The 144179-nt window shown below is 31.5% G+C and overlaps 1 protein-coding gene and 1 long non-coding RNA gene across 7 annotated transcripts; both read right to left on the minus strand.

Moving 5' to 3' along the window:
* Positions 1–5670: 5670 nt before the first annotated feature.
* Positions 5671–82019, minus strand: LOC134688215 (uncharacterized). Of its 6 annotated transcripts, XR_010101792.1 has the most exons (7): positions 81322–82019; positions 56052–56133; positions 27734–27862; positions 25670–25761; positions 20021–20082; positions 10365–10523; positions 5671–6155 (listed from the first exon to the last, which is right to left on the minus strand). It is a non-coding gene; the product is annotated as an uncharacterized LOC134688215 (long non-coding RNA). The 6 variants fall into 6 exon arrangements; XR_010101795.1 differs by lacking the exon at positions 56052–56133 and having other exon boundaries at positions 5672–6155; positions 81322–82013; XR_010101793.1 differs by lacking the exon at positions 25670–25761 and having other exon boundaries at positions 5672–6155; positions 81322–82008.
* Positions 82020–110751: 28732 nt separating this feature from the next.
* On the minus strand, positions 110752–113464 carry LOC134688216 (POU domain, class 3, transcription factor 4-like). Its single transcript, XM_063548695.1, has one exon. The coding sequence runs from the start codon at positions 113251–113253 to the stop codon at positions 111958–111960; it is 1296 nt and encodes a 431-aa protein (XP_063404765.1). The 5' UTR covers positions 113254–113464; the 3' UTR covers positions 110752–111957.
* Between the last annotated feature and the right edge of the window lie 30715 nt (positions 113465–144179).

Consider the following 144179-nt stretch of genomic DNA (forward strand, 5'->3'; position numbering starts at 1 on the left):
ACCTGCACATTTTAAGCATTCATTGCAAGTTTCTTGCAAGGTTTTTTTTATTGATATTAAATGTAAAATGTACATGTATGTTTATTTCTAAAATTTTGATATCGGCTCGAAAGTTTTAATTAAAGTCCGAAACCTTCTTTCCTTTACGGGTAGACTTTATATACATAAATTAAGTGGTACAAGAAAAGCAAAATGAGTATGGTAAATTTGATGTATGCCTTTTTGTGATTCTTCGTTACATTTGTTGTTTTTATAATGATATTAAGATGATAACACAATATTGACTGCTGTACCCCTATTTTGACATTTTTACTCTTTGAGTATGTTTGTTTTGTTCATACATCGTTGATAATGTAATGGAATTTGATGCGACTGTCATACAAGTGAGAGGTTTAGCTAGCTATAAACCAGGTTCGATCCACCATTTCTACATTAGAAAATGCCTGTACCAAGTCAGGAATATGACAGTTGTTATCCATTCGTTTGATGTGTTTGGACTTTTGATTTTGCCTTTTGATTTTTGATTTTCCTTTTTGAATTTTCCTCGGAGTTCAGTATTTTTGTGTTTTTACTTATTATGTCATCTGAAACAATAATGTTAGTTTAATGGTCTAGAATATTTTGTCTTGAGTATACTAGTACTCTGTATTTTGTTCCATTTCAAATTTTTATTTTAAAATTCTCCTTTTATGAGAAAGCAATGAAAGACAACTATAAAAGCATGATATTGTTATGCATAGATGATACCCTATTTTTTTTTATTATTCGGTATTTTTATTTTGAATCGTGATGATGTTAGTACTAATCTGATACCCCAAGAGAAGCTTTTCCTTTCGTAGAATTTTATATCAAATATTCATCGTCAAATGTTTAAAATTTCATATATATTAATTTTGTCCAAATTGTCATTTAACTTCTTTATTAGATTGTCCCACGAGCTTCGACTTTTATAGCATCACGACATCTTTCAATAAAAAACTCGTGTATAAAAAAAATTACACTAAAATTATGAATAATAGAAAAATCATCAAACCTGCGAAGTTTATAATATACAGCATAATTAATTGAGCTTATAATTGTATTTTCAGTAAACATATATTTTATGTATGACCTTCGAGAATTAGTATGCTATCTTAATAATGGCTAATGTGACGGTTGTAACTTAAGTGCCATCAAAATCTATAGTAAGCACAGTCACAAGGGGAAATTCTAAACTGTTAATTTGTCATAATGTTTCATATAATTTTTTGAATATTAGAGTATCCTTAATTTCCATATTGATCTATTAAATATTTATTCTATATAACATGACTTGCAAGTTAGCTGCTTTATCATTATTCCAAATAATATGAAGATGAGGTAGTTTTTTTTCAATGTTGTCTGAACCTCGGTATATAATATTTATTTATTTATGCTTATTAACATATATGGGTAAAGCCAGGCTCACATTCTTCACTTTCATGTGTTTTGTTGTGTTGTTGCTTGTCATTGGTCTTTTTCTCCGCGACCATGGTGTGGTTTGTTTTCCTACGTTTTTTGATTGCTACCTTCAACTTTTTTATCCCTGTTTTTACTGTAATTATGAGAGCCGTGGTGTAGTGGTTAGTGCATCGGACTACTAACACAAAGGTTCCTGGTTCGATTCCCGTTTGGGATGAAAATTTCAGGAACTCAATTTTCGGCTCTCCCTTGACACCATTTGCGATTATGGTCTTGAGGAAACGATGATAGTCCGTCGGACGGGGACGATAAATGGCTGACCCGTGTTAAGAGAGAGCCACATCTCTTGCACGTTAAAGACACCCTTGTAGATTTCGAAAAAGAGTAGGCTAATATGCCGCTACAAGGCAGCACTCGCACCCGCAAAGTGGAGAGGGATTAATATAAGTTGCAAAACTTGTTTCCCAATCCACTATAAATAAATATGTTTAAACTAAACTGTAATTTAAAAATCACATACCAATATTTTTTCCCCTTTTTTCTAAATATAATGCAGTATTTTATTAGATTTTATTACATGCGGTTACTTGTCATTGGTCCTTTTCTTTGCCGCCATGGAAGCCAAAATCCTTTTTCTTCTGCTTGCCCATTATATAGCAAATCCCAAATCTTACCATACTAGAATATCACATTATAAATTTGAAATACTCACACACGAATTATGAATGTCTAAAATCTGCGTTGAGCTTTTTCCCTTACTATGGTTAACTGAATTATCATATTAAGTTTAATTGAAAGAGTTGCTGCGCTCTGAAAAAAGTTACACAAGGCCTAGCATATATCAGAATCGTAAAAATAAACAGTGGTATAGAACAAAAATTCAGTTGTCTCACCTTGATTCATTTTCGTCAAACCACTGATCACCACTGAACAATAATACATTAGTAAATAAATGAATATTTGTTAAGTTCGTTTTACAATAATAAAAAAAAAGATCTGTTCAACTTGGCCTCAGTTTCGTTCGCGAATTGTCAACTGGAGTTGTATGACTAATTGAGGTATAACTGCTTTTCTCTCTGGTGTTTGTGATGTTAAATATTTATGTGTGTTATATTTACGTGTTTAGATTTTTTTGTGTCTTTTTGTTGTTGGGTTGTTCTCGCATATACATTTACACCGCATCTCGTTTTATTCATGATATGGCGATTATAATTTTTGTCTTACTTTTTATATACATGAATTTACTTACTTTACAGTTTATCTGATTTCCATTTTGTAAATTCAATACCAATAAAAACTGCTAATTGATTATGTTACTCACACGTGACTCTTTTTAAAAATGTATGCTGGTGATTCAGGTGAGTTTTCGCGGACTTTGTAAAAAATGTTCATGAATCACGTGAAACGATGAAAACAAGGAAATGTAAAAATTATGAATGTGTGATGAATGAATAACTCATTGGCAATCATACCGCATCTTTTTATTTTTTTTTTCATCAAAAGACGAGGAAACTTTCAATGCTATCTTTAAACGATCGTTTCCTGGGTTTCGGATATTTCTTTCATTATATTTTTGAATAGTTGTCAGATGTTCAAATCATGTTTGGTGGTCAAAGACTTCAGAGGCGGATTTAGGGGGGGCACAGGGGGCCCGGGCCCCCCTTTTTGGAAAAAAATTGGTTGCTTATATAGGGAATCACTGAAGCGTGACTGGAGCGGACCCCTCTTAGGTCAGTCAGTGGGCCCCCATTTATGAAAATTCCTGGATCCGCCACTGAAAGTTAGGAATATGACGTTGGTTTCAATTCGTTTCGTTGGTTGGCGGATTCCCCCTCTTTTGAACATACCTCGGAGCTCGGTATTTTGTTATACTTCTTTCTCTGAATGAGGCTGTACAATCTAAATTAACTATAATCGAGTTTACATACTGAAGTTTACATGTTTGATTTTGAATCTAAAAGTGTTTCAGTGATGCAAACAGTAACTAGTTTATTGAGTTTAATTTCAAATGGATGATTAGAATATAATCTACAAGTCTCTATGTCATGTTTAGTGTATAGATATTTGTCATTACGTTTTCTTTCTGGACGTACTTAACAGATTTGCTGCCGATTTAGACATTTCTTCGTTTCTGTTTCTTTATATTTACTAGTTTTTCTCTGCCTTTTTTTTAAATGATATCAAGCAAAGAGAACGCCCATTGTTTCATATGTAATTACTTTTTTAAAAATCACTGAAAACGTACAGCGTAAATAATAAAATGTCTAATTTAAACTTTATTTATTTGAGTGTTGAAATAATAACTTTATTTCAATTATAATCCAATACGACAGTTGGTTTCCAGAATAACAGATTCCCGAAGGATTTGTTTATTTATGGCTTCTTTTAATTTCTTTTAATTTTAATTAGAATTTATTGTTTTGATGCCTTCATTTTGCATAACATTGTACATACGGCATTTGACTTCTCCCATGACTGCAATAAAGGGCGATCAGTGATAGGAAATCTAATTATATCTGTCGATTCTACAGACTACAAACTATTTATGACATAGCCTATGATGGGAAAGAGCAAAACGTGATCCATTGCTTATAAATCTCGTTGTAGCATCGTGCAGTGTGTGATTAGAACGGTTAGTACTCCCATCAGGTTTAAGGCATTATAAAGCGTCAGATTTTAGATTGTTATTCATCAATAAAGCTATTGAAAAAGCATGAAACTTTATCATGTTGGGGATGTAATCCCCTCCGTTAGCGATTGTGATATGAAGAAAAAGTACACGAGAAAGATTAAATAGAATGAAGACTAAGCGAAGGATTCTTTTGTCGTACAACCAAATTAAACATTTAAGGAAATCACATTTCGAGCTCCATTTTGTAAGGAAGACTGATTTATTATTTCCAATATTGATGCTATCTTAGACTCAGTAAATCCAAAATTAAATGCCAAGTGTCCTTCCGATTTTATGAAACATACATTGTGTAAGCTCTTTTGCTAAAATAAGTTGATTTTTGTTACACTAAATAGATTAGATGTTGTACTCTTTCGGTAAATAAAATTAAACATTGAAATTAATTTAAAAAACAAGGAAGAACGAGAAATTGTTTAGTTGTTACATGACCTCAGATATCTTTTGAATTTATTTTTTATTCTGGAATCTTAAACTGCTGATTTTAACTCGATCCGATGATGCAGTTGATGCGATTTGTTTCACATAAAACTTTGGCAGTATTTGCTTTGTCAAGAAAAGTTGAATCATTGTCATTTGGAAATACAAGACATTGTTCATTCTGCAAGTGTCTGTTAGAGGTTAGTATGATGGCGAACCTTCGGTTAAAAAAGACAAACAAGTACACAAAAGATTAAGAATCAAATTACCAAAATAACCATAACCATCAATATAAGACAAAAACAATCGAATTAAATTTCAGACACATTCAAGGAAAAAGTGGTGAAAAAATGTGTAGATTTTCCAAAATAAAACTCTTAAGGTGGTACCTAACACCTAAGTTAAAATTAATTTGGCTCGTTTAATTTTCTTAAAATTTTGACAAAGTATTTACTTTGAACTTTTGACAAAGATATAAAAATTTCAAAAAAATTGAACCAACCGTTTAATCAGAAAAGTTACACTGGTTATATAGCAGTTTGACAAAAACTTATTTTGATCATTGAGAAGCTTAATATTCCCTTAACAGCACGACGTCATTAAAACGTTCTGCTGATTTTTCAGAGTTATCTCCCTGTAGTTTAGGTACCACCTTAAATGTTTGGCATGTTATTGGTTGTAGTTCAACGGCACAAAAACCCAAAATTCATAGAAATAAACACACAGTTTATCATTCATGCCTATTAAACATTTTCTATCAACTACAAGTCGAATGTTCACACTTACACACACGTTATGACATCACATAGTGTATTTTAAACGTCATTGATTATTTTTTTAAATGAACTATTACAATTATATTTTTTTCAGGTACAGATTCATAAGCTTCAGTGGTAAACAACTGAATTGTGACAAGTTCCAAATTTAGCTATAACAAATCAAGTGCAGCATCATTCCCTAAACCAGTATCACCCGAATATTATAGTGAACGAAACATACTTAGTAGTTATGATCAGTATGGTTACCAATATTAACAAATCGTTAGTGTTTTTTTTATCGCAATATGACTTACTGAACTCTTATTCCCGATTTTCCATTCATTCAACATCTTCAAGAGACATCATAAAGCAGATATATCATATGAATAAATGTTCCTTTACCATAATATTCACATCTCAGTCGTCCATAGTGTAGATATGAACATAGTAAAAGGTATACATTTTTTTAAACCAACAGTCAACAAAAACAAAATTATTATTATTTTTTTTATTTATATTTCTGACATGGAATACAAAGGTGGTAATTATCTTCATGTTTTAGCAATCGGTGTTTTTGTAGATGTCTGTGATTTTTACTGACACTTTCGTCAAAAGATCATCTGCAAAAGCTTGTCTAACAGATTATCAGACTTTATAACATTTGATACAGTATTTAGTCACTTATGTCTGAAATAAGTAATCTTTTTACGATGTCCACATTTCCCCATCTGTAATATCTATGTTTAGATTTCCATTCTTCGTGTGGGTCTAGTGAACACTAATATGGTGGTGCCAGTTGTTTTAGACTGTTGTTGAAATCTTCTGTTTAAGGTTCTCCTTCATACAGTCTATAAAAGAAGGAAAACAACAACTGTACAAGAAAACATTTCATTGATACTACACTAATATGAGTAATTTATAATGGTAAACATTGGTGTTTGTTGATTGTCGACAACATAGTCCGAAAAGCACAAAACAGGTCTTAAAGTAATCGCTATGGTGTAAAGATACAACATGTAAGGACGACCATATGAATTTCTGCGTCTGGCGAATGGGACACAGAATAATTTGTACGTACAAACAAATATTTCTTATCAATGCACAACTCTCTATGGGGCGGCATTAATATTTTTTAGTGAGAATCATTTGCAGCTTTTTTTGGATCAGCATATATCTTCCAAAAGCTGGCTTTGAAGAAAAAATGTATTAGATTGTTGTAGTTGCTTTGTAGAGTTTTCTTCAAATTACCATTTTCTTATTTAAATGATCGTCCCCTAATGGTCATTTCGATATACACTGTGATATAATTCACTATATGAGAATGCATTATTGTGTTATGGCGATAACCATTATTTCCACCAACTTGCAGTTATTTCTGTGGAAAAAATATGTTTAGAAGGTGAATTGACGTTTTTATATTCATAGTATGGTGTAGCTGCGGTATCGTAGCTCTTTAGGTCCTTTTGAAATTTTTTGACTATTTGCGGACCGCAAATAGTCAAAAAATTTCAAAAGGACCTAAAGAGCTACGATACCGCAGCTAAGTATGGTGTAGACTATGGAATACTTCTTGAACCAAAAGCACTCTGTGAAACGCATCATTTGTATATGCAAAAGATAAAATAAGATATTAACTTCCATGACAATTCACTGCCGAAGAAGTGGCAAAATATATACATATTCTTCATTCTTGTCATTATAGAAGATAAACAACGTAAAAAGACAATTAAACAGGGAATGCATTATAATATTAAATCAATACGCTTGTTGGACAATGTTGGAGGTCTTACTTTTTGTTTTTTACATTGTAGATAAAACTTTTATAATCACAAATGGTCTTGATATAAACATTGTTTTTTCACTGACTCTAAAGAGAATAACAGAAACAGACTAATCCAATATAAGACTTTATATTCAGATGGATAAAACTAAACAGACCAACAAGAACCGTCAGTACGGAAATCAATAACTAAATCTGGACGTCATCTGAGAAGGATTATAGAGAACTGACAGATAGGGACACACAGTAATTGGTTATTTCCAAATCTGTCTTTATCAATCCACAAACCAATTGCCATGTCATGCCTTATATTTATCAAAACGCTACATTGAAGCCGTCACAGAAAACGTGAGGATAGACCATCACAAACTTACAGTTTGATACTAAATTGACAATGATATTCACGTATTCAGAAATATACATTAGAATAAAAATCTCACAGAAATATTGCAAGAATAAAATAGGAGACATAAGGCAGACATATCATCCCTGACATCAATATTTTCCTAAGTTAAGTAGATGCAAATATTAAAAAACGTAGCACAACCAAACCCGTCTTTCAATACATATACGAAAACAGAACTCGACATTGGTTAAATACTTTAAGCTTGCTTTCAAGACTTGTCGTCGTTTTACGTATTGTTTATAATTGCCATACTTGTACTTTATTATGATCTTGTCATTTATTCATTCGATATTACGGCGTTAGTCGACTTTTCTGTATGAACTTTTAAGCGCCTTTTAATTTTGTATTTGTATCTGTGGGGTGTTAATTGTTTCATTGGCGTTTTCTATACATTTACTTCTACCATGTTCGGTTCCTACCCACACAACTGAACATGTTTTCATTTGACTATACATAGGATACATGTTAACAAGAATGTATAAAAGAGATGAACGTTGAAGACAGAAAATGAGACATTATTATACTTGTAGCAAGAACGATAATCCTTTTTGCATGATTAAGTACGAGTGGTCTGTATGGAATTACTGCGATATTTGTTTTCAATAACGAGCTAAAAATTCAGAACTAATTACATGTCGAGTTCTAATGCCGATCCCCGATCCCTAAATCAAACCAATTTTAATAAAAGATAATAATCTAAAGGGTTTTATTTTCTTAAGAACATATTATGAATTTTACAATCACTCTCTTGCGTCTTCTGATGCGCAAGTAATCCTATATAAGCATGACCATAAACCCTTACTCAAAGTTTCGTATTTGTTCTGTTTACTATTTACCACACACATATTGCATGTTGTAGACTTCAAGCATGTTAGAAACATATCTGATTCCACGTGTTGTTAGAGATTCAATTTGATGCGCATCTGATATTTTGTTTGCCATCTTTTGTGGTAAAAATAATCAGCCAGAAGAAATAAATATTTTGGATTTGAAGAAGGCAAATAAATATCTTCACCTAATCAGATTTCTTTCTGTAATACAAAAAAAAGGCGCAGATGTTAGAAAAAAATTGATCAAAATTTTTATAAAAATTATCCATTTCATTTTGTGAAACTGACTAGAAAGTATTTTTGTTTATTACATTGCAAGCAAGCAAGCAATACAAATCCGTGTTCATAATTATTACAAATTTCATTTTTACACACGAAATGGTACGAAACCAGTCAGATATTTAGCTTTTTTACAACATAAACTATATTATCAAATTAAATATTGTGTATGCACGTGATAAATTGAATAACTTATCTGGTTAACCGCTACAAATAGTTTAAATAAAACGGAAAAAGGTTTAACATAATAAAAAATAATCAAAGACGAAATTGGTTATAAAATATCCTGAAAATAAATGGAATAAAACATCCTACCGATTGCCACCCAAATGAGGATTTTTTTTTAACTAAAACACATCTGGAGGCAATATACGATTATTAAATATTTGAAACATATATTTACAATTTTTCAAGCTCTTAATTATCTCATGTTTGAAAGAGATGTGCAAACTAAATATTACTATAACTAGAATGTTGCTTTTTATTTTCTAAATAGCAAGTAACTAATATTACATGCATAAAACACATCAATCTAAAAAGTAAAATCACAAAAATACTGAACTCAGAGGAAAATCAATTTGGAAAGTCCATAATCACATGGCAAAATCAAAAAACAAAACGCATCAAAAACGAATGGACAAGAACTGTCATATTCCTGACTTGGTACAGGCATTTTCAAATGTAGAAAATGGTGGATTAAACCTGGTTCTATAGCGCTAACCCTCTCACTTTAATAACAGTCTCATCAAATTCCGCTACATTTACATGATGCGTTAAATAGACAGTCACAATTAATAAAATAGTCAAAATATGGGTACATCAGTCATCATAACAGGTTTAACTCTGCACAATAGGTCGAACAGAATGGAGTGGTAGAAGTTTTGGCAGATAAGTAAAGTCAATACAGTTCCCAGATGGAGGCTTTAAGGAATGTTCTTGATCTATTGTTTATTTGAAAATTTTTTTTTTTTATGTAATGCAGATAAGTTGCCGCAGTCATTCTCTATATTTTGAAAATGTATCACAAATATCATTGCAAAAAGTATACTGATTGATTTATTTTTGACAATCTTCGAAAATCTTGTATTTTGATAACATATTGAATTCTGAAGTTGTTTTCTCATTTATCAATTAGTTTGGTCTTTTCTCTCACGAAATAAATCGCGATCAATAATTGGCGTTTCTTATTTCTCAAAACTTATAAAGAAAAAATATGTCCAATTCTAAGATTTCAGAAATCCTGTTGTTTCTTGTTTTACCACTTTTTTTCTTCTACAAACTTTTAATGAAATCTAGAGCTTGCTGTTACTGATAAACGATTTTGTTTTTTGTTTATTTGTCTTACTTATTTAGCAAAACTAGGCTTTGTCAAAAACAAGAATCTTAAATGTAAACTATTGTTGCCTTTTCTAACTTATTTTGTGTTTTCAGTGACAAATTTATACTGAATTAAAAGTTCTGAAGAGTTATTATTGATCTTTCTGTCAATTATCATCCGAGAAAATAAGCTCACGGATCAACTGATTCCATGATTTTATTTAAGAATTTCTGTTTGAATTTTCCAATCAATTTTGATTCCCATCGAAATTAACCTTTTGCGTACTAATTTTCTGTCGATACAAAGTCGTGCTGTGTTTCTTCACAGTGTCTTGAAGAAATTTACTTGGACAAGTGTAATGAAATGAACTGTTTGAAGATACATATTAATTTGTGAATTACAAATCTAGTAATGAAGTTTCACGCCTCATCATGTGTAATTTACCTCTAAGTGAGTCCTTCGTGTGACGATAAACTTAATTATTACTGTAATCATCTTTGTCGACGCCCCACTTACTAATATGGCCGCCGGAAACATAGAATCAACGTCAGTAGGGCTCTTTAATACAAATTGAGTTTACAAACATTGATTAGCCACAATGATCTGAAAAAGAAGTATCAAGACAAAAATAACATCCACTTAATTTGTTTTGTTAGTGTTTTTAACAGAAATATAAAAGAAAAAATATACGATTCCGCTCTTAACTGCTTAAAAAATTGAGTTCAAAAGTCATTAATTGCTTCCAAAATTATAATTATCTTGTCAAGAGCTGGTTTTTGCTATGTAATATCATCATGCCAGAAAATGTTGAAAGAAAGTTATTTTCTCATAGTTGTTAGAAAATGAGAATAAAACTAGATCATGTTTTCCATCTAATGTAATAAAAACATAACAATGGTTACAGTAATCGTTTTGCACTGGTTTATAATGTTGGATAAAAACTCAATATAGTAGCAAATCATTGGATAAAAAAGGGTCACAAGCAATAAAAAAAACTTGAATAAATGTACAAGATACCTTAGAAATGTGTGACGTGTCACAATCATAAGTAAAACAATAACAAGACAGTGCAACTGCAAATGACGACAACAGTTGACATCAGACACTAAACGATTAATTACAACTTAAAAGCGGGGTGAATTCATGGGCTTCGGAAGGGTAAAATGTTTTACTATCATGTTAGTCCCGTAAGAGTCTTTTAATAACTCACGTCAGACATTGATACATCATTTATTAACGGAATGATCTTAACCTTAGGTATATTTAGAGAAGAAATCATGGTAAGGTAGATATTTGTTATAGATAATGAAATATGTGGTATGAGTACCAATGCGATAATTCTCCGTCAAAGTCGCAATTTGTAAAAGTAGAAAAACTCATCATATATACCAGGATTACATTTTGTATTGACGCCAAAAGCGCATTTCTTCTAAAAAAGACTCACCAGTGACGCTCAAATCCCAAAAAGTTAAAGAGGCCAAATAAAGTACTAAGTTTTGCCAAACACAGCTAAGGTAATCTATTTCTGAGGTAGCTATAAGAAAAGCCTTAGTATTTCAAAAATTCAAAAGTTTTGAAAACAGTAAACTTATAAATATGACTGTATCAATGATAAACCAGTATAGGTTATAGTACGGTCTTCAACACGGAACTTCGGTTCACAACGGTAACTTTTCAATTCGGAAATTGTGAAGCATTATGAAATTCAATCATTGAAAAAATGTCCTTATAAATATTTAGTTTAACACTTATTTAAAACAAAAATGTTTACAACTTCAAGGGGTCAAATGATGGCTTTTATAAATCATTAGAACTTATAAATAATCTTAACTCTTTGCCATCACGAAAAACTGTAAAAGATTGCAAAACACATTTTGTCAAAAGACGCAATATACTATAACAATGAAACACTGAACATACATAAAAACCTCACACAAAATAACAACAAAAACTGCAACACTGTAAACTTCAAACAAAAAAGAGATCATATACATTAGAAACATGGATACACAAAGGCAGCAGTAGTATTCCAGTGTTCAAAAGTCATAAAACAAATCCGGTTTACAATCTAAAACAGAGGAAGGCAAATCAATTTTAAAAGGAATACAAGGGGACAAAATGACCAATGAAGTACAACAAAAACAAACGTCAACATACAAAGAAACGAATTATTTGATAACAACTGCCAAATTCCTGACTTGGTACAAGACATTGAAAAAATTGTTTTTTTGAACCTGGTTTTATAGCTTGTTAAACCTTCCGCTGTATGACAATGTTAAAAAATAATGCTAAAATTAACAAGATGTTAAATTCCTGTACAAGCCATGTTATTTATTATGACTTATAAAAATTTCGCGATATGATAATTTCGATACCGTTATAGATAACAAAGATGGCTATGACAAAAGGTACGTTTCGGTAGTCATGTTTTTGATGAAATAAAATTACATAATGGTTGATCAAACTATGCATCAATCGTTTCTATATACGTATAGACATCCGTGGATTTCCAACGGTTTGGTTTTAGCGTTCCTAATAGAAGGTAAATGCATACATACACTTCGGACACCTGGGCTTAATAAAGTTTCAATAATGATAATGTCCGTGAACCTTTTAAAAGTATTCTCCATCAGCATTTATACCTCAATAAAAAAACTTCATAAAAAATGCAAGCCTGGAATATCGTATCTACTTGGAGATAATTATCGTATATGTAAATGATGATATATGGAAATTGAAAGTTGTTAAAAATGAGGAGCTGGCGTCTTTCAGTCAAGGACATCGTCTAATAAGCGGAAGACGAAAGTGTAGGAGAATTCTCGCTTGTGTTCATTCTTCTTGAACAGCTTTTATATGGAATCTGATTAACACGAATAAAGGAACAAATAGACATATTTCGGTTGAATTAATCGGGAATGGCCTTCAACAATAAGCATTTTACCTAAACCCATGTGGCAATTAATGTGTAATATATCATTTCTCTCCTAATATATAGATTTGTAGAAATGGTTCTCTTAAGATTTATGGTACAAAAGTTTCAATCAATAACTCTATCCTTGTTTTTTGAATGAATACTGGTGAAATTAACCATGTAGACTAGATGAAATTACCAAATGCCCATGGGTGAAGTTGAATGTTATAATGCATTTTTTCATTTATTTCCATAGATGTTTAAATAGAACTTTACACAGGCAAACAATCATCTTTCTAAAAACCTTGTCGAAAGGATAGTATTTTGCCACCTTGTTATAAAAATGTCACTTTTAAGATAAGTTTTGTTGAAAGAAATGAACATTTTTATAATATTTATATTTGTAGGTTTGCATGCTATTATTTTAAGCAGATCACCATCAAATTCATACAGTTACAGTTTGTTTAATCAAACTAATTATAATGCGTACATCTATGAAATTTGTAAATGTGTTCTTAAATGAATTATAACATAAACCTGTATGTTTAGTAGTTTTTGAGGTAACTGCCATTTTTCGTCTTTGGTTAAGGAACAAATGGGTGCAGTTTATCTTTCATTTAACATTTACAGCTTTGTATAATTTGTCTCGAACAAGTCCATGACCTTTAGAAAACTATGGAAATTTCCAATCACCTTCCTTTACTAACATCAATAGAAATATTGACAAAACGAAAGTATCAATTGTCACATTACTTCCTTCTACTTGTTTATTCCTGTTTATTAATTGTTTTTCAGTTGTCATAACTAATTTTTAAAACATCAAATTTAAAAAATAAAAGACAAAGTGGCGTCATTCGTATGACACTTTACCGTAGTGCATGTACACATGCATCATACTACGCACTTAGTTTTGTAACGAAAGTTTGTGTTCAGGTACTGTATCATTTACATTGTTTTGATAAATTCGAAATAAGAAGTATATTGAATTAAACATTGCCCCGGTCATCAGTGAGAACTAAAATCCACATATGTTTCTACTTAGGAATGGTTGTATTTGACAAGACCCTTCTTGAATGTTTTATCCTCATTGCAAGTTAACTTTTAACTTGCTTTGGCCTTTTAATGGTTTTGCTTTGATTATCAATGAGTCTTTTGTGGTCGTAATGCGTTTCTAGCTTACATTATTACAAAACAGTATATATTTGAAATTCTAAGATTCTTATTCTAAAAGTTGGAATTTATACTCGTGTTTGAATTATGATTTTTGTGAGTTGTAGTAGGTGAATTATTTTAAAGATACTGTATTGACGTCGATAAATACTAGTTGTCCATCCATCATAACAATTTCAGTTTTCTCTATATTTTTTCAAAATAATAATATTTTTTGTATATTATTGATCATGATATGATTAAGTTACAAGCGTTTTTCAAATATTTCATGTTTGAAGATTGTTTATTTCAAATGTTTAATATTTGTTCATTCAATGTTTACATAAAAGTCTTGCTTTCTTATATCTATTGCTAAACGAACAGATATTTTTACGAAACAAAACCTTAAATAAGATAGGGTAACAATAATAACATTTTTCTATGTAGTTGACAATACCTGTATGCAGTTTATTTGTGTAGTCAACCTTATATAAAATGAACTGTCCAAGCTCGCCTTATTAGACTTTTTATCCGTTTTAAAGTCTTAAATCCAAAAACAATTCTGTATGGAAAATCTACTGTTCAGAACAAAATGATTCTTCAAACAAAATCAACTTTATTCGATTTGCTTATAATAAGCTACATATAAATGCAACAGTAGCGAACCGCTGTTCAGAATTTATAAATCAATTGAGAGAAAACAAATTCGGATTACAAACTAGGAACATTTATACCCGTCCTGGGCATAGGAAATGACATTTTGTATTTTCTAGGTTTGTGCTGTTTATTTTTTGTGTTTGAGTTTGGCCGAAGTATTGTCTGTATAAATTCATCTACGATTTAATACATCCGCCAATTAGTCTTCGAACAAGGCTCAATACGAAATTTGTTTTTTGTTTTTTAATTACATATTCCAGTAAAATCACAAAAAATACCGAACTCAGAGGGAAATAAAGCTCTATAATAGTGTTATCTGAAAAGAAGAAAAATAAGACGACAAGAGTTTCTGATGTTCAAATTTTGTGCATCGACTATGAAGAGACAAGTTCTGGTAACAATACAAAAACCCTGAGAGAATCGCATGGCTAGGAAGAGACAAGTTCAGGTAACAATACAAAAACCCTGAGAGAATCGCATGGACTCAAAAAGGAACGAGCTACTTGCATCAAAAGATGGGAAATATCGCAAAAAAACTAACATAGTATAGAAGCTTTATATACTTTCAAAAGTATGACAATGAAACGGATAGACAAACATTTGGAAGACGTCCTTCGACTTCTGTGTGACAATAAAACTGGGAGCAAATCCGTTGGGATGACAGCTGTTGTCACTTTCTGACAATGAAGCTGGTATTAAAAAGAAGAGATGATTTGTTTTGGCAACCGTATGATAATGAAACCGACAACAAAAAGATTGGATGTTTTTTTGGCAACTGTATGACAATGAAACTGGGAGTAAAATCATGAGACGATTGGTCGTATCATAGTTCATGTGATGTTATTTAGCTGATTTTCCGTGTTGATGTGAGGAGAACAGAAATAGTATTGTCAATATATATGGACCTAAAACTTCATAACTTTGAATTTTTATATTTTATAGTTGGAAATAAAATTCTCCAAATGTTTGTCACTGAACACTTTCTTCCAACTTTTTTTTCAGATCGATTCGAACTTTTTCTTTTTTTTCTTATTTCCTACATCGCACACCAGTTCTATGAACCTGTTATAGAAACAAAACTAAACCTCCTTAATAAATCGATTTTTCATATTGCAGTAAACGGCTAGCATGATCTACTAGGATGTCAAATTAAACAGTTTATCCAGCTTCATAAAGCATAGAAGAAACGAGGGAAATTTAATTATGATTGTCAGGTTTACTACAGAATTCCTCGGAAATTGTTTGTGAGTTGATTGTCCGTCATTTTAATTGCGATATCCTAAATTATAATTCACTTAGTGAATTGATTCGGAAGATGTCCAGAAGAAAATGGACACGTACAAAGATTAATGATTATTTATACCTTTCAATATTTGTATATTGTTATAACTGAGAGTTTCAACTATAAAATATTATACATATATAGGTTAACGTACGCTCATCTTTTTTTCCAGACCAAAAAACAATACATGAAGAATTTATTCACGGGCTGAATAATTGTTTTTTCAAACCTTGATCATATAATTGAGATGGGTAGGAGGAGTCTTAAAATGTCTTTCTTCACACTTAGTTTGCAATTTTCTAAAAAACAATATTTTGTTTATACGTTCTTAGAGTATATTTGACATTCTTTCCACGATTATGGCCTTGAATAAAACAACAAAGAGGTTAAACAAAAATAAATCTACTTATAACTTGCACGCGCCCCAAGCCTTTTGCTGGATTTCAGTTCATTATGAACGATAGAAGCCGAATATTTGAACCAAAGCAGTTGAAGAGCTTTATCTTAAAAAAAGGGCTTTAAATTCAAACCCATGTATACACTAACACCTTGACATATACTAGTCAATACTAACGGCAATATATACCAAATGAGAACTCTGTCAGAAAATTATTCACATTATTTGTACAAGCTTAGAAACAGGAAGATAAGCGAGTCTCGTCGAGCTTTCCAAGTGTTTTTGTTACGAGTACAATTTCTTTTAACAGAATGACATAATTTTTTATGTTATACGGGCGAATTACGTTCAGCAATTGATGGTTGCTGTAATAGGTGTATACCCGAGGGAGTAGCGTCCACCACTGTGTCGATGGCTGACAGTAATTGTCAGTGAGATTAACGCCAACCACTAGATTGATAGAGACGATTAATGACTGAGGGAGTAATTTCCACCTCTGGATCAATGTCATTTTTAATTGAATGTTAATGTCACAGGATGTAGTAGTGTCCACCAATGGATCAAAATCATTGGTAATTGACGGTTAATGTCACAGGAAGTAATGTCCACCAATGTATCAAATTTATTAATAAAACATTGCTGGTTTCAATGACAGTAATGTCAGCCACCTAATCGATGTCATCAATGAATGGCGGCTGATGTCCGGGGGTGTAGCGTCTACCAATATATTGATGCCATTGATGTCTAACAGTTAATGGAGTTACGAAATCCACTCATCCAACGATTCCATTGATTGCGGATTGTTATATCCTAGGAAGTTATGTCATAAACGATGTCGTGATGCCTAGCAAATAATGCCCCATGAAGTTTCATCCATCACTAGATCTATGTTATTAATAACAAACGGAAAGGATTACCTTAGCTGTATTGGCGAAAATTTGAGGAATTTTGGTCCTCAATGCTCTGCAACTTCGTACTTTATTTGTCCTTTTTAACATTATTTTTTTCGAGCGTCACTGATGAGACTTTTGTAGACTAAACGCGCGTCTGTCGTCAATATGAAATTTCAATCCTGGTATCTATGATGAGTTTATTGATTGTCGATTGGGTTACGTCTTTAACTAGATTGATGCCATTGATGTCTGACCGGTACTACCCGAGGAAAAGATCCAATGGTGTGAAATGACAAATTCACGATTAGTATTGCGAAATAATGTAAGGTCACTGTGATTTTGGACATAGAGTATTATAACAAAAAAACAGCGACATGTAAAATGTAGTATGGTTAATCAGTCAAACAATGGAAGTAGGATAAACTATTGAATAATTTTGCAATGGTTACTTAACCTTTTCCCGCTCTTAAAATCTGATTAATTTGACACATTAGATTTAGATGAAATATCTGCAATTTCCAGCCAATATATGCAGGAAATTTTGCACAGGAAAGCTTAAAGCATACGATCATAATATTTGTTGAGTATTATCCTTTAGAAATAAGTCCACACAGTTGGTCTACAGAACATATGTCTACAGCATTGAAAGACCATTAGTGAATTAAAGATTTAGGTAACATATCCGATTATTGCAGGTAAAAGTACAAAAATTATGTTAAGATTTCAAAAAATACTGATATACAGTCTTTAAAAGGATATTAGTCTTTTAACTAGTTGATTTGCCATGTTTATAACTTTTAAATTGCATGTGTTGTCTATAATCTCGCTAAATATAGCGGAATAAAACAAAATAGACCAAACGATTTCCTGTTCAGAATATCATAAATAAAATAATTACATTCTCATTTATAGGTTCATGATGTTTCGCATGCAGGCCGTAAAAGTGTTATTTTCCGCCACTTCTTAAAATCATATTTTAAATAATGCATACATTACAGCCAATCCAGTTCTTGGATGTCTTGAGTCAAAACATGGATTACAACTATTATGTTAAATATTTGACTTTCAACATTGGGATTAATGATTATATACTGGTTTATTTATTCCATATTTTTAATTTTAGTTTACTACTGTACTTGTCAATTATTCTGAACTATGTACATCCACGTGAATTTTTAAAAAAACTAGCTCATGATGCCTTGGATCGGTTGTACATTACATGAAATAAAAAATGAAAAAAATGAAAAAAAAACATATTAGGGTTCTGAAATAAAAATGAAAACAAATAATGGATAAAAATGAAAATTTTAACAAATTGGCCTAAACAATTAATTATACAGGAGTGAAAAATTATTCCGACACTCATTCATATGCTTTATTTTTAGAACAACATGATCTATATGTGCTTTTCACAAGTTTAAACAGTGGTTTTATAAGCAGTAACTGTACCAAGACAGGAATACAACAGTTGTTATCCATTCGTTTGGTGTGTTTGAGCTTTTGGCATTGCCATTTGATCAGGGAATTTCCTTTTTGAATTTTCCTTTGAGTTCAGTTTATTTGTGAGTTTACTTTGTTCTGTGCAAATATGACGAACTTGATTAGTAGAGCAAACATATAAAAGATTGAAACATTACGAAATTAGGTCAAATTAGGTTAAACTTTTATCACGATGGAATGACAAGATGACACATTAAGTGCAGTCTGTGGCTTGGTCATTATTACACCTCAATATCTTTGTTTGAGGCAGAAGTGACAGCGAAGTAATATCAAAACGTATACTAGAAAACAAAACAAAGAACTCTATAGCAATTGTCATTACATGTAAAGACAACTTCCTACGACTTATGACATGACAAACACGTTTTATAATTTATGTGGCAATTAATTAAAAAATCTGTGTGAAATTTGACAATTTTATTTTTGATAAATAAAACTTTGCATTTATTACATTCTTTAAGTATGAAAACACATTTAGTCTGAGAATTTAAACAAACCAATCTGTTTCCAGTCAACTTTGTTTTTAGAAAAGGAAGGAACTATGTAAAAAATCATCAATGGTAGCAAGCTTTTCACCTACAAAAGTATCATGCAACTTACCAAAACGTACTAATATACAAAGAAAATGGTGTAAATTATGGTACATAAAGATCTTTTTTAGATAAATGGTAAAATAAAAATTATCATGCAATAATATGGGTTTGTAATTAAACTAAGCCATATATGCCAGTAAAGAAAGCCTTAGAATTGGAAAGGATTTATACCAAATATAAATTACATGGGCGTCATAAACTTGATTTAAATGGATTTTTCACTTCTTTTTATCGGTACATCATTGAGAAAATAAACTGATAGATATAGTTCTTGACAAAAGAACTATGGGTAATTATTACATATATGATATCAGATACTCTTGATTGCGTCCCTTTTTCTCCAATTACAAGTAAAGTGTTAAATGGTCTTGTAAAGCGCGGGTAATATTACATGATCTTATCGCGGCTTCATATTGTCATCATCACATCGTACAAGTTGTTTATAACCTTTGTTGGATTCGGGTTTCATATCTTTATGGAATGATTTTTTTCGACTTTAGATCTTATCACAATTTTACAATATGGAACTCTCATATGTCATGTCTAGAAAATTTGATTATTTACCTGTTAACATATGTCCTAATAAGAATTATTAATAAGGCTTTCATTACTTTTCAACAAGACAGCACACAATATCAGACAAAACATTATAAATGAATACAATAAAATTGTTGAAATGAAAATAAAAGTATAATGTAATAAAAATTATATTACATACTTAATTTTGCACTATGTTCCCTGAGTCACTCTCCGCCTTCATACTATCTAAGTCTGTCTAACCTTCAAAGAATATATAACATTTATATGAGTTGAATAAGTTTGATGCGCTCATGAAAATTCTTTTGTTTCAACAGTAAAAATCCCTGTTTTCTTTGTGAAAATTAATTTTATTCTTTAAACCGGTCTCGCTGTTAAACAACTGTTACCTATATCCTTTGTTTCGTTGTCTTTCTGTTAAGTTGTGTGTCTTACAAAGAATTTCAGGTTGTTACATCATATTTTTCTTCGAATTTATACAAACAATTTTTGAAGACTATGTGTGTCTGTAACCTATATCCTTTGTTTCGTTGTCTTTCTGTTAAGTTATGAGTCTTACAAAGAACTTCAGGCTATAACATCATATTTGTCTTGAATTTATACAAACAATATCTGAAGACTATGTGTGTTTGCTTAACAAATAATATTACCATTCTTTACAAGTTTGTTAATATATCGTTTTATATTTTTTGCATATCATTTCAGTTTATTAATAGGAGAGATTTCATTATGCCCATTCCAAGTGATTGCATTCTGAAAGGTATCTTATTTTTTTTCCTTTAAATTAAAAGCTAAAATTTTCAAATCAATTAAGTTCTTCTAAACTCAGGCATAGATACCATAGGTCAGATTTGGAACAACTATTTTGAATATTTGGCATTGTATACACTTGTTCTGAGTCGAGTGCCACTAATGAAAGAAAAACTCGACTGAATGGCATAGAATACGCAAGGTATCTTCAATGAGTTTGACCCCTGAAAATTTATTGAATCAGTTTTTTTTAAGAAATGAATTACACAGTACGTATAGAATATTGCAGTGGTGATTTCTATGTTTGATCCCAATAGCAGCTTCAATATATGAGTATCCATTCTGCAATTAACTATAGATTTATTTACAGCAAATACTTTTCTTGAAATTTAAGTGAAAAATAAATTTGATATTAATTACTGTTTATGCCAAAGTACAGATTGTTTTTCGTGTTTGATATCATTGAAGTAAGGGAGCTACCATTTGATTTTTATGGGGGGGGGGGGGGGGGGGGGGGGGGGGCTAGGATGAAATTTGAAAACAATAGGCAGGACAGGAGTTTTGAGTAAAAAAAAGGGCAGGATGAGCAACTTGGTAAAATAAAAAGGCAGGATGACATTTTGTGTAAAAAAAGTCAGGATAAACTAGTAAAAAAAAAGGCAGGACCGAATAGAGTAAAAACAAAGGCAGGACAGAGATTACAACTAAAAAAAAAGCAGGACAAAATTTTTCATCCTAGCCCCCCCCCATAAAAATCAAATGGTAGCTCCCTAAATATATAACTTTAGAGTCATTCATTAATCACATTAGTCATAAATTCATCTTTTTATATTTGGCAGTGTGATAATGGAAAATATTTGTCAGTATGAATGTGCTAAAGTTTTCTTTAATATAAAACAGTCGTATTTTTGTGCTAACGAGACAATTGTGGCTTCTGTACGGTCAATTTCTCTGGGATCACAGGGGACACGTTTTTATTAGGACCGAGTCGACAATGTATTAGACAATCCAATCAAAAGCCGAACGCCTAATTTACAAACAATGACTGGGAAATTAGATTCTATTTGCAGGTCCCAACGCAAATCTATTCAAGGGGAATTCGTGACTTGCTTGCAAAATTTGTTTTCTCTAAAGACCGTTATGGTTGTTAAAGCAATAAAGACGAATTAGTCAGCTTTTGTAGTACGGCTTACAATGACATTTGAAGGAACAAGTGATTTAAAAGAAACGTTTCTTGTCTTGATGTAGTTCGATGTTGTTAGCTACGGTACACATTTATCCGGGAATTTTGTTCAGAAACTTTTACTGATCTTCTCATAAATTGGCCTGAAAACCATGGTATAGACTACAACACATCAATTAGATTACAGGGAAATACTGACAAATCTCCTAAAACACCCTTATACTGTTTAAATGAGCTCTGTTCAATAATTTCATTGTAACATAAATTTCAATCAGACAGGCCTCCTAAAGAATCCTCAAATTCCTTGGATAGCCGTAATTCATGTTGATAGCCAATAAAGGCAATTTTATTGCATTTTGTGCACGTGTTGGAAATAATTAAGATTTCGTTGTAATTATAAGTTTTAGATGCGGTTTGGTTCTGAAACGTATAATTTATCAATTTAGAAAACGAACAGTGTGCTTCTGTGCGGTAAATCCTCTGAATTTAACTAGCATGATCACACTAATTATCCCGACTCGTTAATTTACCGTATTTGGATTCTGTCATAAGAAATGAAAAATCACTTTTATTAGTTAGTTATATTGACTCATCAGATACTGACATGATAGAATGGCTGCTTTAACTTTACGGTTTTAGCAAAAAGAATGGGGAAAAAAGATCGAATTAAATTATCTTATTTAATAGTACATATTTTATGATGGCATCGTTACACATAGTTTTATATTTCTTATGTGTACATTTTTCGTTTAATATTATGTTGCATAATGAAAGACTAAATATCAATCTGATTTCACAACGATGGTTAAACAACCAACTTTGAAAAATGGCAATATATGACTTATCCAAGAAATAAGCGGTTCTCTCCCTTTTACCGAATGATACATGTACGGGAAATGTCAAAAATATATCTGTTGATGTGAATAACACAAATATGAATGTTAAGTAAAACTGGTGTATCTATTTCATGTTATAATAAAGGCCTTAATTTTTGGATCAATGACATTTTATTATGTCAACAAATGTTTAACGTTCGGCAAATTATATATAATTTGACGATAACAATGGAAATATACGTTTAATCTACTAATTCGTAGAACTATTGCCTCTTTGTGACTAAGTATTCTATCCTTGATGACGTATTAAGATAAAACATCTGTCTGATATTCCAGGGTGATAAACCTAATTACTTCCTATTTTATCAAACTACGATATAATTAAGAGGCCATGATCGAGACGGGTTAGCTGAGGACAGGCAAAATGCTTGTTGATGTAGTAATGCAGGAATCAAAATACAGAAACAACAATACCAAACTGACGATTTAAATAATTTGAGTAAAGTTTATATATATATTTGTATATATCAATCCAATACGATTATATATTTTCGGTTTGTACTACTTAGATACGTTTAGTAATATGAAAAGTCTTGAAAGACATCATGTCTAAAATTCAGAAAATATCACAAAAATACCGAAACTCCGAGGAAAATCGAAAACAAGAAGTCCCTAATCAAATGGCGAAATCAAACGCTGTAACACACCAAACTAATGGATAACAACGTCATATCTCTGACTTGGTACAGGTATTTTCTTTCGTAAAACATGATGCATTACACATGGTTTTGTAGCTAGCTAAACCTCTCACTTGTATGACAGTCTCATAATATTCTTAAAGTGATAATCGTTACAGACGTCGTTGTAACATTACTTCTCATAGTCACTGTCTTCCCATCTACCCTACCTTAAATTCATTCAACCAACTTGATTTACACTTATGACATACTCCCATTAAGAAACAATCCTCTAATTATCGATAAATGAAGCAGATATTTTAACATATTACCTAACATATTGATGGCTGTCAAAACCATATGTTTATCATTGTATTTTTACTAACTAACATACATGACATATGCTGTTACAATATATGACAACATATTCCGTTTATTGTCATTAAAAGTGTAAACTTGTTTCATTTTTTATAATATGATTTGCCAAAGTTGTCCATTTACATTAGATAAAAGACTTAAAGAATTAAAAAAAAGATCAAATTTATTTGCCAAGATAGCACATTCAGTCCTCTATTCTCACAATCTGTGTTCAAACAGCAACAGTGTATTGGCGAACAATTCAAAAAGGTCACGTGATTCTAGTATTACTGTTAAACTGTGAAACAGAACCAACTGGACATTTTCCCACAGCTTCTCCTTACAAAAACTACAAACCACAATAAGGCCTTTATAATGTATGTTTAGTTCACGCATCATTGGCCTACAAATTGTATAAACAAAATTTTGAATTTGAGGAATATCTGAATATTTTAAATGATAAAGATAGAATAACATATTGTAGATTTCGTACGGGTAACCATAAGTTACCCATCGAAACTGGTAGATGGAATAAGATTGAGCGAAACCTTAGATATTGTAACTTATGTCATTGTAACGAGATTGGTGATGAATTTCATTACACTTTGCAGTGTAGTTCTTTGGCAAATTTTCGAGCACAATATTTGGATACTTTTTTCTTGCACAGATGTAACATACTAAAATTTGAAAAACTATTTCAGTTAAAAATTAAAAATAAGTTGAAAAAGCTGTGCAAATTTATCAGGGTTATAACTTTTCAAGTGAGTCTTCCTGGTTAATCACCACTCTTCTTTACTATACTGTTTATCATGTATTATTTGATATTTTCATCTCATCTTGTCATGTGTGTTTGTGTTATGTTATATGACTTTTGATGAACTTCTTTGTACCATTGTATCTTTATGGTGTTTAAGAAATAAAGAATCTTGTAAATATAACGGAATTTGATGAGACTGTCGTACAAAGTGAAGGGTTTAGCGCTATAAAACTAAGTTGAACCCTCCATTTTCTACATTTGAAAATGCCTGAACCAAGTCAGGAACATGCCAGTTGTTGTCCATTCGTTTTTGATGTTTTGATTTTGAGGTCAGTTTTTTTGTGATTTAACTTTTTTCAACAACAAACAAAGCTCATAACGTAAAATAAGCTATAAATGTTTGCAGCATGACATAATGTGCAACCAAGTATAGAAAAAACTAACGGCTTATTTTATACTGATAAAATGAACGAAAATCAATTACAACCAACAGCACTAATAAAACTCAAAAACGGGTTAAACTAACAAAAAGCAAAAGACAAAAAGTGCCGCTTGAAATATCATTACTTTAAGCTAGTCCAAATTTCAACTTTTACAGAACTTCGTTTTCTAAGACTCAAATACCAATCAAAACACATTTATCAAATTTAGTGTGATGACATCATTATCAGTCTGGAATAAACCCCCTGATCTTCCGCGATGTCATTATATATGTATTGGCCAGATTGAAACATTGATAGCAATACTGATTATTATTATAATATCAAAAATAAAACCAATGTAAGTATCGATAAAAACAAAATCAAAGATATTACTACATTGATATATTTATAACCGTTAAGAGCATTTTTATTAAATGGAGCAATAATTTTACATGATCGTTTCTGAATTTGCGGCCTAAAATCACAACATCACTGTAAATAAAATGTGATATCCTATTAGTGACTCAGCCAAAACTCCAAGTCAAATGTTTGTATCAATAAGAGAAATGCTATTTAACACGTTTTAAGATCGAAATATCCGACTCAATAATTTGCCAGTTACATATAACGATTGTCATTATTTAGATATATAGGTATAAAGCTTCTTATTTGACAGACACTGACACTTAGAACGAGTTAAAAGTAGTGTACACAGTAACAAGGGTGTGAAACGAAAACTGTCTCTTTTGTCGTTAATTCACTATGCAGGTTTTTTTCTTGTGATTTTAATATATCTAAACATGAAGAAAACCAACTAGAATATTTGTATTGCATTAATTCAAACTCACTTTGTACGAGTAAGTTTCTCCAATGTCATTGATAGTTTTGCATTTAATATACAACAGGAAGGAATATTCCTGCACGTTAAGGCTGTTATTCCCTGAAAAAAATAACATCTGACATCATTGAAGAAAAAAAAAAAGTCAGATCTCAAGAATTGAAATCGTGTAGATCGAAAATACATGTAGCGATATTTCATATTTCTATAATAAAAAAATGACCTCAAGATTTATCGAATTTCGTAACTAATATGTCTATGTATTTATTTGTCCGACTGTATTCCAAGTGATGTGTTTGGTTTGTTTGAGCTTTTCATTTTTCTATTTTCCTAGGAGTTCAGTATTTTTGTGATTTACTTTTCACTAGTGTTGAAAGTAATTTGTAATTTTGTCAAAAATGAGTAAAATGTGACTGGTTTGAAAATTCTAAATATTTGAACAATACAGACACGTGTTTCTTTTTTTAAATAATAAAATTATATGCACTGAATGCGACTTTTGGAAGAGAGACGTTCATAGTATGATCGTGCAACCGTCTATTATTTGATTGACCCGGACGTGAAAATCACTCGGAATATTGCAAATTTTCTGCTTTGTGTTAATGCTGCAATTACACAAACAGAATTTACGCACTAATGAACCGTTAATATAAAGTTACGGCTTCTCGTAATTCCTTCCTCTGGGAACTCTAATTTGGCGTATTCGACTTGTGGGTAGTGTAACAAAATTACGGACAATAATGACCGATGTTGGTCATCAGACGAAACTAGAACAGCTGTTATTCTTTGACAAATAACGGGTTATATCTAAATTCTTGTCAATTTTGATCGAAATCAATTAGAAGTTTATCTGCCTCTAAACCAAAAGATCAAATCCAAAGCTTTATATTGATTTATTTTAACACTAAGTTGTCATTTATATAATTGCATCGTTTACTGGAAAATTTGAGGGTTAATGGAACTGCTCTTGTGCTTAGAACGACCTATGAATGAAGATATATGTGAATAAGTTGACAAGATATGTAGTTTTCATTAGAAGTTTCCAATATAGTTTCTTTTCTTCAAAAGAAAGTTGTATATAATAAAAAAAGAAAAAAATGAAAGATAAATAAGAAATTGTGTTCAAACCTTGTAACTACATTGAAAACAATCGCGCAATTGGTCTAACTTTGATTAGGGACTTTGCGTTTTGAATTTTCATCGGAGTTCAGTATTTTTGTAATTTAACTCTTTGTTTGTACTATACAAATCAAGCAAGATTCAAAAAATATATTGCAAAGGTTATCAAACAATGTAGCTTGATACGAGATGCTTTCAATGCAACATTTTTTTAAAAACATCAACTTGTGAACTTGTGTTCATACTTTTGTTTACTATTGCATAGTTGTTGTTGATCGCATATATTATAGTTTCCTTTGTTGAATTGACCAACAACTTGTTTAGGCTAGATAATATTAGCAATCTAATTTGTCATATATAAATATACGTTAAGATTGCATTTTTCAGAAATTTGTTTGGTGGGTGCTGTCTTATCTATGTTATATTCGCGTTCATCTGAACATATGATGCACATTTTGGAAGAAGCAAGCCTCTGGGTGCGGATTTTTCTAGCTGTTTTGAAGTTCCATTTGATGGCCCTTCATTGTTTTGTGATTTGTGTTCTAATTGTTGTTGACATATTCCCCAGTTCCATTCTCCATTTTATGGAACAATATTTATGAAGCCTTACCAAGTCAAGAAACGTCAGGTTCATTGGATAAGTGTATTAAAACATTTACTGTTCAAAGACATCATGTTTTGGAAGACAGATTTGAATAATCGGCATTATTCTTTGTTTCCCAAGATATCATGACTTTTGAGGGTTTTTTTTTTGTAATTAATTTGACAAAATATCAAATTTAAAGTGATCAATAAAAATACAGATATAAAACATAAGTCAGATTTTGACATTAAAATGAAAATGTTTTGTAGTCAAGTCATGCTAGAGGAACCTGACAAAACATGAAAAAATATTGATAATTTATAAAAATGATGAATTAGGTGACACCTTTTTATAAATATATAAATTACTTACACATGTATTGATGACTATTCTGTCAACAGGTGCGCGTTGGAGTGACCGCTTCTCATCAGTATTCATACCAAATCGCCAGGAAAACACCATAATTCCACGTTTAAGTTGTCTTATAGTGAAGCATCATACCTGAAAATTTCAAATGGTTAAAAATTCAGATTTAATGACTTAAATATCGAATCTAAAAGTAATTATTCAAATGAACCGTCAAACAAATGCACAAATCATTGCATGAAGATTGTAAACCTGTCAAATATATATATTGATAATGATTTTTTTTAAAGCAACTTTAAATACACGTGTAAAAATCATTTCAATTCATTTGACTTAGTTTAAGTCTGCAACCGTAAGATAAAAATAGACAGAAAGAGTTTCTTACAATTGTAATGAGTAAAAAGTTGACGGAAATAAGACTTTTGGCAAGGGATTTTCATATAACCACATGTTAAACTGAAAAAAAGGCCAATATTACTATTGTATTATTTGGTGTAATATGTCTTAAAGGGAATATTATTATTCACCATTCGTTTTGAAAATGAAATTATTGGGGGTTTTTTCATGCCATTTTCTGTACAATTATTCAGTTTCATAGCAGTCACACTTCTGGTACAATATACAGACCTACAATGTACCACAAGAATGATGATACTACACACATTCGATAATTAAATACAAATCAAACAGCAATATCTTATAGATTAAGTTACAGTAAAAAGAAATCAGGTTGATTGGCCTTCCAAGACCGTGCATGTTTTAAAAACTTCAGAAATATGAATGGTTTCCAAAGCATTTATACTAACCATTAACTTTTTAAAAAAAACCTCTAATTTGGGGAACTGACGTTATGGACTTACATGTTTAGTAAATTCAGGGAAATATGTTTTTCATAGTTTAGTTCGATTTTTTATTGTAATTTTGCATTTTTCTTCGCCCTCAGAATCATTTCGCTTTTAGAACAAATGAAAGATAATACAATGACATTAACATTGTCTAATTAGAATATTCCAAGGACTTGTCTGCAAGTCTAGATCCGCACACACCAACTTTACAGAACTTGGAAGTATAACAATATGTAATGTAAAAACACATGCGAGGGTGGGACATAACTATCTAAGATAAATAAAAACCAAATTTTGATAAATGTAAATACATATATTTAAAATGTGTTTGATCCTTAATACCTTTTTGATTTTAATTTTCGACAAATTAAATATGTAGTGGGAAAGCTCATTTAATGTTTCCCATCGTGTGAATAATATATGGTTATAAAATGTTCAAAGCACCTTGTGACGTAATAAAAACTGTCTGATATAGATCATAGTTGGTGCAAAGAAGCTGAATTCTTTTAACCTTAGTACAGACGGTAATAAAAATGATAAATTATACAATAGACAAAATAAAATACAAAATATGTTGCTTTAAAACAAAAGTCAAAAGATGAATAAATATTCTTTTTACAAAGCAAAGTAAATATTGAACAAAAATGACACAATGAAACAATTGCAGCATATGTTAGAGTCACTATGGCAAGATTCGATCACGGTCCATTATACTCTTGTTAAATGCATACATTGTTCCTTGTCAATAAAAGTACAACTTTATCCTTGCAAGAGGGATATAATAAAGAAATGTTACACACATGTTAGTGTTAGTATGGATATTATCGGCCCAGCATGATCCTAGTCAAAACCCAATCAACTGTTGTAATCTTCTTATTTTTTAAATTATCGATACAGGTGTTAGGCCAAGAAACTTGCGGTAATGTATTCCGCCTTTAAGTTTCATTTCATTTATTTTCTAGCCTCTCGAGGAATAGAATTTACAATAAAATCTTTTTTTCATTTGAACTACAACAAGAAAATTGCGTGGTAAGGTACAATATAGCAATGAAACTTTCAATTAAAGACGGAAATTTCATCGTTTTTTTCTTCAGGTTCACAAAAAATACACACGCAACGAGTAAAAAATATAGATGGGAGAAAATTCGTTTGCCACTCTGTGAACTATAATTTGGCAAGTATTTCTTAATTAAATCGAGCTTATGCAATATAACCCTTGACAAAAAAAAATGTTAAAATATGTTATATATATAAAAATGCGATTGTTTTCTTTGAATATGCTTTTACACTATTGAGGATTTGTTGGAGTAGTTGTTAAGAATTATTTTAAACTATTCTTTTTCTATCTTTCTCTCCCGGGATCCATTGATTACAATAATGATAAACTCAAATTTATTTTGGTAATTTTTTAAAACTTTTTATTGGTTCGAGGTTTCACTGTATACACTCTTAGACTAATAAATGCTGATGAATACCCCCAATAAACATCATTAATAGTTCAATAATACAAAAATGCAGAAATTAAAAAAAAATCACTCATAAATTTTACTTTAACTTAATAATGTAAAATAATGACAAAAAAGGGGAAATTAAGTATGCCTTTTCATCCTAATATTTAACACATTGTTTATATAAATACTTGATAAAAATCAGTCATGCTTCTTCAATATTATTCAATTAATATGGTTGCTGAAGCTAGAAAAGGTTTTAACACATGCAGTCTTTTGTTTTTACTTAAGCAATGGAAATCAAGAATCACGTTTTTTTAAATTATTCATAATATGAAGATATTATACATACACAATGTATTTAATCTCATTATGTTCAGTATGCCCTTTTTTTTACCAATACACTGGGGTAAACATAGTGAATGTAATCTAATGTTCTGCTGCGAAGGCAAGGTACTCAATTAAATATATTGTGTTTTAACAACACAGGTTAATGAGCAATAAATTAATAAATTAACAACATGAATGAGTTAGAGATTTACCGTCCCTTGTGTACCAAAACACTCTATCAATTCTGTGTATGTTTTCATGGTGCTGTTGTTGGTGTTTGGTGCACAATATTTCATGACTAAGATTTTCGTTCTCGGCACACATTCGAAAGACTGTTAGGTGATTAAATTATTAACAACTGACTGCATAATAGTATAATTTATTGTTTTAAAAATAGAACTACTTATATTAATGAAAAGACTTTTTCATAATCAATATAATGCAGTATATATTGTTTATAGAATGGTATGTATACAAATGATAATTTCTTTCTGCATATGAATTACTGGGTCGATGCCACTGCTGGTGGACGTTTCGTCCCCGAGGGTATCACCAGCCCAGTAGTCAGCACTTCGGTGTTGACATGAATATCAATTATATGGTCATTTCTATAAATTTTCTGTTTACAAAACTTTTAATTTTTCGAAAAACTAAGGATTTTCTTACGCCCAGGAGTAGATTACCTTAGCCGTATTTGGCACAACTTTTATGAATTTTTGGGTCCTCAATGCTCTTCAACTTTGTATTTGTTTGGCATTTTAACTGTTTTGATCTGAGCGTCACTGATGAGTCTTATGTAGATTAAACGCGCGTCTGGCGTATTAAATTATAATCCTGGTACCTTTGATAACTATTAACACCACTGGGTCGATGCCACTGCTGGTGGATGTTTCGTCCCCGAGGGTATCACCAGCCCAGTAGTCAGCACTTCGGTGTTGACATGAATATCAATTATATGGTCATTTCTATAAATTTTCTGTTTACAAAACTTTTAATTTTTCGAAAAACTAAGGATTTTCTTACGCCCAGGAGTAGATTACCTTAGCCGTATTTGGCACAACTTTTAGGAATTTTTGGGTCCTCAATGCTCTTCAACTTTGTATTTGTTTGGCATTTTAACTGTTTTGATCTGAGCGTCACTGATGAGTCTTATGTAGACGAAACGCGCGTCTGGCGTATTAAATTATAATCCTGGTACCTTTGATAACTATTATGTTATTGTATATATAAAATACAAACACGGGACCCGGTGATAGAGTAATGCAGTCACATTGACAGTTTTTAAGACGGTCCTCAAACATTTATGTATATCTATATAATTATATAGACAAAGGTAATTTTTGGAAAAATGATTAGAAATTTAAAAGCTATCAGATTATAAACAAATGACGACAATGCAACATGCGATACTGACTGAAACAACTGTATACGCAATAGTGCAAATTACCTTTTCTATCTTGAACGGTGAACATAATAAGGCTAGCTACCCTTTTCTTAATAGTGCAAACTTCCTTTCTTTAAAATCTTTACCCTATAAAAAGGACATTCATTGTCACTAGTTTTCAATTTCTTTTTATACATTTGATGTAGACAGGGCTAGTTCAGATCAATACATATTTCATATTACCTCTTTTAGTATTGGTCTATACATTTGTATTTCACGTTTGCAGTTCAACATAATAGAAAACCATTGAAATAACTCCACGGACAAATTTCAAAGTAATTTGAAAGAATTTATTTGAAAAGTTATTAAAAAACAACCATAAACAAATATTAAGATTTTAATCCAATTTACAGTTTCCTAAATAGTGCCCCTTGAGTACATTTCTTCTTAAGAAATTTTCCACTTGCTTTCACCTTAGTCTTCTGTGTCAATAGAGCATTCTTATCAGGCGTGCAATATGGGCGACATTAAAAGATTTCTATTCAACACTGGATGAAAAGATAAAATAGCTGTAGCACACGTGCGAGCTAGGACTAGATGATAAAACCGGATTTAAAAGGTCTGCAATAATACACCAGGACATAAAACGCAGTAGATTCGTACCTAGCTGGCTTATTAATTGTTTCATTATTTGTTCACTTAACAATAAAAAAGCAATTAATATTGATCTTTCATTGTGGTTGTCCGTGTGAAAAGAAATATGTAACAATTTCATAACTATTTTGAAAATGGTGTGTAAACAAGAAAACCTGTGGTTAGTGTTTATGTACTTCTAGATATAAACCCTAAGACAATGATTGCCAAAAGAACAACAACATGTAGAAATATACCAATGACAAAAAGTTGTAAAATTAAACATCAACAAGTCGCCGTTCAAAAGGAAGACGATCACATGGTTACAAGATCCCGCCTTAACTGGGTCAGACAAATGAAGTATGAATCAAGGATATCAAGTCTGCAAGCTTTCCCTTAACACAAGACAGTGTAAACTAGCTACCATCGAAAAGATGTCGTTTTCCCTCATCCTTACTGCAGTTTTCTTAGGGTGGTTCAGTGATATCGCCATAACAACAACATACTGTAGCATTAATAGAATCAACTAAGATATGTGAACACCACAGGAAAAGGAACAGGATCTCTGCGGTAAAAGAACAGGGTAATAATACAGACAAAAAATATTAAAAAAATACCAAACGGCCAAGTTTTATTCAAAAAGGGGCAAGTCGATAAAACATAACCAAATCAAACGTTCGACTATATCAACATACTGAACAAATGGAAAACATATTGTCATATATCTGACTTTGTTCAAGAAGCTGCCGAGTTCAGCCTGGTTTAATAGCTAGCCAAACCTCCCACTTCTATGACATTCCGTTATATCGTGAAATATTTAGATAAGCAAAACTGTGTGAGCAACAAAAACAGACTTAATCGGTAAAGTAACATTAATTGGAACCCAGCAGTCACAACTGTTAAGATATATCACAGACATACACACATACAATGAACTTAAAACAAATCAAACAAACATAATGATAAATTTGACAAATTATAGACTCCAACAAAAAGTGTGTTTTAGTTGATAGTACAGTAAAAACAATTTCTATTACACTTTGATGATGGGCACACAAATAGTAAAATATAAATGCATGATCATACAAAATGTTACCACTGGCAACACTATTTATACTAATGCGACCGAATCGTTTCTCTGAAACCATCTGCAACGGAAACGCTTTAGTATGAGAAGGTTGTTCCAAAAACTCTCTGTATCATTCAAATTAGTTTTAAATTAACGGTATACCAGATGGTTCTTAGTACAAACAAGTTATTTACCTAATCTGCTCCAATGAATATTTATAAACAATGTCAGAATACTGTCATTGTAGGAAAGGGCAGTGACCACATGGTGCACTTTTATTTGTGTTCGATGTTTTATTTTTTTGTTGTTCTGGTGTAGAGTATAGTAAAATATACACAATAAAGACATGTATTACTGTAATGCAATAACGCATTGTTATTGTTATGTTTGTGACCGTGATTTTGCCGATCTCTCGTTGATTTATGAATTTTGATTCTCCCTATGGTATCTTCCCCTTTTACATATCCTAAACAAGTTTCATTCCTAAAAAAATGCTGTTGGTTATCTTCTTTTCATAGTTGAGTTTGGTTGACATCTTTTTTCATACTATCATAAAGACATGCAAATATAAATGATTGCTACTGGGTTAATTATAAGTTTGAAGCTAGGATTTATATAAATAATAGTACAGACATTCCAGGTCGATTTTTGAACTACAAAAAGTACTACTGCAATGTTTAATAATTCACTAACTAAGGATATTCTCAAAAATGAATTCATATGCAGCTATCTTGCATGGATTCAAATAAAAACAACTACTACCCATAAAAGGAGAAATTGTCAATGAAACAAAAGATCTACTACACACATCATATCTCAGTGGTTATACGGTAATCTAGAATTGACACCCATTGATTATATAGAAAGCCACATTCGTAGTTTTGGCTATGCTCTACGTGACTTGATGGCTACGAAGCGAAACATAGCCAATACCCAACATTCTATACAGTGGGTAGCACCAGAGTGTTAATGACAACACTATTACGAATTTATCTAAAAGGATGCCATCCTACACTCTAATATCAACGGCTGTACTTTGAGTATTTTCTCTACAGTAAAATAATGAACAGTGCCGAATGACATGACCATGCACTGCCAAAAGATAATCTCTCTCAAATTTCAAATACCGTATATAAAAAATCAGCAAAAAGAATAGATCACTCATAGACTACCTAGAAAATGGGTTCTGAAATAGGTAAAACCTTTTTCAAGAAATAATAAAAATAAAATCTCTTCAAAATTTTTCATTGAGATATTTGTTTCAGCTATATATAACTAGTATATTTAACTACGTATGAACTACATGTAATTATACTGCATGACGAACATGACTACGAAAACATCAGATTTAAAAGTCATCTTTTGTAGAATCATAATCTCTTGTGTACTCTTAATAAGTAATAATTATCTGTATGTTCCCAGTTTAGTAACAGTTTATTAAAATAACACTAGGAAACTAATGTCTTTCTGCGATGCTCTGTTATATCCATATTTTTACCTATATTACGATTTATTTTCTAATAACCATGAAGGATTAAATTTTACAGATATACGGGAGGTATGCGTATTTTTATTACAAAAATGGCACTTTTTAACGCTAAGCATGATAAATAACGTGTGAAAAAGCTTATGTCTTCTGCAGTTAAATACCTCATACGAAACGTTAATAGAAAATCCGCTGATATCATTTAGTGAATTTCGGTGGCACAAGAAGTTTAAGCAAGTGTATAACTGCTACAAAGATAAGAAGATCACGAAAAGTGACACCATTCTAAATCGGTTACCGTTGGTCATTTTGCAAAGGGATTTTAAATGATATCTTCCTGAAATTAATTAAAAACAGCTTAATCCTACTGAGCATGGAATTGTTTGTCAAGACTGGCAAGAAATGCTGACGGATAGAAGAAAGATTCCGAACAAAAATTTGTTCATGCATATCAAAGATCCAGCTGTCTTCGAATAAAGGACCATGTGACAGCATGTCACAGAATTACGACACAAACGACAACGTACAGTTTTAATCAACTCCAGAAAGCAATACCTCGATGGCATACCTTTTAAAACTATTATATGGAAAGGCAGTGATATTCTTACTACATTGGTTTTGAATATTGAACAAGGGATAGATTCCTACGGCGATGAATTAAATTTATGTCTAATTGTGTGGAAAGTTCTAACAATATTGTGGGAAATAATCACTGGGATACCATAAGATCAAAACATTAAACATTTTAATGATTGATCCGATAATTTCTACAATTTTTAGTATTTTATACCAGTCTCAAGACATTTGATTAGTTTTCCATTGTCAAAAGTTTGTAATCGTCATGAAAATGCATGAATTATTTGCAACTGGACGTTCAGCAACACAAAATCAATCAATCAATCGAAAGTTCATACTTTTAAGTTGAGACCCTATGTTTTTTGTATGCACCAAAATCACATTGTATTGTAGAAAACTGAGATAACTTTTGCTATATAAAAATAAGAAATGCTGTATATGTGATTGGCAATGAGACAACTCGCCACCAGAGACAATATGTAATAGACGTTAAAGCAACTATATCGTAAGTCTGCAAAGCATATCAATGACGCTCGATACTAAAACATAATAATCTGAGAAGCCATAAGGAGCATTTGAGGACCAAACAAGGTCACATTTCTTCCTTTTCACCTTTTCTGAGTCGAATTTTGACAACAATGTTTGTTTCCAACTAAACATATGGTTTAAATGCGAGGTACACAGAAGAAAACGTGTTAGCCTGTCAGCTACCGGTAATGTCTTGTTTGTTACAGTCCCGGAGATTTGTAAGGATTATTAGAAAACTCAGCTGTCATCTCTGTGAACGTTATTCGTTTTCTGTAGAGGTTTTGATAAATCGTGTGAAGGGCTTTGTTCTTTGGTGGATATTGATAACGTCGATCTTAGTTTGATGAATTGACACATTGTACCAAATGGTTATTTGATTGAAGCAATTTCAATTGCATGCCTTATTACCCGTTTAAACGGCGAAAAATATTGAAAATGAAAGAGATATTAGTGAGAGATGACCATATACAGTAAATTAATTGAAATGTCGACCATAACAAAGGACAATGCCCGTTTTCAGTTTTTAGTGTCCGTTTCGGGTCATAGTCTCTAGTCTGGTCATTAGTTATCCATATCAAAGTTCAAGTTTTATCGTTAATTTCTCTATAAAATATATCTATCTAAAGCCAAAATGAATTAGTTTGCGAGCAGCGACGCGTTAACTCTTAATTTATAGATATTGGTTGTTCATATCGTGAAATTGTGCGGAAATATTAAACTGATATAGAATTGATAACGCGGTATTAAGTCCTATCATTAGAAAAAGGCCTTGTATTATTCACTATAATTGAACTCATTACATTTTGCCCTATAGTCATCATCAAATGTGTTCTTGTACTAATATGTCCTGCTTAGTCAAGTAGTAAAATTTGTTCTAAATAGAACATAATATTAAAGAAAGTTAAGTCTTTTTATAATAACTTAGGAAAAGTATTAAAATTTTCTACGTGAGAAAGTCGATATTTTTAATTCAAACATTATTAACATACAAAAGTAGCAATAGAGAACAGCGAGCATATTAAAACATAATACATGTTGGTGATTAAATATTACAAAAGGAAAAGCAGAATAAAAGGAGAAACTCCATTATCAAACCTAGGGGAAAGATAATTAAAAAAGTCAAGTGAAATTGATAAAACACTCCTTTAAAAACAAGAATCAAAGGTATGTATCTGTTAGCTTACACGGATATTACCAAATGACAAACAATATAAATGCATATGCAACTGTTTAATATTCAACGACTTTATCTTTCCAACTTCACAAGAACGATATCAAAAGCATTTGTACCTTTTACACTAATCAGTAAAAAGGAAATGCTAAGTAAGTAAAAAGCAAATTGCAAATTGTTTTACATTATCATTTCGGGGCCTTCAATAGCTGACTATGCGGTATGGGCTTTGCTCACTGTTGAAGGTCGTACGGTGATCTATAGCTGTTTAAAACTTTTACATGTCATTTTGGATCTTGTGGAGAGTTTTCTCATTGGCAAGCATACCAAATCTTCTTTTTCACATATTCACTTGTAACAGAATCATGAAAACCTGTAAACTGTCTATTCTAATAAGGAACAATTTCCAAATGGTCGGTGACAGAAACCTCATTATTTCCTTGAAGATTTTGGACTCTTGGTCACACAAATATTGTTATATATATATAAAAAATATACATTATTTTTTTTTAAATGTATGTACTTCAGCACATCATTTATTTACCAGGTTTCAATGAAAGCGTCAATTTGCGAAAACGTAAAAAAACAAAGTTTTGAAATGGCTACAACAGGGGACACTTTTTTCTTCTGTAACCTCACCAAACAATATTTATTTCGTGACAAATCTCTGCCTTTCGTAATTTTTATCTATAATATTATATATATTGAAATGTAAGCGATAGTTATTTGTATATACAGAGTTCGGTTTATTTTCCTCGTTTGTTATTAAGATATCTTACATTTCTTGGAGAATGTACTTGCACTTTCTCTAGAAACAATATATATTAACCTTGAAAAAGTTATCTTAATTTGAGTTCTTGTAAGTACACAATATTCTATTCACAAACAAACAAAACATATACCAGAACACGAAAACACACACGTACAATTAGAATATTTAACTTAAGAGAAATACGAAATAATCAGTTTTTTTTCAAAAAGCAGGGAAGATAAGTAGCAGCACATTTTTCAATTTCGAAAGAATAGAATGTTTTATTAAATATGTTATGTAAAACAAATGAACCATGTGAAATTAATCATGCATGCAACTTCTTATATTTACAATTAGGAAAAATAATATTTACCAAAAAAATCGTATCTTATATTACCCATACCAATAGTATAAAAATAAAAAAATGTTCAAACACGTTAAATTGCACGGTACTTAATAAAAATTAAGGTATTAAGATTCCACGCTGTTTGACGCTCATTAAAATTATTCATGTTACAGAATTTTTCAAAGTATTGATACCTGTTTACATCCAATCAGAAGCCGGTAAATAAGTGAGTGCTCTAGCTTCTTCATCTTCAAAAACAGAATCTTATTTAAAAGTCTAAATATTCCACTCTAGTGTCAAATATAATACATTCCAAAATAGTTAAATACTTTAACTTCGAATACATGGAACGGCTCGTCAAATAAACCTCCTTATAATGTCAGAATATATATTCACAATGGTTATAGAATAAACGAGAAGAATGTATCCAAATATATCTTTTTCTGTTGTGGGACATTTTGCCTAAATATATCCTTACAAGTAAAAGACCTTCTCGTCTCTACAATTGATTTTCAAATACTGATATAAGGTGAGAAATATTCATGAATTTATTCTGAGACGATTCGCATATCAGATTACCAAAATAAGACGTTAAAATTCAGCAGACATCTATTAAGGAGGTTTTGAGCGCCGCGAGTCCATTCCAATTTTCGGCTTTGGACAATATGAATTACCGTCTTCATGAATAATATGAATGTAAGATGAGCCCGTAACTCCCCAGAAATAGCTTAAAGGAATATAATCGACGGATTTAAAAATGACCAGAATGCACATTACCCTATTGTCGAGGAAGAAAATTAAATCTGAATTTTCATGAAGTCCCTAACTCGTTGCATATTTGCCTTGAATACTAAATAACTTCCGTGATAATTCAGATCAATACAACTAACGTTTATCTGATAGGATTTTCGTTTTTATTGTTTACCCCTGTTGTGCATAAAAATAGTTTACCACTTACTGAATAAATCTCCATAAATTCAAGAAGGGATATTTTGCTTCATATGTCCATTCATAATTTCGTTATTTACCAAAAACCACGTGGTTATTTGGTTGTGTTAACAGTCAACAACATTCAACATATATTTTTACAGTAGGTTAAGAAAACAACTTCTGATATGAAAAAAAAAGGTTTCAAACTTGTCAAAGAAAAAATAGGTTGCATGAAAACACTTGTTTACAGTAAAATAGACACTCTTTTTTTAAAGCAGGTATAATTATATTAACAACTGTTAATGTTTGTGTCATTTTGGTCTGTTGTGGATAGTTGTCTCATTGGCAATCATACCACATCTTCTTTTTTATATAATGTTTTGTTTAAAATAGATACTAGTACTCAAGGAAAGGTATACCAACATGGTAGAATTAAACCAAAAAATATATTTCTAAAAATAAGGAGAATATTGAGGAACTCACTTCAGTGATAAAAACTTCATGTAAAAATCAACTAGAAAAGGCTTCAAACTCATCAGGTTGGAACCAAGCTCTTAAACAACGGACAAAATGACAACAACAAAAAAAGATCACAAAGTATCGATATAAAAAAGATATGATGCCTAAAGTCATGAACACCCACTAAAAAGTATTTTTTATTGAACCCCCAAAACCTTAGTATGATAATGATTGATAGATGGTTGTTTGCCAAACGCCCAGTGGCAAATGTTTCAGGAACATAGTGAAGTGTTCGCACGACAAATGATATAACAAAACACCGAAAAGCAGTATTTTACACAACAGATGAATATATGTTTGAATGTAACTAAAAATTGGAAATTTTATAGTTATTTTTTTTGTTAAGTTTGCTAGAATTTGTTTAGGTTTTTTTTTCGATTTCATGAAGTTTCAAGTGTAGAATGGAAAGTGGGTCTCAATATCCTTTCCAAGTTAAGCAATTTCAGATAATTTTTAAAGGGGTTTAATTCAAACTAAATTATATACGGTCTAGATACCTGTGTGAAGCCGAAAGTGAGCAGATAATGTTTCACGGTTTTTTGTTTCTTTTTGTTACTGTGTGCATGATTGTTTTTGTAAAGTATGAGACGGTATAGACTATTCATCTTTTTGTAAGAATCGATAGCTTTTCAAGTTCTCTGCATGTCTTTTGCCTAACAATGCGGACTGAACGTAGAAAATTCGATGTGAATTACTTTGATTTTGCAGTGAAGGTTTAACATACAATTCTATCTAATTGCAAAAACCAAAAAAATTGCATATATTAACCAAGTCTAGATTTTATATATCGAATTGTTAAGTCTTTTTGTGACGTATGGTTTTAGCATGGGCTCAAGATAGCTTATGTTTGATAATTAGACATTGTATTGTCTACATATTTGGAATATATATCTATTTTTGTTTTTGAGAAATTAACTACTTGTAATGCTGTCCAAATACATTTCTGAATTATCTCCCCCCTTTTATGGATCTACCTAATCAAACGACCAAATCCTTTACTTCCTCCATTTATAACACTAGTAATGAATGGTAAAAACATGTTCCAGCTTCTAAAAGGTCAGCCAGGTTAGCGTGTGAAGTTCGATTTGCCGTATGAGATTGATTTCCTAGAATTATCAATAAGACCATTGGGAAATAAGATATCATTGGCCGTCAAATACCATTAGTTGAACAATAATCAGGCATAGTTCTCAATCGTATAAAATGTGTCCAGTTTGTCAAAATCATTAGTCAATAAGGTTCGAATAACTTCCAGATAAAAAACTTGATTCATGTCTTCCATCTCGTATGAATTCCCCAACATAGCAGCACACTGGCAAACACTAAACGTTAGCATTTCACAAACAGAAAAACAAACAAACAAAAAAAAATTCTTGCTTGGTTGTCTTAAATCTGTTCCACTGTTTTTATGATGATAAAAAATATCAGTAGGAGGGCGAATAATGTTAGTGGTACTAGGAGTTATAAACTGTCATGCACATGTCGTTATCTTGGTGAAACTTTTTCCTCCTTTGTTGCAAGCATATCAACAATAGTTTTTAATATATATCATATTGTTCATTATCCCTGAAAATTCTTGTTATTCTCATTGTTTTTCTTGAAATGTGTGATTTCTCTATAGGAAAAAAACAAGTTGTTTTTATTAATGTCGAGAAATGAAAAAGGGGGAATTTATTGTCACAAAAGGAACACCTATCAAAGAAAAATGATGCCTGAATTCACAGAATGGAAAGATAGCAGAACGAACAGACCACAGGGGAAATTTGATGCCAGTTGTCAAAAAAGGAACAGATACAGAGGGATCATGATGCCTGTGATAGAGGAGGGACATATCACTGTGGAATCTGATACTTGTTGTCAAAGGAGGAACGTATCACTGTGAAATCTGATTTCTGTTGTCAGAGGAGGATTATCTCACTGTGAAATCTGATATCTGTTGTCAAAGGAGAAAAATCTCACTGTGAAATATGTCGTCTGTTGTCAAAGGAGGAAAATCTTACGTGTGAAATATGACGTCTGTTGTCAAAGGAGGAAAATCCCACTGTGAAATATGATGTCTGTTGTCAGAAGAGAAACATTACACTGTGAGATATAATGGCTGTTGCCAAAGGATGAACATATTACTGTACAATCTGAAGTCTGTTGCCAAAGGAGGAAAACACATCACTGTGAAATATGATGCTTGTTGTCAGAGGAGGAACATTCCACTGTGACATCTGATGTCTGTTGTCAGAGGAGGAACATTACACTGTGAAATATGATGCCTATTGTCAAAGGAGAATCATTTTCCAGTGAACTCTGATGCCTATTGTCAAATGAGGAACATATCACTGTGAAATCTGATGTTTGTTGTCAAATAGGGAACATATCACTGTGAAATCTGATGCCTGTGGTCAGAGGGGGAACATATCACTGTGAAATCTGATGTCTGTTGTCAAATAGGGAACATATCACTGTGAAATCTGATGAATGTTGTCAAAGGAGGAACATATCTGTGAAATATGATGTCTGTTGTCAAAGAAGGAATATGTAATTGTGAAATATGATACGTGTTGTCAGATGACAAACATTTCACTGTGACATCTGATGTATATTGTCAAAGGAGGAACATATCACTGTGAAATATGATGCCTGTTGTGAAAGGAGGAACATATCACTGTTGATTCTGTTGTAAGAGGAGTACATAGCACTATGAAATCTGCCGCCTATTGTCAGATGAGGAGCACATAACTTTGAAATACGATGCCTGTGGTCAGAGGAGGCACATACCACTGTGAAATATGATGCCTGTTGTCAGAGGAGGCACATACCACTGTGAAATATGATGCCTGTTGTCAGAGGAGGCACATACCACTGTGAAATATGATTCATGTTGTCAAAGGAAGAACATATCATTGTAAAATCCGATGCATGTTGTCGTTGTCAGAAAAGGAACATATCACTTTGAAATATGAAGCCTGTTGTCAGAGGAGGAACAGTACACTGTAAAATATGGTGTTTGTTGTCAAAGAAGGAACATATCACTGGGAAATATGATGTCTGTTGCCAAAGGAGGGACATGTCACTGTGAAATATGATGCCTGTCGTCAGAAAAGGAACATATCACTTTGAAATATGAAGCATGTTGTCAGAGGAGGAATATACCACTGTACAATCTGATGCCTGTTGTCAGAGGAGGAACATACCACTGTGAAATCTGATGTTTGTTGCTAAAGGAGGGACATGTCACTGTGAAATCTGAGGTATGTTGGCAAAGGAGGAACATTACACTGTGAAATATGATTTCTGTTGTCAGAGGAGGAACATTACACTGTGAAATATGATGTCTGTTGTCAAAGGAGTAACTTATTACTGTGAAATATGATGCCTGTTGTCAGGGGAGGAACATATCACTGTGGAATCTGGTGTCTATTGTTAAAGGAGGAACATTTCACTGTCAAATTTGATGCCTATTGTCAAAGGAGGAACATTACACTGTGAAATATGATGTCTTTTGTCAGAGGAAAAACATTACACTGTTAAATATGATGTCTGTTGTCCAAGGAAGAACATATCACTGTGAAAGCTAATGCCTATTGTCAAAGGAGGAACATATCACTGTGAAATATGATGTCTGTTGTCAAAAGAGAAACAAATCACTGTGATATATGGCGTCTGTTGTCAAAAGAGAAACAAATCACTGGAATATGATGCCTGTTGTCAGGAGAGGAACATATCACTGTGTAATCTGATGCCTGTTGTAACAGAAGTATCAGAGAGCGGTTAAAAATGCAACGTGTTAATACAATGTCACAGAAGGAACATATTAAAGTGAAATATAGATGTGTGTTGTCACAAAAGGAAAAAAAATAACAGTGAAATCTGATGTTTGTAAATAGATAACTTAAAATAACTTAAATATGAAAATGAATGCCTGTAACAAGAGAAGACATAGACAACGGTGAAATCTTATACATGTTGGCTCAGAACTAAATATCACGATGGACATGAGGTCTATTTGCGCAGAAGTATTAGAACACAGTGCAAATCTGAAGGCTGTTGTCAAAGAATTAAAAGATCAAGATGAAATATAATGCATGTGTTTCAACAGAAAAGATAACAATGAAAGCAGATTCTTGTTGCAACACAGAACAACTAAAAGATCGCTATAAAACATGAAGCATGTTGTAACAGAAGTATTAGATCACGGTGAAAAGTAAGTTGGCGCAAAAGGAACATTAAACGAGAAAAGTAATTAAAGTGAAATTACAAATGTATGCATTTTACACAATACTGAAATTGTAATGATTTAGATTTTAAGATCAAATTATATGAAATAAATCATTCAGATCAACCATTTATTTATGAGATATAAAATTCACCGTCGGCTTTACTAAAATTGTTTTAACTACTTTAATTGAGTCAACGACTTAATCACTAATAAGAGATTAAAATATTAATTCAACAGGGAAGTATTAAATAATATTTTCATATCTGATGCTATAAAATCCGAAAAATATTCTAAATAAATTAATTATGCAATACATGGTATTTTATAACAGATGTAAACAACAGCTCTCCAACAATATGTGCATGGGCTTGTATTGAATGAATGGATAAATTTTGAATGAATGTGATATTCAACATAAAAAATATAAACATTTGCCAAAACAATATAAATTATTTGAAATTTCTAACAGTGAAATATAAGAAAAATATATCATCAAGGAAATAATTCTATCAAAAAGTTATTAAACTAGAGAACATACACTGTGTAATCATATATCTTTAGATGCATTAGTGTATCATGATATTTTATGAGAAGACCAACAGGGCTGAACTCATGCACGTGAAAAATATATGTATATATTTATAGTTTAATGATTGTGATTTAGTCACATTGTCAAGATCATTGTGTGTTCAGAATATGGTTCATTTTCGTGTACTAACTCTCCTTTTTTTTATTGTTTTTGCTGGATGGACTTGTTTTTCCAGAGACAGATTAAATAATATCTATATATGGGTATCAACTGTTCGTATATTCGAATGTAGCAGACTTATGGTAGATGATTCAATCATAGAGTGAAAAGATACACACGTTTTGGGTTAAAAGCACATTACTTCCTAAAGATTCTACACTACTTTCATTGAATGATTCAATGTTTCGGGATTGTATTGATCACAACTGATAAAAATAATACCATACGTACCCATGGCTTCTCTTCTTAATTATATTTTACGGTACAAGAATTAAAAAAGTTTCCGATTTATAACTTTCCATTCTTATATAGCAACAGTCCTGCAGTTCTTGTGTATGGACAGTTGCTACATTATAACTATATTTAGGAACTCGAGTTTCTAGTCATGATTAACTTTAAAGATTGATGTATTTTTTATAAAGAAGATACTATACGAATATATGATAAAGTTTGAGGTTCTGTTCGAAAGTTTACGGAAGCTTATGATGAATTTAGTTGATTGGCAAGGAATATCTCTGTTGAAAGTGGAATTTTATATAAGGTATATCGTTTCAGACGTCATTTAATGGGACAATGAAATGTTCGATGTTACATTTTTTTCTCTTTCAGTTATACTGTTCAAGATTTACACTGATTTTGTGGACAAACCAAACTGATAATTTTCTATTTAAATCTTTTTATTTAATCGTTTATCTATTAAGTTTGTCAGTATAAAAATCAAAATGCATAAAAAAAATATTAACCCTCACATTTTAATTTGAATAATAAAAATAAGACAACTAAACAATGGCAAATACTAATTTCTGACCAATAAAAAAATAGAATTAAAAATAGGTAAATAGCTTCGACCATAACAAAATAGATTTAAAATAAGCAAATAGCTTCAACCTTAAAAGCAATATATAATATTTCGAATTGTAAACTCGTACATTGAATTTTAAACTCGTACATCTGCTATCTGTCCTGAATGAAAAGAAACTTGACAATTTAGGGAAGTATTTATTTCTGGCCGAGAAGGCACGTAATTAAATTCATTTGAGAATGCTTAATATGTGTTATATTTTATCATACACTGCTGTACAGTTATATTGGTATACTTCATTGTATGATTATTTACTGATTTCTTAAAGATATAATATATATATATATTTCACTGATGTAATTGAATGTATGTTATATTTATATTCTATAAGCTGTATTGCTTACGAATAAAATGATTATTATATTATAAAGTTTCAGATTGTAAAACTGCGATGAGTGGTAATCTTAAATAGTTATCAGAAGTCAATGTCAGACACTCTCTAAAAACTATCACTGCAATGATGCAAACAAGTTTAATTGTGCTTTTATATGATATCTAGAATCTATTAAGTTCCCGAAAATATTTGCAACAATACAGCTGGAATGAAATAAATTTGTTTAAACAATGGAATACACATTGACTATAAAAAAAATCAATAATAACTGTTATGGATTCTTTGAAATTTCCTAAAAATATCAGATATTCACACAATTAATATGTATAAATTCGTTAGTGCATGCTTTATATTGAAAAACTAAACCCAACTTCAGCGTTGTCTATATGCATTTTTTAAACAAATATGTGGGCAATATTTCTTCATTGATAAAGCCATTAAAGCAGCGAGAAGCGTTGTACTCCATATAGAAATTGTGCATATAAATGCATTTATTGGTTTTCCGGACTTCAAAAATATTCTACTTCAGGGATTATCATTTTATAAATTACATTTCTTGTATCCGATTTATATTGCTCTTTGCTTTGTCCTTTTTATTTCTTCAGCACAAATGTGTTCACAACATGATATATTTCTAAATTTTGTATTAAAAAGACAATTTTTTGCTGATTCTTTAAACAACTTTAAGAGCGTTTTTATCTATATAAAAGATTCACTGCAATATATAAATACATAAACAATAATATATTTTGTATTTTATATGTTAAAATATTTTATAAGTATGAAATTGAGCTCAAAAAGTATCTGGATTTATACTATTCGTTAACATATCTAAAGTATGGAATAATCCTATATTTAAAATCAAACCGAATAAAACCACTAACAATTTATTGAACAAATTAACCACATATGTTTTAAACGAGATAAGATATGAGTTATTGTTGTTAATTCGGGTTCTCTCCCCTTTATCACAGTTTTAATGATATAATTCAAATTATCAAGCATCATTGTTAATACTTTGTTATTCAAATTAAACAAAAAACAAAAGATAATGTGTATAAATATACAATAATGTCACTTTATTCACAGTTGTGCATCATAATCGATTAATTATATCATGCAAGGCCATAGAAATTTAGACAACTGTGCATTAAAATATATCATTGACACGGGAAATAGAATTAAACAATATCAATAAATTAATATGATGCTAATCAATTTTTATACTTTTTCCAGATACCATGTATGCTTGCATGGAGCTGGGTTTTACAATTCTTATAAAAAATCAATGAAAGTAACAATTACTGGTATCCGCCCCTCATTTTTGTTGTCATACTTTATACCAGCTGACATAAATCATCACCACGTGTAATCAGTTTGACCCATAACTATTGTCTGTTTTATTTTAGAAATAAATCGAAATTATTTGATCAATAATCCAGAAAATGTCTAAGGAATCGGCACGCAACCATGTATCTTAATCCTGCGGATCTGGACAGACAAAGTCGGCATAACTTGTGAAAATCCCCTATCCTCTTTCCCTAAGGACCTACAATTTACGCCTTAATGTGTTATAATTTAATATCCTCATCTAGATGATTCGAACCGTTATGCCAGTGGCACCAAGAGTTGTAATTTGTTGTTAATTGAGCCATTTGGTAGCTTATACATTACATGAATGATAAAATTGAATGTTTCATTTTCTCAGTGTGGTGCCTTAAGTATTGATTCAAACATTTGCTTGAAAATTTGAAATTAATTGTAAAATCAGCTTTTATTATATGTTGAGATTAGCGCAGATTCAAGCCTCTGTGCGTAAACAAGTGTTCAGGTGATTGTGGGAAATTGTTTAAGCTTTATTTATTATTTCAAATGAGTAAACATAAAAATACATATATTTTGCAATAATGATAATGAAATAATTGTAATGATAATAATGAAAATGATGAAAATAAAATAAGACACACAAAAATAAAAATATTACAATGTGTTCTGTCACTCCTATTAATTTGGAATATATACATTGAAACTGAAAAACAAATTGCATTAATTTCAAAGTACATTTTTCATGTTGGTAGTTTTAAGAAAATATTAATACACACCTTTTAATATTTACAAAATATTTTTCTTTTACTGCACACGATGATAAAAATACATCATGTAAAACAAGTATAATCTGTTATTCTATGAAAACTGCCTACAACACAGTTATGGTCTCACATGGGTTTCTCAAAATCTTTGACAAAATTATAAATTTAAATTAATCCGCATGATGGTAATTTTCTTGACATTAAATCGTGGTGTAAATCAATTTATCATTGAATAATTGAGTACTTTTTTATTCGAAATTATTTTATTTGAGTATTTACAGTAATTTGTTTTATGTAAAATGTATTTTTTATACATCGATTCGATATAAAATACAGATTGATTGTTAAAAATTAGATGGCATATACCATGACGGTACGAATACTATTTTGTTTCGCTTTGAATTTTGCAAATTATATTGCGATGTTATATTAGACGGAATGATATCAACTTTGTAATTAGTTACAAGCAAAGCAAACATTGTAATGATGTCTAATTGGAAGAAGACATGAATTGTAAACTACTTTAACAAATTCTATCAATGTTAAACGTACAATTGCAGGCTTTGTAAATATTTAATTATAATGTAAAATCAAAACTTGTACATGGAATATTTAAGAGGTATTTTTGTTTAAGTTGTAAAAGGAAAGAGGACAATTTTGATAAATGCTAAACCGTTTTCTTTTGTCTGGCAATATAATATTTAAGAGCATATTAGGTACTATATTCCAAAAGATTTTTTAAGTGTTTTTGAAAATATTTTTTACAGCGGTATACTACTGTTGCCATTATTTAATTTGTACATATTCTTTACAAGAAAATGCCGTACAAGCAAACTTTCATTTAAAATCCACCACTTATATTTGAGAAATTGAAAAAGAACACTTTATAAATGTGATGCGTTGGAAGAGTTTTTTTCTGGTTTTATGTTTATCAGGAAGGCTCAAATCTAAGTATTTGAAAGGATGAAGAAGAAACGAAACAGTTGTGGATCAATATGAACAAAAGGGTCATAAAATTATAGTCAAATCCATTTAAGATCGACTTTGCTTGGGGGAGCTGAAATCTCAACTGAAACAATTCTACATTATTAAGCAAATAAATATTGTTTCACCAAAAACAAGTTCTGTTCTTGATGTGTTTTGTTATTTGATTTTGCAATGTGATTATGGACTTTCCGATTAGATTTTCCTCTAAGTTCAGTATTTTTGTGATTTTACTTTTTTCTTATGATGAAAAAAAACAAAACAATGAATATTGTAAAAATTAATTTATGTCCTAAAATGCACCATCATAATTTTATTGTAGAAATAAAATATTTAAAATGGTCATACAAATGACGATCGGTTATAATATAAATAAAATACATGTTTCTTAAATATATAAATACATATTTCTTAAAAACATTCCAAACAAAATTCAAAAATTATATATATCATTATAATGACAATATGTTCAATAATTCTAGCATGAAAAATCATTGGATATAAATAATGGCTGAATCTGAATAGAATGGGACGATTATAGGGTTAACATAAAGGTTAACATAACTCTGGTAAATAAATTATTAAATACATTGGTTATTTTTGATAGATTAATTACATTTGTTAATGACAGAGTATGCTCCTACCTTTGAAACAGCAAGAAATCCCATAAATACAATGTAATCGTACAGTAACACAATACTAGTTCTTTTGTAATAAAGTCATAAACGAAGTCAAGTTGTTACTTTCAGAACACTTCAACTTTATTTAATTTGAATGAAATTACCATATATCACAAAAATTATACATGAATGAAATATTAATTATTCGTAAAATTGTTGTTATAGTTCAAACGATTTTCCTGCTTTAATTTTGATCGTATATTCAAATTTTATTCATATTGGTCCGATTATCAGTTTCCCGTCATTAGATTCTTTCATCTTAAACGTGTAAATCAAACAACTATGGAAGAGTATATTGTACATTTTGTTACATAAAATAAGTATTTAGTTAAATATTATTATTATTTATTAATCTAAATATCATAAAGACTTTTTTCTGAACCTTGAAAATATTAATCATTTTCCAAATTTTTAACGTCGTTTTCACAACTACATCCGAAGTATAGATTTGTTACATTTAAGAAGCAAAACATGAAATATTTTGCATTGAATTGAACCGAAATTCAATTGATACCTGGTGAAAATAGAGTTTCAATTAAATATAAATTGTTCCCATCAACCATTGCGAGTAGAATGTTGATTTGTAAATGACCTTAGCCTCTGCATAGGTTTGGAAATGACAATAAAAACAAATTTATCATCTCATAATATAAAGAATTGTCGATGCCGGTAGAGAATCTATATTAATGGCTGGCACACACATTTCAAAGGCTAAACACTCCAATGAAACACAATTATTGTAACGACAATTTTAAACTCAACCCTGCAGACAGTTTATTTGAAGGTCAGTTTATAAGCAACATGAAAGGTCAAAAATGTTTGGTACAACTACAGCATGTTTACAAAAAAATAAAATGAATATACTCCAAGACATGTGTCTATTGAATATTTACATCAGTGTTTTTTAGGAGGGGGGGGGGGGGGGGGGGTTCTACAATTTTTCATCATAACATAAAACAAAAAACTTACAAAAAAGAGCTGGGGATATTAAACAGTGAACAACCAAAACAACTGCTGAAAGAATGTTAAACAATAATCAAACTTTCAAATAAATTTATATATGTGATACATATATATAACTATAAAGCAAAAATGCATACAAAAACTTGACAAAACTAACGAAATTTATTTAACCATTACTCATTGATTTGATTTTATTTTAAGAAATATATACTAAAGTGACAAAATCTTAAAAAAAGAATAAAATAGCAATATATATATATATATATTTCAACAAAACGCAAAGAGAAAAGCACAGATTGAATTTAAAAAATGATATTTTTGTTACATGTTTGACAAATTAAAAAAAACATCTCTTGGTTGTAAGATATTATTCCCTTATCGTATTAAATATTCCTTTATTATCTTCTAGATAGAATAATGCATTTCAAGACATGTAAAACTTACAAAAGAGTATAAAATTTGATAGTATGGAAAATAAAGAACTAATTATCTTTCTAGACAATAAGAAGCTAATAATTTTTTGTCAATACAAAATCATTCACAAACGTGATTTGTAGACTAGTTTAATTTTGTTTCGATGATGTTTTTCCTGGTTGCAAAGAATTTTTAAGGACGATTGATTAGATAAGTTAGACAAATTATCAAAAATAAAAAATAAAAAATAGCAAGAAGGAAAATAAAAAAAAATTTCAAAGAGAAAATACAATCATGTGAGGTTTATCAACCGATCATACTTTTGTAAAAAAATCGGAACACAATACAATTTGGCGATAATTTAAAGCAGGATTCATTACATATTCAAATATGCACACACAAAATATATAATTTAACAAAGGTCAATGTCTATGTATTGATTTTGGGTTTTTCCTGCTACAGTTCAACCCATATGTGTTTTAATATTGTTTACTCCATAACAAAATATTATAATATAAACGGAAAAAAAACCAAAAATACAGCCAGAAAAATCCCTCGATCATAACAGACTGAGAATGTTGGGGAGCAGATCAGTTATCTTCTTAAATATAACTTATCATTATCGTGCTTATGTTTCGATCTTAAACCGTAAGTAATAAACTCATCAATCAAAAGAGTGCGAAAAAAATATATTAACAAAACTACCGAACTCCAAGGACAATTCTGAATAGATGTCCCTTAACAAATTCAAAATCAAAAGCTCAAACACATCAAACGAATGAATTTTTTATAGGTCAATCATAACTTTTCCAGAAAGACAGTTAATACAATGATAGAGGAATCAACTTTTTGAATGAACAAACACAAGTCCACCAAACACAACCCAGAAACATTTGAGATTCAGAGAGCAACGAAACCTGAAAGGTAAGCAGTTCATATTCCTCCATTAAGGAGGTCTGCAATTAGCCAAAAAAATGTTGTTCTTTATTTTCATTCATTCATTCATTATTTAGCTCGACATTTCATTGATCTTTGATTATAAAAATGAATTTCTAGGCAATAAATTCCTGCGTTTTGAGATAAAACGTATTTTGATTTATTAAAGTATACTATAAAAAGAAACATGTTTGTTCACCCCGACCCTCAAATATATTTGTCATTTAAGTCCATATTTCAACAAACACGTTATACTCTAAAATATTAACATGTTAATAGAAAAGAAATAGGAAAAAGATATTCTAATCATCAAGATGCAGGTAAGTATTTATCAAAAGTTCTTCCCGGTCACCATCAATGGCACATTCAAGAATATTTGTTAACAGTAAATATAAAAGATTGCCGCTAATATCGAAGCCGTATGTTCTTTCTGATTTTACTGAAGGGTATTAGATTTTAAAACATGGAAGAAAGATGATGCCAGGATAAAGAATATCAAAACAAGTGTTGTTCATAGTAGGAAAAGAAATAGTAAGTATAATGGAATACAGTTAGACTGTCCCTTTTGGTATCTTTCGTCCCTCGTTTAGCATTTATCTATCTCAAATTACAACCAGAAAAAGAACTACAGAAACTATCCAAAGAAAAACAAAACATATATGTTTATTACATATGGACTATTTTTTGTAACTAGTTGAAGTTATAGTTAGTTGATTTAGATGAATGAAAAGGTCTGGTCTGTTTTCATTAAAGCCAGAAAATGCACAACTGCAGACACAATACAGTGAACATTATAACACTTATCATTGTTGACACCAAATTGTTCTCATAAGATAAAACTTTTTCAGGTATGCTCTTTGTATCTCATGTTACAAACACATATTCCATTTACCACGAATCATATTTAAAAAAAAATGCTATGTCAGTCTCAACCAATGTAAAATTGACAATGTAAACAACTCAAAGAAAATTTTATTATTACCAGTTAGGTTTATTTTCAAAGAAAACATATATTTTACATATGCCTTTGTATATAAAAGCCATTATAAAAGACAAAACTTGCATACATTAGTAGGGTACAAGATGGTTTATGTATTATTCCACCCGTTAAAATATGATAAATAAATTACATTAAGTTTACATGTGTTTCCTTGTCATTTACTGCTATTAATGGTAATTGTTATCAATTCTGGCCATCAGTTATGGTTTTTAATGTTAACGATATCCAAACTGTGGTGTTTTATTTCTAGTCTCCCTCTTAGTATAATTTATTACTTTACGTGAAAAAGATATTTTTCTGTATAATGGTATCATATTTCAATACTGCTCAGTTCTAATTATCGTTCAATATCGCTATTCAATGAAAGCTATTAGGAATCAAGAACGGCAAATTAATCACCTAAAAACCGAGATAAATCACAGATTCAAATGATTGGCCTACACAAAATGGCTACCAGAGCGACTCTAAACGTAGTCACTTCACAATTAAAATTAATTGAATGTTTAGTTGAAAGAAAAACAAACAAAGATTTACTAACTTGATAAGGCTTGTTTCTTGTTTTTGTAGGTAACGTCTTGCTTCCGAATAGTACACCATTCGGAATCCTAAAACGGATGAAGTGAATGACGATAAAGGACCAATGTCAGGCTAAGTGATTGATGACAATATGATTTGATTAATTCAAAGAAAAGTGTGTTTCTTGTAGAACGTTGAACATTTGTTGACTTTTTGCTGTTAAAATCAGCATACCTCGCTGTTTTCCGAGCAGGTGTGAGATTTTAGTTTTGTGAAGTATTTTTCACATTTGACCTTATTCCGTTTACCAGTAAACTGGCTAAAGTGATTTCGATAACTTTTTTCTTCTGCTCGTGATGTTTAACGATAATTTAATGATTGAATTAAATGAGGCAGTTTTGAAACATGTGAGAAAGATAGATGACTTTATTATTGCTAATCAATAGGATTTTAGTGAGTTTTAAATGATAATATTAAACCAAATGATTGCAGAAAGAACACGTTCAATGGATGAAACCTATCTGTCTCAAATATGAATTTATATATATTTGATACCAATATCAAGGTTTTATTCCCAAACAAGGTTCGTACATTGTGGGATGAAACCTCATTTTTTAGTTCTGTTTTTGTTGTCCACAAGTCCTTTTCTGTGATGTTGTGTATGCATATATCGTCGAAATGACATTTAAGAAAATGTTCAAAACATCCTTAATTTGTCAAAAGATAAAGTAGAAGGAGAACTATTCTTCATATCAAAATTTTTCATTTACAGGTCTATTTTGGTGTGATACGAGTTACGTTTGTAGAAATCCTGCATTTTGGTAATAATACTGATGACGTGAACACTATAGCAAACTAACAAATTTTAGACGGGGACAGGGGAAGCTTTTGTGAACTTAAAAGGTGCATCTAAATATGAACAACAACTAAAAACAAAATGATTTCAAATTAAAATTCAAAACGGAAAGTTAAAAAGGTTAAACGCATCAAAGGAATGGAAAACGATTGTCATATTCGTGACTTGGTACAGGCATTTTTATCAAAAAAAGGTAATTACTTATACAGTACAAGCATCATTTTTAAATTGGCACTTGTGCTTTCTGTTAATGGAATATGAATTCACCAGTTTTATAAAGACATATACCTTAATATATTTGAAATGCCTTTAGTATTCGCAGTAGAGGAAAAAGCTCTTTTGTATTTTCAACTATAAGACCTGACTGATTGGAGATTCATTATCGAAAGCTTTTCTTAATACTTATAATTGTGAACAAACAAGGTTTACTTTCAAAATATCAAAATCAGGACAGTAACAAGTGCAAAATGTCAATAAATATTTTTAAAGGTTTAAAACATAGACATAGTATAAATAATGTAAATATAATCATTCAAACAAAACCCAAAACTAAACAACAAAATTCATCAAACTTTCTAGACAAAAATACTTCAAAAACAGAGAAAAAAAACATTAACAAGGACACAAACAATAAAATATTATGAGATAACAAAACATCCAACTAAAACCAATAACAAATAAGAGAAATAAACAAAAAGCCATATCACTCCCATCCAATATAAACCAATAGATGACAGAACAAAAAGTAAAACCATACGGTCAAATGAGAAACAAATATCATTATAGATACAGATGTCTTTACATATGTTGGCAATAGTTCATGAGAGTATAAAATGAGATGTGTGGTAAAGCTAATTAAACAGCAATATACATGTTTGGTTGTATGCATCTAATGCCCTTTGTTTATTGCCCTAATTGGCACGGCTATGTGTATGCAGGTGCTTGCTTGAACCTTATTTTGAGAAATAAAGACGAAAAACGTTAACTGAAATTTATGTAGTCCATGGCTACTAAAATATATGCAGCAGTATATCAATTTTGCACTTTTATTTCACTAGTAAATCAATTTTATCTTGAATGACAATTTTGATCCGAACGTTGCTAGATATACTTAAAATTATCCTTTCATTTTCGGCTAATCAGTTAACTTTTAAAATAAATTTCATAACCTACTGAATTGTCCACAGAGCTGCTGAACATTTCAGTTCTTAATTGACTGCAAAAGAATGGCAAGAAAATATGACTACTAGGCAAATTCAGAAATTTGGAGTTTGACAAAATCAATTGCTATCAACCATCGGAACAATTTAAAGACAAAATATAAAGGGTGATAATTAAGGTGTCTATGTTAAAACTCAGAAAATATTTTTTTTAATATAAAATTTTAGAGTATCAATGTATATAAACAAAGTAATATATAAAAGAGGTTTGGGTGAAACAATATCATATGTAAAAAAACAGACAACGTCAATGCCTTAAAAAAGACAAATAAACACAAATAGAGCAATAAAGAGAAGACAAACAATTGGTAGGATGCAAACAGGACAAGTAAGCTAATTCTAAACGACAGATTAAAACTAACTTTTCAAATGTTTCATAGAATAGAAGTTCATATTTGAATGTGTAAGTTTAGGTAACAGATTACATTGAATGAGTGACTAATATTACGTAATATTAAAAGTTTGTAAACAAAAGTAAGTTAATATAAACTGTACCTTCCACTGAATGTGTTGTGTGTGCATATAGCTGTAGGTTAGGTGTTTTTACTTCTTGCATATTTAGATTCCATTTCGAATTCTGTAAATAGTTAAAGAGTGCCATGAGTGATAGTGTAAATATTTTGAATTTTATTAGAATTAATGAATAACAATATTGTAAACATAAATACTCCAGCCAGTAGGCAAGCTGCTGTTTATGTATTGTTAACCACACTTTTATTTAGTTTCTCATAAAATTAGAATTGTAAATTTAACATTATACTCCTAGTAAAAGGTTGATTATTTCACTATCATGGATCTAGGTCATTTTCTTCATTCATAAAAATTATTCAAATTTATTCATTTATTTTCACTATTTTCCACTTGTATATTTATGTAAATTGTTATTACAATTGACTTCTTTCAAACATCATTATCATAATTCTTAAATGGAAAGCTAAATTGAAAACCGATACATAAAAGTTAAAGTTAAAAAAAAGAACAGGGATTCTTTAACAAATGTGCAAAGAGTATGGGCAAGTATACTATGGATAAAAATTGTAAAATGAAACGAAAATAATCGTACATGATTTAAATTAAAGATTATCATTTAATTTCAAGCTTCATAAATATAAATACTTAATATATATTTTTTTAGTTTATTAATGAATCTGACTAAAACTCGAACAACATGTAAAACACGATATAGCATAAAGATTTGTTAGCCACATTTTAAAGTTGATGGTATTTGATATAATAACTTATATATCTATTTCCATCTCAATATCAGTTGCAACACTACATAAAGTATTTCATGCAACATCACAAAAATAGTATTCAGTGTATTTTTTTTATATCGTCTTAAATTTTATCTATAGTCAAACTTGACGAAAGGACTGATTAAGGACAATCAAGATATGTGTTCATACATCTTCTGTCTTTATGCTTAGTTTGAAACAATGTAGTCATCTTTTAACATTACAAAACAATATTGCATTGATATATTTTAACATGTAAAATATACTGTATTGTCCATGTAACAGTTCAAATTAGACAGGTTGTTTTATACAAATTACATTCATTAAAAATACTGATTATAAAAAAAACAGTGTTCCTTTTACATAGGTGATAAAAAAACAATCGTTAAAAATGCGTCCATGGCCAATTACAGAAAATTGTCTATTTATTAGAAAAATGCTATCGTGGCGGTATTGACCAACGAAACCAATTCACATACATTGTTAAAACGGTTAGAATTATTTTAATTTTAGAACTTGTTTAGACATTTTATAAATTACAGCTAAATGGGTATCTATTGTATGAACAACTTTTCATTTATTGAAGGAAATCTGCAACTTTTTTATGCATGTTTGTGATAAGAAGCTGTGTCGCTGACACTTTCCCACTCTTTTCTTGAAGAATACTCATCCCCGTTTAACTATTTACATGCAAATGATCTGTTTTTAGGAAAATGATGATTTAAAAGAATTAATAGAAAAAGATACTGGGAATTATCATTTAATCCATCTGATTTAGCTGGGTTCCTATCACATAATCTTTCGTTTTCATCGCGTTATATATTTGTTGAATTGTTTACCTTTCCCTTTTTGCAACGCTGTCTCTTTGGTATGTTTTTCATTGCTTATAGGTATATTGTTACCGTTTACAATCAAATCAAATTATATTATTGAAATAAAGAATATGTTATCGGCAATGCCTATCTCTTTATTTTGTTTTGGGGGAGTACTTGTTGCTCAATCTTTTGTTTTTCTGTGATGTGTTGTGAATACATTGTTTGCTCTTTTGGCGTTTTTCTTTTTGTGTCATGCTATTGTCAGTTTGATTCGAAACCGAAAGCCTCTCGTCAACATATGTGTGTCGCACCGACCTCCATCTGTGATCTGTATGATTTCCATAAAGCTAACACATACTTTTAATATTAAACTACCTAATCAGCCAAAAAAAAAAAATTTGGTACGAAATAATAGTGATAACTTCTCAGTTTTTGTTTTTGTACATATACTTTTTGTACTATCGAAAAATAAGTAATTACTGCAGATTAAATCTTTTTATATAATTTATGATTAATGATGATTTTTGAGTTATTAGCTGATTTGCGTTTCAGATAAAAGTTCAAAGACAGCGGGTGACTACCCTATATAAACGACTGAAACATGAGTATATATCAGGAAAGATAACGACTAAACAAATAAAAAAATGAAAATTACAATAGATACATTTATACCGTGACGAATTATATGCAATATTAATTTTATGATCAACCTATTTTGATAATATAGACCCTTTCCTAGGATAAGGAAGATTATAACACACATGATGTACCAACGCCAGGTGCGAATCTGTGGAACCAATTACAAGAAACAGACACATTATGGCCTAAAACAGCTAAATATGACGTGATTATTGTGTCAAATTACGCATGAAATACGGCAAATTAAATGGTTATATGCGCAATCTTTGATGAGAGCACTTCAAAACTTACTGCATGGTTAATAGGCTTAATGACTCCATTTAGAACATTTAATGCATGTTTATTGCTCTGATGCGTGCTCTGCTGTTTTCGGCAATAATAATGATAAAAGCTTTTTATAAATTGGTGTCAATACTATGAAATAAAAATTATAGAAAAATTACAATTAGATGGCGCCTTAAATTTTGAGTATAATTAGGTTAAGCCCGAAATTTTAAAATTTGCAATCTTTTATAATACCACATATATGTTAGAAGAACTGTGGTTTTTGCAGGGTTGGCTTTGGCTGGTTTTATAAATGGTCATTTAGATTAATTATAGGCATGAAATTTATAATTCGATTATCTTTAATGAATACAATTTCATTTTGATATGAATTCACCGTGAATAGAACGCAGTATCTTTGGTACGCATGAACCAAATTCGTTTCCACTCAAAAAGTAAAGGCCACACATTCAAGAATACATATAGTCAGAAGTGTTACACTTGTTACATGAAACACCAAGCAACCAAGGAGTACAGTTTATGTACTTTTTAGTATAATATCAGTTTAGAAAAGGCTTCATTTTACATATAGGAAACATTTTTCAATTATAATCTAAATGATAGTATATTCAAATTATTACATGGATACCACCAAAAAGTTTGTAATCGTAAATAATGATAATGTGAAGTTTATTCCAAGAACAATACATACCTACCAAGAAATTATTAATAAGTATAATGGGTCATTTAATGTCAAATGGTAGCTAATTAAGACGAATCGCGTACTTCCGTATCGAAATATAAACCTTGTACCGTTGATAATTATTTACGCCACTGGAACCCGAGCATATCACTAGCCCAGTAGTATCAATTCGGTGTTGACATGAATATCAACTATATGGCCATATTTATAAATGTTTGCAAAAGTAAGAATTATTGAAAAACTAAGGATTACATTGGCCGTAGTTGGCACAACTTTTTTGAATTTTGGGTCTTCAGTGCTCTTCAACTTTGTACCTGTTTGATTTTTTAACTATTTTGATCTGACCGTCACTGATGAGTCTCATGTAGACATGTAGACGAAACGCGCGTCTTGGGTTTCGAAATATAAGCCTGGTACCTTAACTATTACGAGACATGCTTAAAAGATGTTGGTAATAGAAGAATAAAACATTGAACCTTGAATGTTCAGCTAGCCGTTGGTGTGCTTTTGAGTAGCTTGGTAATGATATATACATAAAAGATCACATTTGACGAGGGGTTTAACACATCTTATAATTAAAGCCTTAAATCAGGATTTCACTAAAGTAATACCGTACTGACGATTCATTTTCCTTCTAACCATGTTTCTTACAAGGTTAGTATGTCTCTTACTACGTTTTTTCGTATGAAATATTTCATCAATTGATTTTTATATCTTTCTCACAGTAGCGCTAGTTCATTGCGATTAAAGTGCTTTAATGCCGTTAAAGTGGCTTCTCTGTTTTGTTTTAACATCAGTTCCCTGTTATTAATTTTGTGTTTAACAATTGCCTCGACATTATCCATTATCAAACAATGGCGGATCAGTCTGAGGTTACATATGATTTATCGGAGATGTCTGAGAGTACACAAATGTCCATAACAAACCATTAACAGGGGAAGACGTGATATTATTTTACACAACCCAATTTTGAAGACTTCGCTTCAAAGATGAACTAATTTTAAGAAAGGACAATATCACTGTCAAAGTGTCGAATGTTTGAACATTGAGAAACGTTAGAGAAGGCCCATTAACAAATGTCATCCATTTTGAACTGTAAAAAAAAATGAAAAACAAACTTTAGGAGAACGATATCCAGGAAAACATTATAATCAATCTTTTCCAAATGACAAAGTCAAGAAAGATGTTTTCCGATGTTCTTCAGGCGCGACACCAGAAACCAGAAAAATACCTTCAATAGTTCAAGATTTGTCATTCGATTAGATTATTTCAAAACTTGAAATTAAAGGAGCAACATTTACCAATTTATGTGTTCTAAACACAAAAGTGATGAAATGATGCTTTTTTCTTAACGTCTTATGACTTTTTTCGTGAATAAGCCCGTATATTCATACAAAGCATGATTGCAACCATATACATTGTTTATTGCATATACCATACGTGTCGGTCGTTGCAAATGCTTAAATGATGATCTTGGTTAATGTATATGTGAAACAGACTATCCAAAAATAGACAGGTAACTGAGGAGAGTAATATACCTGTAATGAAGACTAAATGGGGACGATAAAAATGAAGCAACCCGTACACAAAGGAAGGACAAACAATGAGAAAAATATCTACGAAACAATGACAAAAATATCTACGAAACAGTTTACGGAAAAGAAGAAAATTATGCATCAGAGTCATCCGATTTTTATTATTTCATCTATATAACTTGTATTCACCTTTAGAGGTCAAACAATAGGATATTTCAAACATAAAGACTACTAAGATAAAATAAAGAAGCTATCAAGGGGTATACTTTCTGTATTTGATATTTGTCTTAACAGGTGCAAAAAAAAACAAGAATAAAAAATTGCCTGTATCTTGGTTTGTGGCGCAATTTTTATAAGCATGTGTTATAGTTTAATATCTAACATCTGCATACTACAAAACGTAAAAAGGCCACGGAGAAAACATGTTGAAACTATTTTCCACATCCGATCATAAACTGATGTGATATCTTGCAATGATCTGGACCAAAACATCACGCCGATCTTCAGAGTATGGTAACCTTTCCTGAAGCTTGAAATAAGTGTCTGGAATCGACAAAAGACCCGAAGCCTGAACCATATCAGTATTTAATATCAGTATTTAATAGCCCGACGTTACATGATACCTATGTAATAATACTGGTTCATATCACCATTCCCCAAAGCAAAATCACAAAATACCTTGGTTATCTAAATTTATCTAATACACTATTAATCTCAATAGTACTGATGAAAATGTTGATACTGTCATAATACTAATATTAAGATTTACTGATTAGAGTTCTAAACTTTAAAACATACTGCACCAAGACGCCTTATAATGATTAAGTTTCTAAAAGGAAATAAATCATAACGATAAAATAATGAAACAAGACACAAATAAGTACCGTTCTCTAATAATTGTGTGTGTGCACTTACTTTATCTTCATGATACCTATTTTATATTTTCACGTGGAATTCAGTATTTTATTTTATTTAAGTTCTATAAGAAAATGGTATCATAGTCTACTTTTAGTTCATTTATATGATTTGGAGTTTAGTGTGACGTCCAGTTTACCTGAACTAGTACACAATTTTATTTCATGGTCAGCTGAGGACCACCTCCATGTGCAGGATACTCTCGCTGCGTTGATGACCAATTGGTGGTCTTCTGCTATTGTCTGCTCTTTGGTCAGATTGTTGTCTCTTTGACATATTCCCTATTTCCATTCTCAATTGAACTTTTCTGCTGTTGCGTTTCTGAATCAATAACCGACCCGATACTAAATTTGTTATAGCCGAGAAAAGACTGGATTGCGAATAATTTATACGGTACAGTTCCTTGGTTATTTATAACAAAGGTCAAGGTAATATATTGTGCTGCCAAATAAGAAATGACTACCCTCTAAACAAATATGAAAATGATCATGCTATCATTTTTTGTGAACGTCACTACCTTCATGAACCCTGAATGGATAACTAGAACCTGTTCCATATTGAGCACAATTTATGCTTTTCATGATAAAATCGTGTAGCTGGTAAAAATAATGATAAGTCAGAAATAAGTGTCACAAGCAAGGAACCTTATTTTGATAAAACGCCTGGTATCTTTGTTGTGTTTAAAAACCCCAGCTTTAATCACCATTTTCTACATAAGGAAATGTCTGTACCGAGTCAAAAATATGACAGTTGTTTTCCATTTTTTGTTGTGTGATTGAGCCTTTGATTTGACCATTTGATGGAAGATTTTCAATTTTGAATTTTTATTGGGAGTTCGGTATTTTTGCTATTTTACTTTTATAATGAAAGTTACATGCATACAGTCGTTTGTGATAAATATGTTCATAATGAAATTTATCAGATTATATAAGTGTGTATGCACACATTTCTAGAAATAAAGTTTCAGACATAATAAATGCATAGCAATGCAAAAACCTTCACGAGCATCCATACACAAACCATTAAAATCCAACATATGATAGTAAACATCGCTGTTGTGTGTGCACTTGAACTTTTAACAGAACATAAGTCCCACAAAAAGTCCAAATGTTCTAAGGCCAAAATTGCCTGTTAAACTGCAAAAGTTTCATAACATATCGTTTGACTCCCGCCAGCACAATGCCACGGATTAAACTGTGGGGTATAAATTATAAATGATAGTCCGACAGGAGCAGTATCAAATCATATGGTATCATTTTTTTCAATCTTAAGGTGGTATGGGTGTCTTCCTCCATGTTGGATTGTAAAAAACAGAGAAACAAAGGTCCGTATTTTCTATCGAGTTAGCAAAAGTTGATGCAGGAATGACATATTTGATGTGAATTTTCATTTAAAAGAACCAATTTATAGAAAAATAACTTATCAATATTAATATTTTTGCAAATGTTGATTATTTTTGGACGTTTTAAAAAAAAAAAAATTGGCATTTTAAGGGGACAGTGCATTTTCTGAAGGATTCTACATGGAATTTTCCCGATTTTGTATTTTAGCCGAAAAAAACGCACGGTGACCCTACCTTTTCTTTTGATATTCTCAAAGCATTGTCTGAAAGCTATCTTTTCCTTAAGTATTTAACAATTCTATCATTTTGTTTAGTTTCTATTCACAAAAGGTTGTTTTTTCCTGTACAATCCATACAAAATCTGTCATGTTTTCACGCCCTGTAGCTTGAGAAAATGCGCGGTGACCTATCATTTTTATTATATTTTTCAACATATATCAATAGATACTACATTTTGGCAAAGTATGAACAAATTCTATCATTTTTATTTTAGACTCCTGTCTTTTAAAACGAACATATACAGATAAGCTGAGATATTCCTTATGAAAATAGACGCCTATCACTTGAAAAGCACATTTATCAAGAACCGTACATTGCATATTACAGCATCATTTTAAACATCAGTTATATGAGGTGAACGCAAATGCATGCTTAGCACTAACAGTTAATCTTGTCAACACACACTGTTTCAATTCCTTTGGAGTGAATGCGAATCTATCAGGTTAAGTGTTACCTTGATCTATATATTCTGAATGGATTCATGAGAAGTTAACTTCGACGAACTACTGATCTCTCTAATTTACCATTTTCTGTTGTGTTATTACATTATTTCTTGGCATCGTATCGTTGTACGTAGTATTGTACTTATGTCACTGAATGTTTTATTGTACTCCTTAGGGTCGTTTGTTTTCTCGTTATGAATCTTCAATGTATTGGACAAGTATCTCCTTTTCCTCTCTATGAATCCGTACCAACTAAATTTTTAAAAGAAGGTGGTATGATTGGAAATAAATGAGGTCAACTACAACCAGAGATCAACGGACAAAATGCTAGCAACGAAAAGTCATAATTCTGCCGCTAATAATACGAAACTCCATATCATATAGTAAGTTATGAAAACAATTCAAACAAAAAACCTGCGGTCTGATTTGCGTAAGACAATAAACGAAACACAATTGAATACATTATGTGTCAATCTTTTTAAAAATTCTCAAATTGGTCTTAGAAATATAATTAAATGTTTATCTAGATTTTATCGTTTATATGTCCTACATAAATTAAAAGTATGCTTTATACTATTCAAGTTGTGAATGGCTCATGATTAACAACATATGTTTGCAATACTCAAAATTTTGCAAGAACTAATAACAATTCTACTACAAAATATATGCAAAATACCAGGGTTATAATATCGTACGACAGACGCGAATTCAATCTTCATATATTCATCAGAGGCGTTCGAATCAAAAAAGATGCACAGCAAAATCGGTTTTAACGTATTTGTAGACCAATAACAGCAACGCTCGTTCCAAAGGCCCAACCGCGAACGAAGCCGAAGATCACAAAGGATTCAAAGTTCTAAAATTGCACTATGAAGAATAATGATAGCTCGGTAATGCAAACTACCTTTGTATTAATTAGTAAAACAAAACAAGCTGTTAGAATTAGTATAATAAGGTTACAATCATAAAAAGGCCAGCGATGTAAAGTTTATGTAAGGTGACAAATGATATCCATCATTTCTATTGTCCAGTTAATAATTTGCAATCGCTAGTTTCAAAAGTATGACCAAAACATATATCATAGTTTGTCACAAAAGTGTCAATATGTATGAAAAATGTCCATCAAAAACCATGAAAAGATGATAAATATATAGGACATTATTTCGACAGAAGCATTAGCCCTCACGTGTTGTCCTTAAATATGAGGGGTACACAGAATTGTCCTCAAGGACTACAGACTTGGAGAGTCCGCTTTGTACAGTACTTAGTATTTGGTTCAGATCTTTATCAAGTCATTTATTTTATTGTGACAAAGGTGGAAAACATTAACTATGTAACAAGTTATGGACCGTATAACAACACAGTATATAAGGCATAAATAAAAAGCGAGGACTGATTAAAATGCTCCAAAATGTGTTCTCTTTTATTTGAAATACAACTGAATGAGTAAACATGTATATCACGTCAATTTGTAATATATCAATCAACATTTTCGAATTAATATATTCGCTGAAACGTTTTGATCAGTCTGCTTTATCATAGTATATGCGACAATAATATCTACAACCAACAAATAAAAATAAGAAATACAAGAATGAAAAGAAAATACAAAAGTTTTTAATTTTAGAGCACATGAGTTGCTTATTGATTTTGTTTTAAAATATAATATTATGTGGTTTAATATTTGTCTTTTGATTTTCAGATAGTTTTGGTAACTAAAGCGTCAGAGAAGCAAGTTCGAGTTTGAAAGAATTAATTGTTTCACATAGTTGTCATCTCATGTTCAAGATCAGCGGAGTTTTTCATATTCCAGGACAAACGAACATCACATGATCAGCACCTCATATGGACCATTCATGCCATGTTTGGGTTTATCAAACATGGCATGAATGTTCCTTGTGAGGTGATTACCAAGTGTAAACCAAACCTTGCATGAATTTTCCGTATGAGGTAATGACCAAGTGTTGTTACTTTGTAGCCGATCCATCATCCAAGATGGTCACCAGCGAAGGACTAAGTTTAACATAGGACCCTATGGGAAATGCATATAAATGATTCAGTGGTTCTCTAGAAGAAGTGCAAAATGTAAAAAAAGTTAACGCCGACGACGACGGACATCAGACGCCAAATAATGAGAAAAGCTCACTTGGACCAGGTGAGTTAAAAAATAAAATCGCTTGAACTTATGTCGGAGAAATTTGGATTTCGTACGATTTCATGTGTTTTTGTTTGTTTCCTTAATTTGTCTTATCTAAATCGGTTTACATCGGTAAACTACTATCGCCTTAAACGTTTTTTTTTATTATTATATTAACCTTCTTCAGGAACGCGCAAAGCCGAATATTGCAAAGCCAGTGATGAAAAAGAACCTAAACAGTCAAAGACTTATAAAACCGTAAAGGAAAAAAGTATAGAATCTAACAATTTCGAAATTTAGTAATGACCAAATTTAGAATGGTTTGATATAAATCATGTTAGTATTGAATTACTCACTTCTGGGATAATGATACCCTAGATGACTGATAGTGCACCAGCAGAGGTATCGACCCAGTGCTGTGAAAAACATGAAAACAACACGTTATGATTTAAAGGCGACCGAAGCACTCTTAATAGATTTCTCCATCAACAGGAACGCGTAAAGCAGAATATTTAAAAGCCAATACATACCAGTGATATGATTCTGGACAAACAAAACCGACCGACAAAAACTTATCAACAACACTGTCATTGTAATCTTCGAACATGACTTTTTCTCAAACTTAAAACATTATTTTGTTTTACCTATGTGTATCATTTTCATGGATTAATTGAAAATCAAAAGTTTGGTACAAAGGTGGCATCTACTTGCAATATCTGTATTGATTTAATTTAGAATACTAGCCAGTCAAAGAGAAAAAGTAAAAAAAATAAAATATCTAATATGCAAATTTTACCGCCAAAATTAATATATTGACATTGTGCAATTCCGCCTATGGTATCTTACAGCTTCCATAGAAACCGCACAAAATGATAAATAGTCGTGCAGCATTTTGTCACCTATAGTGACAAGTAATCGACGTATCATATCTATTATGCCCTAGGACAGACTGTACGCAACCAAAATGTATGACCTTCATACATTCGAACAAAAACTTAATGTTTGTCATAAATATTTGTGGTTTCGCCATCTTCATGCATTTTGCAGTTTGAACAATATCATGGGTTTTAAAAAACGGAGATATAATAAGTTGCAAGTGATAAAGGCTTTGGTGCGTTTATCAAAGTTGTGGTGACCTTTTCATTATCTACTAAAATCGAACATGAGCAGTCATTCTATTTGAATGTTTTGACAAAAAGAAACAAAAAAGAATTAAAAACAGGAAACTGAAGAAGGAAAATATTTAATGTGCAGACGAAGGTCTTGATAAATACTACCGGTATCATGGCAAGATTTCAAAAATTCCTCATTAAAATCTCATTACCAAAATTTTAAGAAAGATTAACACTATATCTGTCAAAATAAAACTCGACAAACAAGGTAGTGATTTTGAAATTAAGCTTTCCAGATGTTTGATCGTCTGCCCTCTGCAGCAATTTGTTGTGATAAATGTTAAAAGCAGTTTTTACATCTTTAAACATTTGTTTTTCCTTCTTCGTGCAATATCATTACAAATAAAGCATAAATTTCAAATAAAATGCAAATGACGGACAAAAAATCAAACCTTCAAAATTTAATCCTGGAAGCAAAGGAGTTACCATTCGCCATTACAGAATACATTTCCTTATTAACGATACCACGAATAATACATACTAACGTAATAGTCTTTTTAATTGATTTTTAACCAATTTCGCAATTGTACTCTGTAAATGTATTCGTTCAGGTATGGAATTATTATGGGCTTTAAAACAAATATGTCATAAAAATTTTAATATTTTATTTTAGTTGGTAAAGTAGTAATGCCCGTTTACACACAATATTCTGTGCAATTCACAATGTCCTGTAACAAGATAAATGCCCATTATCAACGTCGTAAACCATTGTTTTTATATTATCCCATTTAATAATATTCACGAATTTAGGTTTCAGTTTGTTTCAAATATCGACTCGAAGTGAAATACAAAAATTGGGATAAAATTAATCATCCAAGAACGTTATCAAATTGAAAATATAGAAACGTGATCGATAAATCAGTGCTCAAAGGGAATTGTTATGTACAGGGTTTTTTTTACACGATTCTGAAGAATGTGCAATCAGAAAGCGTAAACAGAAAGAGAGACAAAACTATGAAAAAGGGAAGAAAAAAAGAAAATCACACCCCATAGCACAGACAAGTACAAAATAAGTAGCTCCTTTCGTTTTAGGAAACTCTGTATCAGGCTATGTTGGTTATAGACGGAATGAATTCGGTCCTTTCAAAAGAGCCCACCTATTTTAACAGATGCTAGAGGAGTATTGCTGCACACATAGTTAGTGAACTTAAAAGCAATTTCTGTCGTTAGCAGTGTACGTCTGCATATTCACTAATCAAAAAGCTAGCTAAATCTCTATGCTGGTTTACAAAAAAGTTAAAAAGGGGATAACAGTGATGCAATCAAACACATTATTATTAGAAATGAAAACAGACAGCACCATGGGAAAATGCAAATTTCAAACATTACTGCATTAAACTTCACTAGTGATACTCATCATGTGACCTATTTGTTAACTATTTCAAGTTTCACAAGGAAAAAGCACAAAAACAACATATCCACCAAGCTTCGGATTTTTTACCGAATGAAAGGAAATTGTTCAATATTTGAAATCAAACGACCAAATTTGGTCTCCTGCTTTTTTTTATTTTCAAGACGTCATATGCAGTTTCCTTTGTGCGACTAGTTGAAGCTGCTATCGGCAACAGACGGCTGAATGGTGATTATTTAAGGTCGTAGCGAGATTCGCATTTATGTTAGATACAATCAACGATTGGTCAGTATAATAATAAGAAAATGTGGTGGGATTTGCCCAAAAATATAATGAAAATACCGACCTGAAAGACAAATTAAAAAAGAGGTCCATAAAAACTGACAATATAGAATTAAAGAAAAAGGAACGAATGGAAAACAACTGTCATGTTCCATACTTAATAAAGACATTTCCCCAAGAAAAGTGTGCGCTAAACTTGGTTTTATAGCTAGCTACACTTCTCACTGGTATTAGACAACTGCCCGCTAGAAACGAAAGGAATGGTCGGTAAACAATTATAGATCGACGTGAGACCCTCAACAAAGGGTGAAATCGTGTGGTAACCCACAAAAATCCTTATGGGTAACACAATTGTAGAAAACACATTTCTTAAATATTAAGAAGTTAATTCTTGGTTTAGATGTGAAGTTTGGATCATTTGTCTTGTAACATCAAACATCGCGACTGACGCCAATGACGTCATTTCATGTACACGACATATGCATCTATGAGAAGGTATACACATTTTTAAAGTGTACGACACCAGACTTCTTAATTGTCATGTGACATTAATACCAAAGAACTGTTATAACTCACTGTTTGTTTTATTAATTTAAATAAATCATTTTAAGCGGTCATAATTTCCTTACATCATCTCAATTTTCCTTTACAGAATTATACGCAACTGTCTAATAAAATAGTACAACACTTCACATTGACTGACAAGGAAAAAATGCAATACATAAAACTGTCCACGACCTTACCGCCTCGGGACAAGACATTCTCCAGAGGATCAGATTTGTTTTTTAGTTGTTCTGGGGTCACAATCAAAGTCCAGGATGCCGACACTTGTTATTGTTGTAAGGTTATCTGAGGCAAACTGGAGGTAATGGTGCGGCTAAATATCCAACATGGCTGCCATCTCAGCTGGACATTAGTGACCACAGAACTGAAAGTTAATGGGTCAAGATCGAAGTCAAATGTCAAAAGAGGTCACGCCACGGTTTAGTGATCATACAACATCGTCTCACGAATGCCTAAATAAACGTCAACAATAAATGCTGGCTTTAAACCCCAAGGTACTTTGTCTTTTTTAGTGTTGGTTATACAGAACAAGTACATACTGTAAACTTATTTCATTTACAATATCCAGTTCAACACTTTGGTATTGAACAACTATTTCATGTACAAAAAAAAGTTTACCATATAAGTAAATTATGTGAAATTTGTTGATAGAATTCCTTCTAAAAGTTCATAAGATGACAATTTAAGAAAGCCTAGAATAAATACATAGAACATGTTGATTTTAGAAAATATTGCATATAACATTGTTGTGGCCGTGATTTTGATACAAATAAGGAGACCAACTCTCTCTCTCTCTATTTATCTATCTTTCCCTGGTTTCAAACTAGCCTAACTTTCTATCTTAAAAAGGGCGAAACCAACAAACTGATACTTTTTAATCTTCTAGAGTTAAAAATATCGTCATGACCTGATCTGACTTAAAACTCTTCTTCTGTTCACGTCTTTTGTTTAATAGTGACATTCAACACTTATCATAATAATCTCAGACCGCCAGAAACACCCCTTATACTTTATCAATTTGTTTAATCGAAAATCTGTCACTGAATTAAACTCAAGTTATCCATTAAGTTGCTTCCCATGCAGGGAACAGTGTAAGGAGTCCAATTAATACCAATTCTATTTAGATCAATTTGTTCTCATTTTGTTAAGTTTGATACAGTCCGTTTTGAATTTCATACCCCTTTTCTATCATCAAGGTATAGTTTTTCACTAATTCAGAGAAAACAGCTCGACTGACATTAAATTACTATTTAGGCCGGGAGCTATAGAGGTGATGATTTTATCGTCATAACATACCACCCGGCAGCTGCCAACTGTAGAACGCATGCGTAGTAATGGAGTAGTTTAAATACCTTCATAATGGTATAAAGTTGGTTGCCTGAGAGATATCTAACCCCGATAAACAATTTTATTTTATAACTTTTTAATGTGTTCTTAGTCGTAAATGACGGGCGAGTCTTTTTTTAACTTGTTCTGCTTCAACTAGGGTAAACTAAAGAATACAATACAAGTTATTGAAGCTAGATATTTGTGTGTTAGGTGTTAAAATGATATTATTGTCATTAGCTACGGACGAAAGTCGTCCTAATGTAATAAACATTGTTATGACGGCGTTGTGTAATTAGCATTAGGGCTACCAAATCAATTGTTACATACGGGTATTAAAATCACATATTTCTCTTCAGCCGAAGTTATTGACCTATTCTCAAATAAAGTGTCATATTAAAAGGAGTATAGTAATATATAGTAACACATCTTTGTAATTATGTTATTCCCCCAATGCACTAGTTACATGTACATTAGAAACTGTTCCTCCAGTGTAGGTCTAAAAAAGACAGGTTTAACATACCTTTTTTCAGATGTGAGAAGATATTCAATCAGTAACACATAATTTGTTTTTTAAAAACGTAAATTGATGAATATCATGCAATGATTTGTATTTTCACTGTATTTACTTTATAATGTTTTTATCGTTAAGGATGCAAAACGAAAATAGTAGGAAAATGTTTCTGTTTCAAGGTCATGTGTAGCCAACAGTACTCGCATCACGAAATAAGTAAGAGCTCAGTCCGTACATACACTGATCTTCGTTTAACTACCATATATAATGTCTCCATAGAAAGGGTAGAAAGATATTCCAGTCACATATCTTATCTTAGATAAACAATACGTATGGACACAGACAACCCATTGTGCTAAATACCAGAATAACAATGTCAGGAGGAAACTATACCATGTGCACAATACTCTTTTTTTTTGTGGAATAATCCCACTAACCAGCAGTTTGAAAAAAGCCAAATATATTAAACTTTTGGGAACATTGACACCGAATGCAGAAATTTTCAATACTATAATTTAATTGATAAGAACTACTTACTCCATACCATATTGCGATTTGATCGTAATCTGTATGACTTTTTGAGTTTTCATCTGCTCGTGATAGTTTAAACAAAATTAAGAGTTCAAAAGAGCAAACAGATCAGAGACAAGACTTAGTAATGTCTTCTAAAAAAAAATTGGCCATGATGTTATCGATTTCTTTACTTTTTCGCACTAAGATTTCCCACATTTCAAAATCTTTCCTTAATCCTAGTCAATGCACATTTAATTTTAAAAGTCTAGTTGTTTTATTAGAAAATTCAACTTATTTGGTTTTTAGACATAAAAACATTATCAATGTTATATTATCCTTAGAATCGTTTACTCGTTTGGGAGATTTGTTTCTATGTTTTCAAAAGAATAATGTCTTATGTTTTAGAGCTGGTATTGCACGATGTTGATAAGTACCAATGTCAACCTGTCGCAGGAACGACCATATCCGTCTCCGATTTTCAACAGGATAATAGAATCTTTTCTCGGATTTTTGTATCAGCACACAATACCTGTATAAGACGGATTAGTTCAGTCATCAGCCTTTGTATACATTCCTTTTGACAAGAGCAAATTTCAATGTAAAGTCCCTCTTTGTATTTCATTTTATGGAACTTTCAATTGTAGTTGATATTGATTAGAGCAACACTAGTTCTAATCTGATCATAATTAGAATAGTAGCAAGGTTTGAAATAGAGAGGAAATTCTATTGTTATTACACGTTCTGCTGTTTAATTTAGCTGTTTTTAGAAGATCAAAAAGTTTGTCTTTGGATAATTAAGGTGACTAACTCTACACTGTTGATACAAAGATCCATATATAAGCCTAATTCTGCGTATATATTGGCTCTACAAAGCAAAGCTACGTTCCAAGGCAGGTAGATTACACGGGGGAATAACAAATCTAATAACAGCCTCTAGCTTACGATGTCAGTAATGATAGGTACATATGTGTGAAATGAATTAAATCAAGATCAATCAAAACAATTTCTAAACATCAGAAGTCGGAAGAAAATGAACGATAATCAGCAAAACATTTATTGTTTATGAAGATTAATAAGTAATATGACAAGGGGCGTACCGACTTGATTTGTGACAGATCTCAACTGTTGAAAGTCCATCCAACAATACAATAAAATTGAGAGTGGAAATAGGGCATGTGTCAAAGAGACAACAAGCCAACCAAGGAGCAGAACACAACCGAAGTCCACCGATGGGTCTTCAATACAGCGAGAAAAATCCCGTATCCGGAGTCGTGCTTCAGCAGATCCCTAAACAAACATATGTTCTAATTCAGTGATAATGGACGTCAACTCCGAAATTTATAAAAGACATTTCCATATATTTATAAAGAACAAAAAAGCAACACACAAGTGCACATATAACAAAAAAAACAGTGGTGTGCACACACATCGGAAGGCGATAGCGTGTACCTGACGTCCAGTGGTCAGATGCAGTAGTTTGTTATATACTTTAAAATTCCAATGTTATAACAGGACATATTTGGGGTATACAATTTCTCATTTTCTATCGGACACATAACACATACACGTACGGTGACCTATAGTTGTTAATTTCTGTGTCATTTTGGTCTTTTGTGGATAGTTGTCACATTGGCAATCATACCACATCTTCTTTTTGATAACTCGTGAAAAATAGCTACTGAAAAACTTATAGTATGATGATAATAGCTTCTTAATAGCAGTTTTATTTCAATCAAAGAAGCCAAGATAGGGATAGCTAACACAAGATTTTACAAATGGTTTATTATAATGGAGAAAAGAGATATTCAAAATTGAAAAATGGAAAATGCTATGTTTATCCATTTGCTATCATGTTTGTGTGTTATGCTAGATGTTATGAAGCTTGCTTGTTTGTTTAAGTGTAATTTTTAAGTTATAACATAGTTTTGTCAGACAGTAATCTTTCATTTAATATTTAGTAGAACTGTAAACTATTTACTTTCCATTTCTTTACCACAATTATCATATAATGTATAGAATGTTCAAGACAATATTTCCAAACAAATTGCTCATACCACATCCTCTTACATCTAAATAACATATATTCATGAACTTAAACAAAGTACGATGAACTAGTTAACAAATAATATACGTAAATAGCTCAAGATGGGAATCGGGAAGAAAATCATTTATATCTTCCAGAAACTTCATGCTGAATGTCCTGGTAAATGTCGACATAATGACGTCTTCTCTTTACAAAATAGAAGAAAGATATCCGCAGAACTTTTCTTCCTCGACACCTACAAATTGGGGCGTCATCAATGTTTGCAGTAATACACTTGAACTCTTTAGACTTTTCAACACGACACATACAGTTTTCTTTGCTTATTTGAAAAGAAAACCATTTTAACGTAATAATTGGTGTTCCTAAGTTTATATGAGACTTCAACTGCAGCCAGTGAAGTGAATAGGATTTTATTCAGCATGATAAATTGTCTCGCAACGGGTTATCATTATTACTATGATGTGTTTTTCTCCGGGCAAACTTCCTGACAAATACCCATTCACACGATTATTCTTTTTAAAGAGTTGATGCATTTGACATAGTCATAGTTGAAAGGCAGGGGCTTTTCACTCAGATAATTAATAACAAAACACCAATGTTTTTCGTAAACGTGGAACTTCGATATGACTACAACTATTCAGATTATCTTGTCAAACGGTTCTAATTTCTTTTCGGTTTATAGGATTGACGAAATACAATTTCTTAAATATTTATCTTACTCTCCAGTAAAGAAAATCAATAAAAAGTACATACACAGTAAATGTCAGTCAGCGGGGTTTTAAATTTTTATTATTAAAAAAGTTCAAAAAAATCAAAAAATAAAGTCAGCCATCCGAAAATGAGCACCCAAAACAGTGACTTGATAGTTATAAAAATTGTGGTGATATGGTCTGCAGAATCCATCATTATGTACGGTAAATCTATTTTATGGGCTATTGTACGTGTTGATCAGTCGTGAAATTGGAGAAAGACAGTCTCGAAAAGAGTATTGTCAACTCAACACCTTTTATTTTAATAGCTATCTTGACCTAAAAAGCATATCATCCGAAAATCATCTTTTTAACGTAATGGTCTCCGAAGTCAAAGAAAAAACCGTGAAATGGGTGTTTTGCCGCATGTTTGATAAAAGATTTAAAACTTTGTTTAGTATTTTAGTGATAAGAATCGTAAATAAAAACGTGTATTCAAGGTCTTTAGAAATCTATATAAAAGTTGATGAAAACACATAAAGCAGACTCACTATTAGTAAATGATATTAGGAGATTTTTATAATATTAATTTTGCACTAAAGTAAACAAACATAAACATCCATTACTACGATTTTCCATATTACTACGAATTTCCTTATTACCAAAAAAAGAAGAAGGGTAACAACATGTTTTTACACATACCAAACAAATTCGACAAGATGAAGGCAAGCGAAGATTTGGTGTGTCAGCTTTTTGCACAACTATATTTTATTTATGTATGTATTCTAGATTTGTGAACGAGATTTAAGAAACTATGATATAAATGCTAGTAAGACCTATTATCTATCACAAATGAGAAAAACTTCTAAAACAAATGTTCTCCATCTTATCAGCAACAAGTTCATCTGTATTTGAAACTCTATGTTACACTCTATGTGTAACTGTTGCATAATTTGTCAATCGTTGTAAAAGTTAAAGTATAAATGGTTAACAAGCCAATGTTTTGTGAGGGAAAACGTATTTCATATTTTTTTCGGTACATTTTAAAAGGATTCAAATATTAACTCTGAAGTACTTTACATCATAATCTGATGGTCTTGTGAATATTCCATATACTTGTCTCAAAAGGTGAAGTATATGCTTTATAATATTTTTCGTAAAATTTTATAGTGATATATTTTAAAAGGAGATGTGGGGTTAAATATCAATGGACACAAATAACAAAATGAGATTCAGATTACAACATACAATCCTTAACATACGACAGGTGTTAAATATAAATACAAATGGCTTTGGTTAGTATAACTAGTATAAACAAAAATCAGCTTCCAAAGATCAACATAAACTTTTCCGAATAACGAAACTAACAAAACGGCATTAAAGTAATGACTTGAGACAACTGTTAACAAGTTTCAGGACTAAGGACAGACACGGACAGACACATGACTATGCTGTGAAATCTTGCCTCTGACAATATCGATTGCTTTCTGTTGTTTTGTCCGCTACCAGTGATATCAAATATACATGTAATCAAAGGCAGCCTCTCGTCTCCATTAAATGGCAAATATAACTTCCAAATTAAAATATTTTTTAGAGGCATCATATAGATGTTTGCTGCTCAAAACATGATTAATCGTTAAATGGAGACTTATAGCCGCAAAACATTGTGAACCGTTAGTTAGAGACTTGCATCCGCAAAACATGATTAACCGGCCGTTATTTAGAGACTTGCAGCCGCAAAAGATGATTAACTGTTAGTTAGAGACTTGCAACCGCAACACATGATTAACTGTTAGTTGGAAATTAGCAGCCGCAACACGTGAATAACTGTCATGTGCGTTTTGGTATAGTGTCGCAGCACAAGGACAAGTAAGGACTATAATACACGATCATGTAAATCAGTGGTTTGGTCATGTAAACACACACACAAACAAACAGACATACACTACATCCATAAAAATCCCTCAAAAAAGCCCATAGTATATAACAGTTGGTTAGTGGTTTATATGTATATATATACATGCTCTTTCAAACCCTGTTATGAATGTCAATCTAGCTTTAGATTTACCAAGGTCCGCTTTACATGTGGTTAAAAAGATATTTTTCTTATAAGATGAATGATTAAATATGTTGTTTATATCATCTTTGGATGTGGTAAACTTATTTGTTTGCTAATTTAATTAATATGCATATAAGGTGTCGATGACAACTTATTTCAAAATCTTCAAACACAATCATTTATTTCATATATCACCAGTGTTTTTTCATTATTACTATACGGTTTGCCAAATAAAGTCCAAACTGGGAACACGGTTACAACAATGTCCCATCAAACACATATGACATTAACCATAATACAAATTGGGTGGAAGCACACACTACACAAATCCGCCAGTTGTGAAACATTGTTCAAGAAAATCAGAACATAGAAAACTTCTTTTTCATACATGACCACAGTTCTTAAAAAAATACAAACCAGGAACGTGATTGTAAAAATGTCCCATCAGACATTCATGACTGGAACAACTATGAAAATATATTTGGACGAAGCTCACACTACATAAATCCGCCAGTTGAGAAAACATTGTTCAAGAATATCAGAACATAGTTGTCAAATTCTACACCCTTTGGTCTCTAGTGGAGTGTTGTTTCTTTGACATTTATTCCACGTCTTCTTACCATTTATATAGAGACAACAATGGTATTTACATTCTAAACAAAGACAACAATGAATGATTCAGACAATGTTTCAGGATTGTTCTATGTAAACCATTGAATCGCGTGCTTTATGTTTGATGCATGTAAAGCACACTCCAGAGATTTTCTATCTAGTTAAAAGTTTTTAAATTCAAAGGTAATAAAATAATCTTAAATGTTATTACCCATGTATTTTTAAAACCTATAATTACCGGCTGTAAATCACACGTCTGTAATAAGAAGATCGGTTATATCAGTTTCGGCCCATTTGATGCGATACGCTTCAGCAGCTATGGTAATTATAGACATTAGAACATCTTGGCTGTTTAAATTTGAGATTAAGTATTTAGAATTATCTTGTGTGACTACCTTCTAAAAATAACATTACATAATCGTTGTAACCTTAAACCTTGGGTAATTTTCTTCGTTTACATTTTCGATTATAGATAGAAAAGTCAAACAGGACCAGACAATCAAACATATCACGGAATTGATAAACTAACTTGACATTGGAATTCTGTTATCTGAACCAAATAGGTGTTTCACATGCAGTCTATGCTCCAATGAGCAACAGGTTAAGGTAAAATATAATTCAAGGAAGGCTATACGATCAACAATCAATATAAAGGTATAGAATCCATTATGAAAATACCATGAACAGACTTGATCACAACTTCATGAGAATATTGACTTAAGGAGTCACTATTCAATACAAAGAAAAAAGACCAATTACCCTGTATTTGTTTCATCCAAAGGTTCGACATCTTAAAGATCTCAAATCCTCTGGAAAATTCATATTTAAAGAAAGAGTTGATATCAACAATTGTATATAATTACATAAAATCATATTAATATTATTCAGCGCTACATTTTGCTGCTGATGGAGGCTACTATTGCCAAATACAATAAAAAATAATTATTTTGAGTTAACATGTTACGTGAACTTAGTAAGTTATAAAATACTGTAAAGTATGCAACCAGGAAAAAGATAAGGTAAAAAGCAGCAAACCAAGATAATCCCATTATTTTTTTTTTTAAAACATAATATTTTTTAGAATTTCAATTAGAAACAGGATTTAAAACTGTGTAATCCTATTTCATTTGAGTCAAGATATTGTTAGAAACTTAAGAAAAATTAGAAGACCTTATTAAACATGGTCCGGATGTGAAATAAATCAAGGGTGTAAATCGGCCATACCTCTTTCAATATTACAGAAACTATGAGAAAGAAATATGAGAAAGAAAAGAAGTTTTCATTTGCAATACGTTCCTAAATCAAAAGCAATTTAAAAAAGAATGCAATTCGACGGTCAATCTAAAAGCAAAATTGGGCAAAAACTATCAATTGAATGCAGTTTTCAATATACAGCTTATATAAAGATAGACATAAAGAGAAAATAATTAATCGCATATCCATCAGACCTAACCGATGTTATGTTTCTAAGCTAATACTGGAAAGACGTAAAAAAAAGAACAAGACAAATAATTTCACGAAAGAACTAACAAATCTTCTAGAAATAAAAGATTTTACGATTGTGAGAAAGGGAAAATACAAACACCTTCATGAGAGAGATGGTCCAATCCAATGAAAGCAAATTAAAGACACAGTATAGCACTAAGAACGACAAAAGAGCGAAAAGAACCATAACATTTTAATGCGAAGAACATATGATTAATCTCCATTAACAGCTTAAAAAAAGATATACATCTAAAACGAAAAAACAAATGAAAATGAAAAAATATAAAACCGAGAAAAACAAAGAAAAACGCAGCAAAACCAAATATAAAACTAATGCATTAATTTTCAATATCAATTAAGCAAAAGCTATATATAATCGTGTGATGGGCGTTTATCATGCTAAAGTTTCCTTTGCTATCTTAGTGACTCTTATGTTTCCAAATGAGAGATGGCATCGATTATGGGATAACAAACTGTATCGTGTGTTACCGGATAAAACAAACTAGATATTATACTATAGTGGCAAAACAGTCATAAGCAGCAAAACCATGCTAATCCCATAAGCTGGTGTTTGTCTGCACACAATATTGTTTTGAAATTCAATTAGAAACATATTTTACAAACTAATTAATTCCCACACAAGACTAAAATAAAATTAACTAATAAATTAGTGACATTTATGGAAAGGAAATTGAAAAAACAACGACTTTACCAAAACGCCCGTCCTGTTTGCTTTTAAGCGTGACCTTAAAAGTTAAACAACATTTATCATAAGAAACACAGTTTAATTTCATTTTGAAGTGACATCTAATGTACATGTCATTTATAATGTCTACAAAATTATTTCCTCATTCGCATTACTGGAAAATATAGTTCAAAACAGTTAACTCTGTAGACCTCTGTTCTAAATAGGTTTGTGTTCTCAGTGCAGAGCGGTTGAATTTTACATCCGGGGTATATTGGTTAGAGATCGTATCAAGACCACTCTAAACAAAATAACCATTGTAGTTAAAATTCCAATGCAAGGAAATTTCAACAACTGTTTCAACCATTCAGAAATCAAAATATAGTTTCCCAATAGTGATGTTTCCATTTCAGAGTAACATCACATCTACGTGTACACTACCTGAGTGCATGATAACAGATACATGTGAGGAGCAGAAAATAGCATCGAAAGATAAAATTGGAGGCAATATTATTTAGTTTGTCAACTCAAAAAACTAATTAAGAACAGGCAAACAACAAACCACAAAACACTACACAAAACACTTAATCATAAACAACCACTAACCCATCAAAACAGGGTTGAGTGCATGTGTCATAACGAGCCAGCAGATCCTGCTCCACTAATGTATCCAGTCTGTTTACTTCTATCTATATACGTCGATTAGTGATATCACGTGATTACGTGTCAAACAAATAATGGAATAGTGAGTATTATTTTACTCCCATGGTCCATCTTAATAAAAGTTGGGGCTTTAATTGCCTCTTGGCCGTCTGTAAACCTTGTAGCATTTATTGGCCTTTTATTTCCATCGATTCTCCCCTTTTGTTGGATATTTTCCTCATAATCAAACTATAATTCTCATATATATAAATTATCTGATACTATATTTGTACAAGTCGAGTCTCTTTCTTGTCAGTCGTCTGATGACTAAGGAAGATTTTGAAGGTCACTGTTTCCCAGTAATTACAACCTATACATATATATTATATCGTTAGAGTTACTATAATCTTTAAAGTTGGTGTATAAGAATCTTAGACGGGTCAGAACATAACAAATTAAAAATATGCAAATTATAACATATAAGTATTTAGAGTGTAGGATTAAACAGGACCATAAATTTTACTTAATTGGAAAAAAAATATTCTTAAACTACCTTAAAGAAATGAATGAATCAATAATTATCGAACAAAAGACTAAGATGCAGATGACATCAGCACTTGGGAGGAAAACAAAAAATATAGACAAATAATAGAAATTTCCTATGCAAATGAAAACAACAACTGTTGGGTAGAAAGCTGCCTTGAGAAGGTAAAATATGTCCGTAGACTGTGAGAAAAGGAGGATATAAAGGAGTCATTGGACTTTTGTTAACATTCATGTGTGTTGTTTTCTCTTAAGTTAACGTATATTTAAAAAAAAATGTTCCACATTTTCATATATTCTAGCCTACAATGTACTGGTACTATAAATAAGTGACATAAACATGATTTGGTAATGCTTGTATTGAAAGCTTCAACCCCGGTTAAAAAATAGCCTCTTTATAAGATAATTGATGTCTTAATATAGACTGGGATGATATACAATTATTTTATTTTTAATGAATTTGGAAAAATCAGACATTCTGATATAATGTTGTAAGACTCATTAAGCTTAAATTTACTTTCGTCGACGAGGAATAGATTAGAAAATACCATACGTTATCATAAACTAACCCAACGTAAATTCATGTGACAAGTTGCATTTTAAACTGTTAAAAATAATTTCAATTTAGTTAAATTATCACTATATTTGGGAAGAAAAACTAATTAAAAGGATTAATTATAAATTTTGAAAGCAGGCAAATGTTTAAGAAACAAGGTAGCATATGTTTAACTTCTTCGATTTTGTTTTAATGATATTACAGACCAAAACAAAAACATTACACGCATGCGCATATACAGAAACGAAAAAAAGTGAAAAACACAGTAATAGTCAAGACGGTCTTCATTTACAATATTTATGATAGTAAAAATAAAAAGTTACGTGTGTGTACTATTATAGACTGTTATTGAATATGATAAAACCTTAAAACGTGTGTTTTATTGACTGCGGTGTATAACTGAGAATGTGAGATCACTTACCTTGATAAATTGATGTAATGTAGCAGAACGGGTAGAAGACAGGTACTGGGTCATCTTATCCGTGTTAACGCATCTTAAAACTTTGACCAACTGGACACAACATTTAAATCATGTCCGAAGTGTTGTGTGAATCCTGATTGTTCATTTGAGAGACGTGATACCACATAGTAATGAGCTGAATAACAAATAACATTCCGTTCTATGTAAATGTATAACTATGAAAAGTAAAATTATGTAAATATCCATTTAGAGAAATAAAATCTTTATAATGTTCAACTGTCGACGGCCGATCGCCTACTGGAAAAAGATAGTTTGTGGCGCTAGCTTTCAGTATTATGCAAAATTTGTCAGTGCAATTCAGATTTCGCATTAGCAATTGTAATGAAGTATGAGAAAAACCGGTGTCATGCAATTGTATTAATATTTTATACAGGATGAAAATGATCAATGCCCGTTTCCTGAAGAGGTGCCGTCTGAAAAAGGAAACCACTTCGTGACTTGTGTATACTTTAATTTACAATGCCAATGTAAATATGCTAAGAAAAACACTCATTTGCAAACCATATCAGTACGACCAGTATTAACTTTGTGTTAAAAGCGAAGGCTGAGCCTCGAATGAATTAGCCGGCAATTAGATCCCGAATAATTTACATTAAATATCATTCGGAGGAAAATAAAATTTACATATCTCTATTACAGTTAGTTTTATTAAATAATGTTTGTAAAGAAATATAACACGTCTGTTCATTTGATATTCAGTTTCGATTACAAGACTAAACGAACATTCGATTTTTGCTGGACTAGCCGACATTTTATACGCTGACACTTAGATATGTTAAGTTTTAGTATTATTCAATACACAATGATTGTCATATCAAATTTGTCTGGTTATTGTTGGAAGAAAAAGGAAAGTGATTTTATACACAGATGAAAACAACACCGCAAATACGATATATAATACACTTAAGTGAAAAATGTTAAATGTCAATACATGGAAAGAAAAAAGTATAATGCTTCAAGAAAACAGAAAGCATAAGGGGAGTGTTGACAAGTTTGTTTATGGATTCACTACAAATAAAAAGGAAACTTTCTCAGATATTCTTAATAAACATTTCATAGATCCCGCATTTTATATAAAGATCATTAATATTATTATAACTATCCATACTTTTTTTAAACTCAGTATGATGGTGTATCCATTTGTTCGTCCGAACGCATTTTAACGATGTTATTCGGTATAGGTTGATAACCCTATTGATAGACTATGAGTAATCAGTAGATGTCGATATAACTATCGATATAACTGTTGGTAGACTGTTAGTAACTAGTTTATGTCGATAACTTTGTATACTGTCAGTAAGTTAGTAACTAGTTTATGTCGATAACTTTGTATACTGTCAGTAAGTTAGTAACTAGTTTATGTCGATAACTTTGTATACTGTCAGTAAGTTAGTAACTAGTTTATGTCGATAACTTTGTATACTGCTTGTAAGTTAGTAATCAGTTTTTGTCGATAACTTTGTACAATGTTAAATAAGTTAGTATTCAGTTTATGTCGTTAACTTTGTATATTGTTAAGTAAGTTAATAACCAGTTTATGTCGATAACTTTGTATACTGTCAGTAAGTTAGTAATCAGTTTATGTCGATACTTTGTATACTGTCAGTAGGTTAGTAATCAGTTTATGTCGATAACTTTGTATACTGCTAGTACGTTAGTAATCAGTTTTTGTCGATAACTTTGTACAATGTTAAATAAGTAAGTATTCAGTTTATGTCGATAACTTTGTATACTGTTAGTAAATCAGTAATCAGTTTATGTCGATAACTGTGTACACTGTAAGAAAGTTAGTACTCAGTTTATGTCGAAAACTTTGTATACTGTAAGAAAGTTAATAATCAGTTTATGTCGATAACTTTGTACACTGTAAGAAAGTACTATTGGGCCATAGATCTTTTAGAGATTAATCTTGTATCTTTGGCTTAAAAATTTAACTTGAGACGAAAAAGAAGGAAAAGCAGCAGCAGTGTACACTTAGGAGTAATCAAACACATAATATATTGTGTGAGAAACTAACATAAAACGCGTGGAGTAAGAGCATTCAGAGTAGGTCAACCAATTGCATCTTTAAGTCCTTTACTTCCCGAATTGATTTTCCTCTAAGATCAGTATTTTTGTGATTTTACTTTTTACTAAAAGCAGTGCATATCTTGTAAGATGTTCTACGTAAATCTGCTTGAAAGACATTTACATAGTTAACATGTAATAAAGGTATTATGAAAAGCAATTTTTCAAATATTTTTTTCTGGTGTTCATTCTTTTTTTGAGTTATGTGAGTTTCCATTCTTGGATCAGTGGAAAATGTTGAAACAAGAAACACATACTTGATATTAAAGAATGCTCACATTTATTGAAAGAAAGTATAACATACTTTACTTGTTTCTGTGCATAGCAAAATCATATTTTAATTTCTAATGACTTTATTACGCAATAATTGAAGATAGTCAATTGGTTGCTCTTCATTTCAATAAAAGTATTTTCCTACAAGGTCAACTACTAGTTGTTCACTAAATGTTTATATTAGTGCTTGCTTTTTATTTCGCCAATTTCGTTGGGAAATCCCTATACCAAGTCAGAAATATGACAGTTGTTTTTCACTCTTTCCATTGGTTGATAACGTTTGATTCTGTCAGATATTTTATGGAATTCCCCATATTTCAAATATATATTGAAGTTCGGTAATTTAGTTCTTTTTCCCCTATTTTATGAATTTTCAAAGAAATTAATTCATTGCTTTATGTATCCAATAGAAACACTACGATCACATTCTTAATCATTGACATCAAAGTAAAAAACAAATCAAAATTATTGAATGGGGTCGAGGTGAGTCTTTCCGAAGATAATGTTAATATATACGCCTCCTTAAGACTTAATGAAACTTTTTTTTACTTTCCTCAATACAAGTTCCGTCTTTTCATGGTGGCGAATTCATTTATACCTAATTGTACAGTCAAATGAACTTTAGATTCATACCACTGTGGATTTCTAAGATCATTAACAACTACTCATTTCCGATCCAAAAACAAAAGGCGCTATTTATACTTTCTATCTATGTGTGATATAGGAAGGATCTTTCCTTTATCCACACCGCAGCATCTTAGCAACACAATGGCTGTCAAAGATTTAAACAATAACCAACAGCTCGCTTTGCAATACGGCTGCATGTGAGAAGAAACAAAGCGGAGGTGTCATAGTGCTGAGTTTTAGTCGTAAGTGTATCAGATGGGATCAAATTTACATGTACTACCTCCTTAATACGGGTAATTATATGCATTACGTGAAAGGGGATTTTATCTATTTTTTGAATTACCGTGTTAAACGTGAAAATTCATTTAAATAGAAGATTTACAAACATATGTCTTAGTGGATGCATTGGTGTAGATCCTGACATCTGTGGCCGATCTCCAGTAGGGGGTATAAAAAACCATCACTTAGACCATTGATCCCCATCGAAGATTTTCTTCGCCTCGTTTATTTACCATTTTTCTTAAAGAAAAGCAAGTCTTACGTTGATTTTCTTTGATTGTTTTTGCCACGTTGAGGTCATTGAAACAGTAGGAGTATACCAGTAACTGGTATTAGTGATGATATAGAATCGTATTTATGTGGGAAAAATTACAACAGCTTTCTTCCGTAGTGTTAATACTCATAATAAAATCGTGCAATGCATATAGAACGAATGCGTTTTATGCACTTTCGTTTTCCGGTTGTGGTATATCTACTACAAAACACCATGGCGAGATTAATAACTTGGCTTTTCAGACAAAGAATAATAACAGAAATGAAATAAGAAAGAAAAAAAGAGAAAATATCAACGGGACATCATTTCATCAACACAAGAAAGCAAAAAGACATCTTTTTAAAGTTCAACATGCGGTCTTCAGTTAGGTCAAGGGTTAAGAGTGTAAGAAATCAGCACAGACCTACAAAGTCTTAAACAAAAAACTTCTACTATAAAAACAGATAAAAATTAAAAAAAGAAACAAATAAATTATAGATAAATAAATAATAACTTTAATATTGTATAAGCCATTGCTATAAAACTATTCGTGATGGTTAATTATTTGATTTTACCATGTTCAGAACTTGGTGGCATACATGTATATGGTGCCAATGGTGTGCTGTCTCATATTATTTAGAGGTAGTCAATTATATATATATATATATCACCCCTAGTTTTTGGTGGGGTTCATGTTGTTTATTCTTTAGTTTTCTATGTTGTGTCATGTGTACTATTGTTTGTCTGTTTGTCTTTTTCAATTTTAGCCATGGCATTGTCAGTTTGTTTTAAATTTATGAGTTTGACTGTCCCTTTGGTATCTTTCGTCCCTCTTTTACAATAAGATTGTTTAAACAACAACAGTAAACATGTATAATGTTAATTTGACAATGCATATGTTTGCTCACTTGTCTTTGAGGAAGCATGCGTATGGTATCCTTCCACATGTCGCTAAAACTTCATTGAGAGTTAGATTATAACGGCTTAATATACGAACAAATTTCATTTTAAAAGTACAAACATTCAAAAGTTTCCCGTCATGTACCGATGTGCATATACAATTGAAATTTGGCGTCGACTACGACAGGTCCAAGCTGTTACAACTCCTTTATTCCACCCCTATTCATTAATTATGCTTCATTTAATGAGATTATCCCACACGCATAGAAACACATATATTTGTATACTGTTACTTCTCAAAAGCTTTATGATTATGCTCTCTTTTTGAAAGCATCGTTTCAAAAAAATAAACATACAATTATAAACCAATAGTTTAGTAACATATCTAGTATATAGAATTATACTTTTACATATATTATTTGGGATCTTAACAAGGAATATGGGCTCATACCCTGTCGATGTTTTATATACCCTGTTCAGTCTTCGCCAAAGCAAATTATTGCCAATCAACACTAAACGGGTGCAAATGATTTCTATTTCCTTTGTGCAGGCTTTGTTCATTTCTTATGATACAACTGTACAATATTAAACGAAACACTCAAACAGGTGTAGCAAATGGCATGCATATGAATATAATAGTATAACAATTTGTTCGCCGATATTAATGAAACTTTAAAAAGTATATATGATATAACAACAATAGAAAATGACATCAGATGGAAAAAAGTAAAAACACAAAAATACCGAACTCCGAGGAAAATTCAAAAAGGAAAATCCAAAATCAAAAGGCAAAATCAAAAGTCCAAACACATCAAACGAATGGGTAACAACTGTCATATTCCTGACTTGGTACAGGCATTCTCTAATGTAATTTCTAAATATTTCAGCACAATAGATACATATACAATATGTCTTGAATTCAGCAAAGCAATATTAGAAATGCATGTTTTCAAATTTAGATTATTTCTTCCGCAGGATTAAAATGTAAACTGCGCTGGACATCAACGATGATACCTAGGCATATACAACACGGCCTGCACTGTGTTAAGTGCTCTGATTCATTCGGCCTTCTATCGCTGTCTTTATTGTAAATTTGTTATGTTTATTTATTACCCAACCTTTTAGTGTTCCTTGCTATTCTTGCGGTCTTGTTCTGTTCAATGCATAACATATGAATGTTCCTGTTCATAGTAAGGAACCTAGTAAGTGGTGTCTTTTTCAAAGAATATATAGTTTATTTTTGTGCTTTTTTTTTTATATGTGGATACATCGATTTATATGTTAGATCATTGATAGGTTCTGTTATATTCACTTGCATCTCTTCGGCTCTGAATAAATTGATTTAGAGCTTTCACATATTGTGTAGATACAAGCATGTCTGTTGTTGAAGATCGTAAGTAGTCTTTTCGTATTTTGTGTATTGAGGTTGCTGTTCCTACAACTTCATTTATGAACACACAAAAAAGACGTCTTACTTAATTATTGATCTTCCAATAAAAAAGAAACTGTCCTGTCTCTTGGAAGCTCTTCGTCTTCCCAGTCACAGCCATGATTAAATGTGAACAGCTACAAAAGAGAATACCATAAAGACATGTCTTAATTTTGTCGATGGAACTTGCTCACTGGAAAAAAAATCAGTGAAATATTCTCGCTTTTTAGAGAATTTTTTAAATGTCATTGAATGGCATATCTTTAAAACGTATTTCAAACCCGACATTCATTTGACCATTTAAGTTGCTAAATACACGAACACGGACTCCTTCGTAATACAACTTTTATGAACATCGGAAGTAACTATTCCAGTAAGATACGTGTTAGTGAGGGGCCTGGGCAACCATAAAATGCCTTAATAGTTATCAAACGTACAAGGCTTATAATTTAATACGCCAGACGCGCGTTTGTCTTAAGTCTTTAAGTGGTGACACTAGTACTAAATTGGACTCTACGTAATCTAGAGTAAATTGCATGCACCAATGACGCTACGCAATTGCCCCACGAAAGCTGTACTAAGAAATAAATTATGAACATACCATCAACACCAAATAATAAGCAGTAAATAGATTGCGACAGGTAGAATCAAATTTTCATGCGTTGAATTTATCAGCAAGACCATTTTACCCAAATTCACAGTATCGTACCTTGATATATGTTACCTTTCAGTTTGATAATTATTTTATATCTTATTATAAAAAGGGGAGTTGATACCAAGGTGGCATTCCAAAACCTTAAAAAAGGGTAAACAAACACCACACAGAAAACTGCAGATTGTGCAAAGAAAAACCTATCTAGGTAAACTCAGGTGACCCGGAAGGGTTTTTCTTGGGAAAATGATTATAGATAGTCAAAATGCATGTTTATAGACTTTGGTTAACTCTAAGGGATCTCAATAGAATAAAAAAGGTAGGACATCCTAATCAGAACAGAAGATCCTAATCCGAAGAAAAACAAATTGTATTGGTCATATAATATTTTGTTTGGGATGTCCTGAAATGCGTACAAAACACCTCATATTGCAAAATATCTTATGATAATATACTTAAACGGCACTATGTAGGTTTTATAAAAGTCCCGCAATGCTAGATGCGATTGAATATGCAATAAGTGTTCCTTATCTCTTGTGGGCATTGAAAGGCAGTCATACATGCACATTTATTATTTTCAAAATCGTAAAGGATTTGCAAATACAATGCGCACAATACTATCGAGATTTTTACATTCTTAACATTACACAAGATGTGTCTACAAACAAGCACAATAATTTAAGTAATACATTATTTTTATGAAAATTTACTGCGAGTCAAATACAATCACTTACATAATATATTATTTTTTAATAAAAAATTACTGCAAGACTGAAATTTTCTGCTGATATCGGGGAATCCAAAATATGAATACCTGACAGTTTAAGCATAAATAATATAACATTCTTTTTATGGAGTTGTGCATTTGATAAAACATACTATTAGTTTGGTTAAGTTTTGTATATAAATAAGGAAATGTGCAATTTACATTTGCAATTCTTCAAAAAATAACAAACTGTCAAAAATATAAAAATAACGTTGATTAACAGACCTTTCAGAATGTGTTATAATTTCTAGCATGACATATATTCCAACTGTATCTTTTTGCAGATTTATGTGATGTGTATAAATAACAACGTTATTCCATTGTTCTTCTAACATGTTCACTTCATTAATACGTGCCACTACTTACCATCATGAGGTAGGCGAGGACATTATAGTACAATGATATAGATGTATGTAATAAAGTAAAACACTAAGTGTATGACAAAGCAGCAATACACATGTAGTTTATTGTTCGGTGTGAGCCGATGCTCCGTGTTGAAGACCGTGGTTTTTTTCTTACTTATAATGGTTTTCGTTTTACAAATTGTGACTTGGATGGAGAGTTGTCTCATTGGCACTCATGATACATCTTCTTATATATATTGATAATATTATTATTGAATAAAGAAAGGAAACTTGCAATTTGTCAAAGAGACAACACCCCAAGAGAAAACAGCCTAGAGCCTTCAATAGATCTTTGCCGCTACGAGAAAATTCAGCACCAGGACATGGTGTTCACCTTGCCCCTACATTCCAAGAAACATGCGAGAGCCGTGGTGTAGTGGTTAGTGCATCGGACTACTAACACAAAAGGTTCCTGGTTCGATTCCCGTTCGGGATGAAAATTTCAGGAACTCAATTTTCGGCTCTCCCTTGACACCATTTGCGAGTATGGTCTTAAGGAAACGATGATAGTCCGTCGGAAGGGGACGATAAATGGCCGACCCGTGTTAAGAGAGAGCCATATCTCTTGCACGTTAAAGACACCCTTGTAGATTTCGAAAAAGAGTAGGCTAATGCCGCTACAATGCAGCACTCGCACCCGCAAAGTGGAAAGGGATTAATATAAGTTGCAAAACTTGTTTCCCAATCCACTCTAAATAAATATGTTTAAATTAAAAGAAACATGCGACTATCAGCAGTTGTCATCGTATGTATCTTTCGGTTTGTGGATGAGGGGTTATTGGTTTAGGTGTGTCAGATTTTGATAGTTGGTGTGTTTGTCTTGTATATTTCTTTGTGTTGGTAAATGCATGGGTGTTTTGGTGTTCTTGTAGCGTCGTGTTTGTTGAATTCAGATACTAGTAGATCTTGCCATTGCTTATAAAAACTTGTCCGTACTGATTTAGTGTATTGTTGGGTTTCTGTCTCATTTAAATACAAAGGCATGCATTTGTGTTTATTTCATCAGATTATAATATTTTGCACGTTGTTTGTATTAAAAGTGAGTTAAAATTTTCCTGTACTGCTACTACTGTTGGTATGTTTTTTTTATCATTGCCTATCAACAATATGCAAAACTTGTTTCCAGTTTACTGCATGATATGTAATCTTAACCAATTAAGTGTCTGCTAAAAAATGACGTACATGCTTAATGATTATTTACTTTGCTGTAGATTATCTAAATGAACACCTATATCAACCAACCACACAACTAACTATTCTAATGTATAACATTGAACGATGATAGCGGTACACGTATACCTGAGACGCTCAAGTATAATCTTTGTTTCGGTGTAAATCATAAAAAAATAAATAATCATGTTTTAAACTGCATTTAATATGGCAAGTCGTTAAAGTTACATCTAACGCTAGGCGTGAAATAAAATGTGAAGTAGATGAAACCCTATATGGATGTGCGACATATAAAAACAATGATGGAAAGTTGAGATAAAAACGTTGTCTGACAAAAATCTGTTTTATACTCCAATTGTAGTCACATTACTTCAAAAATGTACATTTTATAAGATGAACATGAGCTGATGTAGTACCTCGTGTAGTTGAATGAACCTTTTACTCCTGTGATAGCAGCGATTTATCTAGTCAATCTACGTAAAAATAAAGTGCGCTTAGTTTTACCATAACTCGTAAAAGCTGCAATTTATCTTTAAATACCTGTGAAATGCACAGCAACAAATTCGTTAAGTTGCATTTTATGATAGTAACTATTTATCTCATAAAAGATCCGCAAAATATAAATTTCAAGGTTCGTGTCTGAATTTGGAAGACATACTACATGCTGTCATAATGATGATGTTCTAATGATTATACAAATAGTCTTTGTTTAACTGTATGCTCTGTACTATTTATCATCTCTGGTTTATTTCCCTGTAGCCTTGCTGTAGATATGCCTACCGATGGCTTGTCAGACAGCTTTTTGTCGTGAAAACATTTGTTATAATACGATTTATAAATCTTTTTCCATGTTATATGTCATAGATAATGTACTTTGGACACTCAAGATGCAAAAACAATTTCTGTGTAGACCGCAAAGTCTGTCTCAACATTAACAAATGGATTAAGTCGTTTTCCTTAACGTTTCTTGGTATACCCCGAAAATTTGATGGAATATTTATGCTGAGTAGCAAATGGTACAATTTTCTACATCAGTTCTATGCCAATGCATGGTTAGGTTATTTAACAGAAAAGCTCAAAATCCCCTCAAAATTGCATTTTCAAGCCAACTTTAAGTATCTAAATATGTTCGTAACATGTTCAGTAAGACACCATTGCAGTTTTGTAATTTATTAGTACAAACAGAAAACAGTTATGTCAATGATTGAAAGATTTCTAAAAAAAACACCCAATATACATACACACCTATATTTGCCACTTCTTTCTCCATTCAGTGACATATATGTTCGACTATTGTAGCAGTGTTTTAATAGGGTTTTCATGATCCCATCGCATTCATTTATATTTTACTTTGTAAACCGAATAATGCACTTTTTTTCTACTTCTTTCTAAATTTTTACTTATGCATTATAATCTCGTATAAAAGAAATATTGTTATTTACTTCCAAACCTCTCCCTTGTTACCGGTAGAGTCATCGTTTCATTTATTAAGAGTCTATTAAAGGAAGGAGGCGCAGTGTCAGTGTTTAATTTCTTTTATTTTGTATTAAGTTTGTAATTTAAAAGGACAATCCCATTCACAGATGCGACCTATAGCTAAAAACCCAATTTTCTCACTGTGATTTGCAATATACAAAATGTAAAGACTCATAAATGAAAGCATGCTGTGTGAAAGTTGACTTTTCTTTTTAAGTTAAAACATAAAACTTAATTAAGATGTTGAAAAGCGTCGCGAAGGTGCATTAGTCGTACAGACACTGACATCTCACAAACTTGTACATAGAAATAGATTTAACTTACTTTTACTATTTGACAGGGAGATAAGTATGGCAGAAATTGACTCACCAGGTGTCGTAACCTATAGCCCCCTAATGGTTACCATTGAGTGGTCTGTCAAGTCTTGTCAAATATTGCACGTTATTGTTGGTTTGTACATGTCAATTTAGCCCATCGTGTTGTTGGTTTGTGTGTATGTCTTTTAAATAAATCATATGAGATATTGCAAGTTCTTCAACAGGACAGCAAAAAAAAGTTAGTTTAGTCAGATATTGTGTGTGATGGTGTGTATACTGAACATTTACTGTTTATAATGATTATTGGAACTACTGATTGCTTTTGTCGTGTTTTGCACAACCTTTTCGGAATTTTCTGCTTTTATTACTTGTCATCCACGTAGATGATTAGGCCTAGCTGTTTTGAATCGTGTACCTCTACTGAGTCTTGTGCAGATAAAACGCGTGTCTGGTGGACCAAAAAATAAGCCTGATATCTTTGATGTGTTTTTTTTAGCTGTTCAATTACATTATGATGCATTATATTTGTTGTTTTCAGTATTCATAAACTGATTTGAATCTGTAATTTCTCTAACACGGTGTAAAAAAAAGGACATCATGTACTGAAAATGCATGTTTTATTACCAACCAAATTAAAAAGACTGTCCCGGAACCCGTCCGTGGTTTTCGTTCCCATATCTCAATGTTGAAAGTTGTTTGGGCTGATCTTTTGCGAAGATGTCCATTGATATTTTATTTTATAGGAAAGAGACGACTAAAAATTTATTATGTGATATGTATACACCAACAGAGGACATTTAAAAACCGATTGGACATTGAAGAGTATTTGAGAGTTTTATCGCATTTTAAATATGATAGGATACCAAATAAGTGGTTTTTTTTTTTATTACAAGAACTAATTTAAAATGTGTTGCCAAAAATAGACAGCTTTTTTCACAAATTGTGCATTTTTTTCGTTAAGAAAAAGGATCGATAGATCGAAATAAAGAGTGTGATTGAAAAAAACATTTTTTGTAGAAGAGATAAATCAGTACTAAAATTGGTTGCTCATGGGTTGAAGTAACCCCTCAAATTTACAATTCTACGCTATAATCTGTATGGGTTTGTTTAATGACCAAATATTAACAGTTCGTGTACTCTTGGAATTCAATTTGTGCAAATGATTATCACACAAATAAATCAAATATTAAAAAATAGAAATGAGATTTATCAATTAATAGTTAAGTAAGGTACATATAATTTTCCCGGTCAAGGCACCCAGTTTTACTGTTCATTTGACAAAGTAATCAACCACGTAGTTAGATGCAAAAGACATTTGGTTCAAGTCAAACTGGTTGTATACGGCACACCGAAAATGATGTTTAATCAGTGAAAATCGCTTTGAAACCAAGTCTTCGGTCACGTTCTTAAGGATGGACAAATTAATGTTATCGATCCCGTTACGAACGAAATTCTACATTATAGAGGACAATTATTAGCGAGGCGGTACGTGGTGGGGAATGAAGTGATCTAATCTAGAAAATTTAGCACGCAGATGTGAAGTACAACCCCTGAAACACTGTGATCTTATTCAGTAAATTAATTGAATTATATTACCAATTGTCACAATTGTGCGGTGTAGCAATGAAAGCTTTGAGATTGTCGAGTACCTCAGAATCGTCTTAAAAATCAAGCGAAAGGTTTTAACTTGACGCTTTTCTTTTGGTAATCTCTATTGGGAAATAAACCCACGACTTGTTCAATGTCTTCATGTAGCTAGTTAGTACTGTAATGATTTAATTTGTAGATCTTATTTTATTGGACATGAATTGCGCGGAAAATTGCTTCAGATGGCAATAGTTCGGAAGCTTTACTGTGACAAAAGGTTGAAAACAAGTCGGGTGAAGAGATTAACTAACAAGAATCACTTTAATTTTCTCGAGATTTTACTGCTTAAGAAACTGATCAGTTATAACCGTACAGTCACTGGGTTTGTAAACACTTAATTGTGATTTTAATTGCCTACTGGTTTTAATCTAATGCTTCTCTAAAGGACATTACATGCCGTATATATTTGGTAGGAAGAGAGTTACTCAGCTCAAGTATTACCGACTGTCTCCCTATGTAAATCGCCAATGTTGACAATTGCAACTGACTGGTGATTATCCTAAATAGTTAAGTGTTTTAAACATCAAACATAAAAGGATTTTAATTCTTGGGTGGGATTTAACTTTCTTGTTCAAATTTTTATGTGAAAATCAATGAAAATTGGTCTTTATTGCTTTATGTCTTTATGCGTTTTTATCGAATGATTTATTACGCTGCAATGTAAAATTACCCACAAATTTGAAACAAGAATTTCCGTATAATTTTGATTACATTGATTTATATGAAATATAAAAATAAAGTTACTTGACATTATTACTTAAGATAGATGGTCTGGAACACATTGAACATATATGACCTTTTAAATTATTAAATTATCCTCAAAATTAATAACAAATAATGTTTTTATGTAATGTTTAAAAATCTGACTACTCATTCATATTTTTTCCAGGTAGTTTTATACAATACATACATTAAACTTACTAACCCCACTGCATTTAATTGCGCCTGACCAAAGGCAGGAACTCGACATTTAGCAATTGTCTTTGTTGTAATTGTTTCATTGCATTTTACTTTAAATAGATTTTCCCCCTGTTTATTTACTCATTTGTACTACAGTAAATACATGTTTCTGAACTAAAAGAAACATATTTGTATTAAGGCTTTGGACGAAAACACATTTAACAGACTGCAACAGAAGAAATAACACAAATACACTACAACAAGTCACACAATGACATGTGCTTACAAGAATAGATATGTTTTAAGGGTAACATTCATTTCTAGCATATGCATTATGAATGATTATAGTTATTCGGTAGATTCAAGGCTTAGAACCAAGCAATGCCTATGGAGGTCACAATCAGTGATGTCAGTTTCCCAAATGAAAATTACTCTTCGTTAATTTGGTACATCCGAAGTGCTTTCTGGGATTTACCTTCGTCAGGAATACCCCCAACTTAAAACATTTAGAGTCAAGGACGTTTTAATACTATAGTTTTACACGAGGAGCTATACAGTCAAAAGGACATGAAAGAATACGAGGACGAGAGTAGTGTTTAACGACCTTGAATACTGATGAGGGTCTCGCACAGTCGGTATGAAAGAATATATAAATCCACCTGAGGTCAGCTTTAACGCAGGACGTTTTAATACTAGCAGAAGTTTCTTCATTACTACTAAAAATCTAGGAATGAGTGTACACTAACAAAGTTTTAAGAAATCTGCATTGCGTAGTCCGATGGTCTATAAGCAAAAAAATCAAAAGCATTAACATTAGGAGCAAACCTTCAAGGCAATCGCTGATTCGGTAGTAGTATTAAACGCATATGTTTACAAATTTTATGATCCATCTTTAAAGTTTCAATATAATGTGAATTTTCAGATCATTAATAAACTTCCTTGTCACAATAAAAATAACATTCCTGTGTATCCCATAGATACAACTGATCATCACTGAAACATTTTGTCAGATTAGTAAGGCGAACCAATGTTATAAAAAGGTTACTTCTTTTGATATCCGTATAATCTACTTAGGCATAGCTGCTTTTACTGCTGACCTTGTCGAAATCTAACATAATGTTGAACACCAGTCATGTTTTATATGCTGACTTCGGAATTTAGATGCATTTATAGGTTTCAAAGTACCGTGTAATCTACTAGTGTCGCGTCCTTCAAGTCAAAATCGTCCTTGACTATGCCCATGCTTCTGTGCTTGAAATATTGCCAATTAAGGGCATTTCCAGTTTTTTAGTCATGGTGTTGTTAGTCTACAACATTGAGTTTGAAGGTCTCTTTCGTATCTCATCTACTGAACTTTTTATATCATAGAACTGTATTTTAATATTTGCGATCTTTTTTGTCGGATGTTTATATATAGTTTGTTCTTCGTTGTCAGTAAGATTACACAAAAAAATCCTGCCCTGCTTCCTCAATTTGCATTTGATCATATTCTACTCAGCATATTAACAGTGCTTTACATTGTCCTAAATGTTAAAACAAATTAAAGATGTATCTCTATCAGAATCTCAAAACATCTTTCGTTTGGGTCGTAACCAACAAATTAAAAAATACATGCAAGAATGTATCATATTAGGTCAAACACATTGATTTACTCACATTCAAAAAACGGAAAGGGTCAAACTGAGTCGTTTCAACGTGAAAAGATCTATCCCTCTTACTCGACATAATGATTGATCAGCAAAAATTGATACAATAAACGATCTATCAATAGACAATAACCGGAAATCGATTATCTGCCAACCAAATTACCTAACCATCTGCCTAACCGAAACAGTTGCACTGCCGAGAAGTTAAGTGGTGAAGAAACAATCAATTGGCCCACTTGAAACTTTTTGGAATGACGATGATTAATAGTCTTATAGATTCATCTCTAGCAGTCAAAAGGTTTTCTTAATGTTTACATTTGAAGCACGAAGCTGCAGGGACAACGCTATAAAGACAATCACAACAGTGATGTGTGTAATAATAGGAGCACAGTGTCCTTTCTTAAACTTTAACTATTGTTGTATGATATAATCACTTATAAGATGTGTAGACAGTCACATGATCAATCGATACAGAGCTCTCATTTTTTAGACTTAAGTCATAACAAAAACACTAAAACAAAAAGGCTTTTCTACCTCAGAAATAGATTACCTAGGCTATATTTGGCAAAACTTATAGAAAGTTTTGGTCGTCAATGCTCTTCAACTTCGTTCTTTGTTTTACTTTTTTACCTATTTTTGATTCAAGAGTCAATGATTGGTGCGTCTGGCCGGCAAATATACAATTTCAATCCTATTTTCTTTAATCAGTTTATTTAGTAAGAAAACCATGAATTTCTTTTTTTGAAATAGCAACATTTCTTGTCCAGGTATAACATCCGTTTTCCCTTCTGTAATTAAATCACAAATAACTCCATGGTACTTTTGTTACTTAAATGGACATGTGATGGAATAAAGATCTATTTTGGTGTCAAGTCCTAAGTAAATTTGTCTTTCCTATCGTCTGGGTGGCGCATCGTATAGTGTTAAAAGTAGAGAGAACCTGATATATATTTCAGTACTATACTTGAGTCCATCGACAAGTACCATATCATCAACAATACCCATATTCGTCTAATAGCAAAATGATCTCTCGCCCTTTATACCGAGACAGGGTGAAGAAGGCTTTGATTTCTTATATCAATTTAAACAACAATTACTTTAACGTTTGGCAAACATATCCAAAGCAAACAAGACTGTCTTCCACAAATTATTTTATAAGTTTGACAAACATAAAGATAGAGACACGTATAATGACGATCTTGTTCACGGTCCACTGGATTATCAAAATAGTCAAAGTGATTTGCTTACAATACGAAGATGAAATCCTGTTTGTCGACCGCAGGTGGTTGTTTGACGAGCACATACCAAGTTTTCATCTCATCCCTGACTTTTAAAGTCAAGGTGTAATGAAAAGAAAGCAGTTTGTGTGAACATGGGTCGAAATACCTGGCAAACGTTATTGATGACCAGAAAGCAGTGTGATACTGCAATTAAAGACTGAAAACATTACCGTATATTACAATGAACTCTGTACTAACACTTTATATGACATGTAGGCTGATATCATTGATGTCGTATATAGTGGATATCAGACTAATCACATTAAGCAATAGTACGCGACTTAATGTTCCCATGCACGTGTGTATACAAATTTATCAAATAACGGAGTATAAATTGAAAGTTTTATCATATATGTTAACATTTTGAAATTGATGATTTTCACCACATATGACATATCTAAAATAGCCTTCAAGCAGTAGTGGCTCTTTAATTTCTACTCATTGATATGTATCTGTTTTATATTTCTATGTTCTGTTATCCTTTCTTTCTTCACATTGTTACAAGGGATGTCCATATCCTGTGAGCTTTAGCTTTCAAGTGTATTGTGGTGACTTTGTATCAACATATAAAAGAAATACATACTTGGATCTCGTATATAGTGGTTGTCTTATTAATTATATGTAAAATTAACAGTTGCTGTATTTGGAGAAATATGGTTATGATGGCCGATCTTTTTTAGTTAGTGACAATTTTGATGTGTTTCTGCATCAACTGTATTCTCCTGATCTTCATTTGAACATGTCTTATACATGTGCATATTTAATTCTGCTTCTTTTTAACTATTTATTGTTTTAATTTGAGTTTATGCCACTTCTCTCGTTCTGATGCATTTCCCACTTCATGAAAATAAAATCAGTTTCGGTTTCGTTATCATCGTGAACTCAAATGTAACTTCAATAATGTACAAAAGAATAACTTAATAGCCGTATTGTGATATTATCATTGTGGCCGTAGATTGACCACTGATCGTAGACGACTGTTGACCTAAAACTAAGGTCAAAGATTCAGCCTCAGGCTTACCAGATAATAACAGGCTAACAACTGGAAACTTCCTGAATGCAATTAAAACGTTTAAACATAGAAGTTGACAATTGTATGTAATAAAACCCTCAACAGGTGACTAATAACACAGTGTAGTTATATATTGTAGGGTTCTGAGAGGAAACTATAGACCTCTGTGTCACGAAAAAATACTGAGATTCGAACGGGCAATAAAAAATCACAAGTCGGACAACACATTGACTAATGGAAAGCCAAAGACACAAGCAACAATTGTTATATAAAAAAGAAGATGTGGTATGATTGCCAATGAGACAACTATCCACAAAAGACCAAAATGACACAAACATTAACAATTATAGGTCACCGTACGGCCTTCAACAATGAGCAAAGCCCATACCGCATATAGTCAGCTATAAAAGGCCTTATAGTTGACTTAAGAATAAGAGCGACTGAGCGGCGGTGCTAGTAAGGTTCAACATTGTTCAATTTGACTACCTGGCTAAAAAATGATTACTATATATAAAAGACGTATATGAATTTGTTGTGAAATCATAGCAGCTATTCATAAATTTGTGTATAAGAGACAGGAGCAACTCATAAAAGGGAACAAGAAAAGTGTAGGATACAAAATGTAATTTTATTTGTTGATTTTTGTAGTTTTTGTATGTCAGTGGTTGGCACCACGTTTGATTTTTTTTTGTTTAATAAAATAAAATGTTCTTTTGTTAAAAAGAAATATGCGAAGATTACTCCATATATTGAAGTGAGCACTGAATACGCCACTCCTGGTAGATATAAAAATATGCAGCTGCAATTCAAATATATACATATATCTTATGGTATTTTTTTGTTATATACCTACAGTGTAACCTTACTACAATACTATCCGATGAAATGTAAAAATAGGTGGATTGCATCGGATGTGTGCCGTTTGAAAGACTCTGAAAACGATTAGTTTTAAACTGTTTATACTTTTTGATAATTTTAATGCATTGATGCAGAAAAGACAATGTGTAGAATTCTAAGGTGAAAAGTAGTTCATCGTTTTAGCCTATAATGTTACGTACACAATGCCTTTTTATTCCTGATGCAAGTTGGAGCAAGATAAATTATCCTCATTGTTCTTGCATGGACTTATTCTGGTATGTTATGGCCACATTTCAGATAATTAAACACGATCCGGAACCTTTATATTCACAGTCTTGTATTATAATATTGTACAGATAGTGCTAAATTCTAATACAGTTACCCCAGCTTGGTGGGTTTTCAATTATTTTCATCATTCAACCTAACAATAACTTTAATATGAATCCTTTTGAGGTGGTTTATGTAATGGTATATCTTGTTAAAATGAGGAACAATTAAAGGGTGTAAACTGCAACATAAAACTCTATTGAATTTCAAAGTTATCTCCGATATCAACTGTCTGATTTTTTATGCATTTATTACATACGTATGAAAGAAATGTGTTCAACTATAAGATTAAAATTATTTTTCCATTTGTAACTATTATATTAATGAGTTTTTGTATAGTTGGTAAACGCAGTTATACAGTAAAACCTGTGTAAAAGTATTGCATGGTCTGCAACTATGCAATTATTAGAAAGTTCTACATCAATTCTAACCTTGGGTTTCGAGAAATCAGAGATAATCATAATCAAAAGCAAATTGATAACTGATAAGAAGATGACCTCATGGTAGAAATTAAATTGTATTCCTTTTTAGACGATCAACAAAGAAAAAGATAAATAAACGTGATGAAAGTAATAAGAATGATCAAAATATCAAATGTTTACTGTCAATTATGGAAAACATTAAAACAATTCACAGAGTCCTGTTGCATCACCTGTTAAATGTCTTCTTGACGTGTTGTGCAGCGATCCATCTCATATTTCGTTTCGCTTTTTTCTAATCTGTATTTTCATCAAACAAATTTTCACGCTCTCAGCTCAAGGCAAATAACTTTTAAAAAGTTCAGTATTAGCAAGTTGTTCGTCTCCCATGAGGGAACCGGGTCAATTTTGATGAATTTCATGCACAGCTGATCACAAAAATTTATTGTTTTCTCCTAATTATTTTAAGTGTTTCACAGCGTTGAGTTCTACTAATTATATCATTAATTTGGTATTAATTTGTTTTCCCATAAAACGATATTACACATTGCGATACAGATACGGACTGAATAAATACAATATCGTGATTGGCGGTGATAACTTCACGCTGCTAAAACACGGCACGGAAACACGCATGGATTTAGATACCTGGAATCATTTAATTTGATACAAAATGTGATATTTCGTCAAATTAGTTGACAGTATTGAGACAAGATCGTCAATATCGGTATAATCATCTTCTATAAAATGTACTTAATTAAGAAAAAGCGAAAAGTGATATAGCCTGCGCACGATTCTTATTTTGTTGGCATACGCTTTCATAACAGATTTCAATCGCATATTTTTCTTGCTAAACAAATCAAATTTTGATTGAAATCATGAAAATGTTTGTACTTCTACTCATAATTTTGAGTGCTTTCAACAAGCCAAAGTTTAAAAAGGCTGGTAGCGGGACCCGATCTTTGTTAACATATTTTATGAATGATGATTATCGTTGCAAATTTGCAGCAAAAATCAACATGACACGAAGATAATGATAAAAATGTGTTTGTTTTTGCATACTATTAATGAAAACGTAATTTACACTTAACATACATGAAAGAACAAATGAAATCACAACTGAACCATCAAATATCTAACTGTCAAATGTTAAACAGAATGATAAAAAGTACAAAGCACTTGAATGAACAAATGATACTATTTTTGAGACCCATTCGCCAGTTATTACTAGATATATATTCTAATCTCCTAAAGTATGTATTATTTTAAAAGATAGATAAATTCGTGCTATCCACATGCTTGTTTAAGAGTATAGTTTTGGTTGATTGCCTTGCAGTGACTGATGATTTTGGTTTGTGTAAGTGTATATATGGCATCGGGGTCTACTGACATTTAATCAACATATATCTGTTTATTTCTACCATGTATATATAGGGAGTTCAAGGGTTAGATTCCAAGACTACTTGTCCACCAAAAAAGATTAAATTGTTTGCTGTTTTCAAAACACATTTTTGTGATTAGACTGACAAGTCATGTGGACTGCTGCCATGTGCATGAGATTATGATGTTTCATAAGAATCTGGTACACTGACGGTTGGTCTGATCAGGGTTTATTGTATGACATTCATGTGTTTTCGTCGTCAGACGTGGGATATCTATATATACATGAGCCATCAGCATCTAGAATCCTTTGTTATTGTCTATTTTTACAAAAAGGAATACAAAATTATACTATCTATATTAACGCTATTACATTTTTGTTGGACATTAGAGACAGCAAGATATTTTATTCAAATTGACTTTATGACCTTTCTATTGGACATTAGACAGGAAGACGATATCACTATACTATTGATGTAGGACGTTTCATTTGGACCGTTAACAGCACGATATACCACTTATACAGACTCTTTGTCCTTCTAGTTGACACTGAAAAGTAAAATAACAACAACCCCGAACTCTAGGGAAAATTCAAAACCGGATGGTCCCTATTCAAATGGGAAAATCAAAACCTCAAATACTAAAGTACATCAAACGAATGGAATCCAACGGTCATATTCCTGAATTGGTATAGGCAATCACGTATGTAGAAAATAAACTTGGCACATTTCTGCTGACCACTAGAGAGCAAAACTCAACACTTATATATTGACTCTAATTCTTTTATTTTTTGCTGGACCCTAAACAGCTCGATTATACTACTCAAATTGACGTACGGACCGTCCTGTTGGACACGGCAGTCAGCAATCTCATAGTCCTTACACTAATATATGCTTATTTCACGATAAAAAAAAAACACCCTATACTTTTAATGACGTAATTCGTTTAATTCATTTATATAACATTATTAGTTCTTGCTCTTAATCTGAAATAAAATAATGCCAAATTGTATTTTAAACTGAAACGACCACTCCCTTATGTGTAAACTTTAAATTACAACTATAGATGATCAGAAGGATTATCTTTTTGTAAAATTCACAATTTTACAATCGTACTTGGCTTTCATTCATCAAGAATGTGGCTCTGAAGCATTCGAGTGCATATGCTTGTGAGTAATACTTATTGCTCATTGTTAAAGGTTGTTAAGTGACCTATAGTTGTTAATTTATTGGTCATTGGCAACCATACTAAATCTTCTTAATTTTATGAGTAAGGTTTCTTTAGAATACTTGACAGTCAGAAAATGCAATAACCATATGCACGAGGAACAAAGGCAAAATGCTGGGTGACCTCAGCACCAAAGGTCATAGACAGAAACGTACTAATGAGCAGTTACATCCGACATTTTTTAATATCACGTCAAAATAAATCATAATTCGACAGTTTTGTTTTTTAAGCTATAAAAGGCAGAATATTTCACCGGAGGACATTATTGTTACATCTGTTCATCCAATACATATGCTACAGTATCCGCAGGTAGACCTGATAAATTATGTTGGAAAAATCATTCAAGTACATCAAAAATATGTTACTTTTTAGTACTGGTGAATAAGTTCAAATTTTCATAAAAACTAGTAGATACGTACTCGATATATAAAAACTAAACCTGAGTCAATTGCCCTTGTAATTGTGACATAATCAGGGAGAGTTAATTCAAAATTTAAAAAGTGCCCGTATCAGTATGGTTAATTGATCTGGTGTGTACTTTGTAGAACATCTGTGTATGTTTGTATGTATTAACAATTTATAATTTCAGATCGAATTACTGTAAGACCCAATCTTTAAGAAATATATTGTCCTCCGTCAATATATGAATGAAAAGAGATGTGGAGTACACTAGTATCTTGACGACACAGCAACCCAACAACACAAATAACCATAACCAAAACCATTCGTCTGACATTATTCAATTATTGATATGAGTGAAATTAACACTTATTTAACTGGGTGCGGCTGAAGTGGTTTTCTAGATTTACCTTTACCGTTAACACTCAAACCAGAAGTTTGGTAGTCAAGGATGAATAGATAACAAAATTAAAAAGGGCTATATGAAAAAGGGGAAGTAGTCAGGACAGGGTACAGTCAAAGACATACATTTAGGTCACCTATAATATTTTTAATAATTTCAAATGGTTTCTGTATAATATGTCGTTAAAGGTGTGGCTGTATGTTATAAAGACTATGTTAAAGATTTACCATAAACACCTATAGTTCTCTTAAAAATAATCACTTTATACATTACATAAGGCAACCATTGAATAGGATAGTCAAACTCAAAATCCATCCATCAATCAATCAATCAATCAATCAATCAAAAATTAATTTGAAATTTGAAATTAGGGTTTTCCATCCCAATTTTAACAGTTTGTTTGATTCGGATAAGGCAGTAGTTGTATTATATAACTGTTTTAATTTTCTGTTCTTTTTAGATTTTGGTAGAGATTTCTGATATGTGATAGAATTATTTTTGTTTCGTTTCATTTAAATAAATGCAATTTTTGTATTAACTTATATATGTGTTGTGTTAATACTGTGTATAGTTGGGTTGCTGCTACATGACGTTTATTAAAACTATTCCTTGTAGCTGCAGTTATCAACAGGAAATTTTAATAATTTGAAAACAATTCTTTAAATAAAACACGAAGGTAATGAAAATAAAAGAACAGAGAGAAGTTTAAAGATATAAATAAAAAGCATTACATTTTGTGAAAATTGCTAGTCTTGGGAAGTTATTTAGAGTTGCAAAATATATAGTTTAAGCGCAACAAATATGTGTTCAGTTTCCTTATGCATTCGTGATACATGCCAACCTCCTTTTCGCTGTCAAGATTACATTTGATGTGTAGTAAAATTTATATGCGTGTAGAAATGAGTGGGCAGGACCAGAAACATTACTTGTATTGCACAAGTACAATAATTCCTGAAATAATGTTAAATGTTTCCCTCATATCAAGGATGAATACACTACTAATACCAACATTTAAAAAAGTTAAGACATTGCAAATAAAAATATCAATTAAATGATATATTTTCAGTCCTTTGCTTCAGAACATGTATTGAAGAACTTATTAAATATTCGACAATCTATTGCTTCGTTGTAAATTGAAAGATTAGGAATGTTTTCTCTGTTTTATTATTCAATTTCGTTTGATCAAGAAATTAAATCTAAACCAAATTACAATAATGTAACATCAATTTCCACACATACTGAAGAGTCAGATTTATTTTATTATCTAAAAAAAACTTTTATTTTTTCAATCAACAGAGAACTCATCAGTCACGTTGCGATCATCAGTGGAAAAGAACACCTATTTATTGATTAGGACCAAGGCGATAAAACAACAACTTTATGGCTTGTCAATTTCTGATAGATATATTTCTCCGATTGGTGTGAAATCTTCACTTTTTTCTATTATGATGATTGGTCACATTGTTTTATTTTTAGATAATAATTTTTTGATAATTTTTTCATTACTTAATGAAAATTTATATTTTACAATCGAATACCGTAGACAAATAAAATCGTTTATTGAAAGATCACTCTTAGAAATTGATTGGTCTGTTATTTAAATTGGTTTGAAAGCAGGCAAAAATAATTAAAGCATTTATTTTACTTGGCTGTGTGTAACAAGTGACAATTAACGCATAAAAGAAAAGTAAAAAAATGCAGTTGTAAACGGGTTTTAATTGTTTTAAACCAATCGTCGGTAAAACCATTTCTAAATGAACAAATACTAGAAAAACGAAAAATTCACATCAATAATTTTGCACCCGTTTTCCTTTCTAAAATTATTACACAATTTTGTGTGGAAGAGTTTATTAGTTCTGTTATATTGGTTCCCCATATAAAACACTAAACCGTTCACAAATTGGATGATAAATCGCTTAAACTTTCTCCCAGTTTTTGATCTTTCATTTTAATTGTTCTACAAAACGGATATATAGCAAGTTAAGTGGGGGTACCTGAGAGTATTTTTATTTTATTTCTTGATAAAGGGAGTATGTCTACATAGAAACAATCCGATACTGTGTAGTAATTGTCAGAACTTCTCCATTTCATATTTGTCAACACTATTAAAATCTTCTTCAATTCGTCATTTCACCTTTGATACAGGTGTAGTGAAGTCACTGACGATTGTGTGGTATTTAGATCAGTGTCCAACATGAAATTAGATTCTTTTCAATAAAAAGTATAAAAAATGAATGACGACAAGTAATTATTATTTTTGTTGTTGTTTGCGCTCCCAAATTTATGATTTAATACACTAGTTTGTGACAATTTTAAGACTTTGTGAAATAGGCACTTACATAAATGTTCACAATATATGTAGTTTTGAAATTAGTTTTTTTACTCTTTAGATTAAATTACGATTGAAATGAAGTGAATTTCTTATATATAGTAAAGAAAATTTCTTTTGACCGAAATAACTTTGGCATTTATACGTTACATAGATTTGACATTTAGTAACATTTTACTGTAGAAAATATCTGATAGTTTTATCATTAAAATCACTAGCGAGTATTGGTCACAAGACCTGAGGCTGTTTCATAAAACATCGACCCATATATACAACAATAAATGACCTGAAATGCCTTCTAACTTGCCAATACACAATACGTTTGATTACAGAATTGTCACTATACAACATAATACTTCACATCAAACCATCTTTTGTCTATGACAAACGACCTTAATAAATGTTCTCAGCTTTTTTGCTATGGTCAATAAAAAGACCATGTTAGTGTCTTAAGTCGGGACAATTTCGACACCTAAACATATTTCTACCTTTTTGAAGAATCACGATAAATTCATATCATATTTTGTGTAAGATATAAGTAAAATGTAAAAAGGATTTCAGGACTAACCAATAATAGCCATACAGAACCACATCATAAACCAACAGACTCTTAAATAAACTAGACATACAAAAAAAGAAACAGCGCACGGCTCAGATAGCCTGCTTTAAAACACGATACAAGAAATTTTCTTATACGCATAAGAAATTAATTTCATGTATATTATCATTTAATCTAAATTTCATAACTACATCTATTATAACATTTTGTCGTTGCTTAAAATATATAAAAAAGAACTAGCGAACAAATTTGTAATTTCGAAAGAACACTTTTTAGCGCTTCAGTCAAGTACTAGTACTAGTATTCGTTTGTATGAATGATCTAACTATTTACTGTCTTATGTCAGTCGTCTAATGCAGCATGTGATTGTATAGTTAGTTGTTATATTTGAATATTATTTTCATCTGTTGTATTTTAAGTTTTATTTTTAGATTACAAAAACAAATGGGTACACAAAACTGTGAAACATCGACTTAAGCCTATAACATTCAAGCATTGCTCAATTTTAAATTTCTTGTAAGTATCGAAAATTGCAAAATATCATACCATCTTTTGTTTAAGTTTGCGTCTTGTTTTATTTTGTGGGATTTGTGTGTGTGTTTGTTATTGTGTAATCTCATTGATGTATGCAAACAATTGTAAAACCAACCATTCGCCTCAGTTTTAATTTTCTGAAGTATATTGACTGCTTGAAAAGGGCAGCTTTTTCAACCAGTATGCATTGAACTTTCAATTTCTCAACCAGCATGATTGTACCGTCGTATAATAAACGGTGATATTTGATGTTTATAGAGCTTTCAGAGGTTGCATATTTGCTCTTTAAAAAGATCTCAAAAATTGATGCTCCATTCAATGGTGAAAAGACACATAATTTAAAACTGACGTCAGTTCTACAGTACAGTCACCATGAGTCGCGAAATCTATATAAGCTCTGATTTTACATGCCATCGGTGCATGCATAATTAAAGATGTTTGTGTTTTTTCTCTTGTTTTGTTTGTTTTAATTTTTCTATTTATTGAAGGTTGTTACTTTTATGTGAACTGCATGTTTTTATAGAATTATAGCACTAGCACTAGGCGCTGTTTTGTTTTGTGTGTTTATTGTGTCACGTGTTCGGATTTTGTTTCATTATAGATGTAATCTATGGTTTCATAAATTAGTACCCCCACATCCCTTCACTTTCAATCATGTGGCATGGATGCTAATATTTACCCGAATAATTCAGTCCCTCTCCGTAATCAAGCTCTCCTCTCCTACTTGTAAAGTAATCGTAGATCGACGTGATATAACGACTGAATTATTTGGGTTAGCTAGTCTTTGGGTGTTTTTTTTTTCTTTACATGTTCCAAGCTTTTAAATTGAAGCATAATCATAAAAACAATTAATAAGTACCAAACTTCAAAACTTTCATCGGATTCTCAAGAACCAAAAACAATTGCCAATCCCATTTCTGAAACCTGTGTTAATGCTAAATCGTAAATCAAAAGACAATATAAATGGTGCCCTTTGAATGACTTTTGTTTGCTTATATCATTGGGGTGCTATATCATTGGCGTGTTCCCCACATCTGCATTAATTTGTATAAAAAAGGTAGGATTTGTATATTATGTAATGCACTGCTTTCCTTTTTTGTTGGTAGTTCGTTTCTTGTTGAAAGTTCTATTCTCAACATTTGATTTTTTATGACTGCATTTGTATTTTGCAGTGTATAACATACATGAAAATAATAACAAAATTCTGAATCCTATTTCAAAATGTGTGATAGATTTAACTACACAGAATAACACCAGCCTGGTTCCACACTGTTGCAAACCAGGCTTTATCAACTAGATTTTTTGTTGCTTACGTCGTTGGGATATGTTGGATGGTCATCTTTTGGCAATCATATCACAACTTATTTTTTAATATTGTCACTCCCCTTCCTCTCTGTCAGAGTATCACATTGGTTATTCACTTATAACAGCTATTCCAGACGAAAAGAAAACTGAACGAAAGAGAGTGGAAATGAAAAGAAGAGAAACAAGAAAAGACAAGGCCGTACCATTCACTATAATTGTTAAACCCTTAGTCGTTTGGTCTCTTGTGGAGAGTTGTTTCATTGGCATTCATACCACACATCTTATTTTTATAAAAGAAACCCATTACATAACGTCTTATAATACACGTATATACACCGTATCTTTGCAGTGTTTCTTTTTTAAATCGATTCAAAGAATAAACAGAAAGACTTTAAATAGAAACGTACAAAACTTTACAAGTTTACTATTTTACTTGAACTAAAAAAGATTTGAAACCAATCGAGAAGAACAGAAAAACATCACATGTTTAAAGAGAAATGCAAACTCTTCAGAACCAAGCAATATACCTTGAATGTAAACAAAAAACCAAAACCTTGAAACTGGGAAACAAGTAAGAAAAACCTTTGTTTGTCCTATCCGTGCATTTATTCAGTATGCATAAGTTGAATCATGCCAGTTGAAATATTTTCCTAAAATTATTGTTGCATATATATCAGGCTTCTGATAGAACTAAAAAAGAAGAATAATAATTTTCGCCGGTTCATTTTAAATTTCCTATCTTATTAAATATATAGTTTTATATACGCGCTTGTCATAATTTTTTTTACACATATGTGAATCATTTATCATGTAAAAATGAAGCTGAAACGGATTTAATATACCTAGATGAACCTAGTAAAAAGCCCGAGGACTCTAAAACTTAAATAAAAGTCAATTGCTTGTCACATACGATAAAATATCGTCTAAAAATCTCCAAGAGCCCCACAGGGTCAATGTCAGTAAGTAAAATAGGGGGAACGCCCAATTAGAGAAACGAAAGAAAAAAACAACAGAATATACTTTTCGAATTGTTATCATTTTAGAAAGTTTTATAATGTTATATAATAATTTTTGAGACGTCGGCTATAAATAGAATGTGTTTTACGTATTTAATATGCACAAACTTAGAAAGGATGAATACAAGTAACATTATCTTCCAAAGAAGAAATTTATTTATCTTAAGAATTATAAAGTTGTCATTTGTTTATGTGATAATTTTCATCAATCTCACCAAGTGTCATAAATTTATAATAAGTTTTTAACGTCATAACACAATTTAGTTTCCCATGTAAATAAGACTGCAACCAAAAACCGTAAAAGATAGAATAATCATTATATTATTGAAAAGGGTGTTTGAAGAAGTGCCCCTCCTGAAAAAAGTTTAATCCCTCCTAAACAATGCTGGTGAGGACAAGAAAATATTTTTGTTGATGGATGTACACACGTATAAATCTAGTTTGTAACATAATAGATAGTGTGTTGTACTAATTAATCAGACGTAATGAATTGCCCTTGACAAATCACATAATCATATAGGTTAATTCTTACAAAACCAACATAATGTGAAAAAGACAAATCTTCATTCAAGGAAAAAAATGATGATTTGAAATTTTTGTTTTTAACCTGTGGTTTTAAAACATTTAAAAAGCTGTTAAAACACGAGTTAAGAATACCGAGCCATATCAAGGAGAAACATTAACAAGCTTTGCTATTCCAAACTATCTTTTTCAAAATGAAATCGTACTTGCCATGGAAATATTATTAAATTTTGTTTCTTTACTTTGTCCCCAAAATAATTAGATAAAATAATCGGCCTGTAATTTATTTTATGAGTTTGCAAATCTACATGTAATTATAAATACATCAGTTAATATTAATATCAAAGTGAAATAATTAGAAGAAAATGAAATATACTGGCAATAAAATTACATCCCAGCTGTTACTACGAAAATGACTTCACGGTTTAATATCAAGTTAAAACACGGCTTAGACATCTTAAATCGGTCTATAGTTTATCAATTTTATATCGTTTAAACCTCATTAACTCTGAAAACCTTACTAGTACCTAACACATAAACCTTAAACCGTAGATTCATCCGTATTGTTCATACTCAGGTGACGTTAAAAAACAAATTAAACTCTCATTAACGTCCCAAGAAATCACCAATTATTATCAAAATATAAAAATAAGCAGATATTTATAAAAGTTGTAAGATCAATTTTCATTATTTTTGTTAAATTCATTAAAAATAAAGTTACAAGAATAAGATAACTTGAACTTTTATCAAATGATTTATTTATTTTTAATTCCGGAATCTGACCACAAGCCTTCATATTGCAACAATAATAATAGGAAAATATTTTTTTCAATTATTTTATAAAATGTGTGGAATTCGTGGGTGTGTGGAGGATACGAGATTAAACATAATTCACCTTAATTTGGAGCAATTTACATCAGAAAAAATATCTGATATGAAATTGATATAAGGTACACACAAGGGGTATAGTCACAGATACAGACAATTCTTTCACTTTGTTAAAAAATATTTATTATTAATGTACAGGCAACTTCAAACCCTGAACATGGACATGTAATTTTTTAAATTAATGAAAATCACAATATATTCTTACAAATCAAAGAAAAACAATAACAAAAACACACATATCAATTAGGGTCCAGTGACATTATGTCGTAAGGACATTTATAAATAACTGTTCAACAGCGTAAATAAATAGTGTTACAAAAATGGAATGAAAAATATTCTCAAGTCTCTCAATTTTTCTTAATAAATTTACAACCCAACTAATAAAAAATAACAGCACACGGAATGATAAGAGTTATCAATGGATTAGATATTCTTATTAATATCAAGCGACAAACGGTAATTGGTAGGTCAAACAAATTCTCCTTATCATAAGAATAAATTAGTCTTAAAATAATTAATGTAACATAATCTGGTTACACACAATAAACAATTTGTAATTTTGTGTATTGAAATATTGTTTCATAAATCGAATTAGATTAAACTTATACTTTTGGTGTTTCCAAATTTCAAACTCAATTGTCTGTAATATACAGAGTAGAGTATATTAATTTCAAAATGAAAATAAAATTTTATAAAAATTAATCATTCAATTATGAGTTGTAAAGAGATCTAAGTACATACAGTTTTTCGTAGGATAATTAATTGAAGTTTAAATGTCTTTAAAATCTCACTTAAACAATTTTAAAGAATCTTGTTTAATATTACCGACTTGATTTGTTGACTTTCTGGGATATATAATATAAATGCTAACTTTAAATATTTGAATTGTAAAGAGTTGATCAACTTTCTTCTTGTTTATTTAGAAAGACGATCACATTATAATTTTTTAAATTCTTTTTTTGAATAGACAGACATCAATATATAGGCACGTATTTGGTAGAATTCACAAATTGCACTAATCAGACACTTTCCATAATATTATTAAATAAAACTCCCTAAAAAGTCTACTATTATATACACATACCAAATCATTCGGAGTATTAGACAACATATTTTCTGGCCCCTTTCTTTTTTTGACACCGTTAATATAACGTTCTTATAATATAAGAATATGCATAATAAATGTATATGGTATACATCACCGTGTATTGAAGCGGAGGTGACACTTTCCTTTGGACGATTGAACGGCAACACACACTTTCTTGGTACATTGTTACGAATAAAACCTTAGGTCTTTTTCACACAAAGTTTATCAGTGGGTCGGCGAATGGTTTTGTGTATTGTAATGATGAGCTTGAGGCTGTTGAAGGTGAGAGTTTAATAATTGACCAATTTCTAAGTGACCACTGGGTGACATTCCGTTTATAGACGATGCTAAAGACATACTCATACCGTTCTGGTTACCAGGGTGGACACCGTTTAGTCCATTATGACTGACTGGAGGTGACATTGGACTCCTATCACTAGAGTTTTCTCCCTGATCGGAATCAGTCATTAAAAGTTCACCATTAGCTCCTACACCCGGGGGTGTCATTCGTTTCTCTTTCTGTCTTCGGTTACAAAACCAAACGCGCACAACTTCTTTTTCTAGCTGTAAAGAGTCCGCTAAGTGAAGTATTTCCTGTGCTGTAGGCTTTGGTTGTTTTATAAAATGTTGCTCCAACGCACCTTTGACTGTCACTTCAATGCTAGTACGCTTCTTCCTTTTTCTACCCTGAGCGGCTATTTTGTCCATACTAGTGGTTGATCCCGTAGTTGAGTCAGCCTCTTCTAACCACTTTTGCAACAAAGGTTTGAGTTTACACATATTTTTAAAACTTAATTGAAGTGCTTCAAATCTACAAATTGTCGTTTGAGAAAAAACATTACCGTACAATGTCCCTAAAGCTAAGCCAACGTCTGCTTGAGTGAATCCTAACTTTATCCGTCTCTGTTTGAACTGTTTTGCAAAAGCCTCTAGATCGTCCGACGATGGGGCGTCCTCATCCGAAGGATTGTGATGGTCCAGTTCATGTTCCGGGTCCCTCATAGCCGGGTGCATGCCATGGGGAGACAACATACCGTTCATTGGCATTCCGTACCCATGATGCTGCATCTGACCACCCCCTCCATTTGACAAGTTCAGATGGGGTGAAGATAACTGTGTGTGCCAGGCATGTGGAGAATGTATCTGCTGAGGTCTATGATGTAATGTAGCTAGCTGACTTCCATCATTTCCTTGATTTTGTTTAATGTCATATTTAATGTCCCTCATCACAACAGATTCTCGCATGTCTCTCATATCCTGAAGTTGAGGCATAGCTGAATTGTTCCAAGCGTCCGTGCACGGAATGCCCCATGGGTTATGGTAGTCCAAACGATGTCCATTTTGGTGCTGCGGGGGCATATATTTCATTTCCTGATATTTTAAGTCCATATCATTTCTGTGATGGTATTGAGCTTGTTGAGAAATGCCACACTGCATATTGTGAATTTGGTCTCCTAGAGAGGATGAATTAAGTGAAGGCGGTGTGCTTGAGGCCAGATATAGTCCTGCACTAGTAGCCATATCTATTATTCTCTTTTGGTACACATTAAATTTGTTGTAATAGTTTTACACATAAGTTTCGCTGATCTGAATTGCAAACCGACTCTACTCTAACGACTCTTATGAGTTATGCATTAACCTAAACTAGAATTGTCCTATTCACGTTCGAAGTCACAGTTTCATTCCGTTGATTGATGTCCTCAGATATGCTACTCGTGATTGGCTGAGAGGCGTGTGATTGACATTCAATGGCCGATTAAATTACCACAAGTCGTTTGAGGCGCACTTTGATTGGCTGTTTCTATTTACCACTATCTGACAGAATACATTTGGGATCATGTTATGATCGTATAATTAAAGCATCTTAAACAAACACTTTCTTTTGTTTGTTTTCTTACAATATGAAACGACAACATATGAAATTAGATCCACTCAAAACATTAACTGGAATAATCTTTGAAATAAATAAACTGATTCACTTAAAGTCGCCTCTTGATTTAAAATTATTTTTTGTTAAATGTCATTTACTTTATCTTTATCGCGGCATATTTTTAGATATTAAAGAAAGTACAAAATATATATATATCAAAATGTTAAAATGAACAGTATAACATTTCAACGCATCAATAAATTTTAAGAAAGTTATTTGAAACTCTTTTAAGAATTTTTAATTAAACCTAGCATCGCATCTGTAGGCAATTCAGTGATGTGTATCCACGCGTAAATAGATAAGAAAACATCACCTTGATTTGACAACAACAGGATGGTACAATGTTTAAATAAAAAGGTGCGAAATGTTCAAAAATATATTTATAAATGGATCATCTTAACTGGTGTTTATATCACAGCCTAAAGTCGGTAGAGTACTGTGGACTTTAACTGTGGGATAAAAAAAAAACTATCCAAAAGTTTAATTATAAGAGGCGACTTCAATGTTGGTCTTGCCTAAAAAGTTAATTATGTTTTTTGACAGGTATTTTAGTTTTATTTTATTCCTTTGTTGGATTGGTATCCTAATGTTTTGAGGAAAGAAATTTGATATCATTTAAAGCTGTTATTAAGAAGAGATGTACAAAAACAAAGTTTTATAGCTGTATTTTGTTTCTGTATTATTCTCAATCTTGTTATTAAGTATTCTCACATTTCTTTATTTTTTATAGTGTTAAGTTAAAAATACAGTATGATAGGGAATAGAAAGATATTAAAACCTATAGTGCTATACAATGCAGTGGGTATGCATTCCACTGTGTCTTTATATAAAAGATGCAGCGCTTTTTTGTACAACATGACACTCAAATTTTTAGATAGATTTATGGCTCATTGACTTCATTTTAATTAATAACTCCAAAAACTGTATAGCAAGTTGAATTCATAAATTAAATCCACATTAATAAACAAATTTTGAAATCACTTTAATAAAATAAAAATTAAGGAAACAAACATATTGTGTACTTTTCGAGAGAGTCTCATTTACAAAAGGTTATGAATTTAATAGGTTTATAGAATTCTAATGCTGTCGCGGGAACTGTACGTCGTATTTTGACGAAGATTTATTTACAAGAAAAAGAAACAGCTTGAAAAACTCCAATTTTATGCATTATGTGGATCATATTTCCTCTGCATAAATTGGTTTGATAAGGATTTTCTAACAATACTGGAAAACAAAAAAAATATACAATATGTTTACCCTTGCTCTTAATATTGGAATGGTTCTGCCGTATTTTAAAATTATTTTTTTCTTTGAATTTCAAACCAGAGATTGCACTGTTTGCAAAAGACTAAATCTGTCAAAAGTAAGGCATATGAGGTAAATGAATAAAGAGCAGTATACATGAAAACTTTCTCAATTCGAAAAAGTTCCTTGTATCTACCTAAACTATAATTAACTTTCTACACTAAAGATGAATTTCAAACCATGGGTTGCTCTAATACAAAAAAAAACCAACCCAACACTTAATCTTTCAGCAGTAAGCGCATCAAACAAAATAAGAACTGTATACTTTTAAACTTTCTTAATTCGAAAAAGTGTTATTTAATCTACCTAAACTATAATTAACTTTCTGCACTAACGATGAATTTTAAACCAGGGATTACTCTGTTACAAAAAAGACTAAATCTGCCAACAGTAAGCACATCGAACAAATTAAGAACAGTGTACTTTAAAACTTTCTTAATTCGAAAAAGTTTTTTCTTTTATCCACTTGAAATATAATTGAACTTACTGCACTTACAATAAAAAAAATAGCATGGTACAGAGAGAGAGAAAAAAAAACATTCGTAAAAACCTAATATACAAATGTCATAAAAGATCGTGAATCTGGAATGGACATTTTGTGTAATGACACATTTCATTAGGACCGCAGCCCTGTGTAGTGTCAAGTAATTTCCTGGATCTTCAGCCTTAGTAAACACAAGAGACGAACGTCACGTGGTGACAGGTCGACAAATTCACAGTTTCTACTATCAACCAATTCCATTACACAATAGAGATGTCAACCCAAATTTACAAATTGATAAGAAGATGAATTTATTTGATAGTGATGTTGTTGAATTTGGCAAACAGAAAAAAAGATAGTTTGTCCAGAAAATCTCCGGACTTTTTTTCAATTATTTTTTGTCATAATGGAAATGACAGGATGTCATGCATTGTTTTATTGTTTTTCTGGTGCATTGTCTTTTTTTTAAGCTCCGAGTGCACGGGTTTAAGAAAAGATGTTAGTATATTTTCAAAGAAATTGATCCAATATCAACCCATTTTGTCCGTGCAAATCATATCTCTGGTCTCACATAGATAAATCTTTCAAATAAAAAACAGTCCTTATTTAGAAGAACAAATTCTTGTTCATGTATAGCTATTTTAAATGATATATATTTTTCGATTAATTATTTTATGATTTACATGCATATGTTTCAGCATCTGCTGAATATATTTTTAAACGTATTTGCATAGGGCAAAGTCTGTATTATTGAATGGCAATATTTATTAAAAGATATTATTGTACATAATATGTAAAAATAATACACATAACATCACTCCTTCTAGTCCTTAGTGGCATTGTATAGTCCTTAGTGCATTAAATAGTCCTTAGCAGCGTTATTATTCACATTTTTTGTAAATGAACTGCACGTAACGAGAAAAACATCTAGCTGTGGGTCACTCTGCCCCAACATATTTGAAGAAGAATGTATAAGTTTAATTAACTTATGTCTTATCCCTCTTTTGCATATAAGCAAATAAAATATGTTAAAACCAACATTTTTTGCACTGGAACTGAGATACATGTACCAAATATTGGCAACTTCATCCATTAACATAATCTCATTATTTTTTAACTTTTTTTTGTAATGATGATATATTTAAACTGATTTTCAGAATATTTCCAAATAAGTTTTAAATCAGGGTGTAAAATAAACGTTCTATTTTATTCTACAGAATTATGAACTATAAAAGAACAAAATAGAAATACATAAAATTCCACGAATAATTCAGTAAAAGGGTATTACAAGTTAATTTGATAGTGCCCTTTTTGTATTCTGAGAGTACAGTAATGATACAAGATAAATACTTCTCTTACTCAAAATGAAATATAAGACAACTAACGCTAAACAATTTAGCAGGAAGGGTCAATTCGGCATGCATTTACAATAAAAGTATATTTGATTACCTTATTAATATAATCTTTCTTAAAATGTACCGTAAAATTAATTTCCAATAAAACCTTTAATTCAAAGGAAACTATAACGGTCTTTTCGTGTGTAAGTGAAAGAACTGGTTATCTCGACCAAAAAGAGAACGGGAAAAACAATGCTTTTGAACTCTTGATTGAAGAGAATTAATTTGTTTTAGTACGAAATTGCTCAAATGATATCATAATCGATTATTAACATGAACATAGGATCAAAGTTTGGCGTAATGCATCTCATATCCCTCCCCTCTCCCTTTTGTGGACAAATCGATAACGGAATATATTAAAAATTTGTATACCTTTCTTGTTTTAGAAATAGTCAAAGTCAAATACAAGGTCATGCGTGCATCGTAGTTGCACTGTATACACACTTTGAACCAATTGTTATCGAGGATGCCACTTTTTCTGAGAGGCAAAAGATATGTCGATAGCGTAATAGAATATTTTTGAATAAAATATGCTTCAATCCCACTTCAGGAAATGCAGAAACTAGCTACAAAGAAAGTAAAACAACAAAGAAACAAATTTTAACAAAGGATACCCTCAGAACTCTACCACCATAAGTTTGAAGTCCTTCTTCTTCATTTAACAATAAATTTTATTTTATTCTATTAATATATTTTATTTCTAAAAAAATAAATAAATGAAAATTTTAAATAAATCATCTTTAATTTTTTATGAATTTTATGAATATTACAAAAACAATGCTAGGTTTTGTTTATTAATTCAATATATATTTCACAATATTTCATAAAAGGAAAATGTTATTGGAATTTAAAAGAATCAATGACTTCAAAGAGCTACAAATTCCGCAGGTGTCCGAAAAGTTACAAGACACCTTTTAATTCTAAAACTAAAAATACAAATAAAAATAATTAATTACATAATTCATCTACATATCGAATATATTTTGTTTTTATTTAAAACCTGAAATGAGGCTTACAATAAATTTAATTTCATTATTGAGTTTGACGTGCGACAATTAACACTTGAAATCCGACTCTTTATAGGAAATAAAAGATAATACTTGTTTGAATACGAAGGTATAGTATATCGAGTAGACCCACACAACGATTTAATTTAATGACAAAATGATCATCTTCCGTCTGACATTTGTGTAATAGAATATACTTCTTAATGTTATATTGTTCGTTTTACATTGCAAACCTAAATACGGGCCACACCGATACTAACTCTCTGCTCTGTAATTTAACTTAAGAAAAGATGTTATTTTTTCATCATCTGGTTCAAGTCTCCATTCTTCATTACATGGTCCGGATAAGGAGGAGTCAGGTATAGTATTTACACTGCATGAATCACAAGGACTGCACACAACCCATTACTCCCATAAATATCATCTATAAAAAATTGAAATGTTTTGTTTGACAGTTAAGTTGAAATTAAAAATCTATTTTAATTTGAAATGTTTCATATTTTGTAATACTACCACCTTGCATAGCTCACTATACGGTATAAAGTATGCTAAAGTACGCACGGTGACCAGTAGTTGTTCACAACATTGCTCTTTGGTTTATGGATATTTGTCTCTATCATCGTTTTGCATTTTCGCCATCCACCATTTCAATTTTCGCAAATTTAGAAATATTTCATTTCCGGTATATTTATATCGATTAACACTCGAAACAAAAAATATATTACTTATTTTATATGATTTATTCGGTTACTACCTTCTCATCTGTCATTTACCCCTTTCGAACTTTTCACTACAAAATATGGAAACTTAAATTCAAACAAGATATTTCTATTGGAAAAAACAAACGACGGAAAGAATAAAAAACATTTATAACTCGTTCATTGTTGAACAACGATGATGGGCAAAACAGAACAACAAATAATAAGAGGTGAACACAGTTGCTCCTAAATTAATAAGTGAAAAGTATCCAAAAGCTGAATATCTAGACTTGAAAACAACCTTTTTCGTCTTTCATAAGAAGCTCATATTTCATGAAAACAAAGAATCGATAAGCAAAAGGCACAAAAGGTTCCCATAGGAATTACCGTTTATATTATAAAATAAAATAGCACTAAAAATAAAGTACCAAATACATTTGTATTTACCTCTTCATATAAGCCTCTGCGAGGTTTACTTGCATATAATTGCCTGATTCCTTGTTTTTTGTTTTTTATTCATACGAAATGAAATCAAAGGATGAAGCGCGGAAGCAATATACTTTCTAAAATACGTCACTTGCTTTCATTTCGTGTATACATTTTCAAAATACTGTATCTTTATATTTACAGATCTTCAAATTAAAAACATGCATGCTATTTACATTTGAATCAGATAGTAAATCTTAAAAAAAAAAAAAAAAAGCAATATCAATTCACGTGAAAACATTTTTACGTAACAAAGTTGAAATTTGCATAACGAAAATGTCGATATCAAATGGAAAGCTCGTAAAATATTTATCCAATTTAAATCATTACTAACCATATATACCATAGGATAATATACATATTTTTTGGCACATATTTCTATCAATTATTCTAAGATATGTATTGTTAATGGTTTTTTCAACTTAATAAAGTTTGCGATTTTTTAAAACAACAAAATACACGAATAATGTGTACACAGATTTTTGATTATATATATAGCAATATAGAAATATAATCTTGGCTTGTTTGTATTAATATACATACAGTAATTGGTAGTTTTCATACAGCCAGAGATATCTGACTGTAAATATTTTAAAACGACTGTGACATCGACTTTTTCTATTTTAATTGGCGCAATTGCAATACACCCATTTCATTTGGAATCATACCACATCTCCTGATTTTTCTATTAAATAAAGAATATGTAAAAGCATTTTTTTGTTTGATAGATATAAGAAGATGTGGCATGAGTGCCAATGAGACAACTCTCCATCCAAGGCACCATTTGTAAAAGAAAAACTATAATTATAGTTCAAAGTACGGTCTTCAACACGTAATATACATTACATGATTAATCGCTAATCGCTTTAAAGATAATCGTTCCCAGAAATTTCCATATAACTGTCCATTTAGTACACAGACAATACTTTCCTTGAAGTTTAGAACATTTTACTATGCTATTGTAAAACAGTAGCTTCGTAACGGCATCATGCATATATAAAATGAAATAAAAAATAAACAACAACTATATATCTACATTTTCCTTTGACACTATCAGTATTCCATTAGGTATTAAACTGCTAACATACACGTACGACAAACTAACGAAGAACATTCAAACATTTATCTGGAATGAATTTACTCTTCAATCTTCAAGTATATAGCATAGGCTTCACTATAAAAACTCCTAAAAAGTGGTCTTATCAGCAAAGTGTAACTACATATAAGAATTCATTTATACCAAACTAATTTTGTTTCAATTTGTATAGTATTTCTTAAAATTTTCTTAAATGTTTTTTATATTCCCGTTTACAAGACGTAATATGGTATACCGTTATCCGTCCGTCCGTCCGTCCGTCGTCAACATATCGGACATTAACTAAAAAATGCTCTCATCAATTTTCTTGAAACTATATCTTTTGAGGTAATCCTCCATTTATACAATTTAGATATTTTAAAAGTTTCCGAGTTTTGGGATTTAATTTATAAAATACAGGTGGATTTTCGAGTATTTCGGACAATAACTCAGAGGTTCTCTTAGCAGTTACAATGAAGCGTTGGTTCGTACCTTTGGAAATACCACCTCCCTCCCCTTTATGATATGACATTGATGAGTTATGAAACTTTAGTAGTTTAATTGCCTATAACGTACTGTGAAGATCGCGAAGGGCGTATCATGCACTCAAAGTGCAGCTCTTTATTAAAGTAAATGGTTTCTCATTATACTTTGAAGAGTTCCTTGGTAAAGTTGAGTACCAAAATGGAACCCATATTGATAAATCAGTTGTAACAAACGAATCAACCAGGGACAAACATAAATAATTAACTTCTCTCCTCATATTATACTGGGTTAACCAGTTAGATTGTTTTTCGTGCGTGTACACTAGTATATAATATATGCAAATAAAGTACGTCTGAATCAGTGACAACTTTATTGACCAGTGTTGGTGATATAAGGCTGCAAATACATTCTATAATTCGTCTATATAACATGCAGCCCAACATTGTAAGATCTTTAAATTTGCACTAGCAAATTTTTATGTTCTTCACATATCGGAATTCGAACTCGTGCTACCAAGATATCGTGGCACCAAATCGCCTTACCACCTATATGTTCTTAAATATCAAAGTAAGTATATATACAGACTTGTGAAAGACCTAGCCTAGAGTTAATTACTCTGTTCGGTCTAGACTTTTCGACAGCGGTCGTTTTGCGGAAGAGGGCCGAGTTAATTACATAGTCCGACTTAGCCTTTTCGACAGCGACCAAGTCGTTTTGCTCAGAGAGCTACGTTTAAAACACCAAGTCACGCCTACCCTCTCCGATGACGACCAAATAGTTTTGTCGAAGACAACCGAGTTATAGCACTCAGTCAGACCTAGCGTTTTTGACATCGAAAGATTCGTTTTGTTGAAGACACTGGTTTACAGCATTCAGCCAGACCTAGCCTTTTCAACAGCATGACTTCGAATCAGAGAACAATTAATGCTGTTGACACGTGATTCGTTTTTTGTTTTTGTTTTCAAGCTTTTCTCGCCATGAAAATCTAGACTATGTAAAACATGTCAAAATAAGTAATAGGACGCAATCGGTTTCTTGCATAAATTATAGTGAAAATAAATACAGCTATCACTTTGGTTGACCGATCAGCACCAACACAACTCTCCAAGATAGTAACACATATACAAGCTAAACCAAAACATTTCTTTTGTCAAAAACATTTATATTTTAAATGAAGAAGTTGACGTCAATGATATTGTAATCTAAAGATGACATTACTAAACAGCAATATGAACACTTTGCAAAAGAAACTTTATGCTATATTTATGTTTACAAATTATCAAAATTTACAGAAGCAAGAGAACATAATTAGAAACATTTGTTTTAAATTCTTCAGAGCATTTAAAGAATCACAAACATCCACAGTTCCTATAACGATTTCTAATCTTCGACAAGCTGTTTTTTAATAACTTTCAACATTTTATCGTTCTGACCGTTTGGAATCACATCATGTTGATCATCATGCACCCTTTCTATTTCAGTTTCTGAAGCCATATTTCACAATAGATATCAGAAGATGTGGTATGAGTGCCAATGAGACAACTCTTCTTTATGTTAAGCTGTGTTCTGGTTTATACTCTGTCTGAAGAAGCTTTAATTAAGTAACACTTACTAAACTCTCTCTGTGTTTTACTCGTTTGCATATATGATTCGTAAAGCTGAAATCGAGGGAGGATTCAATGGATTGCTTTGACACGGTTAAATGTTTACTTCGTGTTTACTCTGTTCAAAATATTTATTAATTTGTTTTAACTCAATTTAATTCTAGGTAATCACAAACAACGAAGCATGTCAAGTCGTGCATATTACTAATTCAACAAGGCAAATTGAAAAATAAATAACAAGCCGAACCATTGCTCATTGTTGAAGGCTGTATATACGGTGACCTGTAGCCGACATCTTCCTTTTTTTTTATACTTAGTCATTTTAAGGCGCAGTGACAATCGCAGTGCAGCTTTAAGCTTCTACTGTTGCAAAATGTGCTACACGTATATTTTCATTTGCTTGGTCTTTGAATGTTGAATTATAAATATAATTTTGACGGACAAGGAAACTCTGGAGGTTAATTCATCTTATTCATAATGCATTTTTACATGACTATGACTTTGACGACAGACTTACAAACAAACTGTCACCATGTTTGTGGAAACAGTGTCGTTACAACGTTTGATTAGTAAATATTAACCTAATGTGTAATGGAACACTATACATGTATACCTGAAGTAACGAAGTGTTTTAATTAAAATTCAATTAACAAAGACATGTGCGAGAAGAACACTCTGTCTCCGTTTAAGGTCAAGTTACTGCAAACAGGCCATGTCAAAAATTTTGGTAAAATTTTACAAACAACTTTTGCCTGTTGAGCTATAACGAAATATTGAAAATTAACAATTACCTACTCTGTTGCTCTCTAAATCATTTAGTAAATGTATATTTAATCTAGCAGCATAATGCCTCATCTGACTTTTTTGCAAAAAATAAATAAATAAGAGAGAAAAAAGAAAAAAGTGAGGCATGTAGAGGTGAAAAACATCTCTGCATTTTGATATCATTCAACAATTTAAAAGTAATGCATAGTAATTAATGATGACGTTTAGCTTGTATTAGCAGTAATTTCGACTAAGTTACAAATGTATATAATTTATCTAATTCTGTGTTTGATTTATATCGCGAGTAAACCGGTATTTGCACCTGTCCTAAGTCAGGAATCTGATGTACAGTAGTTGTCGTTTGTTTATGTAATATATAGGTGTTTCTCGTTTCTCGTTTTGTTTATATAGATTAGACCGTTGGTTTTCCCGTTTGAATGGTTTTACACTAGTAATTTTGGGGCCCTTTATAGCTTGTTGTTCGGTGTGAGCCAAGGCTCCGTGTTGAAGGCCGTACTTTAACCTATAATGGTTTAATTTTTAAATTGTTATTTGGATGGAGAGTTGTCTCATTGGCACTCACACCACATCTTCCTATATCTATTTGGATCTGCAATTATTCATTTCCCGCGAAAAAAGTTCGACTGTCAGAAGTAGAAGCTACTGTTGACATTGCCAGTCGGCTCCTGCCTGTGTATATGATATTTTTTTTTATATAAACGTTATTAGGGCATCTTTTATTTCGACTGGGATGTCCATCTTCCTTCATCTTATGCAGTACACATGTTTGATTGCCATGCCATGTGTTTGAAATATGCATGCAACCATGCATTTTACTTCAAGGGGCGTTATGGTTGTATTTTTTTTAGTGTGTTGACGCTATCAACCAAATGAGTTTTTTTCCAAAATTTAAACACTTTGAGGTAAGGGGGAAATCTGGATTAAGAATACATTTTTTGGTCATCTGCTTGACCACAATATTTTAATCATCAAATTGGGATCAGAATTGTTTTGATACACTATTCCTTAAGGATTTATTGGGATTTCTATGAATAGTCATGTTTTGTATATTTGGAATGTATAAATACACAGCAACGTTGAATATGGACATAAGAAGAGTACCAGACACTTTATACATACAATTACCCTGCATGATAAACTATTTGATTTGTCCTAAGTAACATTTTGCAATTCAAAATGGTTACTTTATTTGAAAACTAAATCATGGATATACAGCTTTTCGAGACTTGGCTTTTTTTTGGTTTATTTATTTATTTTGTTCTCAATGTATGAGGTTTTTGCCACTTAATTAAACACAGCTTATGTTGTACTGTTCCAACACTGTCCCATGTTAGGGTGGAGGGTTGTGATCCTGCTTACATGTTTAACACCGCCACATTCTGTATGTGAGTGTCTGTCCCAAGTCAGGAGCCTGTATTTCAGTGTGTGTCGCTTGTTGCTGTGTTACATATTTGTTTTCATTCATTTTCTTATACATAAATTACTATAGTAGGCCGTTAGTTTGAAATGTTTAACATTTGTCATTTCTGTTCGGTTTTTTTTTTGCTGAATATGCGGTATTTACTGTGCTCATTGTTAAAGGTCGTATGATGACCAATAGTTGTTAGTTTTTGTGTCATTCGGTCCCTTATGAAGAGCTGTCTCATTGGCAATAACAGCTCATCAATTTTTTATATAACAACAAGGGATTGACAGCAATTCGTTTTACAGATAGTTATTACTTAATAGTTATTCATTTTTTGTTGTCATTACTGAAATTTTTAACAAAATTGCTGGTCATGTATATGATAATGCCTTTGGGTATTGTTCATATCTTTGCTGTACTTCGTTGACTGCCATTCGTCTTTGCTTTCGTATATATGCCAGCATTTTGGTATCTTATTTTATATGACACCTTCTGTTCTAAACTAAGACATGTTAAAATGTAATATGCAAGACGTGACAGCTGAGGTTACTGGTAATGAAACTTTAACAAACAAAAAAACACTTAAAGATCTGAGAGTACGCACAGCTATTAACAGCTAGTTCATAGCCAAAAAACTTTAAGTATCGACCAATTGTACTATTAATAACATGAAAGTATATGTGTAATATTTAGTACGGTTTTAATTTTAACTGATAACAAAATCAAAATTTATTCAGATAAAAACAATATTCAAAGATTTAATAATAGTGTTGAATAGGAAACCTTTTAGAATTATGTGTATTTAAAGGATTGGTGATTTTAACCGGATCGTATGTAAACTACCATGCTCGGTTTATAACATCATCGTAACATGTAGGATCTGTTATCCCGTTTGAAATGTTTTTTTTTTTTTTTACAGATACAGCCAAACTTGTAGACCAAATCTTTGTATCTAGGAAGGAATTAAGTACCGTAAAGGTCACAATTTTACTATAGCGAGATTTTTGTTGTTGCAAAAATGACAAACCATATTTACTGCGAATTCTGTCTGTTAAATTTGCAAATGAAACAACTCTTTAGACCAAAATGAAACAGAAATTGACATTTTTAGGTCATCGTATGGCCTTCAACAATGAGCCAAGCACATACCGCATATATAGTCATGTACATTCTCATGTCCAAAGTTCACTGCCGAAACGTTGTTTACTGGGCTAATTAAGCTTCCGGGAATAACACCCATTACTACACAGGCACTGAATTGAAACGTGAAGGATCTAGATAGGGAAAGGAAACATGTTGAAGACCTAAAAGAGAAAGAAAATACCAAATTAGCGAACAGAATTTGACGTCGACAAAAGTAAACACCATTGCTACAAAAGAATGGTGAAAACTGACTAACATTGAATGAAAAAAGAATAAAAACATAGTACGTGGACTTTTATCATTGAATCATACCACAAACATTAAAAACTTGACATTTTGGCAGGTTGTGGTGTATTGCGCATAACAGTAATGATACAAAAAACGTTGTTTTTTTATAAAATGTATTTCGTTTTAAATTCGTGTTCAATTTTTTTTATTTACTACAACTCACATAAAGCCTTCTTCTCTAATGAAAAGGTAAATATGCATCGTGATATAATTACTGGAGCTGTGATAAGATTATTGAAGCTGTTAATTTTCTCTTTGATAATATTTTTTTTTTTTGTATTACTATCACAGTTTATGACCAAACTCAGTAAATACTCGTCTAAATTGCATTTAACTGATTAATTCAACAACACTCTTCTTGATGATGTTTATTCTTTAAATAATCAACTGAATATTCTAAATATACTGCCGAAATTTACCCCAAAATAACTTACTTTAAATAAATCAAATGTTAACGCACATACTGTGCTTTCCTATATTTATTTTTGGTTTTATACGGTAAACTCCACAATAAAATTTACGACAAAAGGGACGATTTCTCGTTCCTTATTGTTAATTTTCTTTTTTTGGATGTTGACATTCCTTTGACATATATACTCAAGCCTTGGATTTTGTTTCCACCAATTACTTAAAACTTTAACGATTTTTTTCTAGAGATATAAATATTTGGTTTTGAAGTTTGATTGTACCTGTATAGAAAACCTATTTCAAACGGGATTACTGGAAAATTTGTAACGATCATAGTAGACACATCATTCTTTTTGTTGTTGGGATGTACAAGTACCCGGCCGCGTCCACTTTAAGTTTTTGTTAGATTCATATTTCTATTTGTTTTAATTTAATGAGGTAAGACTTTTTCAACTGATAATTTAGTTCTTTTTAATGATGTACTGTTACACCACTGTCCCAGGTTAGGGGTAGGGTTGGGATCCTTCTTACATGTTTAACCCCGACAACTCCGTATGTATGTTCCAAGTCAGGAGCCTGTTATTCAGTAGTTGTCGTTTGTTGTTGTGTTGGATATTTGTTTTTCGTTCATTTTATTGTTCGTTGATTAGGCCGTTAGTTTTCTCGTTTGAATTGTTTGAAATTTGTGATTTCGGGGCCTTTTATAGCCGACTATGCGGTATGTGGTTTGCTCATTATTGAAGGCCATACGATGACTTAAAAATGTCAATTTCTGTGTCATTTTGGTCTCTTGTAAAGACTTGTTTCATTTGCAATTATGTCACATCTTCTTTTTCATAGAACTGTAAGAAAACCCGTTGAAAATAATGTAAAAGTTAATATTTTGCCTTCGGCATTTCAGATATATATTTTTTTTCTCAAAAATTTCGTTAAGCATTAAATCTCAGTTGAAACGATTTAAACGGAACGATTTGTCAAAAGCTCTGATCAAAGTTAAAGCTGTAATTCTAAGTACATATCAACTCCGACTATAAGGTTAAATATTGGTAATTCATTAGGTACCCGCTGGAACGCGTTTTGTATAAACCGGAGGTATTTTCAATAGTGTGGGATAGTAGATATGAAGATCGTATACTATGCTTGTTTCATCTCAAAACTGAAGATACAAACAAAACACTAAATAGGGAGCAAAAATAATATTGTGGGTTTGATGCTCTATGTTTATAAATGTCCATCTTGCATACGATGGATAAAAAACATCTTTGGATGCTGGGGCCGTGTCAATGAAAGTATCCTAGGATATGTCCTAAGATAGGTCTTAGGACATTATTTAGGATGGTCTTAGGACGTGTCTGAGACATGTCTTAGGATTTAAAACAAAGCTGTCTTAGGACTGTCCTAACTACGATTGGCCTAGGACCATCCTAACACATTTATTTAATTGAAAATATATGTAGAGATTTGTATGACAAAGATTGAATTGTATTTTAGAACCTATATGTAAAGAGAGTGAGGATGATTGACTCTAATATAGAAAACAATTAACGCAAAATAAAAGTTTAAGTTTTTATAGAATACTAATAAATACGTTATTAAATATGATAAAAAATATAAATGAATTTAATACGAAAACATTTAGTAAATGTTACAAAACTTTGTGATATTCGTGCTGCAATGTTAGTACAGAAACTAGTTTTGTCCTTAGGTCCACTCGATTTCATTACATATATCGAATCGGGATTAGGTAAAAAAAAGAAGAAGTAAACTTTTCCATGCACTATTTGAATTATTTAAAATATGTTGCTTATGATGATAGTATTGTTCAGGCTCCAAAAAAAGGCAATACGAAATGATTTAATATGATACAATTAAATCTTTAACAAACATTTAACATTTTTTTTTATTAATTTTATCTTATGATGGTTTAATATTGTATTAGGCAGCAACCATTTGATTTTCTGGGGGGGGGGGGGCAATGTTTTTTTTTCTGTGCAAACTTTTTGTTTCGCCTTCGGCGAAGAACAATCTATTTTTTTAGCGACAAACCGAAAACAATTTTTTTCTTTCAATTTTAGCATTACATTTAGTGGCAGCTGAGGGTGAAACAAACAATTTTTTTTTCTCAGGGTCATAAACAAATTAATAAAATTTCCAAAAAAAACCATAGCCCCCGCCCCCCCCCCCCCCCCCCCCCCCCCCCCCCCAGAAAATCAAATGGTTGCTGCCTTAGTATTTTTAGTATTGAGTTTATGCCATATTTATTGTTTTTATTACGTTTAAGAACGATGTAACCTTTAGGACTATCCTAAGACACCTATTTGTATATCCTAACTTTAGGACCAAGTTTATGACATATCTTATTTTAGGAGACTTTCGTTAACCTGATTTAGGACTAAGACGTGTCCTAAGACCATCCTAAGACATGTCTTAGTCCTAGGACAGCTTCGTTGACACGGCCCCTGGTCCGTTTCATGTTAACATAATACAGTTTTATCGGTGCAAAATGTACAGAAGAAATTGGCATCATATACTGTAAACCAACTTATTTTCGCGGTACTTTATTTCGCGTTTATCCCCAGCTAGACCAATTCGCGGCGATTTAGTTTCGCGATTTTCTAATTTACTTGATGTAGTTTGATGAGAAAAGATCCGAGTTGTACATATTCGCGACGATTTAATTTCGCGTTATTTTTCTACTCTCAAAAGTCGCGAAAAATAAATCGCTCGCGAAATTAAGTCGGTTTACAGTAATTGTATTAAACAGTGCTAGCTTTATTTGAAGTATTATGTTGTTTTTGTAACAAATGAAACTAATTCCGATGAAAAAAACATTGAGAGAAACCTTCACACAATATTTTGTTAAAATCTATGTTTCATTTAATTTTATTTGATGGTTAGATAGAATCTTATGCACTATATGAAAAAAAAACATTATAAACCAGGAAACTTTTAAAGATCATAATAAAGGACGAAGATTAGGTCTTAATTTTATGCACCATTTCAAGCTCAAGCTGGAGTATAACAAAGATGGTAAAACATGCAAAAATCATATCTTTAAAACGCAGTATCAAACATCACTGATAAAATAATAAACCAAACAATAAAAAATAAATGGAAATAAATAAAAACGAGGGTTGAACATTAAATTTAGAGGTGTTAAACTGTATCTTAAAGGATATTGTAATAATTCGGCAATCTGTTGCAACAGGAATAAACATTCAACAAATATATCTATATAGATGATCATAGAATTATTGCCGAGTTTTATCAGCAAGTAAAAGTTTTGTTTCTGTCTAAGATACTTACCCATAAGGTGGCATATTTTTCTTCTTCTGATTTTTATAGTTTTCTATCAAAATTCAACTTTTATGCGATCATGTATGGTACATGCGTATTGAGTAGAAATTTGTTTAACAATGTTCTAATGAGACAAGCAGCTTTATTCTTATATATTTAATTTTCTGATTGTAAATTTCCTTAAACCAAAACTTTCACCTGATCAGTGACCACGGCATTATTGTCTAAAGCCTCATTTGACAAACACTTTTAACCGTTAGCATATATAAACGGCACGGGACGTTTCTGCTTTTTCCTAGGACATAAGTGCTTATTGTATTGGACATTTGCGCTTTTTAGAAAGACAAAAAAACATTCAAAGTTTTTTTTCTTCTACAGAACATTTGCGCAAGTGTATCTTAGTGATACATGTAAAAAGCGCATATGTCCTGGGACCACTATAAACACGCACTACGTTTCTAATGAGTGCAAACAAGGTAAACTATACCTGTATCCAAATCTACGGACCGGACACGCGTAACGGAAAGCATAATACCCCTTCCAAGGCTGAGCATAGAAAAAAAGGTTTAACAAACTGTGAAATTATATATTTTACACTTGGAAAAAGTTATTCATTTATATAATATCGATATAACATGACCCCAGTTTTGATTTGTATGCAACACTCATCATGAGTAATTAACACGTGTAAGAGAATATTATATAATCCAAAAGAGACAGGAAAGTGGTAGAGGTCAAACGATCGTAGTCATTGTCTGACAGTTGTAAAAAAATAACTGCTTCTACTGTATATTATAACCTAGCAGTTGATGATACTAATTGATGGGGGGAATAGCTAGAAATTGATTCAGTTATAAAATCTCTCGATATTTTAACATATAATGTGGATGATCAAACCATTAGAAATAAAAAAGGTCAGTTTATCAGAAAAGTTTGCAATGTGTGTCTTAATTATTATATATTATTTTTTTATACTAAATATTTTCTTCGGACATTGCTAATTCATATAATATTGCAAGGGCTAATGTAAAGTTACCTTTGCATCCAAGGAGCTGATAAACTAATAAGATGTATTTGTGAAAATTGGCGTTTAGAATAAAGCGGCAAAAAAAGGCAGTTAGTTTTCATTTTAAACTAATTTTGCAAGAAAATCCCTCCAAACAATGTTGATATTGAAAATTATATGTCTTTGCCTGGATAATATGGGATATCTCATTTGCCACAAGACGTCCGAATTTTCATCAACTACGCATCCGCTAGAAGATTGTTTTAATTATTTTCTTCCTTATCAAAAATTGTGGTATGTTTCATTATAAACCATTTTCACATGGCTTTTAATGAAATTTTGAAGTAAGGTTTGTGCATGTACAATATATCAGATGAAAGGATCATAATGAAATTTATTTGAATATTGATCTTTATAAATACAATTTTCTGCTTTTTAATTTTTGTAATTCGCACTTCACGAACCAAGATTACAAGTGTAGAGAAACATGAAGGTATTCAAATTAACACTAATTTGATTGGCATTCCTATTTGATATATGAACTACAGAAAGTAATATAGCTATTTTACGGAAGTATTGTAACCGTGTCCACAAGAGACTTCAAAGTGAATTTTGCCAAAGCTACGATACTTTCTAATTGATTTTTTCTTAATTTTTACTCTGCTAATTTTAATATCAATATTTGCAATTAATAGGAGACATAATGAAATTGTGTCGGAGGTGGGAGGAGTTGGCAAATCAAATTGACAGACACCATCTTATTAGCATGCAAGTCTAGCATAATGAATAGAAAAATACAACTTAATTTACCATAGATGTAATTTGTGGTAATTCTGTGTAGGATTTCACCTTTAGATGAAATTATAATAATCAAAAAGGAAAAAAGAAAAAAAAAACTGCGAGCGAGCGAGCGAGCTGTTCAAAAGTTACTAAAACGAAAATATACTTCAGTATGAGCAAGGAGGTAATATAACCTCCTTGGTATGAGGCACAAGTATTGAATGGTAAAACAAAAGGTTTTTAGATTTGATTCTGTAAAACTGCAGCATTATAAGGCAATTCAGGAATTTTGTTCATAATATAAATTAATTTTAGCGGTTCTACAGTTGATTGCTAGACTATTAGCCATACCGATGTTTTTATCTAATTATTTTTTATAAACAGTGGCATGGTGTGAAAATGTGCCAATTCTCAGTTGCTGGCCACGTTGTACTTTCTTAACACTTTTTTACATTTTACCCAAGACTTTATAATTTCCGGTTCGGTATAGAGACAAATTTCCGCCTAAGTAATTGTTATCCTGTCGATCTATTTTTTCCAAAACTATTGTTTAACATAAAAATCAGTTTTCTTAGATCAAAATGCCAATTTCTTGACAAACTCGTAGATACTACATTTTTTTTGAAATTGATTATTTAATTGTCATTTTAGGATTTATCCAAGACCCCTGAGGTGTTCCACACTGGTTGACAATTATAGCTGAAAAATTGATGTTTCAACAAAAAATTAACAACGGTCAACTGCGGAGATAAACAAAGATATCAACAGATAGCTCTGTTATTTAATGACACGTGCGCCGTGTAATTAACAAGCACGTGGCTGGGTTATGACACGGGTAATCGGGTATGATGTAACGACCAAATTAACGTAGTCATGTGCAAAGATTTATCCAGTCACTGAAATCTATATGTGGTAAAACGGCATGTGTCATATATGGAAATAAATCCGACATACGGACCGTGGAAGAAGTATTGTTATCAAACTATAAGTAGGTGTTTTCTTTGAAGTATCTTACAATCCTTCTCACCAAGCTGAGTACAACCTTAGCTAGAATACTGACGGAACTGTCGTTCTTCTCATTTTCGATCACTTCCATTCGTCTTTAGTGACATGCCAAGATTACCATAAATACATATATGTAAATAGAGTGTAAAAAAAAGGACATGTCCTCCATCGAATGAAGCAGCTTAGCAGACTGCACTGCAAGAGAGTACCATACCACATCGGCGGAGTACATATTAGCACATTGTCATTGAGAACATTTTAGCAAGATAGAGAGAAAAAAACTGAACGTTTAAACGGCAAAGTTTATCCCATATGAGCGCCATTTTTCACCCTTTTATTTTTAGCAAAAAGTGAAATTATAAATGCTAAGTCTAGCTTAAAAATAAGCGTTTTAAAATTAGAATAATACAATTTAATAATTAGGACAGACAGTATTAAGATATCAAGTACATGACATACACCAGTTAAAGTAAAAAAGATTACTTAAACGTTAAATTGTCAGTGCATGTGCTTCAAAAAATTGTAACAAAATTGAAAAACAGGGGTGGTGTTCTCGAAGCTATCTTAGGATTAGGACGTGTCCTAAGTCTATCTTATGACAAGTCTTTGTCCTAAGTCGTGTTCTCGAAGCTCTCTTAACTTATGATATATATCATTTTTCGTCCTAACTTTAGGACAGCCAATAAGGTGTCTTAAGAGCATCATATCTTCATCCTAGAGTAATAAAGTTTGGATTTCGCTTTTTGCTCATTATTTTACGTGAAATTGAACATGAAATGAAACGCACCATCGGTTATTAACTCGTATATAAAGAAATTGTGCATGATTTTAAACTTTTAACTTCGTGCTTCACGATACAATTACTCTACAAATTTAATTCTGATTTCAAAACAAATTGTTTTCCAGTTTAAATAACGATCCTTTTTGATATAATTACATTGGTAATAATTCATTTTATTCTGTACATGTTATTATAAAATTCGTAAACAATTTTATTAAATAATTTCGTCTTTAATAAATGTTTAATAAAAAATTACTTTTAAAATTCCGACTTAGGATATGTTTAGGACGTCCTAACATAAGTTTCGTCTGAGAGAGCTTCGAGACACAACTTAAGAGTGTCCTAAGTTGATCCTAAGTCCATCCTAAAATTGGTCTAAGATGTGCCTTATGACGAATCTTAGGATACTTTCGAGAACACCACCCCAGATCCTTGGATACTTTTTATCTAAAAAATATACTGTTGCTTGTAATTTGATGATCACATGGCAGCCATACTTTTATTTCCTCTGTTTGTTTCCACAATATTTATTTCCTTAATCAACCAAATTATAAATGCAAAATATGACTGAAACATTGAGCAAGCCTAAATTACGCGGTTCATGGTTTTAGTATGTTGAGTTTTACTTCACCTAGTTTGTTATATAATATTTTAGGGCTATTTCTTATACCGGTATAACATTCTTTTTAACATTCCACCAAAGAAATAAAGAAAATACACATTGCATTTTAAAAAATCCAGTGTTTCAAAACTATGTTTATATAGACGAATTGAAATGGAAAACAAAGACAAACCCGAGAGACATAACATGTTTTTTTTTGTTTTTTTTTCAAATAGGATGAGCCTATATGAGATCTATAGTAACTGTATAAAACGATCATGTCTGATAAAAAGTACATTCATGTTTTCTTGTAAGATTACCTGCTTATTATCTATAATATATGAAATTTCCGTGTTGAGTAACTGTGAAAGTCTTGGTAAACAGCCTTTTTCAACTGATTTTTATAGTTCGTTCTTATGTTGTACTGTTATACCACTGTCCCAGGTTAGGGGGAGGGTTGGGATCCCACTAACATGTTTAACCCCGCCACATTATTTATGTATGTGCCTGTCCCAAGTCAGGAGCCTGTAATTCAGTGGTTGTCGTTTGTTTATGTGTTACATATTTGGTTTTCGTTTATTCTTTTGTACATGAATAAGGCCGTTAGTTTTTCTCGTTTGAATTGTTTTACATTGTCTTATCGGGGCCTTTTATAGCTGACTATATGCGGTATGGGATTTGCTCATTGTTGAATGCCGTACGGTGACCTATAATTGTTAATGTTTGTGTCATTTTGGTCGTTTGTGGATTGTTGTCTCATTGGCAACCACATCTTCTTTTTTATATAACTATTCCACAAAAAAACATTGTACTGAAGTTTTTTCTAAACGCCTTCAGATATTGGGCTGATTTTTGGTATGTGAGTTAACCAAGATGAGTTACAGATCAAGTTTAAGTTTCGTTTCGCTCAACTAATTTTTGCCAAAATTACGGGCTTTGGACTTTGATTAATAATTGAAAATCACAGTTATACGGACTTTTTTTCTAAACTCTTTCAGACGGTTGGCTGATTTTTTGGTTTGTGAGTTAACCATGCTGAGTTACAGATCAAGTTTAAATTTCGTTCCGCTCCGCTAAATTTTGCCGAAATTACGGGCTTTGGACTTTGATAAATTGTTGAAAATCACAGCTATACGCCGAGACTTTTTTCTTAACACTTTCAGATATTGGGCTGATTTTTGGTATGTGAGTTACTCATGATGAGTTACAGATCAAGTTTAAGTTTTGTTCCGCTCAGTTAATTTTTGCTAAAATTAAGGGTTTAGGACTTTGAAAATTGTTGAAAATGATAGTTATACATACTTTTTTCTATATGTCTCCACATTATCAGCTGATTTTTTATATGTGAGACTACCATCATGTTTTTGTATACATGTGTTATTGAAATTTCAGATTTTTCAACTTTTTGAGACGGGCCATTCGTTTCGCTTTGGTACATCTAGTTTTCAGTCTAATATATTATACAGTGACGTCCAATACATAATGAATATGACTGTTTGTGTACAAAAAAGTTTCAAGCTTAACTTCTGTAAACCAAACTTAACACAATAAAGGACGGACGCACTGACGGACGCACACACACTGGGAAACATAATGACCCATTATATCGTAGGCGGGAATAAAATGTCTAAAAATGCAACCAACAGAAAAAAAAGACCGAGTTTACAAAGAGCGTCCCAATAAACCACGAGTGTTTGACACAATTTATTTCCATCCGACCATCTACATACAATACTAGTAACAGAAATAATTGTGAGGTTTTAAAATATATTTAACACTTACACTGAAAGATAAATGAGTCTGGGATTTAAAAAAATGTCCCTTCTACATATTCATTTATAATCATATTAATCCAAGTAAGCATATCGCACAGCAAAAGTTACAACGGAAACAAATGACTGTTATTAGCGAGACCTTGACGGGTGATATATATTTTCTGTCCTCTTTACATTAAACTTATGCAACGTGGGAGAAAAAGATTTTTTTTCAAGGTTTACGTGTTTCTAAAAGTAATGTTTTTTTAAAGCATCGTGACTTAGCTTCTTAAATTTTTAATGCTTTCAATTTATCTATTTCAGAAAAGGGTAAAACTATACAACGCCTGATTTATTCTATACGTATCAAATATGACAGGAAATACCTTTTTTGAAGAATAGAACTATTATGAGTACTTTTTGTGCATCTGTTTGTCTTAGTGGTGGTTTGGGTGGGGTTTTGTTTTGAATAAATTATAACTTTTGATTTTGAATAAAAAAAATATCTGAAATGCTGTAAAACAAATAATTTTGTAAATCTAGATTTTATGTTCTTTATATATCTCTCTTCAAAATACACTGCAAAAAGTATAATCACAAAAATACTGAACTGAGAGGAGAATCAATTCGCAAAATCCATAATCACATGGCAAAATCAATTAAAAAAACGCATCAAAAACGAATGGACAACAACTGTCAAACCGTAAACCAATAAATATACATAAAAAAATATAAGGTCAATGTCAAAAATGAGGCTGAGCTATATGAAGCTGAGAAACTGGGGAAGGGCCAGGTTCTACCGAGCCGTTCACAAGTTTTGTGCCGAATACAAAAACAGTTTATATATTTCTGACATTGACCTGATATTGTTTTATACTGCAATTTAAATTAATACATTGATAGCCTTTTTAAAGGAGTAGGTCCGGTAAGGACCGATTTTGGCCTCAAATTTCTGTTTCATCTGACGAAACATTTTGACCACTTTTTAAACACTTAAGTGTCTATTTCATATGATTCTATTAGACCACTTTCGAGTTCATCCGTCACCGGAAAAAACTCGTCAATTATACGCGCCTTTATCATCGTCATTTGTGCGTTTAGGGGCGTCGTCACTTCCTTCCAATGTTGAGCGAATGGTTGGAAAACTATAATTCTATCTTGTACGAATTATTCGGCAAATTGAATTCTCAAAATTGACAATCAACACTGCTGTCATTAGAGAAATGTCAGTAAGTACCTACAGAGCAACCATTATTTCTAGTTTATCCTGCACAAAGACGATCACTAAGACGCTTGATGAACGTAAATAGTGCAGGGATACAGGCGAGCCCCTCTATCTGATAAATGACGTCATAAAGGCGTGTATAATTGACGAGTTTTTGCCGGTGACGGATGAACTCGAAAGTGGTCTATTAATTTATGTGCAAGATTTTAACTTATTAAGTCATTAAAAACGATCCGATTCAAGCTCAAATATGAAAAATCTACCAAATATCCGAAAAAATGTTACTTTTCAGATGGTTTTTGTCAAAAACGAAAGTGGCCGCATCCGTGTTCATCCTCAATCTTTACATATGTTATGTATTTCCATCAAATACAACTTCCATTTCAATATTTTGGATGAACACGAATGCGGCCACTTTCGTTTCACCCGGAAACCGTCTAAAATTTAACTAAAATGCTGGAATTGTGAAGATTTCAGTAATTTAGCACGACTTCATCCAATATATGTGCATTGTATTGTCAAAAACAGCCCATATTTATGTAGCAGAACCATTCTACTATCCAATAACTAAGTAAAAGTTTACATTTTAACAATTTTGTAAAACCGCTATATTTTTGGGCCAAAAAGAGGTCTTACCGGACCTACTCCTTTTAAACTGACGATCACGCCACAACTTTAAATTAAAGAACAAAACCATGGAGTAATATCAGTAAAATAAATGTAGCAAAGAAATCAAACTGGTACCGTTTTTATTTAGTCCAATAATCAAACTTGAATTTAAAGAAAGGAGAAGGAGTGGTGATCCTTGTAGAACATCCTTTTACTGATAATTAAAAAAAGATGATTCGGTATGAATAAATTCTAAAGTAGAGGGTTTTATTGACTTTTTATCAGATATGAAGTACCTGAAATGCACTGTTGGCAGTTTGAGACTACTAGTAGCACAATATTGCGCCAAAAAATATATTGTAACTGTAAGTGGTGTTTGTATCGTCCAGTGAGTGGTCAATGTTTCCAGCTTGTTTTGAACATTACCACGATATTCGTAATTGAACAAATTTTCTACAATATTTCAGAAAAAGATCATCAAAGTTAATAGTGTGCCAGAATATTTTTTTCATTGTTTGTACGTTCAAACTCGCTACCTCATATAACATGCTTTAAAAAAATATGAAACAATATTATTGAAAATTTGACAGACAGCCGGAGACAAGAAATCTAAAGGTGTGTTGTTTCTTACACGTTATGAGAACTCCCCTGTCAAGGCAGTTCTCCTCAAAAGCCAAACTGTCATCCTCGCCATGATGGTCTAACAGTACAAGTTTGTATTTTTATGGTAGGTGTCAGAAGTGACAAGATAGAGACTATTAATGATGATATATTATCTATGTCAGGTTCACTCATTCTGGTTCAAAAATATGTATTACTAATCTATTATGAAAATTATGTCGAAGTTTGTGTGAAGGAAACAATATTTAACAAGTTATATATGATTTAAATTGCTCATGCAATGAATACTAAAGACAAACATGTGCATAACAGTCGCACCAAAGGTTATGTAACAGAAAATGTCATTCAAAGTCACACATACACTTAGATATTACCTACAATGATCTACAATTTGATTTCAGCGCAAAAAAATGTACTCGTTTTTACGACATCATTATATGACACAAATAGTTCAAGTACAAAATATTTTTATCACTCGCAATTTGCGTATTAGAACGCATATTCTAATACAATATGATGCATGTATATGTAGCACCATTTATGATTAGATGACGTCAGCAGTCGGCTGGAATCAATGCCATCGGCGTGTCCAATAGTAGTCAGTGTTTTCGAAATACTTAGTAGCATTACTAAAAGAATAATATTGAGCACAGAATGTTGACGAGTTGCAATCAAGATTTGGCGTTACAACTCTTCAAACTGATATGAAGGGTGTTTTATAAAACAACTCTCACCGGCTACAAAGCACTCGCGCGGTTGGCCATTTTCAAACACAGTTCTCTTATTCAGTAAATAGTTTTAAGGTTGGTCTTGGATCCTTAATTTGCAGAAATCAATCGGTCTAGAATTTTACTGAAATATGCAAATAATGAGAGAAGAATGCAATTCATTTGTAATTTTTTCACTTGAAAAAAGGACAATATATGTTTTCTTATTATGACTGTTTTTCAAATAGCGAGTGTTTTTGTTTGTTTCGATTTTTTTCTCTTAAGCGTAGTCATAGAAGGGGAGATTAATTTGTAGTCAGTGTTTTCGAAATACTTAGTAGCATTACTAAAAGAATAATATTGAGCACAGAATGTTGACGAGTTGCAATCAAGATTTGGCGTTACAACTCTTCAAACTGATATGAAGGGTGTTTTATAAAACAACTCTCACCGGCTACAAAGCACTCGCGCGGTTGGCCATTTTCAAACACAGTTCTCTTATTCAGTAAATAGTTTTAAGGTTGGTCTTGGATCCTTAATTTGCAGAAATCAATCGGTCTAGAATTTTACTGAAATATGCAAATAATGAGAGAAGAATGCAATTCATTTGTAATTTTTTCACTTGAAAAAAGGACAATATATGTTTTCTTATTATGACTGTTTTTCAAATAGCGAGTGTTTTTGTTTGTTTCGATTTTTTTCTCTTAAGCGTAGTCATAGAAGGGGAGATTAATTTGTAAAATCTACTTTTTAAAAAGGAATGTGTAGTTAAAACACATATTTTGATTGGAAACAAGAATAGGAATAACCTCGGGGGAATAACATACCCCAATTTCTCCTTTTATTTCCACGAAGCGCACAACAATAGCTATCTGCTAATGTCTAATGTTGTGCAGTATTAATTTTATTGCACACAATTGGGTTTCAATGTATAATCTATACAAAATCTGACATTTTTGCACAACCTGTGCCTTGAAAAAGAGTATGATACCCACCCATGATTCATTTTGTTATATTGACGAAAAAGGCAATTATACAAAAACTATGCTTGACAAAATATTTTTTTTTAGTAAAAACATCGATGTCAAGGATTTTAGCCTGACCACATTTTTGCGCCTACTGACCTAATGACGTTTTTAAAACAATCACTTAGTGTCTCCGAGGTCATACACCTCTATTGTGAGGCTACACATGAAAGGAAAACTTTTTAATTAATTATATGGTCGACACTTTCGAGATTGATGTATCATATCTTGTCGACAAGCTATTAGGTAAAGACGAGAAAATTCTTTTACATTGTCTTCATTTTCAGAATAAAAAAACACTTAAAGCTAGCTAGCTACACATACTTTACTTCTAATAAAACTGCGAGTCAATATCGGAAATGTTGTGACTTTAATGTTAAAATGCATTATTTAGATCCGCTTCGAAACATCGTCATGGTTTGTATCTCATATTGTACGGTTGCTGCAAAGAGTTTTCCGGTGTTTGTACAAAACATATGTATACTCATATACTTCAAAAGTTACTTAATTCTTTATTTTACTTTTTATGTGTGGTTGCTTTCAGTATATGTATTTTGATCGAAATTGTTATAAACCGTCCGTATTGGCCTATTCGTTCCCTTTTATTTTGCTTAGATTTAAAAAAAATAATCTTGATGTGCCTCCTTGTTCATCTAAATGTTTCTATTGTAATTGCATGTATTTTTCTGAGAGATATACGGTTGAGTTGGGACAATATTCGATACGTTTTTCTATCACAGAGTATAAAATTATACACATAACCCCGCATCTGCGTGCTACAAAATACCGATGTAATAGCAAATTCAGGTTTAGAAAATATATGTTCTATAATTACAATATATCTAATACAATTTACATTAATGAAAATCGTCCAAGTTTGTACATATTCTTGGAAAACATGCAATAAAGAAAAATATATAAATGATTCAGCTTCAAGAAGCCCCTTTTAAAAATGGCTAGATCCGCCCCTGAAATAGTAATTTTTTAGTTTTTTAAACATATTTATTTATAGTGGATTGAGAAACAAGTTTTACATCTTATATTAATCCCTTTCCGCTTTGCGGGTGCGAGTGCTGCCTTGTAGCGGCATTAGCCTACTCTTTTTCGAAATCTACAAGGGTATCTTTAACGTGCAAGAGATATGGCTCTCTCTTAACACGGGTCAGCCATTTTTGGTCCCCGTCCGACGGACTATCATCGTTTCCTCAAGACCATACTCGCAAATGGTGTCAAGGGAGAGCCGAAAATAGAGTTCCCGAAATTTTCATCCCAAACGGGAATCGAACCAGGAACCTTTGTGTTAGTAGTCCGATGCACTAACCACTACACCAACATCTTTGTTGTCATAGTTTTCTGCTTACGTAATAGCTTGCCATTTTAGTGCAAAATAGATTTTAGATTCTTTTGTTTAGTGACAGATTATAATAATGCGAAAACTGTCAATACTGGCTATCACATCATTTGTATTTAAATTTTAATTATTTGGAATATATTAATTTATTATACCCAATTATAGTCTTTAGATCACCAAACGACAGTACGCCATCGAATATCCTATGCAAAACGTTATTATTTTATGTATTTTTTTAATTTGTCTTTCTTAGCTTTTATACTTTGGATTCTTGCTTAAAAAGGAGAAGACATAACTGTGTAAAAACAACCCAAAACCGTCGGTAGAAAAACAGAAAACGACATGGCCAAAAGACAAGGACGACAAGACAAACAGCCGTCCACAAAACACTTCAAGAACTGAAATAATTAGCAACGCGTACTTAAGTCAAATTCAGTTGGGCTCTGTTTTACTAGTGACATTCGGCCTTGCAAATATAATTATGCGTAGTTTGAAAGATACAGATATTTTGCATTGCGCGAATATACCCTGAAAAACATAATAAAAAATGGACGCTGACGTTTTGTTTCCTTCGTTTTGGGTCTAAACCAGTTGAGCACATCAAGTGTATTAAAAAGATCGCATCCTCGATTATCGTGTATATATTCTATAGGCAGCATCCTCAATTAGGGAGTAACCATTCAACTTCAATAGGGATGGTTTTTGTCTGAGTCTGAATTTGTTATTTAGTTGTTAAATGGTCGTTCCCTTACGGTGTAAATAGGCCGCTTACGGTTATCGTGATCAAGTGTAAAACGTAAGACGAAAATAAAAGATTCATGCAATTATCTTTAGACACCATGAACTCTAACTAGATCAATCATAGAGCGTAACGGAACTTGACAAAATTTTAATGAAGTTTAAAAACGTCTTTTAGATGTTCACCCTGTCGTTAAATGACAATTTCTTATCACTTATGTAATCTTCAAAATGTCGTTTAATTACTTTTACAATTTATGAATGAACACTTTTAATTAAGAACAAGTTGCGACTAAATATAAGTTTGGAAAAACATACAATCAGTTGAATGCATTAATATTCAATTACACGTCAGTAATATCAAGGATGTTGGCTTTTAACGTCAAACGAGCCCAGAGTAAAAAGGAAGTTATAAAGGTAGCAACAAAAATACTAAACTTTTTAGACAGTTTGAGGTTGTAAAAATTATACAGGAATTAAATATAGTTCTTTTTCACAATCTTCTATGAATGAATTTGTAAAATATAGCAGTTAATGTCTTCAAGAAATGAATGACTACTTGATTATATGCAAAACAGTTTAAAGAGTTATTTCCCTTAGTTAAAAAAAACCACGACACTGTGAAGATATCATATGCATATTCTTACAATTTAATTTATAACATAATGCTTCTAGTAAAATCGCAAACACATATTTTTCTTTTATTCTCATTTACCCGTTTCTGACCGGTTATTTCTTATTTAATCATAGTGTGGTTTGTTTGATCTCAGTTCTTGATTGGTCAAAATTCGATTACTTATCGATTACTAATCAGTGACGTCAAATTTTCCTGTTCTCCTCGATGTGGCGTCATGAAAAAGGGCAACAATTATTCGTTCAGTGTGTATTCACTTGTTTGTAACACAATTGATTCAGGTAAGGGTGAGGGTTGGTACCTATATTTAAACTTTTAAACCCGCTACATTTGTTTACATCTGTCCTAAGTCAATGGTTGTCATTTGTTGATGTGGTTCATAAGGGTTTCTCGTTTCTATTTTTTTTTGTATAGATTAAATATACCGTCGGTTTTCCTGTTTAAATGATTTTACTGTAGTCATTTTTGGTGCCCATTTTTTTTTTAAATTGTGACTTTCATGAAGAGTTGTCTCATTGGCACTGACACCGCATTTTCTTATATCTATCTAGTAACGTCACACAGGAAGAACAGATCTTTCCGCAGATCATACAAAAAAGATGATTGAATTAGTCTGCATATAGTTTTGAATTATAAGAGAAAAATATTCCATTACCAAATCTCGCGCTTTACGACATTTATCCACTTTCGACAGACAAATGTAAGTATTTAAAACAGTCGGCGAGCCTCGCGTTTAATTTGGAACATTCAACTGCCATGAGTGGATAAATATCGTGTCACACTCGATGCATTGATAGAATCTATATATATCGTCGCATACTGAATGCAATAAGACAACTGCGATATTTCCTTTATTTCAGTTTAAAATTTACCTCGAAATTCATTCTATCCAAACAATATTGCATTCTATCGAATTTCATTTCATTTGCACAAAGGATATAAGTAACCATGAAAATTCAAATTTTATTTTTAATTTCTTGAAGCAAATTATGCCTCATTTTTCTTTGTTACTGGTTAACCTCAGTGGAATAGACATTAAATAATTATATGATCGGATTCCTAGCTGTATAACTGAAGAATAACCAACCATGCCTATAATACAAATTAAGGCATATATCAAGCTCTAATTCCTGACAAGAATTTTACGATACTGTTTGTTCTTTTTGGCTTTAAAGCTCTTCATTCTTTTTATTTTTATTTAAAAGTATTTTGGATTTAATCACTGAAAAAAACTCTATTGCCGGAATGCGCAAACATTAGAACTTTTTATGTTCTTACCAGATTCCGATTTTTCAACTCATGTAGTAAGTCTACACTAACATTTTAATACAATGTGGGCTCAAAATTATCGATATATGTTTCTCATTTAAGCAAGATTTTCATTTTCATAGGAATTAATTTGCTGGCTTGGAGTAAATAGCAACAACGCCGTATTGGTTCAACTTACATGTATTTGAATTTTAGGTTTTTAATGTTCTCGAACTTCTTAATATTCGATTTGGCTTTGTAAATGTTTAAATTCTAGAACCATTACTCAGTCTTATGTAGACGAAAGTTATAAATTCCAAACTATAAGCTTGGTATCTTTGATACGACTCTTCAGAGTAGGGAAAATTTTACCCTCTCAGTGCTGATTAAATGAATTGGTTATGTGACTCCTATACATAGGTTGCATCAAAAAAAAGGAGTAGACATTTTCCCCACCCTTTACCCAGGTCGACCCATTTTGTAAAATATACCTTTTTGATTTATATTTTTTTGTTTTTGTACTGCGGGATAAACATGAAATATTTACCATTAGACGTTTGGCAAAC

This window comes from Mytilus trossulus, chromosome 10 (genome assembly GCF_036588685.1).
Source record: "Mytilus trossulus isolate FHL-02 chromosome 10, PNRI_Mtr1.1.1.hap1, whole genome shotgun sequence".
Lineage (NCBI taxonomy): Eukaryota > Metazoa > Mollusca > Bivalvia > Mytilida > Mytilidae > Mytilus > Mytilus trossulus.

Bases quoted from the DNA above. Each gene is read 5' to 3' on its own strand.
- LOC134688216 (XM_063548695.1), bottom strand. From the start codon at position 113,253: ATGGCTACTAGTGCAGGACTATATCTGGCCTCAAGCACACCGCCTTCA.